At 39.1% G+C, this 121,896-nt stretch overlaps 7 protein-coding genes across 7 annotated transcripts in view; 5 read left to right on the top strand and 2 right to left on the bottom strand.

Annotated features, from left to right (window-relative positions):
* Positions 1 to 6,957: 6,957 nt before the first annotated feature.
* Positions 6,958 to 21,398, top strand: wdr38 (WD repeat domain 38; the record flags this gene model as incomplete). Its single annotated transcript, XM_079834609.1, has 9 exons — positions 6,958 to 7,026; positions 7,119 to 7,239; positions 9,214 to 9,330; positions 9,548 to 9,645; positions 11,022 to 11,102; positions 11,189 to 11,311; positions 20,777 to 20,929; positions 21,043 to 21,090; positions 21,186 to 21,398. 9 exons carry the CDS (start codon positions 6,958 to 6,960, stop codon positions 21,396 to 21,398), a joined length of 1,023 nt encoding a protein of 340 aa, XP_079690735.1.
* A 1,822-nt stretch (positions 21,399 to 23,220) lies between these two features.
* On the bottom strand, positions 23,221 to 28,889 carry rpl35 (ribosomal protein L35). Its single transcript, XM_079835006.1, has 4 exons — positions 28,820 to 28,889; positions 28,117 to 28,253; positions 26,637 to 26,718; positions 23,221 to 23,421 (listed from the first exon to the last, which is right to left on the bottom strand). The coding sequence occupies exons 1-4, from the start codon at positions 28,820 to 28,822 to the stop codon at positions 23,272 to 23,274; spliced, it is 372 nt and encodes a 123-aa protein (XP_079691132.1). The 5' UTR covers positions 28,823 to 28,889; the 3' UTR covers positions 23,221 to 23,271.
* A 372-nt stretch (positions 28,890 to 29,261) lies between these two features.
* uqcr10 (ubiquinol-cytochrome c reductase, complex III subunit X) lies at positions 29,262 to 30,073 on the top strand. Its single transcript, XM_079835888.1, has 2 exons — positions 29,262 to 29,421; positions 29,750 to 30,073. The coding sequence occupies exons 1-2, from the start codon at positions 29,281 to 29,283 to the stop codon at positions 29,795 to 29,797; spliced, it is 189 nt and encodes a 62-aa protein (XP_079692014.1). The 5' UTR covers positions 29,262 to 29,280; the 3' UTR covers positions 29,798 to 30,073.
* Positions 30,074 to 34,110: 4,037 nt separating this feature from the next.
* On the top strand, positions 34,111 to 57,676 carry prodha (proline dehydrogenase (oxidase) 1a). Its single transcript, XM_079835763.1, has 14 exons — positions 34,111 to 34,514; positions 36,206 to 36,414; positions 39,592 to 39,626; positions 42,710 to 42,859; positions 44,499 to 44,563; positions 44,647 to 44,763; positions 46,185 to 46,264; positions 46,396 to 46,477; positions 46,562 to 46,654; positions 48,625 to 48,771; positions 49,987 to 50,162; positions 51,600 to 51,698; positions 51,819 to 51,907; positions 57,182 to 57,676. The coding sequence occupies exons 1-14, from the start codon at positions 34,188 to 34,190 to the stop codon at positions 57,370 to 57,372; spliced, it is 1,860 nt and encodes a 619-aa protein (XP_079691889.1). The 5' UTR covers positions 34,111 to 34,187; the 3' UTR covers positions 57,373 to 57,676.
* A 4,449-nt stretch (positions 57,677 to 62,125) lies between these two features.
* Positions 62,126 to 105,703, bottom strand: LOC307137938 (uncharacterized protein). Its single transcript, XM_079835973.1, has 6 exons — positions 105,641 to 105,703; positions 78,276 to 78,380; positions 72,266 to 72,403; positions 72,077 to 72,140; positions 71,606 to 71,948; positions 62,126 to 63,025 (listed from the first exon to the last, which is right to left on the bottom strand). Exons 3-5 carry the CDS (start codon positions 72,390 to 72,392, stop codon positions 71,798 to 71,800), a joined length of 342 nt encoding a protein of 113 aa, XP_079692099.1. The 5' UTR covers positions 72,393 to 72,403; positions 78,276 to 78,380; positions 105,641 to 105,703; the 3' UTR covers positions 62,126 to 63,025; positions 71,606 to 71,797.
* Positions 81,823 to 84,434, top strand: LOC307137126 (uncharacterized protein; the record flags this gene model as incomplete). Its single annotated transcript, XM_079834608.1, has 4 exons — positions 81,823 to 81,896; positions 83,431 to 83,570; positions 83,662 to 83,727; positions 83,970 to 84,434. The coding sequence occupies 4 exons, from the start codon at positions 81,823 to 81,825 to the stop codon at positions 84,116 to 84,118; spliced, it is 429 nt and encodes a 142-aa protein (XP_079690734.1). The 3' UTR covers positions 84,119 to 84,434.
* Positions 105,704 to 115,935: 10,232 nt separating the features above from the next.
* The window catches only part of rexo4 (REX4 homolog, 3'-5' exonuclease), a 7,094-nt gene continuing 1,133 nt past the window's right edge, over positions 115,936 to 121,896 (top strand). Inside the window, exons 1-8 of the mRNA XM_079836025.1 lie at positions 115,936 to 116,482; positions 116,733 to 117,034; positions 118,747 to 118,899; positions 118,981 to 119,174; positions 120,522 to 120,610; positions 120,801 to 120,875; positions 120,967 to 121,041; positions 121,869 to 121,896. The exon at positions 121,869 to 121,896 is cut by the window's right edge and continues 1,133 nt beyond it. Of these exons, the coding sequence (XP_079692151.1) occupies positions 116,261 to 116,482; positions 116,733 to 117,034; positions 118,747 to 118,899; positions 118,981 to 119,174; positions 120,522 to 120,610; positions 120,801 to 120,875; positions 120,967 to 121,041; positions 121,869 to 121,896 (1,138 nt within the window). The 5' untranslated portion in view covers positions 115,936 to 116,260. The remainder of the gene's footprint in view (positions 116,483 to 116,732; positions 117,035 to 118,746; positions 118,900 to 118,980; positions 119,175 to 120,521; positions 120,611 to 120,800; positions 120,876 to 120,966; positions 121,042 to 121,868) is intronic.

The following is a 121,896-nucleotide window of genomic DNA, read 5'->3' as shown; positions in this document are numbered from 1 at the left end:
TCATTAAAGTAATAGTACTTTTACTTGAGTAGAATATTTTGTTACTCTTTCCACCTCTGCTAAACGGGTTGAGCTAATATAACAATGATTAGTTTTCTGTCTATAAATGTCTCCTAACAGTTGTTCCATTGTATAATATATAATATATTAAAGCGTCTCTGGTGTTTTCATGGTTTCTACAACAACAACAACAACAAAATCGAGGGTAATGCGGGTATGATGTCATTGATAGGCGATGCACAGACACGGTCCTTGTCCTGGTAAAAAGGCTTATTTCTCTGGATTTAAACCTTCTTGGAAACATCTAATAAGTACACAAGTCATCAAAACACTGTTCTAGTGGTTTTTGGATATTTTAATCCAAAAATCGTACATATTGTGCCTTTAATTAATTGTAGAATTTGATTCATTTTTGCTTATTTGCTAGCAAGATGTGACTTGAACATAAACCTTGTATTTCTAAAAGTTAAAAGACATGTTGGACTAGCAGAACAATTTTAGTTTTGTTTGATGGGTTCTATCACAGATGTTTTAACAGCGTGCATGAAAGATGATGCACAAAAGGAAGGAAAGGCCTGTCAGTGAGAGATAACACAAAAATAGAGGTCCCAGTTCTGATCTTCCTCTTACAGTCAGACGAAGAGATCCAAAAGACAACTGACAAGTTTGAACATCTGTTTTCACTTCCCATCAGTGCATCGTCTTCGTGTGGTTACGTGTTATTGTGGTGCAGTCCACTATAGCGCAGTGAGTGACGCTGTAGGAGCAGATCAGACATATCAAAGCCAAAGGTGACAAATACATGAGAGTGATGCTTTCCTGTTTCCTACGATGGAACAATTGTGCACGTAGATGTGGCTTCAGTAACTAATTCACTAAAATATGCATTATTGCACACCTACATATATCCGCACACGCACACACACACACATTCTTGCACATCTATCTTTGTTAGGACCCTACCCATCCCAACTAAGTGGCTTACCCGAACCCTTACTCTAAACCTACCCTTAACCTAAGTATAACCAGAGATTTGCATAAATACATGGAAATGTATTTAAATACAAATACAGTATTTAGAATTTTGAAAATACACAAAATACATGTGAAATTGACCCACAACCTAATCAGTTTATATGTGAAGAAATCCATTTATTCACAAACTTCTCACGAGACGAGTGTTTGACAAATTATTCGGCAAACTACTTCCTCTCATCGCTGCTTTTTGATGGTTTGGAGAACAATTACTCAGAGACGCCCTCTGTCGTTTCGCAGAATAATACAATGGAGAGTACATAAAGCATTGCTTTACTGAGGAGCGCGCGCAGTAAGCAGGTTCGCGGAGTAGAGCCATGCGAATTGCGAAAGTATAAACAAGGCTTCAACCAGTGTTGCCAATTTAGCAATTTTGTCGCTAGATTTAATAACCTTTCAGACTACCTTAGCAACTTTTTTTTTCTAAAAGCACATCGCAACAAATTTAGCAATTTTTTTTATTTATTTGGCAACTTTTAGCAACTTCTGGAAAGTGACTCTAATGCAAACAACACACGTACAAGCTAACTCAATAGGCAGAGCGGTTCATTCATAATTCCTTAAGATCGCTGTGGAAATGTGGAAATCGCTGTAAAAACCGGAAGATCATTTAGGTAGCATATTTACGGAGCCCTGCATATGACATGCAGGAAAAAACTAGTTGGCTAAATCGCGCACACGATTTATATATCGAGGGAACAAATACGTAAATCGTGTGGACGGTTTAACAAATCGAGGGAACAAATTAGTACATTTTGCGCACAATTAACCTTTTTTTTTTCTTGCACGTCATGTGTGGGGCTCCGTAGATGTTAACTAACACATTGCTTTAATTTATTTTACAAACAAATCTAAATTAGCATTTCAAATAATATCTATGTGTTACATAATGGCGTAATTTTGTCTTGCGATTACTTAATGACGTCATCGTGCAACGTCATTTAGCAACTTTTAGAAACAACTCAATCTCCCTTTAGCAACTTCCCCTGAAAATGTGTTGGCAACAGTGGCTTCAACTGCACAAAGCTAAAGAGAAAGCGGCAGCTGTGCTGATTCCACCGCTTGCCGCGTTAAAAAGGCCTTTAAGTCAAAAGTGTAGGCCTATTTGTCAGCGTTCCACTCATAGACTGTAAAAAAATATGGACGTAGTGTCCGTGACGTCACTCATAGGATTCTGATGAGCCGTTCTGAAGCGCAAAGTAGGGTCGAGCTGGCCGTCGCCATCTTGGCAGCCGTCATCGCGCGTCACTCCCGGATAATAGAAAATGGGCAAAAAGGGCGGGACGTGGGCGGAGCTGAAGCTGAAGATGACTAACAGACAGCAGATAAATGGCTATCCACCTGTCACTCGAAGTGGCCACGCCCTTTATTATGCAGAACTTTAATGCTTTAATACTTAAATACAAATTACATTTGATTTTTACTAAAGGCTTTAAAATACAAAATAGTATTTCAAATACATGTATCTGACACACTGCCCATCCCTGAGTATAACCTTATCCCTAAAATCACGTCACCAGGCCTTTAAAGGGGTCTCAGAAAGTTAGACACGCATGTTGGGTTTTCATGTTTTATGGGGAACTTCCATAGGCGTAATGGTTTTTATACTGTATAAACTGTATATTCTATCCCCCTACACTACCCCTACCCCTAAACCTACCCATCACAGGAAACATTCTGCATTTTTACATTTTCAAAAAACATCACTTAGTCTGATTTATAAGATGTTTTCCTCATGGGAACCAAAAAATGTCCCCACAAGGACGAGGATTTCGGATATTGCCATCCTTGTGGGGACATTTTGTCCCCATAACGAAGGGTTTACCAGGCCACACAAACACAAACACCCACACCCACACACACACGTTAGGTTTCCATAGACATAATGATTTTTATATACACACTGTATATTTTGTCCTCTAACCTTAAACCTACCCAGAAAACTTCCTATATTTTTCCTTTTTTTTTTAAAAAAACATCACAGTTTGATTTCTAAGCTGTTGTCCTCATGGGGACCAAAAATATGTCCCCACAAGGACAAGGATTTCAGATAATGCATTCATCTTTGCGGGGACATTTTGTCCCCACATGGTTTACCAGGACCACACAAACACACACACACACACACACACACACACACACACACACACACACACACACACACACACACACACACACACACACACACACACACACACACACATACGATTTAATTATAGCCCTAACCCTTATCTTGCAGGTCAGAGAGCTTAACTTCCTCTAAAATCTTTCTCAGCTTTAAGACCCAGATTTTTTACAAGTAACAATCAAACACAAAACCAAATCAAAAATGTCCTAACACATTATAAATATAATATTGCACCAATAATGCACAAAAAAGAGCTTGATTTTATGCATTTACTCTCTTTTAAAAGTTGATAATATATGTAGCTATCCTATATGCATGATTTGTTTTTATTTGCATTTGCTTCTAAAAAAAAAAAACATGTGCATCGACTTTATATTTTGTTTTTGAAACTGCTGCATTGCTATGAAAGTGACTGTTGTTTCCTGCAGGCGTGAGGACATGCAGAATGACTAACAGCCATCTCCTGCTGCGAGCGAGCAACGTGAAACTCATGCAAACAACCTACAAAACATCCTGCTGTTAAGAGTAAACATTCAGATAGAAAGCCCACGGATCGCTTGCGTCAGTTACTCTCTGTGACTGTGAGACAGGAACACAGATGTCTTCCTAAATCAGAAACAGTCAGGCATGGAGGTGGGAGGATCATATCTCAAAAATACGGGAAAAGGGCATTGAGATTAGTGACACTAACATGTCAGGACTTCTGAAGGGTCACGGGGTAAACATTGGTATTCATACACATTATTGCACACACAGCATGAACACACATGCACAGAGGTGACGCATATAACAGGGCAATGCCAAAATTCCTTTCCTGTATGTGGACATTTCTGAAGTCTGGGATTCTGAGAGGATTCATAGTGAAGGATTAAAGAAATCACATTGGCAACAAGTTAATAACACCAGATGTCAGTTGATTGATATGATTATGAAATATTATAAATATTAAAATGAAATATTATAGTTTTATTTTTCATGTATTCAAGTAATATAATTAATTTATCTTTTTTCAGGGTTGTTTAACTATGCAAATGGATGGAATGACTGGTTCATGAAAAATGAAATCAAAATTGAAGCTATAACATGGAAGCTTGTTTCCACCACTGAATACAAAATAAAAAAAGGTAATTGAGACTTTTAATTACAAGTTTATAGTATCCTGCAATCTTGACTTTTTTTCTCAGAATTCTGACTTTTTTCTTGGAATTCTGACATTATTTCTCAGAATTGCGACTTTATATCCTGCAATTCAGACTTTTTTTCTTAGAATTCAGACCTTTTTTTCGGAATTCAGACCTTTTTTTCGGAATTCAGACTTTTTTTCGGAATTTGGACTTTATTTCTCGCAATTGCGACTTTATATTCTGCAATTCGGATTTTTTTTCTAAGAATTCAGACTTTTTTTTCTGGAAATTCAGACTTTTTTTTCCAGAATTCTGACTTTATTTCTCGCAATTGAAAGTTTATATCCTGCAATTATGCCTTTTTTTCGGAATTCTGACTTTATTTCTCGCAATTGCGACTTTATTTCCTGCAATTCTTACTTTTTTTCTTAGAATTCTGACTTTTTTTTTCGGAATTCAGACTTTTTTTTTGGAATTTGGACTTTATTTCTCGCAATTGAAAGTTTATATACTGCAATTCTGATTTTTTTTTCGGAAATTCAGACTTTATTTCTTGCAATTGCAGCTTTATATCCTGCATTCTGACTTTTTTTCTTAGAATTCAGACTTTTTTTCTAAGAATTCAGACTTTTTTTCGGAATTCAGACTTTTTTTCGGAATTTGGACTTTATTTCTCGCAATTGAAAGTTTATATACTGCAATTCTGCCTTTTTTCAGAATTCAGACTTTATATCCTGCAATTCTGCCTTTTTTTCGGAATTCGGACTTTATTTCTCGCAATTGCGACTTTATATCCTGCAATTCTTCCTTTGTTTCTGGGAATTATGATTTTTTTTCTCAGAATTCGGACTATTTCTCGCAGTTGCAACTTTATATCCTGCAATTTTGTTTTTGTTTCTCAGAATTCAGGGGTTTTTTTCTCGGAATTCTGACTATTTCTCGCATTTGCGACTTTAAATGCTGCAATTCTGACTTTTTTCTCAGAATTCTGACTTTATAACTTGCAATTGCGACTGTGATGGAATTTTTAATTAATCATAACTAACATTTATTTTTCTTGCAGGATTAACATTTATATGCTTTTGAAACCTAAATGCCCAAGTTAGTGTGTGTCTGAATCATATCTGAATATAACAAAAGGGGAAATGAAACTAGACTGAGACATATCTAAATATATGAAGTCATGACTTTGAGTATTATTTATATCCTGACTTTTTTTCTTGGAATTTTGACTTTTATCTCACAATTCTGACTTTATAATTCGCAATTGCGACTTTATATCCTTCAATTCTGACTTTTTTCTCGGAATTGCGACTTTATATCCTTCAATTCTGACTTTTTTTCTCTGAATTGTGACTTTAGATCCTGCAATTCTGTCTTTTTTTCCTCACAAGTCTGAGTTTATAATTCCCGATTGCAACTTTATATCCTTAAATTCATACTTTTTTTCTCTGAATTGCGACTTTATATCCTGCAATTCTGACTTTTTTCCTCGGAATTGCGACTTTATATCCTTCAATTCCGACTTTTTTTCTCGGAATTGCGACTTTATATCATGCAATTCTGACTTTTTTTCTCGGAATTGCGACGTTATATCCTGCAATTTTTACTTTTTTTCCTCACAATACTGACTTTATAATTTGTAATTGCGACTTTATATCCTTCAATTCTGACTTTTTTCCTCGGAATTGCGACATTATATCCTGCAATTCTGACTTTTTTTCTCGGAATTGTGACTTTAGATCCTGCAATTCTGACTTTTTTTCCTCACAATTCTGAATTTATAATTCGCGATTGCAACTTTATATCCTTAAATTCTGACTTTTTTTCTCGGAATTGCGATTTTATATCCTGCAATTCTGACTTTTTCTCGGAATTGCGACTTTATATCCTTCAATTCTGACTTTTTTTCTCTGAATTGCGACTTATCATGCAATTCTGACTTTTTATCTCGGAATTGCGACTTTACATCATGCAATTCTGACTTTTTTTCTCTAAATTGCGACTTTATATCATGCAATTCTGACTTTTTTCTTGGATTGCAACTTTATTTCTCGCAATTGTGACTTTAGATCCTGCAATTCTGACTTTTTTTCCTCACAATTCTGACTTTATAACTCACAATTGTGTGGGGGGAAAAAATCTGAATTGTGAGATAAAAAGTCGCAATTATCTTTTAAATTGTTTATTCAGTGGCAGAAACAAGCTTCCATAGAAACATGATTCCATAATAACAGGTATCTAAATATTTTTTTAAATGACTTTTTTTTTTAGGATTTTAGGATGAACTTTTATAGGTCACAAAAGACTTGTAAAGCATTGTTCACATCATAAAATCATTTTGATAGAATTTTATAAATGCACAAGCAAGTTTTATGTTACTTTCATTGTTTGAAAGTGCTACTGGCAGGACGAACACTCAAACTGAGCTTGTTAATGTGTTTTCAGAGTTAATGACTGCCTAAACCAGGAGAAAATTCTAATAAAGCGCATGCAGGCACAGCCCTCAAACACTCAAGAGACCGTAACTCTGGAAACAGTCAAAACCCAAACAAAACTGAGCTGCAGCACTAACCACTGCAGCTAATGTACATGATTCATTGGCCATGTTTGATTATTTATTACATTTTTGACATTTCTGAAATGTTGCTTTCTCGTGAATAAGGAGACATGTGGCGTCATCCTTCAGAGTATTTCAGCGTGTCCAATATTAGATATTTTTCCAGACACAAAGGAGAGGTAGGTAAGCTTTGTTTGTACTTCATTTAAATATATAGATAGACAGAGAGAGCCTGTGTTTGAATAGCGTTATGTTCTGATCTGTGTCTCAGGTGAACTGCTGCACGTTCTCACCTGACTGTCAGATTCTGCTCACGTGCTGTGATGATGGCAGACTGTACCTGTGGAACGCCACCAGTGCAAAACACCTGGCCACAGTCAGCGGACACTCAGGTACATTTAAAAGGGATAGTTAATCCAAAAATTATAATTCTGTCATTAATTACTCACCCTCATGCTGCTCCAAACCCGTAAGATTTTCAATCATCTCTGGAACACAAATGAAGATCTTTTTGAGGAAATCTGAGAGCTTTCTGTCCCTCCATTGACAGCTGTGCAACTACTATGGCACTTCAAAAAGTTCATAAAGAGATCGTAAAACTAATCCATATGAATTGAACGGTTTAGTCCAAATTTTCTGAAGAGACGACCACTTTATATGATGAACAGATTTAAATGAGGAGTTTATTCACATACAAACATTCATCAGCTCACACATCAGCCGTGGTAAACGGAAGCTCAAGCATATTCACTTGATGTGAGAACCAATGAGGTTCTTTCTCGTGTTACGCATCACATTTGAGCTTCTGCAAGAACCAATGAGGTTCATTCTCATGTTACGCATCACATTTGAGCTTCTGCAAGAACCAATGAGGTTCATTCTCATGTTACGCATCACATTTGAGCTTCTGCAAGAACCAATGAGGTTCATTCTCATGTTACGCATCACATTTGAGCTTCTGCAAGAACCAATGAGGTTCATTCTCATGTAACGCATAACATTTGAGCTTCTGCAAGAACCAATGAGGTTCATTCTCGTGTAACGCATAACATTTGAGCTTCTGCAAGAAACAATGAGGTTCATTCTCGTGTAACGCATAACATTTGAGCTTCTGCAAGAACCAATGAGGTTCATTCTCGTGTAACGCATAACATTTGAGCTTCTACAAGAACCAATGAGGTTCATTCTCGTGTTACGCATCACATTTGAGCTTCTACAAGAACCAGTGAGGTTCATTCTCGTGTTACGCTTCACATTTGAGCTTCTACAAGAACCAATGAGGTTCATTCTCGTGTTACGCTTCACATTTGAGCTTCTACAAGAACCAATGAGGTTCATTCTCGTGTTACGCATCACATTTGAGCTTCTACAAGAACCAGTGAGGTTCATTCTCGCGTTACGCACCACGTTTCAGCTTCCTCAAGAACCAATGAGGTTCATTCTCGCGTTACGCATAACATTTGAGCTTCTACAAGAACCAATGAGGTTCATTCTCGTGTTACGCATAACATTTGAGCTTCTACAAGAACGAATGAGGTTCATTCTCGCGTTACGCAGCACATTTGAGCTTCCTCGAGAACGAATGAGGTTCATTCTCGCGTTACGCAGCACATTTGAGCTTCCTCAAGAACCAATGAGGTTCATTCTCGCGTTATGCACCACGTTTCAGCTTCCTCAAGAACCAATGAGGTTCATTCTTGTATTACACATCACATTTGAGCTTCTGCAAGAACCAATGAGGTGTGTTCACGCATGTCAAGCATGTTCGGTTAAGCTGTTTATGTTCGCTCATCAATGTTCATATGTGAATAAAAGTCTAAATTCAATCTGTTCATCATAAAGTGAATGAGTCTCTTCAGAAAATTTTGACTAAACCCCTCGATTCATATAGATTAGTTTTACGATCTCTTTATGAACTTTTTGAAGCATCAAAGTGTGAGTTGAATAACTTCAACATTTATTTCCATCAAGAGGTGCATACATTTTTGGTCCAGTCAATGCAAGAGTCCAGCACTCTGTAAAGTCTCCTCCAGCACATCCCAAAGACTTTCAATGAATTTAAGGTCTGGACTCAGAGGAGCTAATTCATGTGTGAAAATGATTCTTCATGCTCCCTCCCAACCGCTCTTTCACAGTTTGAGCTGATGAATCTTGACATCCTGGAATATGGCCATGATGTGTCTTCCCACAAGATTGTTTAAGGAATTAAAAGCTACAAAACAATATACAAATGTACAAAACAAAAGTGCAGGATGTAGCCTATACACAAGTAACGAGTCCATCCAGTGGTGCAGTATGGATATGCCATATATAGAAATATGTTTAATGTTTATGTGTATTTTTTATTTTTTTAAATAAACACGCAGGTCCAGTGAAATCGTGTGTTTTCTCTCCGGATGGTCAGCTGTTCGCGAGCGCGTCCCACGACTGTACCGTCAGAATCTGGTGCAGCTCAAGCAGGAAATGCACACACATACTGACAGGTGTGTTTACGCTCATAATGACCGTTTGCTGGAAACAAATTAACTCAAATAGTGATGCATTACATTATATATACGTAGGCCTAATTCATAGCTTCAGCAGCAGCATATAGGCCTAATTATCGTTATCACCCTTTATTTTACACCCTTACAAGAATGTATAGCCTATTAACCATAGTTTCAGCCAGAATATACTAGAGTTGATGTTCCTGAACCTCAGCTCACACGCGGAGTGTGGAGACGGTGAGCTTCAGTCCGGACGGGCAGTGGCTGCTGTCGGGTGGATGGGACAACAGGGCCCTGCTCTGGAGAGTTCAGGTGAGAAACTAACACTTGAACTTCTCTTTACAACTCTACCTATAGCTCAGGAACTAATGTATGAGACAAACACTTCCTTTTTTAAAACAAAGGCTACAGAAATAGAGGGGAAAATATATTTAACCAAATGAAACAAACACTTCCCTTTTTAAAACCATACTTCAAGAGACTACATTTTGAGTGGTTTAGCCCACTTGACTATGCAAGCCCTTCCAAAAATATAAAGGCACATATTATATATTTTCATGTATAAAGAGCAGTTTATGTAATTTGAGAAAAATATTAAGTGTGTGATATTATACTTTGGCTTTTATATTTTAATTATGAGAACATTATATGATAATGTAGCCTGTATTATATTTACTTTATATTATATTTTATATCATATTATAATTTGTCTATTATATGTTGTTTATGTTAATATTATATAGTATACTTTATGCCTATTATATATTATTTAAATTTTTTATGTTAATATTAATAATGTATTTTATACTTTATGTTAATATTATATCACACTTTATATTATATTTTATGTCATATTATACATTGTCTATTATGAATTGTTTTCATTTGTTATTATTATATTATACTTTATTATATGTTTTTAAGTTATTATATTATATTTAATTTATATTATACTTTTTCTACTATATGTTATTTTTATTTTTTATGTTAATATTAATAATGTAGTTTATACTTTATGTTAATATTATATCACACTTTATATTATATTTTGTCATATTATACATTGTCTATTATGTATTGTTTTCATTTGTTATTATTATATTATACTTTATTATATATTTTTAAGTTAATATATTATATCATATTTAATTTATATTATACTTTTTCTACTATATATTATTTAAATGTTTATGTTAATATTATTCTATGTCTATTATATTATATTTTAATAATTTTTTATAGTTTTGATCTTGTTTTAAAAGCTAATTTAAAAATCATCCTAATATTTAAATATTTCCTCTAATATCTATATAATTAATATTACTTATATTAAAAATATAAAAATGTATACAACTTAAAAAAATTATAAAAATTAAAATTATTTTTTAGAATAGAATAAAATAAATGATTAATCTCATGATTTCTGAATAGAAATAAAATAATATCAATTGTAGTAAATATGTCTAAAATTTTGAATTAATATAACATTTTTGACAGCTCTAAAAAATACTTTGTAATTTTTTTTATCTTTAAAGCATAAAAATAGTGTGTGGGTTGAGCATTTTAATGAAATGTAATACTTGCGGTTAAAGGGCTGTTTCACATGCGCTAAGGGCAGAAATCTTGGACTGTCTTCATGTAGTAACAGGTGTTTTTTAGACTCGTGATGTTTATCTGTGGTGTTTCAGTGTGGTGAGATGCTTGAGGAGTTGCGGGGTCACACTGCAGCTGTCCAGAGCAGCGCCTTCTCATCAGACTCGCAGTGTGTGGTATGAATCTCCTTCTCACTGTGGCGATTGTTTTGAGCCGTTCAGCATGAGTCGCATCACCTCTTCTTTCTTTCGCTCCACCACAGGCCACGGGCTCCTGGGATCGGTCCGTGAGAGTGTGGAAACTTCATGATGGAAAGCAGGTTGTGACATTACAGGGGCACCTGGGAAATGTGGCCTGTCTCTGTTTCTCTGTTACTGGGATGCTGGTGAGCTCACAAAAGCTTTGGTATTTGATTCAGGATAGTTCTTTTGAAAGGAATCATAAGTTTACACCCAAAAGAATGCAGATTCTTTCGTGCTGATTTTTCCATACACACTCTTAAAAGGTTCACCCAAAAATGACAATTCTGTCATTAATTACTCACCCTCATGTCGTTCCAAACCCGTAAGACCTTCATCTTCAGAACACAAATGAAGATATTTTTGATGAAATCTGAAAGGTTTCTGACCCCTCCATAGACCCCAACATCATTGCAACTTTCAAGGCCCAGAAAGGTGGTAAAGACATGGTTGAAATATTCCATGTGACTCCAGTGGTTCAACCTTAAAGGGGGGGTAACACACACAGTTTCAGCCAATCTCAGGTTAATCTTGAGCAGTGTTGGGGAAAGTTACTTTGAAAAGTAATGCATTACAAAATTGCGTTACTCCCTTAAAAAGTAACTAATTGAGTTACTTAGTTACTTTTTAAGAAAAGTAATGCGTTACGTTACTGTTGCGTTACTTTTTCTCACCTGGGCTGGGCTTGTTTTTGTTTTTGTTTATAACAAAAAAGGTATATTTTTGTGCAACAGTAAAGACCTCTTCATACCAAAATTGAAATAATAAGCCCCAGGCTGAGGTAAAAATGCAAATTCACGCATGAACAGTAGAGGGCGCAGCTCCACTGTGCTGCCATTCTGGATAATGGTAGAATAGGATGCAGAAGAAAAAAGTTGTTTTTTTTCATCTTTTTGTACTGTGTATGGTGCACACACATACACACACACACACACACACATGCACAAGACGTCATCGCATCATAGACTCAGGAAAAAAAACTATACGATGGTGGATTCAAACCCAGAACCGAACCTCAGACACACTCGCGGGACAGCTCTACCACTGGACTACTCCCAGGCACACAAGCATTTAATGCAGTATCGATGTGAAGAATCTCAGAAGCCCCCCTCAAAAAATCTTTGCACAAAAGTTTCATTATAGAGGAAAAAGTTTCTTCAGAATATACACATTTTCTTCACGGTATAAGAAAGAAAATGTTTCCTTTAAGAACTGTTCACTGAAAGGTTCTTTGGGGACCAGAAATGGTTCTTCTATCTATAGCATCTCTATGAAAAACATTCATTTTTAAAGGGTTAGTTCACCCAAAAAAGAACATTCTGTCACTAATTACTTACCCTCATGTCGTTCGACACCCGTAAGACCTCTGTTTATCTTCAGAACACAAATGAAGATATTTTAGTTGAAATCTGATGGCTCTGAAAGGCCTCCATTGGCACAATGGCACGGTTCACTCTCAAGACCCTTAAAAGCTACACTGTAAAACCTAACACTGAAAGTCACTAAATGAAATGAGTTAATTTAACTTATTTAAAAAAAAAAGTTAATTTCACTTAATAAAAAATGTGATGTTAACTCAAAAACTGCAATGCATTAAGGAGAACTTAAACGTAATAAGTTATGAATAACCTATTGATATTTTACCTCAAAGATTAAAGTTGAATTTAATTAATTGAATAGTTTGTTTATGGTTGAAAATAATTAATAAATAATTTAAAAGCAAATTAGAAACCACAATTGTTTCTAATTTATTTTAAATTATATGTTTCAAGAAATTACTTTAGTATAAGGCATATACTTTTATATTTTCATTGTTAATTAACAAAACATAAATAAATAAATAAATAAATAAATTTGAAGTTTTAAGCTTCATTGGAAGCCTACATTTAGGTCTTTTTTTTGAACATAGACTGTAAAAAAATATTTTTACTCATCACCGCATTCTACCTCACGCACCGGCCCGCGAATTTATTTAAACAGGTGTAACGTTAATCTGCCCATCCCCCACACCGCTGACGAAGAACTCCCAAGTTCAGAGGATAGCGACGATGATTAACAGGTAAGCACGGCAAACTGCTTCATTTAATTCTCTTTAGAGCACTTTTAAACTTTTTTACGATCATATTTATTATGTGGTAACGTTTTGTATTGTCGTGACTCTTCTGTTCATCTTAAGAAGACCGATTGGCTAAGTTATGGTAATATGTGCCATGTCAGTTAAGACGAGCAAACGCGACATTGCCTAAGTTACTCAAGATATATATTTTTATCTATCAGTGGCAGTAGTTAATGTGATTTGCGTACACAAGTGGGGTTTTTTGTTGTTGTGAAAAAGTAATTTATAGGTGTTTGTTTTTCCACATTTTGGCATAGACAAGCGTGTCCCGCGCAAAGTTATCCGTCAATAGACTGACTGAATATCCTCCAGCGACCGTCATTCACATGACAAACTTAAGAAATGGGTAATACAAGCTGACATATTCTTCTATATATTATGCTTTGATTAAACCACAGATTTGTCAGTGGAAAATGTAACGTCATATGTTTGTGTTTTTTTTTTCACATTGTGGCGTTTTCAGTCAAACGTGTCACGCGCAATTTTGATATTGACTGTTGCATTATCATCCTCCGACCGACATTTACACGGGAAAAAAACGAAATAAAATGTAATACAAACTGATATATTCCAGTATTTATTATGCTGTGAGTAAACGACCGTTTTGCCAGTGGAAGTTTAGTTGAAATTTGTGTTTTCTCACATTTTGGCATAGCCAAACATGTCCCGCGCATTTTTTGATCATTATCAGTGAGAAAACCGATGTTCTCCAAATCGACTGTCATTCACGTGGGGGAAAAAACAAACAAATAAAAAGGCACTACAACCTGACATATTTATTTTATTATGCTGTGAGTAACCTACAGTTGTGTCAGTAGAAAATTATTTTTCCCCCCAGTTCAGAGAAGACTGACTGCCTCATGGACTTTCATTCACGTGGCAAAAACTAAAGAAAAAGGTAATACAAGCTGGCATATATTCTAGCATTTATGCTGTGAGTAAACTACAGTTTTGTCAGTGGAAGATTAATTAATTGATTTGTTTTTCTTCTTCTTTTTTCACAGTTCAATACAGATAAACCTGTGCAGTTTTATATATATCTGACAGCGAGGAGACTGACTGACCATCTTTCACAACGACCGTCAGTGAGGAGACTGATATCCTCCAAATCGACTGTCATTTACGTGGCAAAAACTAAAGAAAAAGGTAATACAAGCTGGCATATATTCTAGCATTTCAGGGCTCAACATTAAAGGGTTAGTTCACCCAAAAATTAAAATTCTGTCATTAATTCCTCACCCTCATGTGGTTGGACACCCGTCAGACCTCCGTTCATCTTCGGAACACAAATGAAGATATTTTAGTGTAAAGCTGATGCTGAGAAAGGCTTCAGATAGGCCTCCATTGGCATTCAGTACATTTACACTCACAAGACCCATGAAAGGCACTTAAAACGTTATTACAAAGTCCATCTCACCACAGTGACTCTACAATAATTTTACGATGCGACGACAACAGTTTTTGTGCGCAAAAAAAAAATCTAAATAACACCTTTATCCAACTTGTTCTTGTCTTCCGTCTGTGCCTCCACGACGCATGCGCGAGAATATGAGCAGATCCGGCGTTCGGGAATCCATGAAATGCACACTTTAGCCCAATTTTGAGAACTACGCCGAGACCTAAAGCACGATCAATGTAGAATTCAACAGCTGAGACACGCGCGTCTTCCTCTGCTCGTAAACAAATCGCTTCTGGGTCATGTGTCCGAACGCCGGATCTGCGTCATATTCTCGCGCATGCGTCGTGGAGGCACACACGGAAGACAAGAACAAGCTGGATAAAGTTGTTATTTTGATTTTTTTTTGCGCACAAAAACTATTGTCGTCGCATCGTAAAATTATTGTAGAGTCACTGTGGTGAGATGGACTTTGTAACAACGTTTTAGTGCCTTTTATGGGTCTTGTGAGTGTAAATGTACTGAATGCCAATGGAGGCCTATCTGAAGCCTTTCTCAGCCATCAGCTTTCAACTAAAATATCTTCATTTGTGTTCCGAAGATGAACGGAGGTCTTACGGGTGTCCAACCACATGAGGGTGAGGAATTAATGACAGAATTTTCATTTTTGGGTGAACTAACCCTTTAAGCATGTTCACGTGCTTGTCCTTCGGACAAGTAAATCTGTCATCCACTTGTCCGAGTAAAAAATGTGCTTGTCCGGAATTTTTTTTTTTTTTAAATTTGTGTGTGTTGTAAATAAAATGTATTCTGAAGCAATATTCTCACCAGTGTTCAATCAGCTTTGACATATGCATATTTGTGATATTTTTACCTTTTATAAAGGGCATTTTCCCCTAATCTTAATAAACATAGGCTATGATTCAGATTTCCTTTTATATTCTTAAATTGGATCAATAAATTAAATTAGAAGATGACACTGGCTGTTACCAGTCAAATTAAATCATTTACACTGAAAAATTACAACTGCATTAAATAATGTTATGAGATTGTTTTAAATATTTTTTGAAAATACAAATAAGAAATGTTGGAAAGATGAAACTAAAGCACCAGTAGGTGGCAGCAGGTGACCGTCTTAATGAGCGAGTCATTGAGACGATTTGTTCAAACACTGATTCATTCAAGAATGAGGCGGTCGTTTACGAATAGTTCATTGAATCTTTGATTCTATCGATTCATTCTAAACGCTGAATCATTCACTAACACGCTGTTGCTGTGACACTCGTTCTGCTGTGATCTTTTGGAACTATTTTCGCTGCTGTAATAGAACAAAAACACTCAATATTGCATCTAAACTGTAAGTGACTTAATTTTAATAATTGTTTATGGAACTGTCATATGAAATCAGTGTCATTTTCAGTCGTGATGTTATTCAGGAAAACAGCACTCTTGGTAATGTGACGTTGCAACTGTATCATGTTATAAATATAAATAAACTCCACATTTCTACATTTTTACGGCAGTGTGTTAACTGAGTTTCTCTGTGTGAGCGGTGCTTTTTTTTCTCTTTCTCCTCGAGAGGCTGCGCGAGCGTAAACAGTGTGTTAGTTACCGTCAGTTCATTATACATTATCATTCACTGTCAAATGCCACTAACAGTAATAAATGCAGAATCATTCTTGCATTTGGGTGATTCCCTAGTTATTTTTGTTAATGACGTTTTATCAGGATACTTATCCGTCGGGCAAGTAAAATTCTCTTTCACTTGCCCCTTCAAAAATTCCACTTGTCCCAGACAAGCGTTAATGTCAAGCCCTGCATTTATGCTGCAAGGAAACTACAGTTTTGTTAGTGTAAGTTTAATTAAATGGCTGGGCTTGACATTGACACTTGTCCGGGACAAGTTGATTTTTTTTTGAAGGGGCAAGTGAAAAATAATTGTACTTGCCCGACGGACAAGTATCCTGGTTAAAACGTCAAAACAAAAAATAACTAGGGAATCACCAAAGTGCAATAATGATTCTGCATTCAGTTAGTGTAAGTGGAGATCGATAGTGGATAATAGAAAACGAACTGACGTTAACAAGGTTGTCATGTTGAGGCTCGCGCAGCCTCTCGAGGAGAAAATCGAAAACAAATGAGCGCCGCTCATACAAAGAAACTCAGTTCACATATACGGTTAAAAATTGTGGAGTTTTTATATTTATAACATATGATGCAGTTAAGCAACATCACACAAACAAGAGTGTTGTTTTCCTGAATACCATCACGACTGAAAATTACACTGAACAATTAATTAACATTAAGTCACTTACATTTTAGATGCAATATGGACTGTTTTTGTTCTATTTCGCAGCGAAAATAGTTCCAAACTAAGATCACAGCAGAAACGTAACGCATCTCACAGCAACAGCGTGTGTTACTGAATGATTCAGAGTTTTAATGAATCGGTTAAATCAAAGATTCAATGACCTATTCGTAATCGACCACCTAATTCTTGAATGAATCAGCCGTTTGAACGAATCGACTCAATGATTCACTCATTAAGACGGTCACCTGCTGCCCCCTACTGGTGGTTTAGTTTCATCTTCCCAACATTTCTTATTTGTATATTCAAAAATATCTAAAATAATCTCATAACATTATTTAATGCAGTTGTAATTTTTCAGTGTAAATAATTTAATTTAATTGGTAATAGCCTATAGTGTCTTATTCTAATTTAATTTATTGATCAAATTTAAAAATATAAAATGAAAGCTGAAGCATAACCTATATTTAATAAGATTATGGAAAAATGCCCTTTATAAAAAGGTAGAAATATCACAAATATGCATATTTAAATATGTCAAAGCTGATTGAACTCTGATGAGAATATTGCTTCAGAATAGATTATATTTACCAAAAAATAAATAAATAAATTCCGGACAAGCTAATTTTTGTGAAGTGAATGACAAATTTACTTGTCCGAAGGACAAGATTGTGAACAGGCTTAATGTCGAGCCCTGAATGGTTTGTTTTTCTTCTTTTTTTTCACAGTTCAACACAAATAAACCTGTGCAGTTTTATATATATCTGACAGCGAGGAGACTGACTGACCATCTTTCACAACGACCATCAGTGAGGAGACCGATATCCTCCAAATCGACTGTCATTCACATGGCAAAAACTAAAGAAAAAGGTAATACAAGCTGCTGTAAACTACTTGATTTATAATTATTACTTGTACTGTCTTTACATGCTTGCATACTTTTTCAAGCCTGAAAATATGGATTGACTAGACTTTCGATGGATGAACAAAATTGAATGTAAAAAAAATATATATTTATTCTGATGGTGAATGAAAGACTTGTGGGTTTGGAATGACATTAAGGTGCATAATGACAGCGTAATGACAGCCTGTTCTATAGGTTGTATATCTTTTTGCTTTTCTTTTGTTCTAGAACATTTTGCTGATGCACCTCAAAGCACTAGTATTATTCCAAATTAAATCTTACCAATTAATTTAGTAAAATGTGGTGTTAAAATTAAAAGTATTACGTTTTCTTAAATATTCCAATCAATTGAACAGTCCGTTTGCATGTCTATTTTTCAAGGCTTAGTTGTCATACATGAACATTTAGTTATAGTGTCTACCCTGAATAGGGCCTGTTTGTTTTGTAGATATAAAGGCATGCATTAACAAAGATTATTTCAATCCATTTAGAGAGAGGATCTTGACCAGGCGCAAAAGGCAGCAGTTGCCATCATTGCTATCGAGGAAGACGACAAACCACAGGATATACTGCTTGTCCTTGAAGATGAGGTGGTAATGTCTGCCAAGTCCTGGGTTAGTGCACTGTCCTGCTTTTTGGACTAGTATGCCCTTCACATGAGTTACCCGAAGAATGAGTTACCCGACTGTTTTTTTTTTTTTTTAGTTCAGGAAGTGCTGCTAAATCTTGAAGACGGGAAGGTCAGGCCAAAGTTGCTTGCACTTAAAAATGAACTTCTGATTAAGTAATATGGATGCTTTTTCTGGTGTCATTAGGCAATTCAATTTGCTGTTCTTTGAATTTTAAACAGCAGTTTTTGAATTAGTTTTGTCTGTTAAAGTGATACTCCACCGTTTTTTCAATAAATATTGTTATTCCCTTAACTAAGACGAGTTGATACATACCTCTCTCGTCTCAGTGCGTGCACTTAATCGCTCTGACCCGCAGTGACATTTTGATAGCACTTAGCTTAGCCCACTAAGCCCAGTTCATTCATTAGGTACCAAACAGATCAAGTTAGAAGCGACCAAACACCTCCACGTTTTCCCTATTTAAATACAGTTACACGAATAGTTGAATGACCAAGTATGGTGACAAAATAAAACGTGGCGCTTTCTAAGGGGGTTAAAAAGGATAACTAATGTATGGCGGAATAGCACTTTTGAGAGAGTACTTCAACTCGGCGCAGTAAAAAGTCCTGCTTATCCTGAGAGGATTTTTCTCTGCGTGACTTTTTACTGCGCCGAGTTGAAGTACTCTCTCAAAAGTGCTATTCCGCCATACATTAGTTATCCTTTTTAACCCGCTTAGAAAGCGCCACGTTTTATTTTGTGTCACCATACTTGGTCATTCAACTATTCATGTAACTGTATTTAAATAGGGAAAACGTGGAGGTGTTTGGTCGCTTCTAACTTGATCTCTGTTTGGTACCTAATGAATGAACTGGGCTTAGTGGGCTAAACTAGGTGCTATCAAAATGTCACTGCGGGTCAGAGCGATTAAGTGCACGCACTGAGACGAGAGGTATGTATCAACTCGTCTTAGTTAAGGGAATAACAGTTTAATATGAAAAAACAGTGGAGTATCACTTTAAAGTCTTAAAGGTATAGTTTATTTTTCTTGGGTATAGTGAATGTGTGATGAAATTGTTTTAATGTTATTTTTGACTGTACAGCACAATGATTTTGTTTTAAAATGTCCATGTTTGGGAAATCTGTTAAAGTCTTAAGAGTTGACATTTCATGGGAAGTGTACATATTAATGTTTTCATGTTATTTGGAGGGCACTTAAGAAATTAGGAATATATTACATATTTCATGGGGAAGGTGCAAGTCTGTATTTATTGTGATGCATTTGGACTGAACAGCACACTTGTTTTATGACAACCTTTTGTGATATGAATTTCAATAAATATTGTTAATATTTGCATCCTTTTCTTTCATCTTCAAACTGTTTTTTCCCTTGTCTTATGTAACTTTATTAATTTGAGTTTAATCAACTCAAACCATTTACCGCAATCGGTTTCCTCAAACCATTTGAGTAGCTAAATAGTTGTGAAGACTTGGTTAGATTTATTAAATGAACTCAAACCAGTTAGTTTGAATTAACTTAGAATGTTCAAGTTGCCTATACTCTAAAATATTGACTAACTCAACACTAAATTATGAGTGAATACGACTCTTTCTATATATGTTTACAATACTTGTATGTATTAGTTTTTAAACTTAAGTGGTTTGTTGGAATTAACTTATAATGTTCAAGTTTACTATACTCTAAATGATTGACTAACTCAACACTAAGTTATGAGTGAATATGACTCTATATAAACAAGTTCACAATACTCATATGTATTAGTTTTTAAACTTAAATGGTTTGAAGCAATTAGTTTCCTCAAATGGTTTGAGTTGAGTTAACTTGCTGGGTTTTACAGTGTACTAAAGACGTCGTTACAAAGTCCATCTCACTACAGTGGTTCTACAATAACTTTATAAAGCGACAAGAATAGTTTTTGTGTGCAAAAAAACCCTAAATAGCGACTTATATAGTGATGACCGATTTCAAAATAATGCATCATGAAGCTTCAAAGCGTTATGAATCTGAATTTTCAGCATCATACGCCAGTCGTCAGTGTCACATGATCCTTCAGAAATCATTCTATTATGAGGATTTGCTGCTCAAGAAACATTTATGATTATCAGTGTTGAAAAAATTTGTGCTGCTTCATATTTGATTGGAAACCACTTTTCTTCAGGATTCTTTGATGAATAGAAAGTTCAAAAGAACAGCATTTATTTGAGATGTTTTGTGACATTATATGCATTATTTATTGTGTATGTGTGTGTTTTAGGCCTCGGGCTCATGGGACGGCACCGTGCGTGTGTGGTTGCCGATGGGTCACGCGTGTCTGTTTGTGTTGGGAGGTTGTGAGCGTGTGTGGGTCAGGAGTCTGGCCTTCTCCAGAGACGGACGGGTGTTAGCATCCGCCGCTGAAGGCGACATGGTAAAACAAACACACATGTACTCATTCACACACACACACTCACTCATTCTCTCTCTCATACGCACACACAGTCTTTGCTGCAAAAGCTTGATTTTGATACGTCTCTTCATCAGGTGAGGATTTGGGATACGACCACCGGAGCATGTCTGAAGAGACTGCAGGTGATCGAGAACTTTTGGCCAGTCATGTTTAGCATTATTATGACACCACACACACCCATAATGACTCATAATGCAGGCCTGCGTGTGTGTTTCAGGGTCACAAGGACTCTGCCTTTGGCTGCGTGTTCAGTCCTGGCGGGGAGCTTCTCGTCAGCGGCTCTGAACAGCTGGATGTAGAAGAGCATGAAGAAAACAGCACAGAGGAGAAAAGTGAGGGATGGAGGAGTTCAAACAGAGAACAGGACAATAAAGACAACGGCTATACCACCTTATTTTTACATAAGAGCGTGTGGCCATTTGTAGCTTGAGCACGCGAGGCTTCCGGTTTATTAGCGGCAACTTATTTTTCAATGCAAAAATAAGATATTTGCTGTGATTGAGCGATATTTTCAACTCATTAACTGCTATATGTAAATAACTAGAAGAGAAGTGGAGTGCATTAAACTACACTATAGATAAGGCCTGTGTGAAAAATAGTGATATGAAGAAAATGTTTTTAAAATTAAATACACATTTTCTTTTTTTTTTATTCTATAAAGAAAAATACTTAAATATTAAAAAGAAATTATGTATAATCCTTTAAAATCTTAAAAGATTTGTAAAAAAAAAAAAAATAGAATAAAATAACTGAATCATCTCATGTTTTGTCATAATATAAAGCATATTACAAGCCCATTTCTTTCTGCAATCAAATTCACGTAATCACACATCGCAATTATGATTTTCAAAGTAAAAACTACTTTTGAGGATTTAAAGACAATATTAGCAACGAAGGGTTTTTTTTTTTTTTTTATCTAACCCAAATGTTATTCGAATTTACAATTTAAAGGGATAGTTCACCCAAAAATTAAAAATCTGTCATCATTTACTCATCCTCAAGTGTTTCCAAACCTGCGAGTTAAAATTTTACATGTGTTCAAAAGAAGAAATTCATGCAGGTTTGGAACTTGAGGGCAAGTAAATGACAGAATTTATATTTAGGTGAACGGTCCCTTTAGATCTTAAGTGCTGAGTCTTTTACTTAGACAAACCCTTTAAAGGTTTAACCAAAAAGAGTTAGTCCAAATGTAGTTTTAGCTTTTTTTTTAATGGATCTTAAATTTTATTCTACTTTATTTCAACTCAAATGTAATGTTTTACACAGCTGTAATTGCAAAGATGAAGCTTAAATTCAAGTAAATTCAATGGAAAAACCACTTCAACCACCCTAGTTCCAACCAATATAAAATAGATAAGAGTGACTGTTTGTGACAGTCAAACCGCACATAGCCTATACCTATACATGCGTCAGAACAGGAAACAAACATACTCCTCATCTAGATCAGTGGTTCAACTGCTTTGGCTCTGATGGTCATGAAGTTGCAACCCAAATTTAGGACCTTGAATCAAGCTAATTTCTGAAAAATGGTTGGCAGACACAAGTACTTCCCCACTTTACTCAACATGCACAAATGGCAAGAATATCACTGAATAATGTGTAATAAATAGTTTCAAACTAGTTAAAATAATAAAGTTAGTATGAGCCACCATTCAGAAAACAGCAGTGAAAGAGTTGTATATTGGGTTAAGGCTGCAGAAACTATTACACAATGAATAGGCCAACAAAACGAACCTGAACTGTTAACACATATGGACACAGATCCTGATGAATGAACATATCTGCAAATCCTTCCAAGCAAACAATTTTTGGTAATTCTATGACTGGCATTGCATGCTCGCAATTTTTGCTTTATATAGTGATGAAGTGCTATACAGGTACACAAATGCCGCAAGCTCAGTATAACGTCTAATAGAGACACTTGTATCAAGCTACAAAAATTTGAACAGTGACACTTACAACATCTGACAGCAGATCCTGAATCAGCGCAACGCATTCATGAGGCACACTTTTTTAAAGGGGTCATGAACTGGCTTTTTAAAAAATGTTATACTGTTGTCTGAGGTCAACTTAGGACGTTTGTGTGGTTTTTACATTCAAAAACATCATAATGAATATGTAATAGGCTATTTTCTGCCTTGGTTTTGAGGCTCTGAAAAACACTGATCTAGATAAGACTAGTACCATATGCCATCACTTCATATTTCTCAAGAATCCCTACGACAGCTTCAGAGACACAGACTCAGGGCATCTTAATTCCAGGGTGGGGTGTTTATTTTTTCACTGAAAAACAGTACAGCCGCTTAAGCCTTGATGGCGAATTTGCGAATGGAGTAGACGCGGGACTTCCTCTGCATCTTCTTGTTCATCAGGTTCTCCTCATGTTTTGTCAGCTGACGACGGATGGCGCGGGTCTTCTTGGGCCTCAGGTCCAAAGGCTTGTACTTCTTACCCTGAAAATGAAGAGCCAGGCTGTTAGAATACATTACACTAACTTTGCACTAAACATCAGATAACTAGTGTATGCTGCTCTGTGTGTTTCTAATACAACGCATGAGGAAATTACAGCAAATTTGAGATCTTTTGACCAACGTAATCATGCTCCGTTTTTCCTCTTTTGAAAGACGTGTTTGTTTTACTACTGGAGCAAATGGTAACATTACATTTTACCCAGCCATGACAACTTCCAATTTAAAACCCAAAAATGTGAGAAGGGTCCATTCAGAGATCGCAAAGCGTCAAACAGTTAAAATAAAAATCAAACCTGGCCTAATGAAAAAAGGCCAGGCGATGTCACTTTGTAAAGAAACACTACATGCCTATAGACCGAACACGCAATACATGCGCTTGACATCAGTTTTCACAAATTCACAATATTTTATATGGAGACAATACTGTACCGTTCAAACTTGCACTTTGTAAAAAGTGAATATATATATATATATATATATATATATATATATATATATATATTCGCTTTTTACAAAGTGCAAGTGACTTTAAGTTGTTAAAATGATGTCATGTAAACGGCCCCTAAAAAGACCAAGTACAGTTGCAGTTAAATGATGAACAAATCACTCAATTTTAAATGGTATTAAAGGGATCGTTCAACCAAAAATAAAATTGTTATAATTACTCACCCTCATGTCATTCAAAACCCATAAGACCTTTCATCTTCAGAACACGAAAGATATGTGATGAAATCTGAGAGCTTTTTAAACCCAGAGGGCAAAATCATTGCAACTTTCAACCCCAAGTTGTAAGTCGCTTTGGATGAAAGCGTCTGCTAAATGCATAAATGTAAACTTTCAAAGCCCAGAAAGGAAGTGGACATCGTTAAAATGGTCAATGTGACTAAAGTGGTTCAACAATAATGTTATGAAGGCCAGCGCTTTTCACGCAAGCACCACAACGCATGCGTGTGATGCGGAGGCAGGAGCTGGACAAAGGGGAGCCACAGTTCTTCCATTGAACTTGGGAGTTTTTTTTTTTCAGTACACAAAAAGAATTCTCGTTGCTTGACAACATTAAGGTTGAACCACTGGAGACACATGGACCATTTTAACAATGTCTTTACCTCTCTGAGCCTTGAAAGTGGTCGCTGTGTTGATACCCATGTGTGGTTCAGAAAGCTCACGGATTTCATCAAATATCTTCGTGTTCTGAAGATGAACGAAGGTCTTACGGGTTTGAAACATTAGGGTGAGTAATGACAATTTTCAATTATGAGTGAACTAACCCTTAAAGACACAGTAACTGTCCTAGTGCTGGGCGGTATACCGGTTCATACCGAATACCGGTATTAATTTTCTTTATGATATGAATTTTGATGATACCGCAATACCGGTATATGTCGCTTAAACCACGTTCGGAACGCGGCGCAGCGCGTCATTGTTTGAGAGGGGACCCATTTCATTGATGCACTGTAGTAAGAGCAGTCAGAGCACAGTTGAGATCGCATTACAGCACAGCCTATGGCTGTATCCTATACTCTCATTCACTATTCCCTACGTTATCACTTTATTTGAAGGAGTGAATGAAAACGTGCGTGAAGTCGGACAACCGTTGTGTGTACATCGGCTGTACACTCGTTATTGCGGTGCAATGGGATAGAATGAGTGCACTCAATAACGTCCTCTAAGGTTTCGGACACCACTACAAAGCTCTGTGCCCTCCAAATAATGCTATATTTGAGGTTATGGGGTTATGGGAGCGATGTCGGATTCAGCCCTTGATTATTGTTGAGAATTCAAACTACACGCGGCGCGCGAGAGAGCGCGGTTTCTGCACGGAGCGCTGCGATGAGTTTAACAACGCTCACCACATGGATCATATAGCACTGATATAGACCGGAGCGAGTGCGTTTAAAATTTTTATGGACATATTTCAAAAACTCTTGTGCTCTAGACATGAACCAGAAGTGTGTATGCGCGCATATTTCATCACGTCTTATTAAAATGAAATGTATGCACTCACTGATAACCTATGTCTGATCACGAGCGCGCTGACACGATGGATTATTCAAAAGACGATGTAAGTTAATAAATAAACTGACAATTCAAAGAAGAATGGGCCAAAAAGTAACTGCTTTATTCTTTCTGTGTTAAACTGATGTGTGTCATTCGTTCCGAGAGTCCTGTTAAATGTATTGCTAATATCCTCATTTCTCCTCGTTTTGGCAGTTTGTTATAGAGGGTTAGATTTTTAAAATGCTTAAGGTGCCCTCAACTCAACTTTTAATATTCAGGTGTCTGTAAGTATGATTCTGAGCGTGTTGCAGGTCTGTGTTTTATTGTTTGTTGTCTCTCCACAGCATCATTTTGTTAACCTGTAGACCTATTAACTCTAGTGTGGAATTTTTCTACAATATTCACTCGTCATGACAGTAAAACAGGGCATTCTAGTCAATCTCCTGCAGTATTTCCTCTCTCAATCAGTAGAAAATATGGTTAACACCCTGTCATGCATAGGGGAAAAAATACCGTCATATACCGTGAAACCGATATAATTTAGAAAAATACCGTGATATACATTTTTGGTCATACCGCCCAGCACTAAACTGTCCATTAAATTCCCTTTCAGAATTGGACTACAGCTGAAGTCAGTTCGATGATGGCACATGTCGGCTACTCACAGCAGATGAGCGTCATATAAAGACTCTGCTGTGAGCAGCCGTATTTCTTTAGCAAGAGAGTATTCACACTATCTCCACGTGTGCAGGAGGAGTGCTGGGTGATCGTTCTTGCTGGAGTCGGAATGGATGTGCTGTGTAGCTGTAGGTTGTGTGTCTAATAGCACATGTAATCTGAACAATGATTGTAACATGACACTAATGGCCATCACAGCTTCCCACTTGGTGTTCAGATATTTGGACCTGCAGTATAACCAGATCAGAGGTGTCCATCTTGCTCCTGGAGGGCCACTGTCCTGCAGAATTCAGCTCCAACCCAATGAAACACCTGAACCTGCTAATCAAGGTCTTACTAGGCATACTAGAAACTTCTAGGCAGGTGTGCTGAAGCAAGCTGGAGCTAAACTCTGCAGGACAGCGGCCCTCCAGGACAGAGTTTGGACTAGACTCTAAAACGAGTTTAAAGCACTTCCATTAGTGAAGCATTATCTTTGAACAAGTGCGCATGAATGCACTTTTCAATGGCATTAAACTGACCTTGTAAAACTTCCTCAAATTCTCCTTCTGTGTCTGGTTGATGACTGTGAGGACTCTAGCGATGGACTTGCGGACAACGCGGCTGAAGAGAGGAGATGCACATTAGAATTACGCTTAACATTTTCAAAGCATTCAAATAATTCCCAAGGGCTCAAGTTCAATAGAAAAGACTGCAAACTGAATCAGTGCATGTGTGTGTGCACAACACTGCCGGGCCAAAATTAAATAAAAAGCTGTTTGGATTTAAACAGGGAAATGCTTAACAGGATAGTTCACCCCAAAATGAAAATTCTGTCATTACGCAGCCTCATGTCGTTCCAAACTTGTTATTTAATGAACACTTTCAAGGCCCAGAGAGGTAAAGACATCATTAAAATAGTCCATGTGACTCCAGTGGTTCAATCTTAATTTTATTAAGCGATGAGAAGAGTTTTTGGAACACTTTCCAAGTTGGATACTTACACAGGCTAGAATGAAATTGATGAATAGTTATTTGTGCACAAAAAGTATTCCTCGCTTCATACAATTAAGGTTGAACCACTGGAGTCACATTTATTTTAATGATGTCTTTACTACCTTTCTGGACCTTGGAAGTGTTAAATAGCGGGTCTATTGAGAGGCCAGAGAGCTCTTGGATGTCAAATCTTAATTTGTGTTCTGAAGATGAACGAAGGTCTTACGGGTTTGGAACATGAGGGTCAGCAATTAATGACAAATTTCATTTAGGTGAACGACCCCATTAAGAGTCAACGATTGGACCATTATTGCAGTGATTATTGTGTTTCTATTATGTTATATGTTTGGCAACAGTTCTTTTAACCCTAATTGGAGTGTGTAGCTTTTCATTTCTCAAACAATCATGTAGGAAGACAAATCATGGCCATATTCCAGGATGACAATGTCAAGATTAATCAGCGCAAACTGTGAAAGAATGATTGGATGGAACAAAGAATCACTTTCACACATGAATTGGCTCCTCTGGGTCCAGACCTTAATTGAAAGTCTTTGGGATATGCCAGAGGAGACTTTCCAGAGTGCTGGATCTGGACCAAAAATTTGATGAACAAACTTATTTCCGTTAAGAGATGCATCGATTTTTGGTCAAGATCAATTAGGGTTGGAAGAACTGTTGTCAAATATAACCAGCTAAAAACAATCACTGAAATAATGATCCAACCACTGACTCTTAAGCATTTTGCCTATTTAAATCCAAACAGGGACTTTTTTGTTTTGGTTGGGCTTGGTTTGTGTTACACATATACATGTAACAAACCTTGAATGTTCTTCTGGATCTTATGTCAGAACACAATACAGAGGCAGATTGCCCACATTCCTGTTACACTAAAGCTGGCAGTGAATCACAGGAGGGGCCCCAAACAATAGTTCCCCCTATACAGCAAATTCAGGCCAAAAGCACACATCCAATAATGGTGAACCCTGGTAAACAGCCCAACACAACTGACTCCCATCACCAACTCACATCTTGGAGAGTTTGGATGCAGCTCCACCGGTAACCTTGGCAACGCGGAGCTGGGAAAGTTCCACCTTCAGATCATCCAGCTGTTTCAGCAGCTCCTCCTTTTTCTTTCCGCGAAGGTCTCTGGCCTTGATCTTTGCCTACAAAAACAATATTCATCATTAGAATAGCGTCAAACCAATAAATGCGTGAAACCATGTTATAGATATATTATAGAGACTTGTAGAATTGTGCGTACACATCAAACACGCACACAAACGCAGTTCAGGTTGGAGTTTCTCCCATATCAATTTCATGGGTTTCTGATGTTGACGCTTAGGAAACACATGTCAGTTCACACTGTCGTCTAAACAAACCGGCTATAACATCTGTCATTTGTGTCTGATGGCCGTTGACTACTAAAATCCACAATCATCAAAAAGTAGCTCCAAAATATTACTATTTTGTACCTATAGTTATCGTTTAAAGCGGTTAAATGTTACGCTATGCTAACAGGCTACACGCAAAAGCCACTGCTGGACTCAACGCAGACCAAGGTCTCGTTTCATCACTCAATATCCACTTTATTTCAAAATCCTTAACTCAAATACTGCGCTCAAACTATAGCGTACAACTTAATGTGTCTTTAATACGTGTTCTCAGAGACGTTTAGCACGTATAAACGACCAGATTGATTTAGATTGCTCGGTTTCAGGAAAATCCTCACCATTTTTCTCGATGGCTGCCACAAGAAAGGAAGTTGCAGCGGTCACGTGGGAAAGTCTACCGGGTTACGGAATGAACCAAACAGCTGTGCGAGAGGGGGTGGAATCTCCCATTCCCCTTTTAAAGGGGGTGTTCAACGACCTTAATTGATTAAATTACGACATTATTACGCTCAAATGTAGACGTAAATAGTAAATTAATTAGTAAATACTGAGAATATGTTAATGAGTTGCTAATTTATGTTCGATTTCTGTTACAGAGCGTTCAGTGTGTTAGATGTATATCTTAGAAATAATTGTACGTGGTCAAATAAGTATGGTAAAGTAAAAAAAATATAAAAAAAGTAAATAAAAATAAATAAATACTTTTAAATATATATTCGCTTTATAGACTCATTGGTCGACGGATTTGATAGACAGCTCATCGCCCCGCCCCTTCTTCCGGAAAACTCCATTGACGATCATGGCGCTCGTGAGAAGTGTCTACAATCTGCTCTTCAGGAGAACGTCAACTTTCGCCATAACCATCATGGTGGGAGCTGTTGTCTTCGAGAGGGTGTTTGATCAGGCCGGAGATGCGGTATTTGAAAACTTAAATCGGGGGGTAAGTTATTTTTCCATTGAATGTAGTTGATATCTTCATGACCCACCGGCAGACTGACCTTGGTTAGCCTGCTGGCTAACTACAACTATTCAGTGTGTGATAGAAATATAGGACTTAACTTAAGCCTTAAAACACATCAAAACAATTTTGACCTTATAATAATCAAATCTTATAATAAACCATTAAAAGGCATTATACAACAGCTACATCCGGAGTGTCAGTACAATCGAGTATACATTATAATATAATTATCAGTATAAATAATGCATTTGTGATGTGTTCTGCTCACCCTGTGTGATCTAATTGTGTGTTTTTTGTGTGTGTGCAGAAACTCTGGAAACACATTAAACACAATTTTGAAGAGAAGGAAGAATAATCATGGCTTTGATGCATCTAGTGGAGCCTTCATTCTGCCATCATCCCCTTTCCTGATGTGACCCTGTTGGATGGTTCACCGGCTTTTGCAGTGTCTTCAGACGCCGTGTTCATCTTCTAGCCGGATTGTCCCGGGGACATAGACAGAGACTTATTACTGAACCCTGTTAACATGTCACGTGACCACCTATTATTGTGTGACGTGTCAGATTCCTCATGATTTGTTAATGTGTTGCTAACTTAATTCTGTATGAATAAACTCAACGACTGAGAATCATTTCAGACCTGGTGGTTCTTTTGTATACAGTGCAAGAGGGGATTTCAGGTGCTGTTGAATACTAATTTGCACCGTGTCATGACAAATCGGGTCCTCCCTCGAAATTGGGTCTCCCCAAACTGACATTTAATGATAATCCTAAGTATATACAAATTATATTAATTTAAAATACACATAGCTTACTATATAGTGTTTATGAAAACGCATTGCATAAAACCAATTGAAAGTAATTTATTTCACTGGATTAACTGTTAAATAGTAATAGCCTGTTAAGTGAATAATTGAACATCATCCATTTGTTTTATTTATAACTGAATGATTTGGACATTTAATGTAACACAATTACATTAAAGCTGATTGAGAATATACACCGATCAGGCATAACATTATGTCCTAATATTGTGTTGGTCCCCCTTTTGCTGCCGAAACAGCCCTGACACGTCGAGGTGTGGTCTTTACGGATCGGACTTGTTTGTTCAGCACATCCCACAGATGCTCGATTGGATTGAGATCTGGGGGATTTGGAGACCAAGTCAACGCCTTAAACTCATTGTTGTGCTCCTCAAACCACCTTGAACCATTTTTGCTTTGTAGCAGAGCACATTATCTGCTGAAAGAGCCACAGCCACCAGTGAATACCATTTCCATGAAAGGGTGTACATGGTCTGCAGGTGGGTGGTACGTGTCAAAGTAACATCCACATGGATGGCAGGACCCAAGGTTTCCCAGCAGAACATTGCCCAAAGCATCACTGCCTCCGCCGGCGTGCCTTCTTCCCATAGTGCATCCTGGTGCCATGTGTTCCCCAGGTAAGCGACACACACACACCGGGCCATCCACGTGATGTAAAAGAAAACATGATTCATCAGAACAAGCCACCTTCTTCCACTGCTCCATGGTCCAGTTCTGATGCTCATGTGCCCACTGTTGGTGCTTTCGGCGGTGGACAGGTCAGGGGTCAGCATGGGCACCCTGACTGGTCTGCGGCTATGCCGCCCCATATACTACAAACTGTGATGCTCTGTGTATTCTGACACCTTTCTATCAGAACCAGCATTAACCTCTTGAGCAATTTGAGCTACAGTAGCTCGTCTGTTTGATCGGACCACACAGGCCAGCCTTCACTCCCCACGTGCATCAATGAGCGTTGGCCGCCCATGACCCTGTCGCCGGTTCACCACTGTTCCTTCCTTGGAGCACTTTTGATACTGACCACTGCAGACCGGGAACACCCCACAAGAGCTGCAGTTTTGGAGATGCTCTGACCCAGTCGTCTAGACTTCACAATTCGTCCCTGGTCAAACTCGCTCAAATCCTTACATTTGTCCATTTTTCCTGCTTCTAACACATCAACTTCGAGGACAAAATGTTCACTTGCTGCCTAATATATCCCACCCACTAACAGGTGCTGTGATGAAGAGATAACCAGTGTTATTCACTTCACCTGTCATAATGTTATGCCTGATCGGTGTATGTAGGGTAAGTGCAAATGTGTGTATAAACTAAGATATCAGGCTAATCGTTGATCTTTATGCTATGTTAGTATATAAGATAACTAATACAGACCCGGTGATCGACTGAATGGATTCGAAAACAGTAAAACTAAGCTGTTTAACTCTCGGGGAGTTTTTGAGCCTATTTTCAAAAAAAGTGGAGTGTAAAGGCTCGCAAAGTATAGCAGGTATAGCTTATATTATATATTTAAGTAGCTTAAATAAAGAGTAGCTATAACTTAGGAGGGAAACAGGAGTTACATTCTTACTATGCTTTCACAAAGAAAAGAACAAATCAACAGAAATGTTGTTGACAAAGGGAAACACTTTTCCATTTTTAGTACATCTTTGTCATGTCAAAATAAAAGTTTAGTTGCTTCATCAGACTATTAATACCATCAAACCAGGTACCAGCATGCAAATGTGAACCATTCCATTGTTGTGGAGGCGACTTCACAGAGTATCGCCTGATTTAATATTGACTGACCACTTGGTGTCACTAGAGCACTTTTTAATCTCATTATGGCATAAGCGAGAATAGTTTGCTCGCTGAACACTGTTCTTTCTGTAGACATTTAGAAGTTAGAAAGTTCATAACCTCAAAGTGAGTTATGATCTCATATATCTGAATGTGACTGAATAAGTCTTCTTTTCAGTACACAGACAAGTTAAACCACATTCACTGCTGTTGGGTCACACTGGTCAGACAATATGAACCAACACCCATGTAATTTGTTGAGATCAGGGAGAGGGTTTGTGTTGATTAAAAAGGTTTGAAACAGCAACGAGAACACATCAGGGAAGTCATATAGCAAAGGTTTCTGTTTTTGAAGTAGGTGGTGGTCATGATTTCTGACAGACAAACACAATAATCAATCCATTGAGTCATTAAGAAAGCGTTTGAGTCATCGGCTGTGTAACATGATATTGATTAGGAGTTCAGATCTTCAGCACCACAGTCCACAAGCTCAAACTAGAGTATATGGTAACAGAAACACACTTTTCTGTGAGGAAATAAGCACAAAAAACACACACAAAAAAACACTGGACTGTCCTGAAGTGACTAGGGTGGAGGTCTAAATCCATTGGGAAAAAAGCAATGGAGACCAGAAAACAGCAACTCAAACAAGACATTTGTGACCCTGGACCACAAAACCAGTCATAAGTCACATGGGTATTTTGTGGCAATAGCCAACAATATTGAATGGGTCAAAATGATTGATTTTTCTTTTATGCCAAAAATAATTAGGTTAAGTAAAGATCATGTTCCATGAAGATATTTTGTAAATTTACTACCGTAAATATATCAAAAATGTATTATTAGTAGTAATATGCATTGCTAAGGACTTCATTTTGACAACTTTAAAGGAGATTTTCTCAATATTTAGATTTTTTTGTACCCTCAGATTCTAGATTTTCAAATAGTTCCATCTCAGCCAAATATTGTCCTATCCTAACAAACCATACATCAATGGAAAGCTTATTTGTATAATGTATAATATCTCAATTACAAATTTTTTTACTGGTTTTGTAGTCCAGGGTCATATTTGTGTACTTTGCAAAAGAAGAGTGGGCGGATCTACCGGTAATGAGGAATGGAAATGTCATTGATCAATAAAGTACAAATACTTATAGGAAATCTAGGGTGACAATCAGTGTTATTTTAGTAATATAGTATTATAGATTTATTCATATTTTGAATTAGTGTTTTTTTTTTAAGATACATTTTTTGTATTTTTATGTGCTTTTGCCCTTTTTATAGTTTTTGTTTTTAAATATTACTATTAATAATACATTTTTTTATTCCAGTTTTTTTTTTCTTTTTTTCCAGTAAGTAATTTAAGTCGCTCCAACATTCAGTTATTTGCCACGGCAACATTTCTAATTTATTTTTGTTTATTTTATGTTTTTATCTACATACACACAAAAATGTAAGCCCTTTTTTAGATTTACACAATTTAATTAATAGTAAAAATCCATCAAATTAAATTAAATAAAATGCGTGTAGCCTATTTTTATTGAATAATTGAACAATCCTTAATCAATTATTTATTTTGATGGAATTTTAATATTGTGTAAATCTATATTTTCTATAAATCTATATTTAATTTTATTTTAGTGAAGGAATATTTTTAATAGTTTTAGTTAATAACTAGATAACTTAATAATTAGATAATAATCCTGGTGCCATTGTATAATTATTTCTGTGTCTAATAATTTAATCCACATATTTGACCAATATTTTAAATTAAACAATTCATTCATTCAATTTGCATGGGTATTTGTCCAGTATCTACGCATTATTTTATATTAAGCTTCACTTGTTTTATTTTATTATTTAGGAAAATAATCTTGTTTTAGCTCAAGTAATAATTGTACACTTAGTACAAGTACAAGTCACAAGTAACTTTGGTACATGCAATGACGCAGTGAGCCAGTCCGTCGCGTCACAGATCATGAGCCAATCACCACTCAGAGCGCTCAAAGTACTTTGCATATTTTCAGAGCGCGCTTTAATGACCCTCCCTTATGGGGGGTGTTTCCATCTCATTCATCTAGAAGCCTCCATCGTCACAAGAACCACTGCGAAATTTCCTTTATCACATCTTCGTTCATCAAAAATGTCTTACTCTAAAGTTATCCCCGCTCTGGTCAGAGTAAAGCCGGGTCAGTTGTTTGGCGAGAGGCTTCGCTCAACCGTCGCATCCACGCAGCACAAAGAGCTGAAGACGGAGGACCCGCCGCTGGACCCGAGCTGCACCATCGTGGAGAAGCCCTGCGATGTGGATCTCATCAGCGGGAAGGCGCACACGGTCGGCCGGAAGATCTCCGTCGATTTCGATAACACGCAAGAAGCTTATAAGAGCAAAGATACACTGGAGCTGCTCAGGAGCCTGCTGGTGTTCAAACTCTGCACCGTTGACTTCCTGGTCGATAAAAATAAAGAGGCGAGTTAACTTACTTTTTGATGTTTGAAAAACTTTTAGTTGCAATTAATTTGTTCCCCCTTCAAGCGTATTATTTGATCGCACACATGAAATTAATTTTACGTTTTTTTAATTCATAATTTTTTTTATTATAAATATTCTTAGAATGTTTGTGTGTATTATATATTAAGTACATTAAGTGTGTATTATACACACACACATACCTATATATAACACATTTATATATGTTATATATAGGTATAGGTATATATGTGTGTGTGTGTGTGTGTATGTATGTGTATATATATATATATATGTGTGTGTGTGTGTGTGTGTGTGTGTGTGTGTGTGTGTGTGTGTGTGTGTGTGTGTGTGTGTGTGTGTGTGTGTGTGTCAATGACAAATAAGGTTTTCAAGATAAAAAAATTATTAATTTTAAGCAAAACGTTTTCATATTTTTTGCAAGTACTGATATTGTGCGGGATTTCCCTTTATTCGTTGAAGCAAAACAAAAAGTATGGTGTTGATTCACATAGGTTTTACTGATTTTAAGGCAACATTAACAGGGAAACGGTCAGGTGGTGCGACCATATATTCACTTAAAATAATATACATTTAATGTACTTGGCACTACTGAGAACTTGTAGATGTGAATCATTGTAGTGTCTAAAATGCATATCACATGGTAAATTCCCTTTCAATTTATTTATGCATTGCCCTTTTAGTCCAATTCATATAAACGGACACTTGTGTTCAAACACCCGTCTATGTGTTCAAACACCCAATTTTCCATAAGGAGTTTTTATGTTTTGTTTTTAACTGTAAAAATGATTTGTGTACATTATATCAGGGGTTTTCAAACTGGGGTCCGGGGTCCCCAGAAAATTTCGGAGAACAAAAAGACAAAGCAAAAATGGATAAAGTCTACTGGACATTCTAACTGTTTCATTTATGGTTCTCTCCTTTCTTGCCGTATAAATTCCAGATTTATATATGTTTGCTTTGTATCTTTCTAGTGAGTTTTTCTCACTATAGTGCCCTTTATCTTGCTCACTGGGGTTATAAGGCAGTTTTCTTAACACACTTCCTATACGCTGCTTGCATACATTTATTGTGAAAGTTGCGTATACAAATAATTTTCTATTTCTATTTCTAAAACTTCTTCAGGTTTATACATCCAACATTACTAGCCAATTTAAGTTGGGAAACAATATGTTGTATTTATAATGTCACACTTACTATTTATCTAACAGTTTGAATGTTTTTTCATACATAAAAATGGATGGATTTTAGGAAGGGGGTCCCTCATAAAGGTTCATCATATTTGGGGGTCCTTGGCATCATAAAGTTTGAAAACCCCTGCATTATATAACGGTTTACAGTTATATTTCGTACTTCATTTCGCAATTGCGGTGGGAATTGATAGTTTTAAATGTAAATTTGCTGGTCGCACCACCTGACATTTCAAACTCATGTAAGGAATAATTGATGACGGGCCGTTGAATTATTAGAAAATAATACACACCCGATAATGGCCGTTACACCTCGGGTGTGCATTATTTTTCTAATAATTCAACGGCCCGTCATCAATTATCCCTTACATAATTTCTGTTTTCTCCATTTTTGTTTCTTAATTTTGGAAACTAATGTAGGCAACTTGTCATGGTTTTATTTATTTATTTATTATATTCCTCACTTTTTTCCGTCCGCAGCTGATAGACCTCAGTAAAAAGGTGTTTGGCCAGCGGCTCTTTGAGAAACTGATGAAAATGACCTTCTACGGTCAGTTCGTTGCGGGTGAGGACCAGAACTCCATCAAACCTCTGATTGAGAAGAACCAGGCGTTTGGCGTGGGCTCGGTTCTGGACTACAGCGTTGAGGAGGACCTGACTCAAGAAGAGGCTGAGAAGAAGGAGATGGAGTGAGTTTGTTTTCCTTCCCACTATCCTACTGTTAGATCGGATCGAGTCTTCATATCAGAAATAGTAGACCCTAAACACAGATGCCAGATCCTGTCAGAAAATATATATTTTGTCTGGCATCCAAAACTGTATTAACAGTCTTCTATCAGCTTGAGAGTTTGACCTGAGGTTATTGAGTAATCTAAACTGGTAAAAACGACATGACATTGTGTTCTAGCCAGGCATTTGAATCATCAGTGCATCTGAAACCATGTCACCCTTTTGGCTGCACTAGTGGAAACCGTCTTCTATTACCCTCTTCCCCATTGGCCAGTTTCGGCCAAGGCCCACCGCCTGATTGGCTCAAAAAGGGAGGTGTTTACTCTTCTCCTCCTCTTGCGGAATTCAGTCACATGAGGCTGAGCGAGGAAACCCAGGCCAGCGTGTTGAGTAACTCAAAGTGTCACAAGCGTTTAACATTTGAAGGTGTGGCGCAGATAGTATACTGTGAAAATCACTCTTTAAAAGGTTAACCCTTAAATTAGGCTACGTTTTGAGCTGCTGGTTTAATATACTTCTTCTAGAAACACAAAAGTGAAACTTTTTTTCATGTTACTCCCATGGGAAAGTGCTTTCATTTTGTTCAGAGGGAAAAGCCAGTTTGTTGAGTCGAACAACACACACACACACACACACACACACACACAATGAAAATGTTATGTAAGGTGGTTTAGACGAGACCTAGAGGAACACAAAAGGTTCAGAACAGGCGCGAAAGCCTTCAGGAATCAGCAGAACATGAAGCTGAAGAGTTTTAAGAACGCTGAGCCATTGATCATGTGACTAACATGTGGATCGGATTGACCACAAAGCATTAAATGGAATTACCGGTACAATAATAACATATTCAAAAGCACATATAGATCCAGTTCTCTGTAATATGAAAATATCAGGATTCTGAGAACTAGACATTTTACAGCCGGTGATTTCCTAAACAGACAAGACAAAACCACTCCAATAAAAGCAGTTACAGCTCCAGTGCAGTAAAAGTCAATTGCTTTAGGGCACAATTTTCCTCTGTTGTAAACCATGCATCACTACTACATTACTCGTGCTTGAGGTTAGCAGTTTACCTGTCCTCTTTGCTGTTATTCAGACATGAATGGTTCCTTAAATCATATGACTTATTGAGGTGGTATTTGACATGACAATCATGTGATTGTGTTTTATGTATATGTACACTGCCGTTGTAAAGTTTTTGAAGAAGTGTCTTATGCTCACCGAGGCTGCAGTTATTTTACTAAAAAAGAAAAATAGCAATATTGTGAAATATATTATTAAAATGTTTTCTATGTTAATATATGTTCAAATGTAATTTATTCCTTTGATCAAAGCTGTATTTTCAGCATCATTACTCCAGTCTTCAGTATCACATGATCCTTCAGAAATCATTCTGACAGAACAGTATTGATCTGAAATGGAAAGCTTTTGCAAAATTGTACTACCGTTCAAAAGTTTTGGGTCAGTAAGAATTTTTTTCTGGGGAAATAACTTAAATATAAATTAACACATTTGTTCAGCAAGGATGCATTCAATTGATCAAAAGACATTGAAGACATTTCAAAAGACATGACAGTATAGACATTGATAATGTTACAAAAGATTCTATTTAAAATGAATGCTGTTTTTTTTTTTTTTTTTTTACTTTCTATTCATCAAATAATCCTGACATTTTTTTTTCAACATTGATAATAATTTATACATTATATATTTATATAGACACACCGAGACACTCAGACCAACACACACACACACACACACACACACACACAGACAGACAGACAGACACGCACACACACACACACACACGCACACAGGCACACACACAGGCACACACACACACACACACACACACACACACACACACACACACACACACACACACACACACACACACACACACACACACACACACACACACACACACACACACACAGACAGGCACACACACACACACACACACAGGCACACACACACACACACACACACACAGGCACACACACACACACACAGGCACACACACACACACACACACACAGACAGACAGACAGACAGACACACACTGACAGACACACACTGACAGACACACACACGTATGTATATGTATAAATTTAACCCAAAAGCAACATTTTATAAATAAATAAATAAAATGACAAAAGCATTAACATTAAAAAAAAAAGCTAAAATGTATATACAGTATTTCTCCTCTTTTATCAGATATTTTATCTTGTTGAGATACTATTATATAATTATGATATTTAGATTTTTTATTTTCATATATTATGCTATGTAAAAGTTTTAATTTATTTTATTTCAGTATTAGGTATTTTAATGTTCATTTTAGCTTAAATTTGTATTAATTTTATGTGCTTTTGTAATTTTATTTTTAATTTTTTGGAAATGTTGCTATTTTATTTATTTATTCATTTATTTATTTTTATTCCACTTTTATTTTTATTTGCCAAGGCAACATTTCAAATTTTTGGTTAGTTTAAATATTTTATTTCCAACTTTATTTCCATTTCCATCATTTTTCTGCAAGCAGTTGCAGAGTTAAGGGTCTGCAGCGTCTATCTGAGCGCGTGTTGCAGCCATTTGCCTTGTTTGTCCAGAAGGTCAGGTCGAATACCTGTCATACTTCTCATTCACGTGCCTCAGCTCTGAGCTTTCACATTAGGCTTCCCAGTTTCAGTTATTTGCATGCTGACCATTAGCGTTGGATCGTTTAAGTTTGCCTCAGCCAAGAGAGCTACATTGTTGTTTTAAAATTCTCACATAAGAATTGTCACCTTTCTCAGAGTTTAGAAACGGATTCTGAGTTTAGAAATGGATTCTTTATTGATTGAGCTGAGTCTGTCTGTTGACTGAGACTCGTGTTGCAAAGTGAATGACGCATGTGACTGAAATCTGAAGTGGGCCAGCGTTTGTGAATCAGGTGTTTGTGTCACTGCCAGAGTGTTCAGTGTGTGTTGCATCATTTAATGGTCCCAAGTGAATGTACCACCTCTTCTAATAGAGCGTACAGGAGTTCAAGTGTAAATGTCCTGGTTTAAGGGTGACCTGTTTGCAGAAACCTCAACTAGTGTTAATAAAACACAGCACAAGTTTAACAGCAAAGTTTTCTCCTTGTTTTTCAGTTCTTGTGTTTCTGAGGCTGAGAAAGAGAGTCATGGTAAGTACCATGACCCATTTCAAAATATTCAAAATTTGAACATAAAACTAGACATTGTTTTATTGCTGTGTTAAATAAACCTGGCATATCCTATCATTATGAATGTAAAATTCATCCCTAACTGAGTCGGTTCAGTTGGGCTGCACGATATATCATTTTTAGCATCGATATCACGGATAGGGATTGTAGTTGATCCGTACGGACCAGGCCCCACAGTTCGAAACGCACATCATTCTCGGACAAATGGAAAGTTTAACCATCATAGACAGAAAGTTTATCATTTGCACGTGTTAAGGTCCTGTGAATTTAAACATTCAAGCGATTTTAAACCATTCGAGCGTTTGACGACGCAAAAGAGAACCCAATTAGAAACTCACACGCAGACAGCAAGCAAACATCGTATTCATTTCTCTTCCACATCTATTTGTGCTTGAACGGACACATTCATGCTAAATTATGTCAAAATGGCCGTCTCCGTGAGTAAACACGTAAACACAGTCACTTATGGCTCACGTGAACGTAAATGATTGAGAAAGAAAACGGATGCGTATCATTATATCGGATCCGTGCATTTGGTCTTAAAGTGACAGTAGCCTAATATTCCTGCTGCTGTCTGTGTCATTAAAGGGTTAGATCACCCAAAAATTAAAATTCTGTCATTAATGACTTACCCTCATGTCGTTCGACACCCATAAGACCTCCGTTCATCTTCGGAACACAAATTAAGATATTTTAGTTGAAATCCGATGGCTCTGAAAGGCCTCCATTGGCACAATGCACTTTACACTCTCAAGACCCATAAAAGCTACTAAAGACGTCGTTACAAAGTCCATCTCACTACAGTGGTTCTACAATAACTTTATGGAGTGACGAGAATATTTTTTGTGCACAAAAATCTAAATAAAGACTTATATAGTGATGACCGATTTCAAAACACTGCATCATGAAGCTTCGAAGCGTTATGAATCAGTGAGTCGAATCAGCAGTTTGGAGCACCAAAGTCACGTGATTTCAGCAGTTTGACATGTGATCCGAATCATGATTCGACTCACTGATTCATAACGCTTCGAAGCTTCATGATGCCGTGTTTCGAAGTCCGTCATCACTATACAAGTCGTTATTTCGGGGTTTTTTGCGCATAAAACTATTCTCGTCGCTTTATAAAGTTATTGTAGAGCCACTGTAGTGAGATGGACTTTGTAACGACGTCTTTAGTAGCTTTTATGGGTCTTGAGAGTGTACAGTACATTGTGCCAATGGAGGCCTTTCTGAGCCATCAGATTTCAACTAAAATATCTTCATTTGTGTTCCGAAGATCGTGTTCAAGTCGAACCACATGAGGGTAAGTCATTAATGGCAGAATTTTCATTTTTTGGTGAACTAACCCTTTAATGTTAATCAAACAACAAAATCTAAAGATAAAATACTTTTGTAGCTTTAAACATTAATTATATTTAATTTATACAGTGAAGACTGTGCAGTGTTTTTACATTTGATTTATTTAATTTCTGTACCTACATACTGTTAGACTTAACTGAAAAACATAAAGCACTGTTTATTTTCTTTGTATCTTTTTTCTATTGTATTTATCCATGCTTGTAGTTTGTTTATTATGTTCTATGCCGATTCACTCCCCCACAAAATCACCCCAATTATTCTACAGACCGGGATTCATTCTTTTTAAATAGAGCTATTCAATTGATTTCACATTTATTTGTATAGCGCTTTTCACAATACATATCTTTTCAAAGCAGCTTTTAGTTATTATTGAATTCATTTAAGGACACCATTTTTTCAGTAAACCACTGTTGAATAAAAATAAATAATAGGCCTAAGCAATTTTGTAAAACTGCTGTACCGAACTCGTACCGAACCGTGACTTCAAAACCGAGGTACGTACCGAACCGTCAGTTTTGTGTACCGTTACACCCCTATATATCGTGCAGCCCTAGTACACAGTGTTACTAAATAAATAAACTGTTTAAGCATCCTACTAGGATTATATATTATTATTTTTTATGCTTTTTGTTTTTTATTTTGTATTTTTTTTATATCGTGTTGTGCTGTTGTTTTATATTACTTTGTAATTTGTTTTATTTTTTGTTCTGTTCAGTCTAGTTTTGTTTGTTTGTCTTGTTTTTATGTGGTGTTGCACTGTTTTGTCTTGTTTCGTTTGATTTAATATAATTTTATGCATTTTATTAGATTTTTTTGTTTAATTAGTTATGTAGTTTTTTTTTTTGTTCGTTTATGATTTAGTTTTTATTTTTATAAAATTATTAGTAGTTAAAAGCATTTAGTAAACGACTGTTTTGTTGTATTTTCAGTGGACACCAGTGCATGCTTGCCTCAGGACCATAAGTGTACAGTGCTTTACATTTTATTTCATGGCTTTAGTGTTAATGCTGGAAGGGTGTTGGCGGTTTGTTGGGTTTCATCGGGCTGGGGTTTTTAAGTTTGTTATGTGACAGGCGAGCAACGCTTCGCCTTAGGGATCATGCTGCGTGTGGACTCAGTCATCCAGGCTGAAATAGACTGTTGTATGTGTGTTATGCAGTCTAGCTGTTTCACTCGCTCAGACTGGTTAAAGCTGGTTTAACCGTGGGCTCTCCTGGTGAAGGGGCTGAAATTATCTTTGCAAGCTCATGTTTTTTTTATGCCTGTGGGGTGTTCTGTGTCTCAGACGAAAACCTTTCCTCTGTAAGGTATTAGAAAAAAGGTTTTGGCCACAGCCATCATGCTGCATAAAGCTGTTCAGCGTTAATGATAACCATTTTTTATCCTAAATGTGCATTACATTCCTAATGAAGTCAACATGATATGAAAACTGACCCTATTATCTATTTAAAACCTGGTGTTATGCACAAAAACACATCACTTATTGAAGTATAATGGGTTGCAAAAAGCAACTTTTGATGTTTTCATTGTGTGCATAATCTGTGAGGAAACTTCAGCATCATAATGATTTTCTGACAGCTTTTTGCAGCATAATGTGACGCTTAGAAAAGGTTTATGGTGTTAAAACGGGGATGTTTTCAAATCAGTATCTCAGAAATTGACTGGTTTTTGAAATCCATATTCAGGTATGGATCATCGTGAGAAAAAGTACAAAGCTCACCGGCAGTTTGGAGATCGGCGTGGAGGAGTGATCAGCGCTCGCACGTATTTCTACGCAGATGAAGCCAAGTGTGACCATCACATGGAGACTTTCATCAACTGTATCAAAGCTTCCGGTGAGAGAAATGTTACTTTGTCTTCTTGAAGTGCCCACATTTTGCTTATTCGGACATTACCTTTCATGTAGTGAATGTAAAAGGTTTGCAGAGTTTCTGAGCTGCCTGAAACGAGTCGTCAGTAATTCCGGTCTCACTTCCTGCACGAACCTACATCGGTTTGTAACAAATCTGCATAATGCCAGTCTATGGTCTTCATTGGCTGCACGTGAACATCTACTTTGACCTTCAAACACTGTAGTTGTAGCTGAGACTGGAAGAGTTAGGTTTATGTTGTCGACATTTTGAAAAGATGCTGTGTTCTGGTGCCAGAGCAAATACACTATGAAAAATGATGAAGACTCTGGCTCAAATTGAAATGGTAAAACCGATGCTATTGTTACTGTTCATATCACTGTGTATATAAGCGCTGAGAGAGCCTTTGGAGCTGAAATTCAGATATGGTAATGGATGTTTCTTTTCGACATGCCCATCTGACCAATCAGAGCCGAGTAGACCAATCACAACAGACTGGACCATCTGACCAATCAGAGCAGAGTAGGCCAATCACAACAGACTGGACCATCTGACCAATCAGAGCAGAGTAGGCCAATCACAACAGACTGGACCATCTGACCAATCAGAGCAGAGTAGGCCAATCACAACAGACTGGACCATCTGACCGATCAGAGCAGAGTAGACCAATCACAACAGACTGGACCATCTGACCGATCAGAGCAGAGTAGACCAATCACAACAGACTGGACCATCTGACCGATCAGAGCAGAGTAGACCAATCACAACAGACTGGACCATCTGACCAATCAGAGCCGAGTAGACCAATCACAACAGACTGGACCATCTGACCAATCAGAGCAGAGTAGGCCAATCACAACAGACTGGACCATCTGACCAATCAGAGCAGAGTAGGCCAATCACAACAGACTGGACCATCTGACCGATCAGAGCAGAGTAGACCAATCACAACAGACTGGACCATCTGACCGATCAGAGCAGAGTAGGCCAATCACAACAGACTGGACCATCTGACCGATCAGAGCAGAGTAGACCAATCACAACAGACTGGACCATCTGACCAATCAGAGCAGAGTAGGCCAATCACAACAGACTGGACCATCTGACCGATCAGAGCAGAGTAGACCAATCACAACAGACTGGACCATCTGACCAATCAGAGCAGAGTAGGCCAATCACAACAGACTGGACCATCTGACCAATCAGAGCAGAGTAGGCCAATCACAACAGACTGGACCATCTGACCAATCAGAGCAGAGTAGGCCAATCACAACAGACTGGACCATCTGACCGATCAGAGCAGAGTAGGCCAATCACAACAGACTGGACCATCTGACCAATCAGAGCAGAGTAGGCCAATCACAACAGACTGGACCATCTGACCAATCAGAGCAGAGTAGGCTCTCAGGAAGGAGGGGTTTAGAGTGACCGTTTTACTTTTATCAAACAGTTTCAGACTCTTTGAGGAATGAGGCGATGCGATGTATATTATGAGAAAATGAAAGTGTAAACCTATTGTAGAAGCCTCCGAAACAAAATTAGGACTCTTTAAAAACAGCAAAATATGGGCACTTTACTCTTGGAGTTTCTTTGACGTGTTTGTGTTGATGTCTGTGTATTTTAGCCGGAAGCTCTGTCGATGGATTCTCGGCCATTAAGATGACCGCACTGGGCCGGCCGCAGTTCCTGGTAATTCTTTTTCACTCGAATTTAAATTTCTTTCAGATAAGCCGATGTCTGTGTGATTCATCTTGAGTCGTTTTGTCTTAAAGCTGCAGTTCTCTGAGGTGCTGGTGAAGTGGAGGCGGTTCTTCAACCTGTTGGCCGCCCATCAGGGGAAAGACGGCATGGCCTTACTCGAGCAGAAGCTAGAACTTGAACAGCTGCAGGTTTGTGTTTTGCACTCAGTTTATAATTCATATGAAAAGTCCAATATTGACTGGGTTTTGGGATGTTAGTTAAACTAATTTAGTGTGGTCAATAATTAGTTTGCTTTCATCATGTTTGCAAAAAATATCCAAAAACCACTAGGCCAGTGTTATACATTTTGTTCAGTTGAGGACTTACAATATCCCAAATGTTTCCAACTATTTATAAATCGTGAGAAATTGCTATTTTAACCAAGAAACTGGGACGTGTGAGGGAGTCGCCTGTCAAATTGCGTCATATCTGTGTTCCCCTCGGTTTCTGGTTTTATTTTGCAGAAACGCTTTACTCTCACTGCAGTGTGAACAAGAGTCAGCAGCCGGCGAGAGAACGCACAGAGTAACGTCATAACATCATTTTCAACACACTCAGATGTGTCTAATACGATAAAGCTGTGTTACCTCATACTCCGGAAAAGCGAAAATTTATTATGACTGTGGCATAATAAAAGTCCCGCTGCTCGCGAGGCGTGTTTTCTGCTCTTCATATAAGTAATCGCTCCAGCAGCCTTACTCAGCTCCACAACACTCGGTCCTGCTCTGCTTCATACTACAGTAACGTTATAATAATAAACGCTAATAATCTCATCCATAAACATGATTTCTGCCCGAGTCCTATCCCGATTCTTTTCCACCGCTGTGAGGTGAAGACCACATGTCCCATGAATCCGTGCTCAAACTTGGCATCGTCAAACTACGCCTTTGTTTTGAATAGGTGACCTCTAGTGGACGTAAAAGTTGCATAGTGCAGCTTTAAAGACAACATTGCATTGCAACTAGCATTTATCATTTGTAATATGACATATTATAAAGTGAACAATATTTTTCAGCAGGAAATAATCTGTTTAGAAAATGAAATTTGTGTTTTAGAAAAACAACCAGGGACTTTTTATTTAGGAAGTTAATGGGGTCTATTTAGATTTTTGCAAGAAGTTGTACTTAAAACTCTTTACAATTCATTATGACAAATGTGTACAATTATTTGTGTATTTATTAAAAAAAGTATAATTTAATATACTAAAATTAAAATTGCTGTTCTTTAGAGTGTTAATTTCATATACTCCTGAAAATATTACAGTTTCCACAAATATAATGCACAGCACAACGGTTTTCCAACATTGATAATAAAAAGATAAAATAATAAGCAAATCATCATATTAGAATGAATTCTGAAGGATCATGTAACACTGAAGAATGGAGTAATGATGCTGAAAATTCAGCTTCACATTTTAACATATATTAGGTGATTTTTAAATTATAATTATATTTCACAATATTTTTATTGTATTTTGGTCAAATAAATGCAGCCTTGGTGAGCAGAAGATATATATATATTACATATATCTTTCTCTGTTTTTTTATTTAAATTTTTTTTTTACCCGCAGGACAGTTTGATCAAGCTGGGTGTAGGTGCTAAATCAGACGTTGAGAACTGGTTTACTGGAGAGAAACTGGGATCATCAGGGTAAACTTCCTTCTCTTCAACTGATTTCCCAGTCCCTAAAGTACATTACTCACCTATTACTTCTCCATGTTTCACACTGTCTGTATGTTTCGGAGCATGTTTCTGACCATGTTTCTCTGTTGTTCTTGTAGAACCATTGATCTGTTGGACTGGAACAGTCTCATCAATGACAGAACCAAAATCTCCAACCTGCTTGTGGTGCCTAACATGGAGGTAACGCACACAGACACGCACTAAAAATGTGTCTAATGCACACAAACGCTACTCCGCTCACACGAGCTCTGTGTATTTCCAAAGAGTGGTCACCTGGAGCCTCTGTTGAGCAAATTCACTGATGAAGAGGAGAAACAGATGAAGAGGATGCTACAGAGAATGGACGTCCTTGCCAAGGTATTGTCACCAAAACTGTAGATGCTGTTAGGTAAATGACCTGAGATATCTTGGACAGTTTGATGGTGATTGGGCACATCTAAAGTTTACATAAATGTTATGACAGAAATCAGGCGGTAGCAGTTGATTTTTACACTCGCTGTGTCTGTGTGCATTTGATGTTTGACATTACTCTCTCAGAGTGACTTGACCCTGATCAGCCATTAACTAAACACTTTTCTTACTCTGACGCAAAAGCATCTAATTTTCCTTCTCGTTTGTGTTTGCACATCTGTTCTTACTTTGATAGGTAAGCTCTTGGTAGAAATGGTTCTGATGGAAAAGTATCACTCGGTTAACATTGTTTGTTAACCTTGACAGTACATGTTTAACGACACAAGAATGTAGTCAGGTGGGCGATAAAACCGACAAAAACCTTCCCATCGACTTGCTTTAACTTCTTATTGCTTTGGAGGTTTTAGCAAGGTCTGTTCTTAACATTTAAACAACGCTCTAAAGATTTTTAACAGCCCTCAATGTCGCAAGACTGACTATCTTCTGTCAGATAAGCACACAAAAGAGCTTTACAGAGGGAAATGTTACAAGAGTTAAAATAAACCAAATACAAAATGTTCCCGTCTTAATCTCTATAAAGACAGACGCTGAGGCTGTTAGATAAGAGATTTGTACATTTTTAAGGTCTAAATGAAAGCGTTTTTATCTTCGCAAACGCCAAAGTCATTTATCTACAGCATTTCAGCTTGTGAATTCTTAAAACTGAAAGAGTACATTGAATAGACCACATTTGAACGACGGCCAAAATGTCATTACATCATAGATGTGTGGGTGTGAATGTATGAGTGTCACCGATCAGACATAACATTGTGACCAACTTCCTAATATTGTGTTGCCCTGACCCATCGAGGCATGGACTCCGCTAGACCCCTGAAGGTGTGCTGTGGTATCTGGCTCCAAGATGTTAGCAGCAGATCCTTTAAGTCCTTTAAGTTGCTCTGTGGTCCAGTTCTGATGCTCATGTGCCCACTGTTGGTGCTTTCGGCGGTGGACAGGGGTCAGCATGGGCACCCTGACTGGTCTGCGGCTATGCCGCCCCATATACTACAAACTGTGATGCTCTGTGTATTGACACCTTTCTATCAGAACCAGCATTAACCTCTTGAGCAATTTGAGCTCCAGTAGCTCGTCTGTTTGATCGGACCACACGGGCCAGCCTTCACTCTTCACGTGCACCAATGAGCCTTGGCCGCCCATGACCCTGTCGCCGGTTCACCACTGTTCCTTCCTTGGAGCACTTTTGATACTGACCACAGCAGACCGGGAACACCCCACAAGAGCTGCAGTTTTGGAGATGCTCTGACCCAGTCGTCTAATCACAATTTGGCCCTTGTCAAACTCGCTCAAATCCTTACGCTTGCCCATTTTTCCTGCTTGTTACACATCAACTTTAAGAACAAAATGTTCACTTGCTGCCTAATATATCCCACCCACTAACAGTTGCCGTGATGAAGAGATAATCGCTGTTATTCACATCACCTGTCATATCTGACAGGTGAAGTGAAAATAGGCAAGTAGGCGTTTTATATATATATATATATATAATATAATATATACTTGCCTATTTAAAAAAAAAAATTGTATATATGTGTTTGTGTTATTGTGAATATATATTTTTTTAAATCAAGTAATTAAAAATACAATATTTACTTTAATATATAATATTTGTTCTTGCATGCATTTGTTTTTCTTTCTGACTTTAGCAGTTAGGTTTTTTTCTTGCTGGCTTATTCAGCTGTTTTCAGTCTGAGAAGTGTGTAGTTTGTTCCCAGTCTTAATAGTCTGTTGTTGACCATGAAATAAACGTCTCCTGGAGGCGGGATGGTTATGTAACTCGGTTTACTGAAGTGCACTGAGTCTGCTACAGCTGAAAGGCATTTTATAACAGAATGTGTGTGTGTGTGTGTTTGTTCCAGCACGCTGTGGAGAGCGGCGTGAGGCTGATGGTGGACGCAGAACAGACATATTTCCAGCCGGCCATCAGCAGACTGACCCTGGAGATGCAAAGGATCTTCAACAGAGAAAAACCCAACATCTTCAACACCTACCAGTGCTACCTTAAAGTGAGTCGCTGAAACACACACACATTCCAGTCCAAGCCAAACACACACACACACACACACACACACACACACGTCCGCACCCTCAAAACTGGCCGCCGATCTTTGTCCACACCCAGACTCATTTTTCGTGCCATAATGGGGATGATTAAAGGATTACTGTATTATCCAGAAAGTAACTCACACCTGAGAGTAAGTCGCACCAGGGCGAATTGCGTTGCCGAGAAGAAAATCATAGATAAATGGCATTTGATTACATTCAAATCAAGTCAACATTTATTTTTATAGCACGTTTAAAAACAACATAAGTTGACCAAAGTGCAGTACACTCTCAACAATACTAGTAGGGCAATGACAAGACACCCAAAACAAGACCCTTCTCATAAACTCCCAGCCATTATGGGCAGTTGTAAGCAAGAGAGAAGAGATGTGTTTTAGCACAGATTTAAAACATCCTAATGAGTCACAGGATCTAGTATGCAGAGGAAGGCTATTCCGCTGCCACAGAGAAAGCACGATCTCCTTTAGTCTTCAACCAAGTTTTAGGGACACTCAAAAGTAGACTCTGTGACGATCTTAAAGGTCTGGCCGTACAGTGATGTTGTAACAAACCAGAAATATACTCTGGAGCAAGACCATGTAATCCCTTGAAAACCATTAATACGACCTTATATTGCACTCTAAAGTCAACCGAGAGCCAGTGCAGGGAGGCCAGCACGGGAGATATACTTCAATATTTCCTTGTACCAGTCAAAAGTCTGGCTGCGGCATTCTGCACCAGCTGCAACTGAGCAAGCAAGTTTTTTGACAAACCCAGATATAAAGAATTACAATAATCCAGTCTGGACGAGATAAAAGCATGCATCACAATCTCCATATCTTTAAATGTCAAGCAGCTCTTCAATTCAGAAATAAATTAAAATACAAATGCGTAACGTAACTTGTAGTGGGGTTCATATAAACAATATTTATTATAAATGAGTTTTCCTTTGCATGCTATACAACAGTCAGTTTAGGCTTTTACGTTACTTTATCTTGAATTATTTTTAAATCTAGTCCCACAGTCACAGAATGAGTCAGCATGATATAGTACTATAGTGGTAAATGGCTGTCAGAAGACCTTGCGTACAACTTTCTAATGGTTTATTGCAATAATTCTGCCTGTGTGTGTGATGAATCCCATGACAAAGTCAATAAACTAAACACCTGTGCTTGTAGGAAGCGTATGATAATGTGTCCGTGGATGTGGAGCTGTCGCGTCGGGAGGGCTGGTACTTCGGAGCTAAGCTGGTCAGAGGAGCGTACATGTATCAGGAGAGATCTCGGGCGGCAGAGATTGGCTACGAAGACCCCATCAACCCTGACTATGAGGCCACCAACAGGATGTACCACAAGTATGTGTTAAAAGTCAAAACATTGCATTTTCTAAATGGAAAAAGCATCGATATAACATGACTTTTTTTCCCTTGTCAAATTTAATCGCACCCACCATAAAATCTACAGTCAGTATTTTCATACTTTGATTGCTGTGGATTTTTGTTTACATGTATTGGAAATATTGAGCTTTGAGACCAATATAGTTATATAACATAACGCATAGGAATATAGTATACCATATTGTACAGTAATGAAATGCTGATAAGCACTGTAAAAGAAATGTGCATCTATTTAAACTTGTATTATGTCACTACCTTAATTATAATGTGAGAGATTAAAAGATTAAAAATATATATTAATTCTTTAAATACTTTTATTCCACATAACCCATTATGTGATAAAAAAACAAGCATTTAAATATACATCAATTCTTTAAATATCTTATTCCACATAACCCATTATCTGATGAAAAAGCAAATATAAATTTTTTAAAAAGTAATATTTTAAATATAGTTTTTATTGGATAATGGGTTATGTGGAATAAAATAAACGCAACATTAAATGTATATTTGAACAGTTCATATATTTTTGAATATTAAAAAAAAAAATCCACATAACCCATATTTTAATTGTTTAAAAGCAAAAATATGAAATATATTCATTGTTTAAATATATATTTTATTTTATTCCACATAACCCCTTATCTAATGAAAAGCAAATACATATTTAAAAAAGTAATATATTTTTAAATATTTGTTTTACTTAAGATAAGGGGTTATGTGGAATAAAATATATATTTAAACAATTAATATATTTTAGAATATTTAATTTATTTTATTCCACATAACCCATTATCTGCTGAAAAGCAGTACAATTAAAAAAGTTACATATTTGCTTTTCATTGGATAATGGTTTATGTGGAATAAAATAAAATTAAATACAAAATTAATTTTATTCCACATCATGTTAATTGTTTAAAAGCAAAAATATAAAATATATTAATTGTTTTCATATTTTCCCCCCTACATTTTATTCCACATAACCCAAGCAAACATTTAATATATTGTTTTTATTTATGTTATTTTACTGATCTGAGAATGAGCCCTGTACATTGGCATCTTGCACCATGAATTATATGATCATGTGTATAATCATCCCACACATTTTGATAACACAATGTACCATCTAATTTGGTTTCGCCTTCTCGTCTCAAAATACTACTTTATTCAACACCTAAAATACCTGCTTACCTGAGCTGAGCTTGTTTTGCCCATCAATGTCACGCTGCTATTGTGCGTCATAATACTCTAAATATTAGCGCACAGGAACGACTTGCTTTGACTTGTTGCTACAAACCGAAGTAAATAGTTGAGGATTAATTTCTTCTATTCTTCTGTCACCTGTCATTGATCGAGTCCTAGAAGCTTTTATTAACCATTATCTGTGTCTGTAAGGTGTCTGGAGTTCATTCTGGAGGAGATTAATCTCAACAGGATGGCCAACGTCATGGTGGCGTCTCACAATGAGGATACGGTCAAATTCACACTGGAGAAGTGAGTCTAGAGCCAAGAAGAGATGCATAAAATACATTCAGCACGAGCCGAAACCGGTTTTGGTCCGTATCTGTGGCTAATGATGAGCATGTGTGTGTGTGTGTGTGTTATTCTGTACAGAATGAACGAGATGAGTCTCTCTCCCACTGAGAATAAGGTTTACTTTGGACAACTGCTGGGAATGTGCGACCAGATCAGCTTCCCGTTGGGTGAGTGGAAAAAGAGCAGTGTGGGAAGGAACAGATGTTGAAATCTAATGTTAAAGGGGTAGTTGATTAGGATTTATGATAATGTTGCAGTTTGAGCATAAACAATATCTGCAAAGTTACGACGCTCTAAGTTCAAAGCAAAGGGAGATATTTTCTTTTTAAAGAAATTACCCTTTTAAGGACTACAACAAACGGCTGATAAGGACTACAACAAGCTTCTTCACGGGTTAGTGACATCACTAACCCTAAAATGTACATAAACCCCGCCCCCAGGAACACACAACAAAGGGGGTGAGGCCATGTTGAGAGAGGAAGAGTTGTTGTAGAGCACATCTGGGAGTCTGCTCAAGCTGTCGAATCCGTCTTTTCACATTTGTTGCAATACAGTACGCAACACAAATGCAATAGCATGTCATTAAAGCAAGATGACAACATAAGTTATAACTATAGCTGTTCTATCTTCATGCAGCATACATTCTCTGGCTCTATAGGCATTTTACAACAGTTCCCACACAAACGATTTATTAGATTGTCATGACAGAATATGCTAATCAATGACTTGAAGATAGTAACTCCACATCAGCTACATAAATTCATCAGCTAACCATTCAGAAACGCCCTGTTGCTTTGTACATGTTGTCACTTCTTCTTGAGTCACTCCTTTATTGTCCCACTCCGGTTTGAACATTAAAGGCTGAACAGTTTCAGACATTTTTCAGTGCATGTCTGCAATCGGTAATCGGAGCCGTTAACATGAGCTCTTGAAGCTCCGCCCTCTTCCTGAAAGGGGGTCGGGAGCAGCAGCTCATTTGCATTTAAAGGGACACGCACAAAACGGCGCGTTTTTGCTCACCCTCAAAAAGTGACAATTTTAACATGCTATAAAAATGATCTGTGGGGAATTCTGAGCTAAAACTTCACAAACACATCGGACATCAGAGACTTTATATATCTTGTAAAAAGGGGCATTATAGCACCCCTTTAAAGAGGACCTAGTATGCCCTTTTACAAAGTCAGGGTTAGGGTTAGGGTTGAATGTTTAAACATTTTTCTTTAAACATATTTTACACTGCACCTCACTTTGCAGTCTGTCAGTAACGCTCTGTTTAGTTCCTGTCTCTTTAAAGCCCCTCCTTCCAAAATGTGCAATGTGCTCTGATTGGTCGTCTGCTGGATCAGTGTGTTGTGATCGGTCATCCACTTCGAGCGTCTTTGGGAAAATCCCGCCCCTTATCATACAGCTAATTTTGCCCTTCATGACAACCGTGAGGGGGTGAATTTTTCATAATTTAGGGCGTGACCAGTTGAGTGACAGGTGGATTGCCACTATAGTCTGTTGGGGTAACCGCTTAGAACCCAGGACCAGTAGTGAAAAATGAAGACCAAGAGTCAGGAGTAATTAATTAAAGAAAAATTTACTGTAGAATAGTTTGCAGTTTCATCAGCAGAAGCCAGCTTCAAGTCTCACAAGGAGTTCGTAGGCCGCGCTCCCCCTAACAGTCTCCCCGCCTCCGCCTATAGTGCATACAATTTCTGAACAGTTATACTGTTTTCAAGGTCTAGCCACGTCATTACTGCAAGTTGAATGATTCTGATTGGCTCAGAGAAAATGCACAGTCATGGTAAATTTCCACACAAGGATAGATAGCAGAGCATATCACTAAACTAGGTAGACTAGTTGTCGCCCCATCTCTAGAATTAGATCATTGTTGACCTCGGAGGTTGCAGAAAAGCTTCTTCAGGTCTGGTGTCATGTACAGAAAATGTCCATCTTCAATATTGGGCCTGCACAGATCATGCAACGCACACACACAAAAGCTCCCAAGAATCACAGCTCTCCCAAGGTTGGAGAGTCTTAACTATCAACAAAACACTTCACCAAAACATGCTGATAACATGTGCTTCTCTCTCAGCGAGAGGTACAGACAGGCCAATTCTTTTAGTGTTTCAGTAAAAGGAAATATGAAATTAAATTAAAGACAAATCCACATTTCATCTCTGGAAGCCGCCTAAATGAGCAATCACTGTTACTGCATTCCTGTCGAGTTGGAGATGTGTGATGCCTCAAATCCAAACACACGACAACATGTTCTGAAATCAAGTGTTTTTTGCGAAACATCACACACACCCAGGACAGACCCTTAGTCACCACTCAGAGACCAAATACAAACTTTAGAAAATATAAAGGAAGAAACAATCATGGGTCCTATTGATTAATCAAAATCATAACTGGAAATAATCATTAAAATCATAATAATTATAAAGGAGGACTAATATTGATTGAGGCTTTGATTATGAATTTAAGTAGGATCTATATACACTCACCTAAAGGATTATTAGGAACACCTGTTCAATTTCTCATTAATGCAATTATCTAATCAACCAATCACATGGCAGTTGCTTCAATGCATTTAGGGGTGTGGTCCTGGTAGGGCTGGGTGATATATCGCATGACATTGTTAGGCGCATCTCGTCAGTAAAGCCGGTTCCTTGAGTAGTAGTAAATCGCCATCACCTGCTTTCAGATAGAGCGGCATTTACTACACAGAGCCGTAGTTCACTGACAAGCTGAGCCATATCGCATTAATTATCACGGACGTATCGCCTGCGATTAATTAATGCGATATGTCTCAGCTTGTCAGTGAACTACGGCTCTGTGTAGTAAATGCCGCTCTATCTGAAAGCAGGTGATGGCGATTTACTACTAATCAAGGAACCGGCTTTACTGACGAGATGCGCCTAACAATGTCATGCGATATATCGCCCAGCCCTAGGTCCTGGTCAAGACAATCCCCTGAACTCCAAACTGAATGTCAGAATGGGAAAAAAAGGTGATTTTAAGCAATTTTGAGCGTGGCATGGTTGTTGGTGCCAGACGGGCCGGTCTGAGTATTTCACAATCTGCTCAATTACTGGGATTTTCACGCACAACCATTTCTAGGGTTTACAAAGAATGGTGTGAAAAGGGAAAAACATCCATTATGCGGCAGTCCTGTGGGCGAAAATGCCTTGTTGATGCTAGAGGTCAGAGAATGGGCCGACTGATTCAAGCTGATAGAAGAGCAACTTTGACTGAAATAGCCACTCGTTACAACGGAGGTATGCAGCAAAGCATTTGTGAAGCCACAACACACACAACCTTGAGGCGGATGGGCTACAACAGCAGAAGACCCCACCGGGTACCACTCATCTCCACTACAAATAGGAAAAAGAGGCTACAATTTGCACAAGCTCACCAAAATTGGACAGTTGAAGACTGGAAAAATGTTGGCTGGTCTGATGAGTCTCGATTTCTGTTGAGACATTCAGATGGTAGAGTCAGAATTTGGCGTAAACAGAATGAGAACATGGATCCATCATGCCTTGTTACCACTGTGCAGGCTGGTGGTGGTGGTGTAATGGTGTGGGGGATGTTTTCTTGGCACACTTTAGGCCCCTTAGTGCCAATTGGGCATCGTTTAAATGCCACGGCCTACCTGAGCATTATTTCTGACCATGTCCATCTCTTTATGACCACCATGTACCCATCCTCTGATGGCTACTTCCAGCAGGATAATGCACCATGTCACAAAGCTCGAATCATTTCAAATTGGTTTCTTGAACATGACAATGAGTTCACTGGACTAAAATGGCCCCCACAGTCACCAGGGCTGCGTTCAGCCCCGACAAAACGTTGCAAAACGTTTTTTAAACGGTAACGGTGCTGTGTTGAACACCCTGTTCTGTTGACGCAAGAGTTGTAACTATGGCAGCCGAGAAGGCCATTCTTTGTGTTCTTTTTGTGGAATTTTCGGAGCCTGATAAAATCGATATATATACGGGTTTAATACTGCAAAATACATGCAATCACTGCCCTTGCCGTCCAGAATAAAAGACAACATCCCAATCCCATTTAATGAACCTTTTTCATCTCCTGGTAATCAATTCTAACTTAAATCATTTTATTTCTAGTTCTTACTTTTTTAATAGCTTGTATTTTCTTTCTCACTTTATGTCAAGCAATTACCATATATGAAATTTGGTATATAAATAAACTTGCCTTGCAATTAAGCTAAAGATATAAATAAATACATCATCATGTTGATTATATATATATATATATATATATATATATATATATATATTATATATATATATATTATATTATACATATACATATACATATATATATATTAAACTCTTACGACAATCATGTCTTCTAATACCAGCGGACACATTAAACAACTTTACTTCCATTGTGTGAGCTGTCTCTTTAATACTGCGTGGTTTATATACATTTTGCCGCTGATTGGGCTGTCATTTTTGACACACCCACCAAACGAGATCAAACGCATCTCAAACCCGTTGCACACCGTTGCACACCGTTTCCAGGAAACATGACGTTCAACCGGAAACCGTAGCAAAACGTTGCGCACCGGTTTGAGCTTTGAACGTGCCCCAGATCTCAACCCAATAGAGCATCTTTGGGATGTGGTGGAACGGGAGCTTCGTGCCCTGGATGTGCATCCCACAAATCTCCATCAACTGCAAGATGCTATCCTATCAATATGGGCCAACATTTCTAAAGAATGCTTTCAGCACCTTGTTGAATCAATGCCACGTAGAATTAAGGCAGTTCTGAAGGCGAAAGGGGGTCAAACACAGTATTAGTATGGTGTTCCGAATAATCCTTTAGGTGAGTGTATATATACATACATAATTATATCTAAGTGGTGGTAGATTCCAGAATCTTTCAAGTCGCGCTAGGTGGGTGTGATTTCAGCAACCAGGCACCTCAGCTCCACCCACGTCCCGCCTCTTTGCCCATTTTCTGTTATCCAGGAGTGATGTGTTGCTAAGATGGCAACAGGGCTTCAAAAATGCTCTTCAGAAACCAACAGGTGACGTCACGGTCACATCCATATTTTTTTACAGTCTATAATTTCAACACACTACTAACTCAACCAGGCCCCGCCCCGCCCCTTTATTTTGCTTATGCCTTGGGTGGGAATTATTTCAATGAGGAATATTGTGACATGCTCATTCCTGGAAGAAAACGTAAGACTACAATGGAGTTTTTCAGGGAGTTCAGAAACAGTGCGCACCGATATAGAGAATAGCTCCCTTCGGAGTGACTTGTTGTTTTGCAGACCATTTTTATGCTCAAACAGAAACATTACACACTAAAGAAAGGTGAAAATGTAAAAAAGCATAATGGGTCCCCTTTAATATTGATGCTGATAAATAGCATGAAATGGGCTGATGAAGTTTACCGTTGTGTGTTTATGTGAGCAGGTCAGGCAGGATTCCCGGTGTACAAGTACGTTCCGTACGGTCCCGTGAACGAGGTCATCCCGTACCTGTCACGCCGAGCACAGGAGAACCGCGGCTTCATGAAGGGTTCGCAGAGGGAACGCAGCCTGCTGTGGAAAGAGATCAAGCGCAGACTCTTCAATGGACAACTGCTCTACAGACCTGTGTACTAAAACACACACACACACACAACTGAACATCAACTGTATTTCAAATATGGACCCCTTTCCTCCCCCCACCTGAGCGCACAACCATGAGGGGAAACTCATCACAAAATGGACACAATACATACACCTCAGTTTGTTTACATCAGTGGCTGTAAAAGGAACTAGAGTTAAAGACAACATGAAATTGCATTTGCAATGTTCTTCTGTGATGACATGAAAATTCAAAGGGAATAATATCAGACAGGAGTTGACCTAAAAATATATTAATTATTTAAATATATATTTTCTTCCACATAACCCTTATCTGATGAAAAGCAAAAAAATTAAATAAGGTAATTGTTTAAATATATAATTTTATTTATTTTCATAATCCATATCTGATGGAAACGTAACTTTTTTTAACAAAAAAATCTTTGTTACATAAACAATTATCTAATGAAAAGCAAACATTTAAATATATTTATTTTATTTTATTTATCCCATAAACGCCAAAATCCAATGAAAAGCAGAAATGTAATAAAAATAATATATTTATTGTTTAAATATATATTTATTTTATTTTATTGTATTCCTCCTAAACCATTGTCTGATGAAAAGAAAACATTTCAAAAATATATTTTATTTTATTGAAACAAAGATGAAACCGAAAGTTCTGTGGAAAATAATAGAGGATATCGGGTGAGTTATGAAGATAAGACATGTTTAGTTACATGAACAGAGCAGATAGTTTAAGTCATGTCAGATATGGAGAAAGTTTTGGATGTGCATGAAGACTGTAAATGGAGTCCGTTTTGATTATATGTTGTCTTTAAATCAGCTCTTAATCATTCCACTGTCTTCACATTACTGTGCCATTACAGTCAGCTGTTCACTGGTTATGTTTGGAATAGCGCACATCCATACTATAATATTGTGGTGCTTTGGCACGTCAATGTAACGCTTTTTATGCGTTTTGGCCATTATCGTCTGACAGTAAACTACAAAAACGGTGACGTCTATAGCCATGTTCTATAGGCGCATAGTGTTTCTTTACTGAGTGACATCGCCAACTACTGGCCTGGCAGCATAATACAGCTTTTTTTGTCGTTTTCACAGATTCCATGTGAACAGGGGTTGTTTTTGACAACATTGACGTATGCGAAACTTTTAAAAAACGCACAAGAAAACAGTTTCTGTTTTTAGTACATCGTTCTCATGTAAACGTACCATATGCTTGCATTATGCTCAGATACTGTATCAGACATATTGCTAGTGTGACTGACAAAAGAACTAATATTAGCTGGCATTTTCAATCACAAACCTCTTAAAAATGCAAAATATCTGTATTTATTTGCGATAACACGAGAATACTATATTATATAAATAGTGTGCAGTATGTAGTACACTAGTACTTAAAGTTTTTTTTTAAAGGCCTGTTGACATTGTAATGCACATGGACTGTTTTCAGTTATTTGTTGTATTATATTTGATAGTATACCATATAATTATGATTGAATGTCTAATAACAGACCGGTTAAATGTATTTTAGCACTGGATATTCTGTTTAGCATATGACTGATGTGTAAATTAGTTTAGTTTTTGTTCATTTTAAGAACTGCTTCAATGTAAGTTTGGGTTTGAATTGAAATGAGTTTGGATGAAGTGTGCATGTGAATCTTTCAGTTGTTTGAAATATTTACTGCTCTTATATCATGTAAATAATTAAATGCATTCATATAATATAGCGACAGCGCACAGTTCTCTCTCCAGGGTGATTTTAGACACTTTTGCACTGTTTCTAACTAGATGAAGATGAATATAGATGGCTGTATATGAACATGACTTACATAAAGATTACATTTTATTACAAATATTGAACTATTCATTGAGTTTCTTTTTGTAACAATTGTGTGTATGTGTGTGCATATATATATATATATATATATGGCACAACATTATGACAGGTGAAGTGAATAACACTGGTTATCTCTTCATCACAGCACCTGGTAGTGGGTGGGATATATTAGGCAGCAAGTGAACATTTTGTCCTCAAAGTTGATGTGTTAGAAGCAGGAAAAATGGGCAAACGAAAGGATATGAGCGAGTTTGACCAGGGACGAATTGTGAAGTCTAGACGACTGGGTCAGAGAATCTCCAAAACTGCAGCTCTTGTGGGGTGTTCCCGGTCTGCAGTGGTCAGTATCAAAAGTGCTCCAAGGAAGGAACAGTGGAGAACCGGCGACAGGGTCATGGGCGGCCAAGGCTCATTGATGCACGTGGGGAGTGAAGGCTGGCCCGTGTGGTCTGATCAAACAGACGAGCTACTGTAGCTCAAATTGCTCAAGAAGTTAAAGCTGGTTCTGATAGAAAGGTGTCAGAATACACAGAGCATCACAGTTTGTTGCATATGGGGCGGCAGAGCCGCAGACCAGTCAGGGTGCCCATGCTGACCCCTGACCTGTCCACCACCGAAAGCACCAACAGTGGGCACATGAGCATCAGAACTGGACCACAGAGCAATGGAAGAAGGTGGCTTGTTCTGATGAATCATGTTTTCTTTCACATCACGTGGATGGCCGGGTGTGTGTGCGTCGCTTACCTGGGGAACACATGGCACCCGGTGCACTATGGGAAGAAGGCAAGCCGTTGGAGGCAGTGATGCTTTGGGCAATGTTCTGCTGGGAAACTGCTTGGGTCCTGCCATCCATGTGGATGTTACTTTGACACGTACCACCCACCTGCAGACCATATACACCCTTTCATGGAAACGGTATTCACTGGTGGCTGTGGCTCTCTCAGCAGATAATGTGCTCTGCCACAAAGCACAAATGGTTCAGGAATGGTTTGAGGAGCACAACGAGTTTGAGGTGTTGACTTGGCCTCCAAATTCTCCAGATCTCAATCCAATCAAGCATCTGTGGGATGTGCTGAACAAACAAGTCCAATCCATGGAGGCCCCACCTCGCAACTCACAGGACTTAAAGGATCTGCTGCTAACATCTTGGTGCCAGATACCACAGCACACCTTCAGGGGTCTAGTGGAGTCCGTGCCTCGATGGGTCAGGGCTGTTTTGGTAGCAAAAGGGGGCCCAACACAATTTTAAGAACATAATGTTATGCCTGATCAGTGTATATATGAATATATTCAGACATAAACGCCTCAAGCATCACACTTTGTTTTTGATTTTCTCAGCCAATTCCTGTATTTCTGAAGATATTTTTTAAATACTCAAACTTGTCCTGAACAAACTGAATGTACTGAAAGTATTGTGTAAGAACATTCTATACAGCTTTCCTACTACAATTATACGGTCACAGCGCCACACAGTGGTCAAGAAAATGTTTACAACAAATGGCTTCAACAAATGTAGTATGTAAACACATCACACCGTTTTTTGTTTTGTGCATGACAAATAACCAGGTCTTATGGAAAGTGTATTACACTCATGGAGGGAACAAGGCGTTTAAACGATAGCAGTCTTTTAAGAATATTCTTGTAGCACATTATTCTTAAAAGTTATTTTAAATGTTAAATGGCAGTTTATTTTAGGGTGTGATATGTTTTACATATATTCTTACACAATACTTTCAGTGCATTCAGTTCGTCAAGTTTGCGTACGCAGAAAGGATTTTTGGAACAACAGGATGTGGCTGAGAAGAACAAAAACGAAATGGGATGCTTGTGGCGTTTATGTCTGAATATTCAGTTGAGTTAGATTGTTGAATTCATAATTCATGATGAGTATAAGAGCTTTCTTGTCATGTGTGGTGTGAGATCTTCAAGGTTCCTGTTGTTTTGTCGTGTAGTCCAGGGGTTTTCAATCTTTTAGATGCCATGGACCCCCAAATATGATCATTCCTGTGTGAGGGACCCCCATTCTAAAATTTATAAGGCATCTGTCTTTTATAAACACTCAATTTATGCACAAAAAAATTATATTACAAATCTAAAATGAGTTTGTTATATTATTATATATTTTGTTCTCCTCAATAGTAATGCATTGTTATATGTATACATTTATTTCTTGCTTATTTATTTAATTTGAATCAAATTTTAATTTATTTATATTAATATTTTTATTTTATTTTAATCTAATTTAATAGATTAATAACTTACTATGAATTTATTATTTTTATTTATTTGTATTATTATTATTTATTTATTTTATTATTTATTTAGATTTTTATTTATTTTTATTATTAATTAATTTGTTTAATTTTAATCAAATTTTAATTTATTTATAATATTTTAATCTAATTCAATTAATTTAATAGATTATTAACTAACCCATATTTTTATCAAAAAATTTTTTAGATCCAATTTATTGCTTTACTATATTATTTTGATCAAATTATTACTATTATTAATTATTTTATTTTAACATTTTTTTCTAGACTTTTCCCCGGACCCCAATTTAAAAAACCCCTGATCCAGTGGACAGTCTTCAGTGTTTCGCATAGTCTACAGAGAACAAGGAATCATGTCTAAGATCAAAACATTATTGCACATATTCAAGTAAGTGAGATTGAGCTACTTCATCCACAACACTTTAATAAACCCTAAATTACTAAACTGTCCTTTAATCTTTGTCCTCTGTAACATTTTTAGTTCATTTCACTGAGATCACACATGCTAAAGTCCAGAAGTCTCAAATTACAGGCCTCCAGTGTCAAATCTTTTCTTAATTCAGGGTTTAAAATCTAACCAATAATAAAAATAAATAAAACATTAACATTGCTAAACTGTATTTTAAAAACTGATTTTTATTTTATTTTTGTTCTACAATTTTGGAATTCATATGCCTAATAAAGGCCTGAATAACAGGCAGGCCTATAGGAATTATATACTGTTAAATGTATGTGTTGTTAAGCAGAATTCACACAAAATTGTTAATTAATTAAATTTATTTTTTAATAGATCAACTCCCTGCATATTATGTAATGTATAATTATAAATGTCTGGAAGACTTACATTAACTTAATTAAAATAAATTTGCTGTCAGTGCACTCTCATGAAAAACTATGAAATATAATTTTGGCAGGAGCATTTGTTACTGTCTTATTGTTCAGAATAATAAAAGATAAGCTACAGCGCCATCTAGTGGACAAACTCGATTAAGCCTCAAGTCTGGCCTGCAAAGAACTGAAGGACTTTTGTTTGTTGCGCGTTTGCCAGCCTCATTATTCACTGGTTTTATTTAAAAGTAAATAATACTATAGTAATTGCAGTTTTAATCATTAGTTAAATGATATGCACTATGACTTAAATGCAACACATGAAAGGAAACGTTTTTCCCTTACAGAAGTTTAACATCCAAACTGCTTTTAAAAGCTTTGCTTAAATCATGCACACTCAGAGGAGACAGACTCCAGTCGGTGGTTCCACAAAAGCGGTTTTATTTACTAAAAGCAGATCAAGGAGTCACAATAGAGAATCATAGAAACATATAAGACATTTATACAAGCTGTCGTCACTCAGATGCAGACTAACTCAGATGCTGTGTATAATGCTACAACAACAGGAAGTGAAACTATACTGTGATAAACATTATTTATCGCATTAATACAAAAGTGCAATGAACTTTATTTGGTGTTGGTGCTGACAAATTCTCTCTCTTTCTATGAAAGTGACGTCATATTATAGATTATTATCTATGAAAGTAGGTCATTATAATGAAAGCTGCAGCTCATACTGCAGCTCATACAGAACGCTGCTGCCAGGATCCTGACCAGAACCAGAAAATATGACCATATCACACCAGTCCTCAGGTCTTTACACTGGCTTCCAGTTACATTTAGGATCGATTTTAAAGTACTATTACTTTGTAGCAACAATGAGTTTCTGGGGAATAATTAATTCAAATGGTATGAATATTCATGAGTCTATGAATATTATTTGCTTGTTGTACAGACAAAATTTACGTATAACGGAACCTTTAATCATTTAAAAGTAACCTTTATCCAAATTGATTTCTTCATCAATTATCAATCTTACAAACCTTAAGAAACATTGATCTGTTCGATCAGGACAAATAATATCTCTTATGTTTGTACCATTTGTATCACTGAAGGAGTAATACAAGAAAATCAAGCTTAAATGGGTAGCTTAGATCTTACGCTTCAGTGACTTCGAGATTTGTGAGCAAAACAATACGGATTCAATGTAATGCAATTATTGGGTTTTAATAAAACAACTACAGTTTACAAAGCTACGATTCATACGGGGAAATATGCATATATATGTAGGAGAAAACAAACAATATGGTACAAACAAGGAAACATGAAACTTAACGAATAATAAAAAGGGAAGAAGAATTAACAAGAGAGAGAGAGAGAGAGAGAGAGAGAGAGAGAGAGAAAGAGAGAGAGACAGACAGAGAGAGAGAGAGAGACAGACAGAGAGAGAGAGACAGCTTCAGTCTTTTCGCAAGAGCCCACAAGGAATTCATATAAATTCATAATTCAGACAACCTTTTTCAAGCAGTTTGATTGTGAAATAGAATACTTGCATTACTACGGCTTCTCGTGTAAGTGTCTGAGTTCGAATCGTCGGGGAAGTTCGCTAAGGATTTGTGAGTCCCAGGTGAACTTCTTTGAAGTTTAGGAAAGTCACTCCAGAAGTCTGCCGGTTTCTCTCTCCGTGGAGGCCTTCTCTCAGGGTTGGGAAGACCAGGGTTGGTCTTCCCCTCCATGGCGAAATGCCAAGAGGTCCGTTCCTTGTGGTGGCGAGAATGCAAAGAGCTGACGGTCTGTTCCAGTTTTTATAGAGGGGAAGGCCGACGCCCAAAGAGTTCAACTCTCCAATCTCTTGCGGCTACATGATGCGGTTCGGATCTAATCAGCGTAACACACAGGCCCTTTGTTTAAGTATGATTTGATTAGACAAGTCACGAGGGCTGTGAGGTGTTCAGACTTTGGTCTATCCTGCCACATGACTGATTGAATCATTACTGTTACAGTCCCCCTTTTTGTCAGATGATGTCCTATGGTCATTATCGGACAACCCCCATCACAATGGTCGGATGGCAGGTGAATCGGGACGGTTGGATAGCAGGTGTGCGTTGTGGCTGAGGAGCCAGCTCGATGAGGTTCGCATCTGCTTCTGGCATGGGACCCTCCCTCCGGGGTTTCCATCGGAGACCTCCAGACACAGCTGTCGTGAGTTTGGCTGTAGCGGGTTCTCATCTCGTTGAACTTCCTGTACAGGAAAAAGGCTATGCCTAGGGTTAGGGTATTGCTGATGATCATGGAGATACATAGCGCAGTGTCAGAGGCTTGCATATCCGCAATGTCGTTGTTGGACATCTGCGGAGTTAGCGATAGCGGCTGCGATGCGGGCATTGTAGCCGGGGCCGGTCGCTTGCTGCGGGTTAGCACTGCAACATTGGGGCTTGATGTGGGGTTTGGGGGTACCCACATGTCGCCGTGTAGTGCGCCCGACTTGGCGAGGGCGTCGGATTGGTCATTTAAGTCTTTGTCGAGACCTGGTAGCTTCGAGTGTGCTTTTACCTTCTTCCAGTACACTGTCAGGTCATGTGTTCTTGTGATGTTGTCACATTTCTGGAACAGGTGTTGGTGTTTGACTGGCTTGTTGTTAGTGGTCTTGAAACCATTCTGTTTCCAGCTTGGAAGGTGGCACACGAAACTGAGTCTGGCATAGTTAGAGTCTGAGCAGATGAGCAGTTCTCTGATGTCGTATGCTGATGCAATCTGTAGGGCTATGAGAATAGCTGCTATCTCTGCATATTGCGATGACTGAGGACCCAACTTGAAGTGTTGTGGTGGGCACGGCTGATCGTTCACCCACAGCACTCCTGCATCTGCCTTGAGGATGCCGTCGTGGTTGTAGGAGCACCCATCGACGTAGGCCATGGGCATGCCCTGGCACGCATTCGGTTCAAAGTGTCTTTGACAGGTCAGTTGTTGTTGGGGTTCTTGTGCATCCGACCAGACAAAAGGGCAGTCTTTCTTCAGCAGGGCTGTTAGAGGTCTGGCCATGTCTGAGTAGTTTTCAATGAACTGTCGGGAGTAATTGCATACCCCTAGAAAACTGCGCAGCTCAGAGGTGTTAGTAGGAGGCTTGATGTTTTGAATGGCATGAATACAGTTTGACTGAGGTTCAATGCCTTGGGATCCGATTAGCAGGCCCACGTAGTTGACCTTGGGCCGGCACCACTGTCCTTTGTGGAGGGCGATCTTGGCACCGGCTGCGGATAGTTGGTTCAAAACATAGTCTCTTTCTTTCAGGTGGTCGGCCACCATTGTGCTCTTCATGAGAACGTCGTCTACATAGATCAGGTTGGTCTTGAGAGGTGTAGCAGGTTCATCAGTCTCACCGACAGGCTGGTGGGAGACTGTGTATACTGCGAGGTGACTGTCCTCAGTCTGCTCCGTTCGGCACACCTGGTCTTTGGTCATCGGCATGACAGACGTGATGGCAATGAATTTGAAGGGTGCAGTGAACAGCGTGTTATCTGTACTCCCTTCGGGTATCAGTGCAGGTGGAATGGGCCCAATGATGGGTAGTTCAAGTTCAAAATCATGAAAGTCATGGCTCACTAGCCATCCCAGCCGGTAGGCCTTGGGAATGTTGATGTCAGTTGCTGTGCAGTTGTTGAAGAGGATGTAGACTACACAAGATGACATTTCAGTGAGGGGTGTGGCTTCAAGTGTGAGTCCGAGTTCCACACATTCAGGTGAGGGTTTGAAGAAACCCAGCGTGTGGTTTAAGGTTTGGCCACATCGCATGTTGAGCCGAACAGCGACCCCTTTGGTGTATGCTGGTATCACCGTTCCCTGTTCGTTGACTAGGGTGCAGACCTTCGGGATGGTCTGTCCTGCCATGAGGTTGTCATGACTGATGGAAACGTGTGGCTGTAAAGTCAGTGGGGTTTCAAGTCGACCTTGCCTGAGGTCCACAGCAGCAATTAGCCCCTGGTCTGATTCTGGATCAGAGTGTTCGTGAATTAAAACTCGTCGTAGCTGCCAGTAGTCTGCTTTGACAGTCTCTGGTTGACGGTCTATAAAGCTGCGTACGTCCCGGTTAGAAGTGATTCTGAGTAGGAACAATCTGTCCCAAGTGTTCGCGTTAGCGACAGTCTGCGGGTGAAAGTCTATGTCTTGCAAGTAGGCGTCAACGTCGTCTCCTCCTGCAGGGTCTGGGCTGAACGTAGGGATATTTCTGGCCAGCTTGTCAAGGTCTTTATGAGCTACGTGGCTGCTGACCCTGACTTCCTGGAAGGGCGTCCCTTCCTCCGCTGCTGGCGGGGGTTCGTGGAGGCTAGCGGGTGACAGTCTTAGCAGTGGGTTGTCACCCCCCTTTCTAGCTCTTGGTTCTTGGCTAAAAGGTGCGGACCAGCTGGTCGGGGGAAACTGGGTGAGGGCCTGGTTTCTCCGGGCCTCCTCGGCTTGGAGCTTTAATGTTGCCGCTTCCTGTTCCAGGTCGGTGTGGCTCTTTTCTCTTAGCCGTGCCTGGGCGACAAGGTTGTGGGCGAGGCTCCCGAGGATCTTGGCCAGTTCTTTGTGAAAGTAACTCTGCGTCGGGTCGTGTGCCGTCAGCTTGTCTAGCTCTGTGTCCAGTTCCTCCTGGCTCAGCTGTTGCAGATCACTGGTGTCCTCCGACGGAACAGTGCTCGTCATCGCTTCCAGCCATACCGCTAGGCGATCCCAAGGGACAGCGGGACTGGATGAACGGGGCATACTGGTTCACTGTGGGCGAGAGAAACACAGCACACACACACAAAGAGGCCAATGCAAGTTTGTTCTAAGGTTAACGAGCTCTTGTACGGACTATGCCGTCGACAAGAATTTTGGCTAACTGATGTAAACAGTTAGACAGTTAGGCAATTAGGCGGGCCAATTTTTGGGTCGGCCTGAAATAGAGACTTTGACAGGTGGTAGCCCTGTGGGTCACCTGGTGACGCCGGCTGCTTGGTTGTCACTCTATTACTTAGCTTTCCTTGGGGTCTCTTGGTGAACTGAGAGAAACAAGATTACAACAGTCCGGACAGTGAAGGTAGGAAAGAAACAAACACAAAAATGAATTGGTCTGCAATAAAAAGGAAAATAAGCGCGAACGCTGGGAGTGTTAGAGAAACACTAAAGGGGCTAAACCTGCTACCTTTCGTGAGAGTTTCTGGGGCCTACAGCATGTGTGGCTATCGGGTTAGGAAACCTAGGAAGAGGGTGCGGCTTAGAGAGGAAAGGTGGGCCAAACGTTTAGGCTATACTCGGGGAGTATCTAATATTCGGCTTATAATGTGGATTTTATCAGATTTAGTTTATCCGGGGCGAGTTGAGGTCGCTCAGGTGGAAACCAGCGGCTCAGTCGGCCTTCCGGGCGTTCCCAAACACCCAACTGCCGTGTCCTCGGTCCTTCGTTACCCTGTATCGCGTTACGCCCACTCAAACAGTTTAGACTTTAAACACAACCTGACAGCACCCACCCGTCAACCGCCAGCCAGCACAGCAAAGTTGGCACGTTCCCTAGAACCCTCTTTTTCAAGAGTGGCTCCCTATTAAGCCATGGTTTAGATACAGGTGCCAGACATTGCCTTATGTGTGTCAGCTGAACTGGTTGACTGGCTTTGGAGTGTCAAATTGCTGATGTCGCCACTGCGGGCCGCAACGGCGGACAGAGGTAAAACCGAGATTCACACACAGCCGGTGCAGGTCACGTCGGTTGGACGACCTTGCTCGTGGAGACCACGTTGAGACGATTCTCAATTCACCACCGATGCTGGTGAGCCCTACAATATATACACAAAGAGGGTGAACAGGTGAAATCAAAAATGAATTAAGACTCGCTTGTTTACCGGATCAAGTGATTTATGGTTGCAGGTGAAAAGGAAGTGGGAAAAGAGAGAGAGAGAGCTGTAAGCTGACTTAGCAGGGTATGGCCACACGGTGGCGTCCTTCCTTCCAAGTGGACTGTCAGTAACTTTAAGAACCTAATTTCAATTTAAGCTAGAGGAAATTCATTTTTCCTTTTAAATTCAAATTCAAATAAGTGTGTTTAATCAGCGAGAACGGAGACCTGGTTGCTGCCTAATGCTAGTAAAATTGCATAAATGAAAACCTTTCAATAAGTAATCAATAAACAATTCACATGCTCTTCTTAGGAAGGAAATTAAGTTTGTTAAAACAAAATTTATAGCGGAGAGTAGAACTATCCGAAAATGCCCACGAGATGGCGCAGTCGAGTCCACCCAGACTAGAGTTAGTTAGGAGGAACGCTCACCAGATGGCGCTGTTGCGCCCGCTCGGGATGAAGTTTTGGTGAAGTGTAATTCGAGAGCTGTTAGGTCGCACCCTCTGGTGTCTAGCACGCAGAGTTGCACCTGCTCGTGTGACTTAAAGACCAAAAATCAAATGATGGCCGCACACAGGATTAACACAAATCACAATTACTTTTTTTAGACCACGGCGGATCTTTTCGTGCTATATTGGCACAAACAAATTGGCAGGATTCATTCGCTGCACAAGAAAATGTGGATACAGGAATAAACATCTGCTTACGTCACATTTAAAAGAACTCCAATAGACATTTATCAAACTGGCTGACGGTCAGTCAGCATTTATGAGTCAAATGTTTTAGGTCTCCGATTTGGGTAGCTAATCCAAAGTAATGCTGCCTTCACGTGCTATCGGAATTATCGTAAATACGAGTTTCCTAGGTAAAAATTGCACATGAACGCCCTCTGATGTCGTGTTTACCACTGGGAAGTTCGGAAATAATTTTGATACCCCAATTCCCGAGATGGGCGTGTCATAAGCCTTAAACATGGTGCCCCCCCCCCCCCCCCCCAAAAAAACAGCTAGGTCGTATTGTCTTGACATTAATGTAGTATTTACATGTAATAATCATATGAAGCGTAGGCCTATTGTATGTTTGGTACGCAGCGAAAATAGCCTGCATTTGACTGAAATTAGGCTACAGAATCGTCAGAAGCGGACTATCTGGAATGTTTATGGTTGTCAGTGCATGGGACAAGTATGATGTTGGTTTTAATAAGATTTTCCCAATAAATAGGCAAGAATAAACTGGTGTCCACCATGATTCCTGTTCACTCCGACAACAAAGCACTTGAATGCAACAAGCTCATAATCACGACTTCTAAAGTGGGAATTAGGAAATTTCCGATAGCACGTGAAGGCAGCATTAAACCAGGAGTTATCGTTTATCTTAACGATTTAATATTATATTAGGCCTATTATTGAAAAGAGGAAACTCGCTCTATTTCAATCTTCCGCTTGAAAGAAGATTTCTTCGTTCAAGTCAAGCGGGATAAAACAATATTACGCATGTACGGACTGTACAGAGATTTCTTTATCTCTGCAGGACATCTAATATTGCTAAATTAGCATCTGTTAATATGCTTAAGCTGAGCTCGGCGTTGTGCCTAGTCAGTGAGTGAGTTCGCTTTGAGCGATTTGTCTCACAGTTCGAACAAACGAACGAAAACGCGCGTGCATAATATTAATACCCAAAAATACACATGAATATGAATATTAATATTGCTCACAAAAACAAAGTTTGAAACTGCCACAATATTTCTCCACCACTGTAGCAACAATGAGTTTCTGGGGAATAATTAATTCAAATGGTATGAATATTCATGAGTCTATGAATATTATTTGCTTGTTGTACAGACAAAATTTACGTATAACGGAACCTTTAATCATTTAAAAGTAACCTTTATCCAAATTGATTTCTTCATCAATTATCAATCTTACAAACCTTAAGAAACATTGATCTGTTTGATCAGGACAAATAATATCTCTTATGTTTGTACCATTTGTGAAGGAGTAATACAAGAAAATCAAGCTTAAATGGGTAGCTTAGATCTTACGCTTCAGTGACTTCGAGATTTGTGAGCAAAACAATACGGATTCAATGTAATGCAATTATTGGGTTTTAATAAAACAACTACAGTTTACAAAGCTACGATTCATACGGGGAAATATGCATATATATGTAGGAGAAAACAAACAATATGGTACAAACAAGGAAACATGAAACTTAACGAATAATAAAAAGGGAAGAAGAATTAACAAGAGAGAGAGAGAGAGAGAGAGAGAGAGAGAGAAAGAGAGAGAGAGAGACAGACAGAGAGAGAGAGACAGCTTCAGTCTTTTCGCAAGAGCCCACAAGGAATTCATATAAATTCATAATTCAGACAACCTTTTTCAAGCAGTTTGATTGTGAAATAGAATACTTGCATTACTACGGCTTCTCGTGTAAGTGTCTGAGTTCGAATCGTCGGGGAAGTTCGCTAAGGATTTGTGAGTCCCAGGTGAACTTCTTTGAAGTTTAGGAAAGTCACTCCAGAAGTCTGCCGGTTTCTCTCTCCGTGGAGGCCTTCTCTCAGGGTTGGGAAGACCAGGGTTGGTCTTCCCCTCCATGGCGAAATGCCAAGAGGTCCGTTCCTTGTGGTGGCGAGAATGCAAAGAGCTGACGGTCGGTTCCAGTTTTTATAGAGGGGAAGGCCGACGCCCAAAGAGTTCAACTCTCCAATCTCTTGCGGCTACATGATGCGGTTCGGATCTAATCAGCGTAACACACAGGCCCTTTGTTTAAGTATGATTTGATTAGACAAGTCACGAGGGCTGTGAGGTGTTCAGACTTTGGTCTATCCTGCCACATGACTGATTGAATCATTACTGTTACAACTTGTATATAAATCACTAAATGACCTAGGACCTCAATACATTGCAGATATGCTGATTAAATACAAACCCAACAGATCACTCAGATCATCAGGATCAAGTCAATTAGAAATACCAAGGGTTCACTCAAAGCAAGGAGAGTCTACGTTTAGCTATTATGCCAGCCGTAGCTGGAACCAGCTTCCTGAACAGATCAGATGTGCTCCAACAGTAGCCACTTTCAAATCCAGACTCAAAACACATCTGTTCAGCTGTGCATTTACTGAATGAGCACTGTGCCACTGTACGTCAGACTGATTGCACCTTATCTTATGCATTTACTCAATGAGCTCTGTGCTTTGTCCGAACTGTTTGCACTTTAATTATGTTTCATTTTAACCCTGTTTTATTTTTATTTTTTAATTATACTTTATCTTTATTTTTATTTCCTTTTAATTTCCTTTGAATTCCTATTATAACTATTATACTATATATATTTTTATTTTATTCACTTATAACTATTTAACTTAATTTCTGTGTAAAGCACTTTGAATTGCCACTGTGTATGAAATGTGCTATACAAATAAACTTGCCTTGCCTTGCCTTGCCTTACCTAATTATATTAAATAAACATCAGAAAACGGTTATAAAGTTGCAATAAAGTGGCCAATTTAAACTGGTGTACTTCCTGAACTGAGGCTTCATTTACACCAGTCTCGACTGATCCAGTCACAGGTTGTCTGCCATGAACAGGTAGAGTTATAATTTCACCTGAGACTGGTTTAAGTATCAGGTGTAAACAGGCTTATGCTGCCTGCTCTAGTCGGTAACAATGGAGGTTAATAAAACTGTTGAGGTTCTGAAACTGTTTTTGCAAACTATGAAGAAAACCGAGGCTGTTGAAGTCGAGGAGCAGGAATGGTTGATACATCACGGCTGAAAATGTCCTCAGTTTTCTAAAAGAGAGAGCAGAGTTTAATTATTCACAATATTCACACACAAATATTAGCCAGTGCAAAATTATATTTATCTACTACAGGATGATCAGTTTAAATCATTTTATCTGTCGGTGACATAAACTCACCTCATCTTGAACTGTCTCTGGTACATCAGTGTGAGTCTCACAGGTTTAACTGGATCAAGAGAGACTGGAGAGAAAAGAGGAAATAATCCGCTGAACATTTACATGCATTGTATGTTTACTCTTGTGTTATTTAACAGAGAGATGATGAATTCATCAGATCAGAGAGAGCTAATGTGATCAAATACTTACAGTTTGGTTTTGAATGCCCCATGCTGTCACATCTCCTGTGTTTCACGGTCTCTCTTGATTCATTAGTTTGTGGTTCGTCCTGTTTGTTCTCCATCTCATTTCCAGTTTTGCAGGGGCTTCTTTCCATTGACAATTTCACTGTACAATTTATAAAAAATAATTAACTTTTTGGTCTGGTAAGTGATACACCTAAATTGCCAGATTAAATTCTCTATGTTGTGTGCAGAGCCAGAGTCATGTTTGTGTGATTATTGACTTCATTTATGTAATGAGGCCTTTGTGTTGGGGTCATGATCAGGAACCCTGATGGGATTTACTTTGTGATAACAATATCTCTTACACAAAACACATGAACTTGCCAACAGAATATTATCATGATTGTCTTATTACCATTATTTTAAACCATAATATACAATCACTTTAATCACGTTACATCTGAATAGCATTTTTGAACCTCAAAGTGGGTTATCCGAAAATGGCCAAAGAGGCGTGACGTGTGGAGATGTCTGTGAAACTAGAGGCGATGGCTCTGAGTGAAACTATGACACAGCTCACTGACACCTCTAGTCCGTAGCATAGGGTGACCAAACGTCCTGTTTTCCCAGGACATGTCTGTTTTCAAGTCCTGTCCTGGCCGTCCTGGCTGTTTTTATTAAGTGATGAAAATGTCCTGATTTTCATTATTTTCCATTGGTCCATTAAATTGACAGCACTGGAGTATCATTTGCAGCGCTGCCGTAACCACACACTGCACGTTGGGCACCAAGTGCTGAGGGGGCACCAAAAGAAGACACCCCCCCCCCCCCCCCATTAATATTTTTGTGTTGCCCTTTCATTTTCATTTACTTTTATTCATTGTATGTAGTTATTGCGTCCTTGTGCTGATAAACATTGTTTGTTAAATGTCTTGAGAACATACTGAATTGTTTTGTATTTTTTCCTCTTCAAAGCTTCTCGTAACCAAATTTTTCCACCCAAGTTACACCATCAACATCAAACGTTCAAAAAAGCATTAAGAAATAGTGAAAAGTAAAGTTGAACTGATATTAATACTCCACTTGGGGTATTGTTGTAGTTGTATTGGGTTTATCAACACAAAGTATAAGGGAATGTGTGAATTAACCCTACATCTTACTGACATTTTTGTGTTTTCTTTTCTTTTTTCTTTTCCCCATGTTAGTGCCAACTGCATATATTTTGGCAGAAGTGTGTATTTTTATTGGATTTTTAATATTTCACCCTTATATCCTTTCCTAAATATTTGCAATCTTTGTTAAGCTTCAAAATCAAATGTTATATACTGTAGCTTCATTAAAGTATACAGCTATAATTGTGTGGGTAGGCTTTGTTCAGATGCAGATGTCAGAGTGTGGTGCAGATGTCAGAGTGTGGTGCAGATGTCAGAGTGTGGTGCAGATGTCAGAGTGTGGTGCAGATGTCAGAGTGTGGTTATGTGTGTACTAAAAATTGTGTGCATGTAATATTTGAGAAATAATACTGTACTGCAAATAACTAATCTCAAATGTGTACCAGTGGAGCTTTGCTGGCATTTAATGGAAAAGGTTTGGTACTGCGCCCAAATAAAATCTTACTGAAAGCTCACTTTTTGAGATATCAACCTCAAATGTATAGTACGATTTGTTTAGATGTATGGCTTTGATTTTCTAGCAGTTTTTGAGTTCAACATGTTTTATAAAGTACATTTTATATAAAAAAATTGTTCATAAACAATTTTCATAAGCTTTTCGATTTCTATTAGTGCAATATAATCCCAATAAATTCTGCTTAGTTCTGTACATACAGTGAGGAAAATCAATGTTAATATTTGGTACAGTAGCCTTTGTTTGCAATTACAGAAGTCAAACGTTTCCTGTAGTTTTTCACCAGGTTTGCACTGCAGGAGGGATTTTGGCCCACTTCTCCACACAGATCTTCTCTAGATCAGTCAGGTTTCTGGCCTGTCGCTGAGAAACACAGAGTTTGAGCTCCCTCCAAAGATTCTCTATTGGGTTTAGGTCTGGAGACTGGCTAGGCCACGCCAGAACCTTGATATGTTTCTTACAGAGCCACTCCTTGGTTATCCTGGCTGTGTGCTTCGGGTCATTGTCATGTTGGAAGACCCAGCCTCGACCCATCTTCAATGCTCTAACTGAGGGAGGAGGTTGTTCCCCAAAATCTCGCAATACATGGCCCCGGTCATCCTCTCCTTAATACAGTGCAGTCGCCCTGTCCCATGTGCAGAAAAACACCCCCAAAGCATGATGCTACCACCCCCATGCTTCACAGTAGGGATGGTGCTCTTGGGATGGTACTCATCATTCTTCTTCCTCCAAACACATTTAGTGGAATTATGACCAAAAAGTTATATTTTGGTCTCATCTGACCACATGACTTTCTCCCATGACTCCTCTGGATCATCCAAATGGTCATTGGCAAACTTAAGACGGGCCTGGACATGTGCTGGTTTAAGCAGGGGAACCTTCCGTGCCATGCATGATTTCAAACCATGACGTCTTAGTGTATTACCAACAGTAACCTTTGGAAACGGTGGTCCCAGCTCTTTTCAGGTCATTGACCAGCTCCTCCCGTGTAGTTCTGGGCTGATTTCTCACCTTTCTTACGATCATTGAGACCCCACGAGGTGAGATCTTGCATGGAGCCCCAGTCCGAGGGAGATTGACAGTCATGTTTAGCTTCTTCCATTTTCTAATGATTGCTCCAACAGTGGACCTTTTTTCACCAAGCTGCTTGGCAATTTCCCCGTAGCCCTTTCCAGCCTTGTAGGGGTGTACAATTTTGTCTCTAGTGTCTTTGGACAGCTCTTTGGTCTTGGCCATTTTAGTAGTTGTATTCTTACTGATTGTATGGGGTGGACAGGTGTCTTTATGCAGCTAACGACCTCAAACAGGTGTATCTAATTTAGGATAATAAATGGAGTGGAGGTGGACATTTTAAAGGCAGACTAACGGGTCTTTGAGGGTCAGAATTCTAGATGATAGACAGGTGTTCAAATACTTATTTGCAGCTGTATCATACAAATAAATAGTTAAAAAATCATATATTGTGATTTCTGGATTTTTTTTTAGATTATGTCTCTCACAGTGGACATGCACCTACGATGACAATTTCAGACCCTTCCATGATTTCTAAGTGGGAGAACTTGCAAAATTGCAGGGTGTTCAAATACTTATTTTCCTCACTGTAAATTATTCTAATTTCTGCTGCCTATTACCCCCTGCCATAGTATATCAAATATAATATAAATTTTACAACAGTGCACAAGCATCACACTCATGCTGGTGATTTCTGCTATGGAGTGTGTTTGCTGAGAAGACTGTGACTGTAGAAGGCAAGAGGTTCCCAGTGGTCCAGTATTATTTTGTCAGTATTAAATCATTACCCCAGTCTTCAGTGTCACATGATTCTTCAGAAATCACTCATATGAGGATTTGATGATCAACAAACATTTATGATCATTATTAATGTATTTTTTGTGGAAACCATATTACATTTGTCTTCCATGACTCTTTGAATAGATATAGAAATTTCTCTTTTTTTAAAGAACGTTAATGTAACAGCTGTCACTTATGATCAATGTAATGTATCAAATTTATTTAAACGTGTATAACAAACATATCACATGAAATACTGTAGATCCATTACTCAAGTTTTAAAGATGACTTTTCTTCACTGTGTTCGGTTATTTTTACTTATATTGGATAGGCCTACACGTTTCCTGTTATTTACAGCCAAATAGGCCTTACAAGATTACATTTGTTTATCAAAAAATGAGATTTGAAAGTTTGTCGTGACGTGGTGTAACTTGGGAGGAAACGATTTGGTCACAAAAAGCTTTGAATAGCAAACAGTGCGGAACTTTGTTTACTTATTTATTCGTCATTTTTTAAATTGGATTTTGAAAATACAAAACATTTCAGTATGTTCTCAAGACATTTAACAAATAATGTTTATCCGCACAAAGACGCAATAACTACATACAATAAATAAAATAAAATAAAAATGAAAGGGCGACAAAAAAATATTAAATTCATTGGCTGGACCATAGACCGTAAAAAAATAGGGCTGGACCAATAGGCTTGTTTGAGATGAGCGAAATCTGCGCAGAACCGATCACCGGTGATCAGTGCGAGATGCATCCCGGTTAGAAAAGTGTCCGAGGGCGGTCCGCCTTGCTCTGATGTCATGCCGACGTATGTCAAAAAACTCTCGCGAGCGAAAGGCGGATGTGTCGGATTTTGCAGTCGAGCGCAGCTGCTCTCCACAGACTGCGCGGAGCAAAAGCTTGATGGGAAACGACTTGCTGACGACACAGCTTAATGCTTATTGGTTTAAACAACCGTGATGTATGGTTCTTTTTCAAAATGTTTGATTTTAAAACTCTGATATCATGTTTTTATGTGTGAATATTCCCAAACTCTCTAACAAAGGTGATTGTTGTCATATTTATATAAAAAAATATATATATACAAACATGTAGGCCTATGTAGGCCTAATTAAAGTAAAAATGATTGATAAACACGTCTTTCGAATGGAAATAAATAACAAAAACTTTGGGTGTCTTGTTCATAATATTTATTTTCATATAAAAGTAACAGAACTTAAATTACATCCAGTTTATCAGCAACAAAGCGCACGAGTGTGAATCCCGCGATATCCGCCTCTGATCTCGCAGGTGTCTGATCCACTACGAGAAGAGAGAACTGTCCGGCTTGCCTGCACTTTTTTCACTCCTCCCCTCACTGCAGCCGCCTAGGCTGCGTCCCAATTCGCCTACTTATACTACGTCCTAAAAGTATGTACTCTTTTTGTGAAGAAAAAGTACATACTTTTGAGTGTGTAGCAGAAGAGTATGCAAGCTTTGGGACATACTACTTCATCATCTTTAACAGACTCTGTTACGTGCGTCCCGTCACCGTTTAAACTGCCCTGTCAATCATCATCACAGTTCAAATCCCCCACTTTCAATTTAATTTCCTACCGTATCGGAGAGAAATGTAGTCGCTCGTTGATCTGCCTTTCGTGGGTCTTTAATGCAGAGACTCCTCTCAAGTGTTAGCAAAGTTAATGGCCAAACGCATCATTACAAAAGTTCTCAATGCTGCTGAAGGAGAAATATAATGTGGATAATATTGAATAAATATATTTTCGTCCGGTTAAATACTGATAATTGCTCACTCAAACCACTTTATCTAATCCTCTCCACTTAACCGTCAGACTCGCGTAACCGTCATGTTTGTAGTTTTTAAACACTTTTTATCCGCGTTTGTAGTTCTAATCGAATCCTCGTCCATCTCGCAATGGGTTGTGGGCAATATCAGCCGTTAGAGTGCGCATCGATCTGCACTTCGGATTCTGACCGGAAATAGTAAACCATCCGGGAATCTTTGGAATACTTTTTTCAACATACTAAGATTTGGGACATACTAATTATTTTTTCGAATACTATTTAGTACGGATAGTATGCAAATTGGGACGCAGCACTAGTCTCGGCTGAACTTCAGGCGAGGCGAGGCGCATCTCAAACAAGCCTAATGTCAACGAATGACGTCATCCGCGTGCACGGATTCCTTTGATGCAGGGCGCTTACGCATGCGCCGCCCTCCTCTGCTGCCTGCCTCGAGATCTTATTTCTGTTCGTTTTTATTTAAATAAATGTAGATTTAAATTTAATAGATGTAAATTGATTAAGGAATCTTTGAGTAAACTTCGAGTGTCATTTGAGTAACAGTTATCTCATTGGCAGGCCGAGCCAAAATATTGTCACCCTACCATAACAGCAGATTAATTTTATTTTATGTAATGCAATTTTATATATCATGCCACTGCCAGTTGTCATACCGAACAAAACTATTAGTGAGAAACATTTTTAACTCAAACTTTGACTGAGGAATTCATAACAAGACAACACTGCTATCATGTGTTCTACAGAATCTACCTCATAACAGTTCAAGCCGCCTATAAACTGATAAAATATGAGAAAGCTACTCACCGTCCGTGAAACACGTTTCGCCAAAATGAGATATTTCAGAGACTTGCTACCAAGTGCAATGTAGACATTTACAGAAAATCATCAGCCTGACAGAGTGTCGCTTTTCTGGAGTAACCAGGGGCGTAAATCGCGGGGGGGACGGAGGGGACCGGACCCCCCCAATCTGAGGGCTGCCCCCCCCCCTAAAAACCATGCTGCGTATTGTAAATAATATAACAATATATACTTAAAATAAATGTGTATGTAGTAAAACAATACAAACGCAAACGGGACAAAAAAAATGCATTTAATTTTAGAAACATTTGACTCCCCCCTTGCCCCACAGTGGTTTGATCCACCCCGCACCTCAACTAACCTACCCACACAGCAGGAGACTCCTATGCGGATCCGCTTTCAAGTCGCCAAACCCGCGTGACTGTCACATTCGTTTTGGCGCCGCCCAGCGGACCAGCTCCGCCTCTGGGCGGCTCCGTAAATTCTACTGTCAGACAGCGGGTCCTGAGCGGACCCATATCGGATGCTAACATTGTTTTTTTTTTTTTTTTTTTTTTTATATGCAAGAGAACAACAATTACAATTACAAAGAACAAAGAACAATGAGGGTTACAAACAATAAAGCAAATTAAGCTAGCTTAAATGATTTACACCATAAAAGAGTCTTACATGCAATAGAATTATCAGAATTTCTTAACAAGTTTAAATACATATCAAAATCTTTTCTGAAAATAAAAAAGTAGGGAGTTTTTTTTGAAAATTTACACTTATGAATGTAAAATTTAGCACAGTAAAGCAATAAATTAATAATAAATTTACAATGAGTAGGGTCTAACTTCAAAGAATAACCAAAAAACACAATTTTGGGGGTTATACAGAAGTTTGGATATAAATATTTTTTAACAAAATTTGAAAAATCAATCCAGAAGACTTTACAGTAAGTACAGTCCCAAAACAAGTGATTAATAGTCTCTTCATACTGAAGGCAAAAAGAGCAATTGGGTGAAATACTACTGTTATATTTAGCAAGTTTATGATTTATCGGATAACAGTTATGGATCATTTTAATAGAAACTTCAACAACTTTATTCGATAAGAAAAAATTTTGTCGAAGAAGCCAAAACTCTTCCCATTCTATATCACTAAATAAGTTATTCCAAAAACTCACACAAGCAGGTAAAGAAATCTGAGATCTATTAATAACTGAACGAATGTCTTTGTTTGACATGGTATTAAAAAGACTTTGGTCAACAAATAATTTTGTGTTGTCAAAAAGAGGAGAATCTAAAGAACCTTTAGGGCCAGACTTTACTAAAGGTATGATGCAGTCGGGAATTGCACCAAACACAATGGCATATTCTCTTGGGGGGACTGGGAAAGAGAATTCTTGCATAAATTGTTCATAAGTAAAAAGGACACCACGATCATCTAAAAGCTGACTGACTAATAATATATTTTTATCAAACCAGTTGTGAAGAAAAAGAGATTTATTTTTACATCTAATATTTTTATTATTCCAAATAAAGTAGCTATGAGGAGAAAAATTATAATTATATATAAGTGACCAACTTATTAAAGCCTGTTTATGGAAGCAAGATAAAGATAAAGGTATTTTAGAGATGTCAAAATTGCAGCGCAATAAAAAATTTAAGCCTCCAACAGAATTAAATATATGATTTGGAATAAAATTCCAACAAGATGTAGGGTTGTTAAAAAATGTTTTTATCCATTTAACTTTAAATGAATTATTAAGAGTAGAAAAATCTACTAACTCAAACCCCCCCATAGCCCGGTCAGCTAACATAACACTTTTTTTAATCAAGTGAGTTTTAAAATTCCAAACAAAGTCGACTATAATTTTGTCCAGCATTCTACAAATTTCTACAGGGACATCCAGAACCATTGCAGGATAGATAACCCGAGATAAACCATCTGCCTTAGACAGTAACACTCTACCTGTTATTGACAGATCACGCTGTAACCAAGAATTTAATTTACGTCGTATAGAGAGAATAAGAGGTTCAAAGTTGAGCTTTGATCTCTTTTTCTGATCTTTACATATAATGATACCTAGATATTTAACTTCAGATTTGACTGGGATGTCACAAATTGTAACATCAGTACAATCTTTTATAGATAAAAGTTCACACTTATGGATATTAAGACATAAACCAGAAGCGGAGGAAAAAAACCTAATTTTGTCTAAGACTAACTGAACTTGATCTTTATTTTTTTTTAAAAAGAGTTGTGTCATCAGCTAGTTGGCTTATTAATATTGACCGATTTGCCACAGAGATACCTTTCAAATTACTATTTTGAATGTGGATGGCTAAGAGTTGCATAGGAAGCAGAAAAAGATAAGGCGAGATAGGGCAGCCTTGACGAATGCATCTCTCTATGTTGAACCTATGAGTAGTACCATGTTGTAATTTAATTGAAGCATTGGCATTATTATACAAAGTTTGAATTGCATTAATAAAATTAGGGCCAAAACCAAAAATATTCAAGGATTTAAGAATAAAAGGAAATTCAATGGAATCAAAAGCTTTATAAAAATCAAGAAAAAGCAGAAAACTGTCATCCAAAATCAAATCTGAGTAGTCTAAAATATCAAGAACAAGTCTAATATTGTTTGAAATAAGTCTGTCTGTCATAAAGCCCGATTGACATTCATCTATTAGATCATCTAAGACACATTTAATCTTTCTTAGCAAAAATCATGGCTAAAATTTTATAGTCATTATTCAGAAGACTTATAGGTCGCCAATTTTCCAATTGAGAGTGGTCTTTTTGAGGTTTAGGTATTAAATTTATAACACCCTGAGTCATAGACGGTGGAAGACTACCCTTTTTGAGGCTTTCCAAATAAACATTGAAAAGAAATGGTGAAAGATGATTTGAGAATTTTTTATAGAATTCTGCGGTCAAACCATCATTTCCTGGAGATTTATTAAGTTTCAATTTGTCAATGGCCTCAGAAATATCTTGAATTTGAATAGGAGCGTCACAAAAATTACTTCCAATGTCATTAATTTTAGGTATAAGGTCCATATCAAGGGAGTTAAAGAATAAATCCAAATTCTGTTGAGAGTATCTAGAGCGATAAAGATCTTTATAAAACTCTTCACAATAATTAGAAATTTCTTTATAATTGTTTAAAACCACATCATTTATCTTAAGACTACTTATAGAATTTAGATGACTTCGCTGTTTCTCTAATCTAAAAAAATAGCTGGAATTACGTTCTCCCTCCTCTAACCACCTCCTTCTTGAGCGAACAAAAGCACCCTTAGCTTTTCGAATATACAAGTTATCTAATGAATTCTGAAGTTCAACTAATTCTGATTTCTGGTCAACAGATAAATTCTCAAAAGGAGAGCAGGAGAGGTAGACAAGTCTTTTAACAATATCAAGTTCCTCTGCTTTATATTGCTTAGCTTTTTGAGTTCCAGCTCTGACTAAAAGTAATCTAACATTATATTTTAGCAATTCCCAATTAGAACCAAAATTATCTTCGGAATGAGCTTTGTTAAGAAAAAAAGTAATCTTAGATATGACAGATCGACAAATTTCTGCATCCTCTAATAAAGCAGAGTTAAGTTTCCAGTATGAATTATACGTTCTCGAGTAAGAAGAAGGGCTATCAAAAGATAAAATGATAGATTTATGGTCAGACAAAGGAGAAGGCAATATTTCAACTCTATTGACAAAATTGGATAAAGAGTCCGATATTAACCAAAAATCAATTCTAGATCTAAGTGAACCTGAATTATTAGACCAAGTAAACTGTAACACATGAGGAGGTTTTTCTCTCCAAATGTCAATTAAACCAAAACGAGAGATCAAACCACAAAGGTCTGAAGAACTATCTGATAATCTAGGTGGTGATCTATCCAAATTATTATTTAAAGTTTGATTAAAGTCTCCACCCAAGAGAATAAACACATTAGGGTATTTGGATTTAAAATACTCTAAATGTGTTTCAATTGAATTGAATAATTTGAGGTTATTTTTTGTGGAATTAAATCCATAAACATTGCCCAGGACAAAGAAAAAATCATTTAAGGTAACCAATAAAAAAAGAAAGTGGCCTTCAGGATCAGATATTGTTTCTATTATCTTACCCCTAAATTTGTGCTTCAAAGTTAAAACACCTGCTGATAAATTTGAACCAAATGAAGAAAATAACTCATCACCCCACTGTGATTTCCAAAATTTAACATCACTAACATTTGCATGTGACTCTTGTATAAAACAAAAATCAGTATTAAGCGATTTCGCATATAAAAAATAGCTTTACGTTTAACATCATTACGCAACCCTCTTACGTTAACTGAGCAAAGAGAAAAATTTGGAAACATTGAACAATGACACCAGAACTGTATCAAAAAGTGAATCAGCCCATGGGCTCCTAAAAATAGTAATAATGAAAAAATCCTCTTGTAAACAAAACAAGATTGGGATCATCCAAGAAAAAAATTAAATATAATAAAATAAATAAATAAAGAGATTGGAAAATATTAATAATATAAAACAAGGAAACAACAAAGAAAACACAATAAATAATTATCAAAAAGTATATATAAAAAATAGACTTTTAAATAGCCTACATTCTAAAGCCGCGTTTCCACTGCAGGAACTTTACCCCGGAACCAGGAACTTTGGGGGGGAACTCGGTGTGTTTCGACCGCAGGAACCAGGGTCTAAATGAAGTTCCGGGTAAATATTTCCCCCTCCAAACGGCCCTGCTTGCGAGGTGGGACTTTTGAAAGGTTCGCGAACTTTCGGGGGTGGGACTTGGGCGCTGAACATGCTGATTGGTTGAGCTCTCGCAGCTATTTTTTTTTTCCACCGCCATATTTACAAGTCTTTTGCGAGGTGATTTCTGTGGGTTTTGCGTTCAGTAAATATTTTTTTTGCAACAATGGAGTTCAACAATAAATTCGACAGATGGACCGACGACGAGGTTCAGGCTTTATTGAGCATATATGCGGAGGAGGACATCCAGCGGGAACTGGAAACGGCGACCCGTAATGAAAAGGTATAACGTTACCTGAAGATATCGACTCGGTTCCAGTCACACTGGAAAACAGTGCAGAGAGAAATTGAAGAAATTAAGACAAGATTACAAGAAATTAAAGGATCATAAAAACCGGAGAAGTTCCGACCGGCGTATCAACAAGTGGTATGACCGCCTGGACGCGTTGCTGGGACACAGACCGTCCTTTTCTAGGGCAGCGGTAACGAAAGACTCGGCTAGTGCGTTGTTGGAAACCATCCAGGAATCCGAGTGGGTTGAAGGTAAGTTAAATATATCATCTTGGTATCATCTATTAAACTCGTTGCAGTGTTTAAACACGTTGCAGTAACTTTTTTCAACGTGCTTTTCCAGGTGTAACGAGTGGCCCTGATGAATCGCAGGCAACGGAGACCAGCGTGTTTTCCCCCGCGGTCACCAGTACGTTATAAAGCTGACAAAAATGTGTATATATTTAAAAACTGATGTGTAATCCTTAATGGTTTTGTTGTTTTTAATTGTAAACTTAAATTGCCCATGATAAAATTTGCACACTGGGCATTGTTCAAGCTGGCCAAACAATTGTTCATTATTTGTAGTGAAAACACTTTAAATAATTAATTGATGGTTTCTATTGTTTCATGGTTGCCTTGTGTATTAATTTCCATGTGTTTCTGTGCAAGTTTTCTACTTAGGGAAAAGGAAAAAGGACTGTGACTTTTTTGATGCACTGAGGGACATGGAGGAGCCGGGCCGTCCTGCAGCATATGGACAAGAACAGCCTGACCAATATATGCAGCTGTTACTGGAGAGCCAGGCCGAGGAGAGATGAGGAGGCAAGAGCTGGCATTCCACCAGTCAGAAGCGGAAGAAAGCAGACGGCAGCAGAGGGACTTTCAGACCGGGTTTCTGTCTGTTCTTGGACAGTTTGTCCAGTCGTTCAAGAAGTAGCCACAATGACCAGCCGCTTGAATGAAGCATTTGCTCTACCACACTTGTACTTTATATATTGTACGTGTTGGCACAGCTCTTGGAAAGGTTACTGAAAAATACACTTTTTTTTTTATATTGTTGTTTTCACATTTTATATTTTCATTTTATTGTTCTAGTAATTTATTTGTCTTTGCACACTTTTATTTTAATTTTGTAAGAACTAATCTGTCTAAAATAAAGTAAAATGTGTAAAATGTCACTGTGTCTTTAATTTCCACATTCTAACTATATAACCTCATTCTAATTGTAGTCATATAGTGTAGGAAGCAAATAAAAGGGCTGCTGCTCGCAAGTCTTTCTGAATATGCACATAAACATATCTAGAAAACCCAAATATTATATTTTTAAATGTATAACTATGTGAATGTAGTATAATAACTTATAACCACAACTTAAGTGAAGCCATAAGTGTGGTCCTGCTTCATTTCAAATTTGAGGAAGAAGTCTCTAAAATTATGCATTTAATGAAGCATATTGTAATACTAGTCATGTGAATTTTTTTTTTTTGTGAATGTTAAGAGATGTTATTGTGATAAAAAATAAAATACTTGCAGTCTAGTACCTAATCTTTCAACTGCTTAATTCAGTCTATTGTTTTCATTCAATTAACTTTTCACACATCTGTCATGACTGAAACCTCATTATCCTTTTATAGAAAATGTTTTGTTTTGGAATTGAGCTATTACAACACATTCAGATTTTGGATTGCCCATCATCGCATTTTGCATTAAAATGGTCAAACCAGGTGAAAGTGCACGTTTAAATAAACAGTGTTGGTAATGTGTGTACATAATCAGCAAAATCAGCGCTGCTTGCATCACCTACACTTGTTATTGTTGCAGACAGTATCGCGCAAAAGTGATTACTGTCCGTCGGTAACTGGGAGAAGCAGTCGCGCGCATTCCCACGTCACCGGACTAATTTGCCTAATCTCCCCGGTACTTTAGACCGCGGTGGAAACGCAGATTGTAGCAGGACTGGGGGAGAAAAAGTTCCTGGGAAAAAAGTTCCTGGTACAAATAGTTCCGGGTAATTTCGGTGGAAACGCGGCTTAAATGTCCGACTTTAAAGTTAGTATTTTGTAGGTAAAAAAAAAAGTCATATTCTTAAGTCAAAAAACGCGGTGAAAAAAGCAGACCAAAACAGCAAATCAGATCAAGATCAATTTCCCTCGGTGACCTCAGTATTTTGTAGAGCAAGTTCTTTACCATCAATGTACGCCTTTGGACCAACGAAGTAAGCGCGACGTCCTTGTTGCCGAGCTTTCTCGACCAGCGGCCAAAGTTTGTTGCGCTGCTCTCGATCCTCGGGGGACAGATCTTCTGCGAACCGTAAATGGTGTTTTGCCAGATAAGGAGAGTTCTTTGCAGCTTTCCAGAGCGCATCACGAAAGTGACGCATTGTGAATTGTAGAATGATCCCTCGAGGTTTTTGACCGGAGGACTGACCATTCTCGCTCCTCACTTTACCCAAACGGTGTACCACATCGATGAACTCCTGAGCTTTGCCAGCAGAGGTTGGGACGACAGCCTCACAAATCTCCAATACTTTCTGTCTGATGTTTTCTCCTGGTTGTTCGGGCAAACCGTAAAGGCGCAGATTCCATCTTCTCTGGTATCTCGAAAGATCCTGTACTTTGTTTTCCAGCTCACCGATTTTTTTTTTCGCAGTTGTGACCCGTTTATCAACTCGCTCCACTTTTACCTTCACATCCTTTATTTCTTCTGTCAGAAATTCAACTGACATTTTCACCTCCTCGATGCCTTTATCAAGGATGTCGGCTCTTCCATTAATGACGGACTTGAGAGATGTTATAATTACCGTGGCTAAAGGAGACTGCAGGTCATCCTCGCCATTAGCATCATCATTTCTGCCTCTTTTGTGCATTGGTTCCTTCAACGGAGTTTCAGGTAGTGGAACGAGTGCGCCTGGGTCTGATTCTAAGTCCACCGTAACACAAGCACCGAGGCTTAACGAGGAATCCATCGATTTAGTTTTGCGTTTTTTATCTTTTGTCATACTCCAAAAAGTTCTTCTGAAAGTACAGTCACGGCACTGACAAGAAAGATTAAAATAACGACTGAGATCGAGCCATGTTACCAGTTAAACTGTCCACGTAAACTTCACAGAGACAAAAAAAATAATAAAAAAAGTAAAAAAATATTTAACAAAAGATCCCCTAACTGGTCAGAAAGTGCTTAAAGTAAAAAGTAAATGCAATATTAAACGAAATGCACTGAAGTTTACAAGCAAATAGAAAGAAGTTCAAGGACCGATTCACTCGAGATGTCAACTTCACGCCGCCATTTTCCGCCCCCCCCCCATTGTTTTTTTTTATCACTGTATACTAATGATTGTAATGACGTTGTTTGATATTAGGACAACTTTAGAATGTTCACTCGTGGATAATGGTTTAGCTCTAGCTTCTAGCTAACTTAGCTGTATATTTTTAAAGTTTGCATTTCGCCAATTTTGGTCTCGTGTGTGTGTCTGCCATCCTCTTTATAATGAAAATTAAGTTTCGGCATTTTAATCACTGTTTGAGACGCTTCAGACAACTAATGCCGCCCATTTGAACGTCAAAAGTGCGGGCTTCTGCTAGTTATACCGTCTATTACATTGAAACCATACCTTATGAATATAAACTTTTCTTGTGTCATATGGGGTCTGATAAACAGTAACGTTAAGTTAAATTAATCAAATTCAGTGTCCACAATGCTGTTTTCCGATAAACTGTAACGTTAGCCGTCATATTTCACGGGACCCGTGTGCGCGGATTTCATGTCACGGCTTTCGTCGCTGTTTGTCACTTTGCCTATAGGCAAATATATTATAATATTGTATACAATATACTGTTGTTAATTTGGCTGCCATGACTTCGCGAGTACGACGTCTTTGTCGCTGTTCCAGTTGCTAAAGAGGGAGCGGATGACATTTCGCTTGAGTTCAGTAGAACAGTCACCTCTGCAGAGTGTAATTACGACTTTATGACTTTTCATAAACAGCTGAAGGAGCAGCGGTGCGACACCTAATGACTTTTATATTAATTACATTTATTCATATAGCAGACGCTTTTATTCAAAGTGACTTACAAATGAGTACAATAAAAACAGTTAAACTAACAGTACAACAATATGCAAGTGTTACGACCCTAATTAAATTTGTGTTCCGAGAGGTGTCATATTACGCTATGGGAAAACTCCTTTTCTCGAGAATATTGTAATAGTAGGAGAATGGCGATGGTTAACGTACACGCCCCTCAGTTAATGTGGAGGGGTGTCCCGTAATGAAATTAATGTGCGCAGGTGATGCGTGTGAATCCTGATTATATAAGCAGTGTTTGAGTGCCGCTCGAGAGGCGCGCGGGCTGAGTTTTGTGTGGTGAGAGCTCTCACTTGTGGGGAACGCTAACCGGCCGCTCGGGACAATTAGTGTCTCCGGCGGTGAAGATAGTCAGTAAGCGGGGGGCAAATGTGTTAGATAGTTAGGAGTTGACTCGCTGGCTAGGAGAGCTCCCAAGGACACTGAGAGAACTGTTGAGTGACCCGGAACCCGGAAACTGGGCTGCGGATGATGCGAACCTGAGACCAATCTGCCTACTGTGTGACGTAATCGACAAGGGGAACCCCAGAGAGCCTTCCCTGCTGACGTGAGCTCGCGTGTGACTGCGCCTACTGACACAAGGGCGGTAACGTGTTTTATGAGGTTATGCTGTGTTTTTAACGATTAATAAAGTATTGTGTGTAAACTACCATCCTGGTGTAGTGTCCTCTACTCTCCTGGTTTCATCCAGCTGTTACACTGGTGGCAGCGGTGGGATTTATTCCCTAAATAATAAAACAGCTGGATGATGGAGGGTAGGGATGAGCACCGGGAAGGGTTAGTAACCGCCCCATCTGCAGCAGCTAGTGCATCTTCGTCAGCCACAGCTGCGTTCTCAAACGCGTCTGTTGCACGTCCGGTATTTATGCCGGAGACCTTTACTGGTACGGGCCGGGAATGGTCTGATTGGAAAGAACAGTTTGAGATGGCAGCTGTGGTGAATAATTGGAATGACGGAATGAAATTGAAGTTTATGGCACTTTTATTATCAGGGCGCGCTCGAGATATTTATAGTGGCCTTCCATTGGAGGCCAAACGCAGTTACGTGTTATTGAAAGATGCTTTGGGGAAATGTTTTGAACCATGTGAGACCGCGGAATGGAACCGGGTTAGTTTCTCTTCACGCAAGCGTATGCCGAATGAAACTTTGCGGGAATTTGGTAATGCGCTGCGGAGGCTGGCCACTAAAGCATATCCTTCAGTAGGTGCAGATACGCAAGATCTATTGGCTAGAGATCATTTTATTGCACATGTGGGAAATGGGGACACTCGTATCCGACTACGCAGTGTTAAACCTATCACTTTAGAAGAAGCCATTAATATTGCAGAGGAATTTGAACTTATTCAGGGGTTAGAACAGTGTACAGTCCCCTCTGACGCTAGAATACGGGGTTTGCAAATGTCTGTGGCAGAAACTAAGGTAGATGCGCTAACGGGTGTAGTGGATGCACTTCGTAATGAAGTGCAGACGCTACAAAAATCGGTGCAACAACTCCTAGAGGCAGTTCCATCATTAAAAGCTGTGCCCTTTAGAAGTAACGTTGAGCCACCAATTAGTGGAGTCGGGAATAGGCAGGTACAACCTTTAGGGGGTGGTTGTTGGGAATGTGGCTGTAATCGGCATATTAGGAGGGACTGCCCTTATGTGCAGGGAAACGGGAGGGGGCAGGCACCATAGGCCAAATGCCTGCCCCGATTCAAGAACGTTTTTGTCAGTTGGCCACATCGTTTCAAGGCAACCCGGGGATTTTCCTTGCTGCTAAATTAGGTGGGTGTGATTGATAAAATTGTTAAATTGTTACTCGATACGGGTGCACAAGTTTCAATAATACCAAAACAAAGGTGGCTTGCACTCACGAATGGGGGGCCCGGCTCGAACATCACGAGGGCGTGGTTAGTGTGGCTAACGGGGGGAGGATGCCGATTTTGGGGCGTTGGCAAACTGTTTGCCAATTTGAGTCCCTGGCTGTCATCGCAGAGTTTCTCGTGGCGGAGTTGGAGCCTCAAGAAATTCTGCTCGGCGCTGACTTTCTGTTAAAATTTGGCGCTGTTATTAATCTTGATCAAAAGAGCTGCCGGTTGATGGGAAAACAAATACCCCTCCTGTGTACAACAAATAATGTTACGCAGTCCTGTGACGTGGTCGTGCACGCTGATACATCTGTTCCCCCCCGTAGTGAGGTTCTGATTACAGGGGTGTCTGACAGTTTGCAGGGCATGTTAGAGCCGTCGGCCTCCCTGGGTACCCATTGTGACCTTTTAGTTGCAAGGGTGGTATGTAGGGTGGATCAGGGTTTGTTGCCCGTTCGTGTAATCAATGTTACTGATGACACCCATATTTTAAAACGAGGAATGAAAGTTGGTACGTTATTTTGTGACGCCGTGGTTGAGGGAGGGTGTGTTTCTATGGGGGCCACACTCCCCGTTGACTTAGTTATGGAGCGGCTAAATCTGCATGAGAAGGGGTTTGGGGATGCTGAGATGCGCGCGGTGCGCGAATTGTTGTGTAGGAATATGTCGGTTTTTAGCATAAATGAGGCAGATTTAGGGAGGACGCAAGTAATAACGCATCAGATTGAGACCGGGATGCTAAGCCTATTAAATTACCTCCGTGTCGTGTTCCTCTTCATTTACAAACTGAAGTGACTGAGCATATTAAGGATATGCAGATAAATGGAAAAATTTCAGCCGTCATGTAGTCCGTGGGGAGCGCCTGTGGTCCCTGTACGCAAGAAGAATGGGACACTTCGTTTTTGTGTCGATTATAGGCGGCTGAACGATGTAACACGGAAAGACGCGTACCCCTTGCCGCGTATCGATGATGCGTTGGATAGTCTTGCTCATGCCCAATGGTTTTCCACTCTTGATCTGGCCAGTGGTTACTGGCAGGTCGAGGTGGACCCTCAAGATAAACATAAGACCGCATTTATAACGCGACAGGGGTTATTCGAATTTAATGTTTTAAGTTTCGGATTATGCAATGCACCAAGCACATTCCAGCGCCTTATGGATTTGGTTTTGGCGGATTTGCAGTGGACGACTTGCCTTGTTTACTTAGATGATATTATTGTCTTTGGCAGGACATTTGGAGAACATCTACAACGGCTTGATGAGGTCCTCTGTAAATTACGCCAAGCTAACCTGAAGGTTAAGCCTTCGAAATGCGCATTGTTTTCCACTCAGGTTCGTTATTTAGGACACGTTATATCAGCAGACGGAGTACGAGCAGATCCAGCTAAAATTGATGCGGTGAGGCAGTGGCCCGTACCGGTAAATCAATCTGAGGTGCGAAGTTTTGTGGGTTTGGCATCATATTATCGGCGTTTTATTAAGGGGTTTGCTGAAATTGCGCGACCATTACATCGCCTCACGGAGAAGGGTAGAAAATTTAAGTGGGACGATGAGTGTCAACGGGCGTTTTTGCAGCCCAAAACAGCCCTTGTGACCACTCCAGTCCTCGCATATCCCGACCCGCATAAGGCATTCATTTTGGACACTGATGCAAGTGATGGGGGGATCGGTGCAGTTTTGTCACAGGAGATGGATGGCTTAGAGCGGGTTGTGGCGTATGCGAGCCGAGCGTTGACGAAACAGGAGCGCAAGTATGCCACTACAAAAAAAGAGTTACTTAGTTTGGTCGTATTTACCAAATACTTCAAACATTATTTACTGGGAAAAGAGTTTGTATTGCGTACGGACCACAGCTCTTTAAGGTGGCTTCATAACTTTCAGGGGCTGGAGGGACAGCTGGCTAGATGGGTCGAACAGTTGGCCAGTTTTCAATATACCATTGTGCACCGCCCCGGAAAAAAGCATGTTAACGCGGATGCGCTTTCACGATTGCCATCATTTCGTGCTAAGCGAGAAGATTCTGTAGATCCGCGTCTGGATGGTAGCGCTTCTGTCTGCGTTGTGCGTAAATCGGCTCCTTCTGAAGAAGTTGAGGTTGACGATGAGTTGGTAGGGGCACAGAAGATGGATGCCGTTTTACAGCTCGTAGTTCAGTTGTGGTCGCGAGGGGAGGAGGGGCTTGCGGAAGCGCAGACTAGAGCAGAGGTGAGGGGTTTTTTGCCTGTGTGGAATCAATTGGCGTTTGAGCGAGGTCGGTTGGTGCGGCAACCACCCTTGAATACTGATGCAGCTTCAAAAATTCAGGTGATCCTTCCAAAGGTGATGATTCCAGATGTATTAAAAATGTTGCATAATTCGGCAACAGGTGGCCATCTTGGGGTGCAGAAATTACAGGCAAAAATAAAAGATCGGTTTTATTGGCCCGGGTGGTTTGAGGATGTAAGGAAATGGTGTAGAGAATGTACTGAATGTGCTTCTCGTAAGTCTTCAGGTCTAAATAGACACTTTGCACTGAAATATTTCTATACATATATTTCCTGTGCATATTCTGAATAATAAATAAATATACCTCCCCACTATCCTGCAGCAGTCCAGTGCTCGTCCTCATTAGCAGTGTTTTTCTCTTACTGATCATATTTTATACCGGTTGAATTTACATTTTTAAATGAATTTGACTAAAAATTAAAATGATCGTTTGTGTGCGCTGGTGCTTTTATTCCAGCCTTCTTTAGTAGAATGAATGCTCGGTACGTGCCTTAAATGAATGTAACGTTAACAATGTTAAATATTGAATTAATCTTAAACAGTAATGCACACAGTAGAGGAAAATGACAGTCAACTAGGCCTACCTTAAATATTAATTAAGCGTTTTGGGCATAAACATGTTTATAACATACAGTAAAATGACTGACAATGAAAAATGACAGAATAGTGATCAACATGTTTAATACAAATAAATAAAGGTTTGTATTGATCAAGTGTCTCACACTTCAGCATCGCGATCACTAGTTTAGACCATGACTGACACCCTGAGATGGAAGAAATGATGGCATACGTTTACCAGCCGCTGCTTTCTCAGATCGGCTTGGATGGATTAAAACTTCATGTTCAGTTGAGTTTGGAAAACTATGTACATAATAATCATCAGAATATCTTTTCTCCAGTCTCTGTCCGAATCTATTACCTGGCGGGCATACCCCCAAAATGGCGGAAGGGGGAGGATGCCGTGATATTTGGGGGCGGGGCGCTGTGTCGTGAGAATCAATTGAGAATGAGGAGATGTCCTCACGACACAGCGCCCCGCCCCCAAATATCACGGCATCCTCCCCCTTCCGCCATTTTGGGGGTATGCCCGCCAGGTAATGGACAATATGATTACGTCATACTAGGCATTTCTTTCTATATATATATATATATATAATTATTTAACAAACTTGTACACATTCATAAATTATATTTATACAGGTACAAATTCATAATTTAAAATGTAGCTTAATGTTTGTTTTTTGTATCATGTCTATGATCTTCGTTACATAATTTATATTTAATAAACCTTTTTTAATAAAATAATTACTAATAGAAGTATGCCTAGTTTATTTAAATAAGTAAAAAAAAAATATATAAATTGATATAATAACTTATTTGCCTGGCTAAAAGCGGTATCCACCTCCGACTTCTGGTTATTAACAGCAGATTAGACTATTTCTCTGTTCTTGTCTAGTCTGTAGCAATGAAACAGACAACACCGCAATTCAACAATATATTTATTTAAATACAACATTAGAAACAATGATCAATTTTACACACCTGATAGCAACCTGTCTTTCTTGAAATTTCTGTTTTAGAACAAAAATGAATAGAAAGACTGTGCCTGTCTCCTTATCAACCGTAAGGCGAAGGACACGTGTAGACGTTCAAAAAAGGCTTCATCAAATTAGGACTGACATGACTGACATGACTGATATGGACATGACAGGAATAGGGGCAGATGACAGAGTTCTTTCTGAGAACACTGCCCCACCCTCTTCAACTGCACATGCAATGCCAGAGGTGCAAGTGTTTACTGAAGAGGTCATGGAATTGGAAGCAGATTTTGATGATGTGTATTGTGATGGGGATGGGACATCAGGTTCGGATTCTGAAAATGATGATGACCTAACATCACTTTCCGATAACATTGCCAACTGGGCAGTGAGTTTTGGCATTTCCCTTGTTGCCCTGACTGCACTGTTGAGTATACTCCATATAACCCATCCCAATCTGCCAAAGGATGGTAGGACACTTCTCAAGACAAAAACGCATTATGCTATTCAGGAGAAGGCTGGGGGGAACTACCATCACTTTGGCATCCTTTCCTCCTTGAAGGCCACTATAAGCAAATATGCCAAAACACTGGCAGAGGGCATGACATTGGGGCTGCAGATTAATATAGATGGTCTACCTTTATTTAAAAGTTCCACTGTACAGCTGTGGCCCATCCTTGGATTACTGGTTACCGTCCCCATGAAGGAACCTGTTGTCATTGGGGCCTACTGTGGACCGAAAAAACCTAGTTCGGCCACAGAGTTCCTATCTGATTTTGTCAGTGAACTACATGAGCTAGAGGCTGGGTTTTGCATGGGAGAAAAGAACCTTAAAATGAAGCTCCACACGGTAATCTGTGATGCCCCTGCACGGGCCTTTGTAAAAAAAACAAAGGCCCATAATGCTTACCATGGGTGCGATAAGTGCCTAAACCCAGGGCAATACCAGAATCGGCGTATGACGTTCCCTGGATCAGAGCACCCCCAGAGAACTGACATGTCATTCAATCTGAAGGTTGATGAACTACACCACCATGAGGGGCCACATCCATTTAAAAATGTGAAGGTTGGCATAGTATCGCAGTTTCCCTTGGATTATATGCATCTAGTGTGTTTGGGCATTGTAAGGAAACTGCTCCAGACCTGGCTCCGGGGTCCCTTAACAGTAAGACTCCCGGCATTAATAGTAGACAGGATGTCAGGCAAACTCCAGTCAATGAGGTCCTACGTGCCAATTGAGTTTGCCAGGAGACCACGGTCGCTTAGGGAGTTGGACCGTTGGAAGGCGACTGAATTCCGACAGTTCTTACTGTACACTGGCCCTGTGGTGCTGGCAGGATTCCTGGACCGGAACATGTACCACAATTTCATGCTCCTGTCAACTGCTATATCTATTTTGGTAAGCCCTGAACATGTCAACCTTGTTGACTATGCTGGACAAATGCTACAATCTTTTGTAAATCATTTTGGTGAGCTGTATGGGACAGACCAGATTGTGTACAATGTCCACTGCCTGGTCCACCTGGCAGACGAGGTGAAGAGGCATGGCTGTCTGGATTCTTTTTCAGCATTCCCATATGAGAACCACCTTGGGAACATAAAAAAACTCATTAGAAAACCTGAGTTCCCTTTAGCTCAACTCATTCGGCGCCTTTCGGAGGTTACAGCTACCAAATTGGATGCCGATGCAGACATTACACTGAAAAGGGAGCATTTTGTGGGCCCAGTTGTTGTTGGCATGGGAGTTAATGCGCAATATGGGGAAATGCGTGATGAAAGGTGGACCATCAAATTAACAACAGGGGACAACATGTTTCTGGTGGGGGATAAAGTCTGCCTTATCAAAAACATTATCCAAAACGATAATGGTGTGTACGCCATTTACACTGAATTTTCCCAGAAGTCTCCATTCTATACCTACCCCTTCAGCTCCGACAGAATGAACATATTTGTCGTACATGATGCATCTGACGAGCTGAAGTCGGTTGAAGTGTCAGCGCTGCGACAGAAATGTGTAGCCTTGCCATACAGGGATGGTTTCGTGGCCATACCCCTCCTCCACTAAATAAAAAAAAACCCACACAAATCAGTTCAATCAATCAGTTTAAACAATCAGTTCAAGTTAAAAACTCTAATAATATAGTTGACTACTGACTATGACTTCCATTACTCTGTCTGGATGAATATTTGCTGTAAGTATTTAACAAAGTTGGTAATTTTCCATACACTACACCCATAATTTCACGTTTTCAAAATATGAGATGACATATTATCCCGCAAAATGCCAGGGGAAATTATATTTTATGCTGAATTTAACATGCAATTTGATACATGTCCCACCTTTCTCAATACCATGGACTGTACATAGTCCACTAAATTATTAGCATTATGCAATGATTTTTTTTTTTTGAGATTATGAAACAACACCCCAACCCATTCTGCCAAAAAAAATGCAATAGTACCCTACTTTACAGTTGTGTTGAAGTTCTACCTAACCTATACACTGTACACTTGTGCATGCTTTAGTCCATGTTATTCCTTTTTGATGATTAATATATACCCCTTTTCTTTCTTTCTACATTAAGGATGCCTTTTCATCTAATTGAATTCCAAGCGAGCAAGGACATTGCCACATGACTGGTATGATGATGGGATGGTGTACTGGCCCAACTTTAAGAGCACTGAACGTGTGAAAAGGGCAGCTGCTAACATGGAAAAGCATGAGCCAAACTGGCCAAAATATGATATAAAGGTCGTCAGAACTTGTGGTAAGCCAATTCATAAAATTCTTGTTTAAAAATAATTTCAAGGTTGTTTCTCCTTCTGCTTAGAATAACGTATTATTTATATGTTCTGAAAATGCCCATGAAATTGTCTTTGCCTTGCATTGTTTAAAATATTCCATTTATATCTACTTATGCTATTCTTGGTCAGGTCTCTTTTGTAAGAGATATTTTGTGTTCTCAATGAGACCAACCTGGTTAAATAAAGATGATAATAATTATTATAATCATCATCAATAATAATAATACTCTGTGCAGCTCTACAGCAAATTTGAAACTCATGTTCATTTTAACATATTCAATTTTAGACAACTACAAAGACGCAATTAGGCTGATGAATCAATATCAGACCGGCTGCAACACCTCTGAGCTACAGTCTGATGCAGAGCAGGAGGGTGAGCTGCCAGAAAAAAGATTCAGGAAGCCAGTGTAAGTGTGTTCTGTTTTGTTTTTATGTTTCTACAGTAATAGGAAGGTTCTTTTCCGCAGTAAAAAATAGACCAGAGATGCTTATACTATGTATATTTGGCAATTTTGGGATTGCAATAACCATAGTGGTTACTTAACAGCCATCGTTTTGGGGACTCTGATGAGAGTGAAGAAGAAAATGGTGACTTTGCATCTCTGAGGATGCCTGGTGTATCAGTTGAAGCCTCAAGCCAATTGCACTGGCATAGTAAGGAATAATCTCTTAACATCGAAATAACAAATCATAATATTAATAATAGAGATATGGTTAAAATTCTTGTATCCATTCCTTCAGCTCCACCATCTCACCGAGTGCCAGGCAGCAGAGTAACTACTCAACCTGGAGAAAACTGTCTAGGTAAAGACTGTTCTGCGAAATAATATTGAATACAGTGGCCCCATCTATATTAACACAGCAATGGTCACTCTGTTTCAAATCAATAGATTACATCTGCATTACCATCTCAGATTTTCAATGTCAATCCATTCATGAGTTTGAAATAGGTAGAATACCAAAATGTTGAAACATAAATTCATGTTCAGCATGACCAGAGATTTTTTTGTTTGCCATTGTTTGGCCCTTTAGCTTGCACGCCTTGCAGCCTATCATGGTTAACAGATCACAGCCATTTAATACCAATTTCTCTCCCTTAGCACCTGACCATGGGGCAGGACAGCAAAACCCTTCACCACCTCAACTCCTTGCACCCGCATTTAACATGCGCAGAGTTACTCAAGGTATGGACTGATTTCTGAAATATTAGTGAATAGAAAGGCCCCATGTGTATTATTAGTCATGGTTAACAGATTACTACCATTTAATAAAAAATGTCCCCCTCTCACACACCGCCCACCTCACTATGGATCAGGAACAGCAGTCCCTCCACAACTCCCTCCACCCCCCGCACCAGCCCTCAACATGCGGCAAACAGAGGAAGCCTGTTCAAGCCTGACATATAGACCAACATGGCGAGGGGGCAGAATGGCTAATTCCATTCCCTGCTCTGGTGAGCAATAACTGACAAATACTGGAGGGTCATTCTGTGCCAAAGATTTAGGAAAAAACTCCCACAGCCATCACATATTTTCTTCAAACCTTGACAATAACTTTTGTCTTTAACTAATGTCAGTATTATGAGTAATGAGGATAAACATTGAAACGTGATATTTGAATACACTACATTTTAGCTATATTTCATGTCTGTCAACAGCGGCTGAGGTCCACATCCTTAGCCTGCTAGAAACAGACCAGGCCAGATGTTGAGATGCCTGAAAATATCCAGTTTCCCCTGGAACATTTGGAGGCAGTGGAGGCATTTGAAATCTTTTTAAAAGAACCATCAAATGGCCCAGCTCGACAGAAAGTGGTGAGTTTTCTTATTTAATATGAATGGTGCCATTAGGTTTATTGATTGTTCATGATTATTGCAAATATTCTATTGAAGCAGTGGTAAGCTTCTCTCTGTGAGCGACAATCTCACTGGTTTGACATTGTGTGTAAAGGTGGCACGGGTCCATGAGGGTGTGATCCAAGTACATGTTCAATTCAACTGCAGTACCCACCATTCAACCTTAGGAGGAGCACATAGACGTTTTTACCCCATATATTGTAAAATTAAAACACTTAATACCCAACTGTCAAAAAGTTACTTGAATCAATGAACAGCACTAATAAAGCCCCATTCTTACAGACCATTAACTAAAAAAAGTTGGTTTAGTGTTTAGTTACCCTTTAAAAAAGATGTCTTTGCCTTTTAGATTTCTTCTTTGGCCACGATTGGAGGCCAGGATGTGAAGAGGGTGACCTGGGCAGGATCTTCACAGATGAGGTGTCTCATCAGATCAACTGGAAGGGTGTTAATAACAAAAAGTCCTTCAGTAGGATGACAACAAAGACCTTGCTTTTCAGTAAGTATATAATTCAAAGTAATATTAAATATGTTGAAAGTCAATAGTTTGTAATTGTTAGGTTAGCCTTAGCGATCCCGGTTGGCGTAACCTCTTGTTGATGTTTGAATTATTATCAAACAAAACAGAGGCTAGCTAGACCCTCCCTCCTCCTCATCCGTGCAATAACCCCCTGGTGATTGGCTGGAACAGTCTGTTATGTTTTGTGATACGGGTCAATCTGTTTGTTGCTCAGTTTGTTTGAGCTGCGTTTGTGGAGACTAGGCTGTCTGCAGTGACAGCCCCCATAAGGGGAGGAGCTAGCGTGGAAAAATCCCACAGTCAAAAGGGGCGTGGCTTAAAGGGCAATAAACCTGTCAATTTTTAATGGGTGGTGCCCTCTACTCTCTCTAAAGTGTTACCCTTTTTGGTAACTCAAAATCAAACATAGTTTGACCATGACTCCCTGAGCAGCTGATGGCTACTTTGCATATGCAAATGTTCAATCAGGTAGCCCTATGCCTGATGTTATGTTTAACACAATGCAATAGTTAGCGCCTCAGTGAAAACCGGACACGGTCACTTATTTTAGTAGGGAAAATAGGCTACTAAAAATATTCCTGTTAGCTATCAGGCAGTGCAATAATGATAATAATAAAAAGCCTACCTTTTTGACATGCAGTAGATCTTCAAAATTGCTGTGGGATCCCCTCTGCTGTGAGTCTCCCTCTTTCTGATCACTTCAGTTTGTCGCTGGCACTGTAAACGGTGTTGACCATAGGTGTACTTCTAGAAAGTGGAGATGCCAACTTCTGGCACAATCTTGGGCGAAACAGTTGCGTACCTGCACTTGTGCGTAAAAATGCAACTACGATCGAAGTTTAGGGATTGGAATCACAGTGGGTTGTCATGTCATGAGAAACGGGCAACAGGCCCATCATGTTATCAAAGTAAATGCATGCAAACGTATTGGCTGCCTGGTGGTTGCGATAGCTTTGCTCGTGTACATTTGTCTTGGATCTATATAATAATAATAATAATACACACTGATTGAATGCAGTTTCGTTAGATTTGTGTTTGTTGTAAATTACCATTTTAATTTAGTGTTGATTTTGGAATGGTTAACCTAACACTAAGGTCTCTGCTGCAACATATAGCTTGAATTTTAAGTCGCTTTGAATAAAAGTATCAGCTAAATGACTAAATGTAATGTAATGTTAACCAGGGCTGTAGTGGAGACTAAACGTAAATGGAGTTTACCCACGGCTCAAATGTCAGAAATAGAGTTTATCCACCTGTTTATGTAATGTAAAGTTAAGAGTTTACCTCCAAATAGAATGTTATAGGACCCTAACAAACTTAAAAACATTACAAAACCACACTGATTTAAAAATTCTGCCTCGAAGCCTCGTTAAATTCCTATGATGCGCACTATACGCGCAGGATCTGATTCACACGGACCGCTGTTCAATGTTCAGGAAGCACACCATAGCGTGATACATTTTGAATTTAGTTTAGATTCTAGATGCCCATAATCACTATAGTAACTGCATGTTTTACACAGTTTATGTAAGTTGATTACCGTTCTTATAGCTGCCACACACACACACACACGGCGCGCGCAAGCCCGAAGCCAGACCGCTTTCACTTTCGTCCTCTTGTCAAGTAAATGCTTTTAAAGCCTTGCCAGTTTGAACATTGAAGCGATTGTGCACTATTCAAAAACAACAATACGGAAAACTTCTCCATTCAGTGCTCAGCTTTTTTCTGTGACACTGACAGCAGAGCCGTGTCGCGTCTCTGACAACGTGAAGGCAGACCACTTTTCACGTGAAGATCACGCGCGGAGAGCAGCGCAGAAACGCAGTGTCAACGCCGTCCTGTGACTAAAGTAAAGTCACTAAAGTAGCTCAGAAACTCAACTCAACCGTTATAGGCGTACATTTGAATACCTTTGAAGTAAGTACAAACCACAGCTTCATAATGAATAGAGACGGAATGAGTAATTCACACACACAATCACTCTCTCATTAATGCATTCAAATAAATGTAATGTAGGTCTACTATACTCACTTTTTGCATTTGTTGGAAAAAATCCAACTTTAATAGTAGAAAATCAGTAACACACACACGCATGCACCCTCCTCTCTCTCGCGCCAGTCAGACCAATCGTGGCAATGCATAACATATGCTTAAACTTTTATGTCGCCACGCAACAATAATTTCAGCATTCACTGTATACACCGGGACGTGATGTTGACGCGATTTTTCGAACGGATGCTTCACCTAAAATGCACGGCTATGCAAGTGATGCAAGCCAAATGCAGCGTTCTATTGAAAATGAATGTATGTATACAGTACCAAATTGCAATGAAGCCTCACGCACACACACACACACACACACAGGTTGCTAGGTTACCATAGCAAATAGGCTCACCACAGAAATGATATATTATTTGTTAGTAGCCTAATGGTAAATGCTGCACGTGTAGAAATCTACATAAAAGATATTTACTTTGATGTCAGGGCTAGATTACAGCATGAAACCTGTTGTGCATATTAAAGGGGTGGTAAACCACGATTTCACTATTCTAACTTTAGCTAACGTGTAATGTTGCTGCTTGAGCATAAACAACATCTGCAAAGTTACAACGTTCAAAGTTTAAAGCAAAGGGAGATATTTGCTTTTAAAGAAATCAGTTTCTAAGGACTACAGCAAACGGCCGCTAGGGACTACTACACATTCACCCAGGTTTTGCTGACATCACCAGGCCCAATATTTACATAAACCCCTCCTCCGGGGAATATGAAATAAGGGGGGCGAGGCAATTTTGTATCGCCGCGGGGAAGCGTTAGTAGGCTGTGTTTTTGCCGCAATGCCGAAGAAACGCTGTTATTTTCATCCGGATTGCAGGTCTGGGGTACTTGCTCTGTTCAGCAGTCCTTGGGACGGGGGTGCGTTGCAGAGCGTTTAACATACAGCATGTTATATGCACGTGTGTTTGAGTCAGCGGGGAATCAGGCGCGCGCAGGGCTCCCTGCATCCACCGTCTTCGCGATTTCAATACCAGATTTGCACAACGTCAGCTGCGTGAAAAAAACACTGCCGGTGCGTGGATGCACGACGCGCGCGCTGCACATTTCACGGAGGACAACACAATCTTCCACAAACTTCGCGAGTTCAATACAGGATATGCACAACGGCTTGTCCTGAAAGCTGGATTTACAAACAGAAGCTGTTTACGGGCCACAACCTGTAAGTCTGATTTATTTTTCATTGATGTGTTTTCCTGTAATAGGTTGTAGCAAGGAAGTAAACAGATGACAACGCTGTTCTGCAAACCAGTCTGTTAAATGGTCATTCATACTTAACGTTATCCGACGAACACCTAACGTTACAAACACTAACGTTAAAATCTCAACAGCGAACCTGGCATTAGTGTAAATGATTCTTTGATTAGAGCTTTTATGTATTGTTTATCTACAGGCATGCTAAACATGGTTCTGTGTGTGATTTGGCTAACTTACTAGTTAAAGCCAGTGCTTAGTGTTCGTTTTGGGTTAACGTTAGTTCTTGCGACAGATATTTGGCTATAATCGTTCTAAAAATACAAAAGTTAAAGTGCCATTCAGTAGCGATCATTATAGATCCGCAGTCTTTACTCTCGAGGACTGAACAGGTTCTGCTCGATCATCTTCACTCAAATGTTCTGGGTCTGATTCGGTAAGGTAAGGGGCGTGACGTTTCCGACGTGCACTGCGGTTAGCGAATCACAACACACTGGGCCAGCTAACCAATCTGAGCCCACTGCGTATTTTTGAGGGACTGGCTTCATACAACCCGGAAAGCATCAGACCGTTTTACAAGGAGGGACAGAGCAGTGTAGAATAAAGGTCAAATATATGAAAAATAAGGCAATTTTTTTTTAAACGAAGCATGAACACATGTTACAGTGCACCCCACAAACACAGTCAAGCCTTCAAAAGAATGTGTTTTACCACCCCTTTAATAAATTAAATTGCTTTTCCTCTTCATTTTCGTTATGCATTATTTGTTTTGGTTGTTTAAAAACACAATTTTTTATCCGATTAATTGATCGATTAAGTGCTAGATTAATCGATTACAAAAAAAATCGATAGCTGCAGCCCTACTTAAATACCTATCTTATATATTGTATTGTGTAAGCATACGTGGCTTTGGACGCTACATACCATAAACATAAACATATCTGTCTGTTTGATTACAGGTGCTGTGAGGAAAAACACAGTGACACGGTCAGCCACGGATGCGGAGGTCACCAAGCATGCTATCAGGTGGTTCAACCTGGCGGCAGATCGGGCAACGAGGAGACGTGTCCCACCTCCATCCACACAAACTGAGTGATAAAGTCTGTTTTAAAAATAAAACAAATTTTTATTGAACCTCTTGTTGTTCACTCACTTTCTGATATTTTAGCTGTGCATAGTGCTGCATTTCATTGAAGTTGTAGCCTAATAGATAAAATATTTAATGTTTGCACCAACCTAGGCCTATAAAGCATTAAATTAGGTTTTGACCACAAAATGAATGTATATTAGCCTAGCCAACATACTTAACAAAAACTGAATAGGCTTTAACCTATAACTTTTCACTAATGTAAATGTCAATTTTATATTTCCATTGAGTAGTGATTACTTTTGTACAGTAAATGTATGTCTTGTATTGAAACTTTTCTGTTAGGGCTTACAATATTGTTGGGTTAAAAATACAAGGCAATATAGATTATATTACTTATATTATTAGTTATTTAACTAATTTAAGACTCTAATATGAGAATACTCAAAATCCTCTGTGTTATTGGTTGTTCAAGAGCAAAAGAGAACTCGATGTGAGCAGGAAACTGACGCGAGTCTATCTATGCGTCGAGTGTGTGGGTGTGTGTGTGTGTGTGTGTGTGTGTGTCAGTGTCCCTTGATTAGCTGACATGAGACGCATCCACACAGACAGGACACTGACACACACACATACACACACACACGCACACAGACAGGACACACACACACACACACACACACACACACACAGACAGGACACTGGCATACAGCGCGCTCTCTTGTGTCTTGTCGCGCTTGGAAGCATTTACATGAATAGGAGCGTGATCATGTAACGCTAAGCAAAAATGGATATAAAAACGGACGCTGTGTTATTTGCGTTAAATATTTTTAATGCGTTAAGCTTCCGTTTCACGTTGACCGAGTTTGGTGGAGATTGAATAAATCGCCTACGAGGAGAACGTAAAAACTCAGACCCTGAATTATACAAATATTCACGTTCAAACAAAAACTTTCTGTGAAAAAAAGACACTTATAAACAGACACTTGTAGAAAATAATGTGAATTAAAAAAAAAAAAAAAATTTGAACTATGTCAGTAAATAATGAATTTAAAGACAAATGTGTCAAAAGTGATCTTTGCAAACACAGCACATGACCTTCTGTAAAGCACATGTATAGAAAACACACTCACACTCCTCTGTTTTAAAAAAAGAGTTCTGTCTGAATGAGTACATGAAATCACGGCTGTCAGGTGAAAAGAATTGTAACTCAAATGTCATTTAGAAAATTAGTCCTGTATGAGTAGTGATATAGTGTCATAGTTCATGTCCACATTAACCACTACGTTGTAATACCAATACCCATGTCTTCATACACATTTGTGTCCTCATAAATCACTTAAACAAGCACAGAGAGAGAGAGAGAGAGAGAGAGAGAGAGAGAGAGAGAGAGAGAGAGAGAGAGAGAGAGAGAGAGAGAAAGGGAGTTTCAAAAATAATACAACACTGCCACCTTTTGGTGATAGAGGGGAGGGCACACAAACAGCCAAAAACATTATTAAACTTTGACATGTTGCCATGGCAGCATTATTTGAAATATCAGGAATTCATTCATATGTCTCTATCTGTCATGTTTTCACATTATACTGATGAAGTTTGAAGTCAATCTGGTGAAAATAAGATGGTGATTCAAAGCATTTTTGAAAGTGACACACTTCCTGCTGCCAGTTGGTGGCGCTATAACTTTGACTCACAAAAGTCATATCCATGTGATCGGCCTCTTACAACGAACACACAGCTGAAGTTTCATCCAAATCAGTCAATGTTTGCAAAAGTTATTACACACTTCCTGTTTACCTTTTCTCGCCATAAATTCGTTGCTTCGCCACGGCCAAACCGTTTAAGATATCAAAAATCCGTTCGCAATTTAGCATCCTCTGTGTCTTGACTTCATGCTGACCGAGTTTGGCACTGATTGAAACAATGGCCTCGGAGGAGTATATTAAATTCCAGAGCATGTGTTTTCAGAACAACCCATATTAGCTCACTTCCTGTTGGGCTGACACGTAACTTAGAGCACGAAAGTTGTTTGGCCCGATGAGGTCTATATGTGTACCGAGTTTCATACATGTACGTGCAAGTGTGTTTGATATATAGACCAAGTTTTCAGACACCACTTTAGGGGGCGCTGTCGAGCCCCCCTGCCACGCCCGGGTACCAGCTTCAGCCCGGCTCTGATGGCCGCGCATTCCGATGTGTGTGCAAAGTTTCAAGAGTTTTTGAGCATGGTAAGGGCCCAGTCTATATTGCTGTAGTAACCTATAGGCTTAGTGATAGTTTTGGTTTTATCCTATAGTTTAGTTTATCCTATTTTATCCTATAGCAAGAACAGAAGGAATTTTAAAAATGAGATAAACGGGTTCAAAACGGACCCAGGCCAGATGAGCCACTATTTTTGAGTCCGTTGCGGGTCCGCGGCGGATGTATGTATCAATTTGAGGGTCCCAAACGCACCCGCCGTGGAGGTATAGGGTTTTAATCGCGGATGCGGAGTGGAGACAGCGCGCAGCCACGGCGGGTCCGCGATCCGCCTTCGTTGCGGATCCGTCACTGCGCGCAAGTGGATTCCGATACTGATCCGTTTCGCGGGTCCGTTCCGGAAGCCGCGACACCTCCGCGACCGATCCGCCGCGGAGTCCTTTTGCTGTGTGGGTAATTCTAAACCGAAAGTATATGCGCACGGCCGTTCTGTCAGATCTGTGTAGGGTTTTGCTCAATATGAATCTGAATATCATAGTATAAAATACTATGTGGAGGACGCAAGATAATTGTATAATTATAATATGACGTGGTGAACCTTAATTGTGTACCTTGATTGCAATGTAAGTCGCTTTGGATAAAAGCGTTTGCCAAAATGCATAAATGTATTTAAACAACTATCGCTTTGTGTTGTTGCTGTTCAGATAAAATTACAGAGTAAAGAAAAAACGGACATTAGATCATTTTTCAGTACACCAAAAAGCCAAATAAGTAGGTACGAAATGTTTTTTGTTTTTGTTTTTTGAGGTATACATATCCTTACAAGTACGATTTTGGTTGTATTATTTGTGTCCCCTTCAAAAATTGCTCTTGAGAAATTTCATGTTTATTGTAACCCCAGAGTGCAGAGTCTGGACGGGGCGGTGCGACACGGAAAGCCACGAATATACGTCACTCACCACTGTTTTTATGTTCGACTTCACCCAGCGGCTGACTTGAAGCAGTGCATGCCGGTGTCCTGACATTCCATCCTACCCGTCAGTAGGGATGGCAGACGCGAAACAGACGTTCTGTTTCATTCCTCCTGACCGCCAGAGGCGGTGCTAAGCACTAGTGGATAATCGCTGCGCCAGCTCGATAGGTCGAGAAAATTATAACAACAAAGTCACGTCATGACGCAGACCGAGACGCGAGGATATAATCCTCAGCAGCTCGGTGCCCAGCCTCTTTCGCTTTCTCGCTTATGATAGGTCATTATTTCGCGCTGTCCTGTACAGTTTACCTGAGTTGCGAGGATTCGCCCTCCTAAACTGTGACAGCACGCTCAACGCTATCTTCGGGACGGATATCTCGGATTCCATTTCTACGTGAGTGCATACTATTATATTTTATTGTTGTGTCGGCGATACCCTGTGCTTCACGATACTACCGGTGGCTGGTTTCGACCGCGCTTGGGTAGCGTTTTCACCGCAAACCTATATATTATTATTTTACATTTTACTATCTTGGACGTTATAATCTTCCGGTTCTATCCGAAGATTTGAGGGACGTCTGACCTCCGGAGTGGGTGTTATTACAGTTCTGAGTGCCTACGGTGCTACCGAGGACGCGTTATTGACGGAGTCATGGATCATAGCCCTCTCATCCCCGTTTCAAGCTGCAGATTGTGTCCGAATTCGATGCTTCCCGACGACGGACATGATGTATGCCCATCTTGCTTAGGGATTCAACATTTGAAGGAGGCTCTAACTGATCCGTGTTTGCATTGTAGTATGCTACCACTGTCAGAAAGACAGCTTCGCTTGGCTGAATTAGACACTAACTCACCTGTTAGTCTTGCGCAACAGCCGCTACGCGCTCAAAAGCGCCGTGCTTCGGCAGCTGCTGGCGCTCCACCGAGTAAGAAAAAATCTTCACGACAGACGGAAACTTCAGAACATATGTTATCGAAGACTGTGGCTACTCTCTCTTCAGAAATGATGGAGATGAAACGTCTTCTTCAGTCTCTTCAACCCCCAACGCTAACCACCCATACTGGGAACACACCAGTGGATGAGAGTGATTTCCAACCCTCAAACGATATGGATATGGATTTGGACGCTCTCTCCATGAGCGCGTCTAATTCACATTTTCTCGATGCAGAGTTGGCGGAACCTGCCACGCAACCCACCCTCCCACATGATGTTTTTTCCAACCTGTCAGCTACAGGTGGTTCGAGTGGTGGGTCTGTACATTCATCGGGTGCAGGCCCATCTTCTCCAGATGATATTTTATCTATTCTGCAGATGGCTGTGGCTCGTTTGGGTCTTGACGAATCACCTGTGCAGCCCGTTCAAGCCAATGTGTTTTTCAGACAAGCTGCTGGTAGTAATGTGTTTGCAATGCCACCATGCAAGGACTTTGTGACAGAATTCTCCAGTGCACTTACAAGTCCTAACGTACCTAGAAGAAGATCAAAGACAGCCCGCACACTGGCTTCAATGGCCGAAGCTGACTCCATTGGTGTAGGACGGGCTCCTGAAATTGAACAGCCAGTAGCAGCACTGGTGGTATCACCGGATGAGGCTTTAAGAGGCAATGTACGCTGCCCAAGCGCGCAGTGTGGACGTACTGACTCTTTCCTAAAGAAGGCATATGAGTCTGTAGCATATATAACGAGGGCTGAGAATACTATCTGCCAGCTGCTTCTTGCCTGTAATAATACGTTGGAGTCCGCGAGCGTGGATGCTTCCATTCCTCGGTTCTTACAGACGGCTCTGCTGACTATGGGTCATGTGACGCGGGAACTTGGTACACTTTCATCGACCCTTCTAACAGCCAGGCGCCAGGTATGGCTTGCCCAGGCAAGGTTATCTGAAGATTGTAAAAAGACGCTGAGAGAACTGCCAATTGTACCGGGACACCTTTTCGGCCCCAATGTTTCTGAGGTATTGGAGAAGAGAATGAAGTTGTCAGAAGCAACACGACAACTAACTCAAGTACCACGGGCACCACCGTTTAGGATGCCATTGGCTCCGGCTCACCCACGCTACCACGGCTCAGAGCAACGAGTGCGTCAACACAATGTTCATCAGTTTCAAGCACCACAGCGTCATAGAGAGACTGAACAGGCTCAGGGACCCCGCCCTTTTCACCGTCACCGTCAGGGGGGGCCACGTCAGCGTCCCCCCACAGGTCCTAAAACCAGAGGCCAAAAACCCTGAAGCTATGGGGCCGGCAGTCGGTCGTTTTACAGTGCAACACCTAGATTACTGGGAAAATTCAGTGTCCGACCCCTGGGTTCTGGCAACCTTGAACAGGGGATACACTCTGCAGTTCCGACGCCGGCCTCCCAAGTTTTCAGGAATCCTTCGGACAGTTGTCAAAGATACAAACAGTTCAAAGGCCCTTTCCTTAGAAATTCATTCACTGTTGCTGAAAGGAGCCATAGAAAAAGTTCCTCCCCTCAGTCAGAGGGACGGGTTTTACTCCATGTACTTCCTTGTTCCGAAAAAGGACGGCAGTTTTCGGCCAGTTCTGGATCTGAGACGCCTAAATGTGTTTTTAAAGTCTCTTCCTTTCCGAATGTTACGCACGGTCGATGTTCTTCGATCTGTGACGAAAGGAGACTGGTTTGTGAGCGTGGATTTGAGGGATGCTTACTTCCATGTTCCCATTGCTCCCCACCACAGGAAGTTCCTAAGATTCAGTTTTCAGGATCAAGCCTATCAATTCAGAGTCCTACCATTCGGTCTATCTCTTGCTCCTCGCGTTTTCACAAGATGCATGAGTGCAGCCCTGTCTCCCCTTTGGTCCAAGGGCATGAGGATTCTGCCCTATTTAGACGATTGGCTGCTTTGTGCCCCAACAAAACAACATGCTATTCGCAACACCAAGGTTGTGCTGGAGCATATTCAGAGGCTGGGTCTAACTGTGAACGACACAAAGAGTCATCTGGTCCCAGAGCAAACTCTAACCTTCATAGGTATAACACTCAACTCCATCACAATGTCTGCAACATTGTCCCAAGCTCGGACGGACAAGATTTGTCAGCTACTGACTCGTTTCCGTCTGGGAACAAAAGTTTCTTATGGTGTCCTTCTGCAACTAATGGGGATGTTAGCTGCCGCCACATCCGTGATTCCCTTGGGCTTGCTTCACCTCAGGCCCCTTCAGAGGTGGAGCAACAGCTTGGGGTTGGACTCAGCAAGACACCGTCATCGCATGATTTCCGTTTCTCCTGCTTGTACCCGTGCACTGAGACCCTGGAAACGAGTGACGTTTCTGAGAGCCGGAGTGCCTCTAGGGGTGGTGCCCTCCCGTCGAGAAGTGATCACAACCGATGCTTCTCTAACAGGATGGGGGGCAACTTGGAGTCAGAGGGGAATCAGTGGTCACTGGTCACCAAGGGAAGCCTTAGAACATATCAACATCTTGGAACTGAAGGCAGTGTACTTAGCTCTACTACACTTCTTACCAAATCTGGTGGGTCGTCACGTGCTTGTCCGTTCCGACAACACGTCAACGGTTTTTCACTTGAACCATCAGGGCGGCACCAGGTCACTTGCGTCTCTACAGCTAACTCGCAAGATCCTTACATGGTCTCAGGGCCGGCTAGCTTCGTTAAGGGCAGTTCATCTCCCAGGATCAGACAATCAAGTGGCGGATGCTCTGTCCAGGGATCTACTGCTCCCGGGGGAATGGAGACTTCACCCGGACGTGGTGCAGTTGATTTGGCAGCGGTTTGGCAAGGCGGAGGTCAACCTGTTTGCATCAGAACTGACCACTCATTGCCGCTGGTGGTTCGCGAGAGCCGAGAAGTCCAGCCCATTGGGTCAGGATGCATTAGCCCACGAGTGGCCGAGCTGCCTTTTGTATGCGTTTCCCCCTTTTCCACTTCTGTGGGAAACACTGCACCGAATATACCTATGCAAGCACAGGGTGCTGTTGGTGGCACCTCGATGGCCAGCCAGGCCATGGTTTCCCCTCCTTCTGAGTCTACTACAGGGCGAGCCGTGGCAGCTTCCCGTCAGAAGGGACCTCCTTTCTCAGATGCACGCCGTGTTTGGCACCCAGACCCGTTTCGCCTTCAGCTCTGGGTCTGGCCGTTAGGCCTAGTTCACAGTTAATGGCTTGTGAACCAGCGGTAGTGAACACCATCAGCAACGCTAGGGCTCCTTCAACTCGACAGATTTATGCTGCTCGTTGGAGGATCTTTTCTTCTTGGTGTGGGGATCAAGGAATTGACCCAGTTCACTGTACTGTGCCAAAAATTTTGAGTTTCTTGCAGCATCTGTTAGATGACAACAAGGCGGCCTCCACTTTAAAAGTTTATGTTGCTGCCATATCTGTTTATCACGACCCAGTTGATGGTGCTTCATTGGGGTCTCATAACCTTGTTTGCAGTTTTTTGAAGGGAGCGAGGCGTTTAAAACCTGTTCGTTCTACTCCCTTTCCGGTCTGGGACTTACCGCTTGTTCTAGAGTCCCTTTGTTCACCACCATTTGAACCACTGGCTGTTGCGGATATTAAGTGGTTGTCATTAAAAATGTCATTTTTGTTGGCCGTCGCTTCCACTAAACGTGTTGGTGAGCTTCATGCTCTATCAGTGAGTGAACTGTGCTTACGCTGGTTGCCAGAGGATTCCGGGGCCATTCTTCGACCCAATCCAGCTTTTCTCCCTAAAGTTTTGTTACCACAATTTGTGAATCAGTCTATTCATCTGGCTGCTTTTCAACCGCCTTCCACTCACTCAGGGACAGATGGGGGAAGGTCTCATCTTCTGTGTCCTGTACAAGCTTTAAAGTGCTATGTTAATTCTACCGCTTCTTTCAGACAGACGGATCAGTTGTTTGTTTGTTACGGTGAAGTACGCAAGGGTGCGCCTTTGTCCAAACAGAGACTATCACGCTGGATTGTTGAAACGATAAAGTCGGCGTATAGCAAATCTCATCAGCCCTTACCAGCAGGTGTTACTTGTCACTCCACTAGGGCAGGCTCATCGTCTTGGGCTGCTTTTCGGGGAGTTTCCTTGGCAGATGTATGCGAGGCTGCTACCTGGTCTTCTCCATGTACCTTCGCAAGGTTCTACAAGGTTAATGTTGCTGCTTCCCATGATGTGAGCTCTGCAGTCCTTCTGGAGCAACCCTGATGTTGCAGGTGGGTGGCATTCCTCATGACTGTGTTGATATGTGTCATCCACTAGTGCTTAGCACCGCCTCTGGCGGTCAGGAGGAATGAAACAGAACGCTAGTTACGTATGTAACTGTGGTTCTGTGAATTCCGGATGACCGCCAGAGTTCCTTGTCATTCGGAATGCGCGAGAAAGCATTCCGAGGCTGGGCACCGAGCTGCTGGGGATTATATCCTCGCGTCTCGGTCTGCGTCATGACGTGACTTTGTTGTTATAATTTTCTCGACCTATCGAGCTGGCGCAGCGATTATCCACTAGTGCTTAGCACCGCCTCTGGCGGTCATCCGGAATTCACAGAACCACAGTTACATACGTAACTAGCGTTTCGGGGCTTTGCCGAGATCCCGAAGCGCAGATGTTTCGAAACACTGCTCCGAACTGTGATTCGAAACACCCATGTCACGTGACTATGGCTAAATGAAGCTTCAAAGTGTTTCATCAGGTGGCGCCTTCCGAAACTGTGTTGATTAAAGGGGGCGGGAACAAACCACACAGTCACACATCTGTATAAACCTAATTCACCACAGTTTAAAAGTGAAGTAAATCCATCTTCACCTCGTGGGTTTTTGTGAGAGGAGAGTGATTTTGTGATAGCGGTGATTTTGTGATAGCAGTGAGATTTATAGTGCGCTTTGGTTAGTTATATTTAGGCTAGATTTAAATTAGATATAGGCTATTGACTGATAGGTATAGACAGTGACATATAGTTAGGATAGATATAGTGACACATTCATATAGGCTAAGTTAGATAGTGACAGATAGATAGCACAGCATAAGTTAGATATATAGAATTATATAGATATAGATTCATAGGTGATATATAGATAGATATATTAATAGAATATATATAAAAATGGAGGCTGCACGCAAGAGATGCCGTACATCTGTGGTGTGGGAGCATTTCCATTTGGAAGCACCAAATAAAGTGAGATGTGTGTATTGTGATAGGCAGCTAGCCTTCTGCAACAATACATCATCCATGTATTTACATCATCCAAAAATATTTGTGCATGCCAGCAACAAGTGTCCCTTGTGAGAGGATTTTTTCAAAGGCTGGAGAAATTAGGCCTATATGTAAAAAAAATAAGTCAGCTGAGTCCTTCAACAGCAGAGCAATTCATATTTTTTAATAAAAATGTTTTGCGACAAATGTGACACATTGTGGCTTTATTTATTTTATTAATGTTCATTTTGTATAACAAACAAAATATATATAGTTCTGTACAATGACGAGGCTACAGGTTACAAAACCAAGATCATGTAGTTGTCAGACAGATGTTAAAAACAATTTTTTTTACATGGATCATTGTCAAGGTATTTCAGATCAACACATGGAAATGACCACTAGATGGCGCCGTAGAGACGGGTGTCAGATTTATTCGAAGCTTCGAAACAATATGACACATTTGCTTCAACTGCTTCAGTGCTTCACGAAGCCTCGGTCTGCCCATCACTACCCGTCAGATTAGGCTTGTTTGAGATGCGCCTCGCCTCGCCTGAAGTTCAGCCGAGACTAGGCGGCTGCAGTGAGGGGAGGAGTGAAAAAAGTGCAGGCAAGCCGGACAGTTCTCTCTTCTCGTAGTGGATCCGACACCTGCGAGATCAAAGGCAGATATCGCGGGATTCACACTCGTGCGCTTTGTTGCTGATAAACTGGATGTAATTTAAGTTCTGTTACTTTTATATGAAAATAAATATTATGAACAAGACACCCAAAGTTTTTGTTATTTATTTCCATTCGAAAGACGTGTTTATCAATAATTTTTACTTTAATTAGGCCTACATAGGCTACATGTTTTTATATATTTTTATAAATATGACAACAATCACATAACCCACAGAGAGATTGCCTTTGTTAGAGAGTTTGGGAATATTCACACATAAAAACATGATCTCCGAGTTTTAAAATCAAACATTTAAAAAAAAGAACCATACATCACTAGCCTGGTTAAAACCAGACCATTCTCAGTAGTAACTGAGTTATGGTCTGGCAAAGGTTAGGCTTGTTTGAGATGAGCAAAATCTGCGCAGAGACCGTGTAAAGTGTGCTAATCTGGGTATGTTTTTGCTAATTATAATGTCATCATGACTTCTCATTTGTGAGTAAAGTTCAACAGAGAAGCAGTTTATTCAAAATGAAACTATTCTCATGATTTAGCTACTTTTATCTTTGATATAAATGTGCAAATTGATGTATGGATGGACTGGATTAGCTGCTAAATGTCATTAAAATGTAAACATTTGAATTATGGTAAGCTTTTGTAGAATAGGACTAAAACATTTCATTGAGAATACTGCAGATTTTCCACATGGCCACTGTGTTAATTTGCATCCTCATTCAGTGCATCATGTGGTCAAATTGTTTCTCAAAATTTTTTATTTTTTTTTTGGTCTCCAAAAATATGGTACATTTTGTAAACTAATATTGGACAATAAGGACTGGGAATGTTTCCTGTTAATATGGAGAGAGAGAGAAAAGTTAGGATTTAATAAAGACTCATGGGCCTGGTTTAACAGACAGGTCTTAAGCCAGGATATCCAGGCAGGATAAACCAGATGAAATATAAACTGCAGATATTTGGAATAAAAGTCCGCTGGAGAGAGCGTTCTCTGAGAAAAGGAAATGATCATCCAAGGATTGGATTATTTAAGAACATATTCAAAGGAGTGATACTGATTCAGTAAAGACTGTTTTTAGCTTAAAAGTAAATCACTGTAATAATGATAGTGTAATGTAGTATGACAAATATTACTTTTTTTATTATTAAAAATCCATTGAAATGAACAGTACATTTGAAAACGGTTGTAAATCAAGTGTACATGGGATATACTCCAATCTGAGGAAGTAACAAAAGCTTTATTCTATAGGCCTACAAGAATATGATCAGAGAAGAAGAAGAAAAAAAACGTACAGATTATAAAAACAAACAGAAAATATTTTGCTTGGGAACATAAATTGACTTTAACATGAAAAAAAACTTATATATATATATATATATATATATATACACACACACACACGACATAAGAACAGTGACTTAATCCAATAACAACAACAAAAATTCACAGCTACAAACAGGTAACAGATCCTTAGTCTGATTATTTACACTATATTAGCAAAAGTTTTGGGGCGTCTGCCTTTACCTGCACATGAACTTTAATAACATCCCATTCTTAATCCGTAGGGTTTCATGTGGAGTTGGCCCCGCCTTTGCAGATATAACCGCTTCAGCTCTTCTGGGAAGGCTTTCCACAAGGTTTAGGAGTGTGTTTATGGGAATTTTTGACCATTCGTCTAGAAGCACATTTGTGAGGTCAGGCACTGATGTTGGACGAGATGTCTCTGCACTAATTCATCCCAAAGGTGTTTGATCGGGTTGAGTTCAGGACTCTGTGCAGGCCAGTCAAGTTCCTCCACACCAAACTCGCTCATACATGTCTTTATGGACCGACGCTTTGTGCACTGGTGCGCAGTCATGTTGGTACAAAATGAGGCCGTCACCAAACTCTTCCCACAAGGTTGGGAGCATGAAATTGTCCAAAATGTCTTGGTATGCTGAAGCATTAAGAGTTCCTTTCACTGGAACTAAGGGGCCAAGCCCAACCCCTGAAAAACAACCCCAGACCATAATCCCCCCTCCACCAAACTTTACACTTGGCACAATGCGGTCAGGCAAGCACCGTTCTCCTGGAAACCGCCAAACCCAGACTCGTCCATCGGATTGCCAGACAGAGAAGCGTGATTGGTCACTCCGGAGAACACGTCTCCACTGCCCTAGACTAGTCAGTATCTGTAAAGACGAGTGTCTTCAACAGTTCTGGAAAACCAAAAGATGAAGCTCTTGATGATCTAATGTTATAAAACTTTTTTGAACATTGAGGTGGTTTTGTAATATTCATGTGAGAAACTTGAACTCTTCTGTTTGAAGCCGGACAGTCTGTGTTTAGTCACTAAATATTCACCTACTGATCTGCCTGTATTGACACCACATTAGAATTGAACTGAGCTGTGCCATGACATCACTGTTGTCTCCAGAGCGTCTGTCCAACCGAATCAAATTTTGTTGCATTATTTTCCTGTTATCACTGTAAAGCTGCTTTAAAACAATCTGTAAAAAAACACTATATAAATAAAGGTGACTTTAGAGATTCAGAAAAACATGCTCTTCACAAATTTCAGCCAATCAGTGGAGTTCTTCTTAGGCAGGAAAATGATACTGGTAGAATAATACCTTGCAAAACAAACATTGTAATACACAGTATGGAATATATCTCGGTAGTGTAAACTCGGACATACACTACCGGCCAAAAGTTTGGAAACAATTTTTTTTTATGTCTCTTAATCTCACCAAGGCTGCATTTATTTGATTCAAAATACAATAAAAACAGTCATGCTGTGAAATATTATTACAATTCAAATTAACCGGTTTCTGTTGTAATACTGTAGTGGACACCAGGACTTAAATCAGGCATTTTGGAGACACAACAAGTGAATATGTAAAGAAATTACATATCAATATTCCTATGAAATATCAGATATTATTATGAAAATGTAGCCAATTATTACTCCCATTATTACAGTTTATTTTCATTACATGTTTCACCAAGAACACATTAATATGCAAATTAGATGCAGTGTATAGATACATTGTATTGAATGGGAAAATGGTATATATAAGTATGGTATATATATATAAACCTTAATGTTTCCAAACTTTTGACCAGTTGTGTATATGTAGGCCTGTATATATTTATTTCTTGAGAATTCAACTAGAACGGCTTCTCTGCTTATTACAATAAGATTTATATAAATCATGTGTTTATAATGAATAAAATATCAATTCTGCCAAACCACAGGCTTTTAAATAAGACTTTTCTTTTCAAAAATCTCTGGACAGCTTTTTTCCTCACACAAACATCAAAATGACTTTTTAATTTCAAAGCTTGAAAACATAATTCAACATTGAAGATGTACGTATATCCGGGACGGAACGTTTATCCGCGTTCAGTTCCTGCACGGACTGTATATTGCTGTAGCACACGGGACAGAAAGTTCCATCAGCATGGTTGTCTCATGGTACAGTTTTAGGTAGTTCTTAAGGTTAAATTTGCTTTCACCGCTTTTAAGGTAATATATTTCTGAAAAGTGATATATTTAAAATATTTGCTATTTTTACTATGCATGTCGTAGGTCTGCGTTAGCACTAGAATGCTACGAAATAACATGTAAACAGCTGGTGAAATTAATTAATGCCAGTAATTTCGTGCTCAATGTAATAATAACAGAAAAGCTGAACAACACCTTAGTGTTTTATTACTCGGGGTACATAGATAAAACCTAAAAATGTCTAAAGTTAAGCTGAATAAACATGCTGAAAGTGTTCAGACTAATGGTCAACCAGAGCATACTAAGAAGAAAAAGAAACCTGATAAGAAAAAGGCTTTCTTCTTCCACACGAAACCAACAGTACAGAAGAAAAAAACAAAACCAAAAACTGTGAAGCCAAACATTATGCCCCCCACAGAAGTTCATGAGTATTCCTGCAACTGGAAGAACTTACTGCAGGTAAGAGGATTTTTTTACCATGGTAAAATTACATTGAATTCCTGTATAATATGCACGAGCAATTCTGAATGAGACATGCATCTTATGTCAGCTGTTTTTCCTACTGGTGTGTGTGTGTGTGTGTGTGTGTGTGTGTGTGTGTGTGTGTGTGTGTGTGTGTGTGTGTGTGTGTGTGTGTGTGTGTGTGTGTGTGTGTGTGTGTGTGTGTGTGTGTGTGTGTGTGTGTGTGTGTGTGTGTGTGTGTGTGTAGACTCTCGCTGCAAATCCTGAAAAGAAGGGTGAAGGCACAAAACAGACGAAAGATGCAAACATTAAAGGAAAGCAGCTTCAGAAGACACAGTCTAAAGACGTATCTCGTAAACCGGATAAAGTCTTCAAAAAACCCACACAGACTGTCAAACCGGCTTCTGAGAAAGATGGAGACCAACAGAATGGAAAAGACCCAGCTGGACACAAACAATTCAAAGCTGAGAAGAGGAAAAGAAAGGACGAAAAAGAGAAACCAATGAGCAAAAAGAAGAAAGTCGAGGAAGTGGAAAAGAAACCCGCAGAGTATGTGTGCATTTTAAACAAAAGTAACAATAGTCACTTTATTGTATTGCCTTTTTTCCTATCGTATATTGGTAGCACTTTATTTCACAGTCCTTACAATAACTAGCTACTAAACCTAAACTTAACCCATTTAGTTACCTTATATTAACCAGTATTGTTTAATACAATTTACCTATTTTTAATATAATACCTATTTTTTAGGTAAGTACACGTACTGTAAAATAAAGTGCAACCCATATATTTTAGCAATTAGATATCATTCGAAAGATTAAACACTCACATTTTGAAATTGGCCATTGCGTTACCATGAAACTTGCCATGTTTCACATTTTACAAGATCTAATGCACTTTTTTTAATAAAATCATTTTATAATCTTGGCAAAACACACAATGTTGGAAATGTCTGGGACTCAGAGTTCCTTATTTTGGTTTTGTGATAGAAGTAATGTGACAGAAATGCATTCATTTGTCACAGGAGAACACATTAAAAAAAATTGTGAAATGTGCCTATTTTTGGTATAGCAATTTTTGTGATATCAACTTTAAAATTTTAAATGTGCCTTTGATTTTTATAACAATTTTAGAGTCCAAATTGTTTTGTAGAACATATATTTGTATGAAATATAGGTGTTTAGTACAGTACATTTGCTTGACAGTAAACTTAAAGGGATAGTTCACCCAAAAATTTTAATTAGCCCATGATTTACTCCCCCTCAAGCCATCCTAGGTGTATATGACATTCTTCTTTCAGACGAACACCATCAGAGTAATATAAAAAAAAATCCAGGCTCTTCCAAGCTTTATAATGGCAGTGAATGTTGCTCTGTTTTTGAAGTCCAAAAAAGTGCATCTATCCATCATATAACTGCTCCACACGGCTCCGGGGGTTAATAAAGGCCATCTGAAGCGAAGCGTTTGTGAAAATATCCATATTTAAAACTTTATAAAGTAAAATTTCTAACCTCCGGCAGACCGTCTTCTGTATTCAACGTGTGGAAAAACTGTAACGCCTCTCGCAGTTCAAAATTCTTACGCTACATCTGATGAGCGTAACTAGTATGCAATATCGTCAGACGTAGCGTAAGAATAAGCGTCTGAAAGAAGAATGGCATGTATACCTAGAATGGCTTAAGGGTGAGTAAATCATGGGCTAATTTTCATTTTTGGGTGAACTATCCCTTTAAACTATGCTTTCAAAGTGTCTTCTTTAAAAAGAGACCAACCTTAGGGTTAGTTCACCCAAAAATGATCCCATAATTTACTCACCCTCAAGCCATCCAAGGTGTATATGACACTTCTTTCAGACGAACACAATCAGAGTTAGATTAAAAATATTCTGGCTCTTTCAAGCTTTATAATGGGAGTGAATGGAGCCTGAGTTTTTGATAGTGATGGGAGAAACAAATCAATTGAACCAATTGCGTTGCAAAATGATGTACTGGGCAACAAACTCATAACTGCCATTATAGAGCCAGGATTTTTTTTTTTAACATTACTCCAATTGTGTTCATCAGAAAGAATAAAGTCATATACACCTAGGATGGCTTGAGGGAGAGTAATTTTAATTTGGGTGAACTATCCCTTTAAGTCTTGTGTTCCAAAGCATTCATGAATTATAGCCATTTAAGTTAATTGCATTTTCATGTCTAGGCTGAAAAAGGGGTTAATTCTGCTTCATATGACTGTCCTCTTAACACTGCGTTTCCTCTTAGGTCTGATATCTGGTTTGAGGACGTGGACCCTGATGACATCGAGTCCACCTTGGGGACCGAGGCCGCAGACATCGTACGAAAGCGAAGCGGAATTCTGAAGTACAATGCCAAAGTTACGGAGAAAGCGCTCGTGAAAGAGCATGCGTTTGAGGGGTGAGCGAACGCCTGCAGCGGTGTGTGTAGTTCTTGCTGGCAGGAAGTGATGTCAACTAATCTCTGCTGTTGGGATTTCAGATTGACCCGTGCAGTTGCTATGGACTGTGAGATGGTGGGGGTCGGATGTGACGGGGAGGACAGCATTCTGGCACGAGTCTCGATCGTCAACCACTTTGGGAAATGCATCTACGATAAATACGTCAAACCCACGGAAAAGGTTACGGACTACCGGACGGCCGTTAGCGGGATCAGACCGGCAGACATCGAAAAGGGTTAGTATCTCTTCTAATAGAAATAACTGCATGCATTTTCTCAATTGCATTTAAATAGCTTTTTGTATGGGATAAGAATGGATTAATAGAATTGAGAGAGCAATTTTTATATTTGTATAATTTTTTATATCTGGCAATTTTGGATTTTTTTTAACAGTTCTGGCTCTATCACAATTCTGAATTTAAGTATCGCAATTCTGTTAATCTCACAATTGAATCTTTTTTCTCAGAATTGCGAGTTTATAATGCAATTCTGACTGTTTCTCATAATTCTGAGATTATATCACTAGATATTAAGACAACATCTCGCAAGTTTGACTTTTTTTTTATTTTTATTTTTTTATATGTAGTTAACTTATATTAACCAGTACTTTTTTTAGGTAAGTACACATACTGTAAAATAAAGTGCAACCCATATATTTGAGCAATTAGATATCATTCGAAAGATTAAACGCTCAAATTTTGAAATTGGCCATTGCGTTACCATGGAAACTTGTCATGTTTCACATTTTACAAGATATAATGCTCTTTTTTTCAATCAAATAATTTTATAATCTTGACAAAACACACAATGGTGGAAAGGTCTGGGACTCAAAGTTCCTTATTTTGGTTTTGTGATAGAAATAATATTGTGAAAGAAAGGCATTCATTTGTCACAGGAGAACACATTAAAACAATTCTGTGAAATGTGCCTATTTTTGGTATAGCGCCTAAAGAAAATCAAAATTTGAGATATCAACTTTAAAATTTTAAATGTGCCTTTGATTTTTATAACAATTTTAGAGCCCATATTGTTTTGTAGAATATATATTTTGTAAAATATAGGTGTTTAGTACAGTAAATTTGCTTGACAGTAAACTTAAAGGGTCAGTTCACCCAAAAATGAAAATTAGTCCACGATTTACTCCCCCTCAAGCCATCCTAGGTGTATATGACTTTCTTCTTTCAAACGAGATTTTAAGTCAACATCTCGCAAGTTTGATTTTTCTGAATTTATATCTAGAAATTGTGGGTAAATCTCAAAATTCTAAAAAGCTTTTCGTGATCCAGACAGAGCCTTTCGTCCATAAAATTAGGCAGGTCACCAGCTGATTTCTGAATTCTGCATTTAATATCAATATGTAATATTGATGATAAATCATGAATCTGCTAGTCTTTATTTAATGCATTTTGTGAATGCAATAAGTCATTTTCTGCATTAATATAAATATGAATTGGAATGTGCCAAAACATTTCTTTAACAAAATTATGCATTTTGTGATACAGACCGATATCCTTTGATCTACAAAATTAGGCTTCAATATGTTTGAGATTATTGTTGTTTTGATGGTTCTTTGTGATTGACAGGTGAGGACATCAAGACAGTCCAGGAGGATGTGGCTCAGATTCTGGAGGGAAGAATTTTAGTGGGACACGCCATTCACAATGACTTAAAGGTACAGTACACACAACAGAACGGCTGCTTTGACAAGCTCTTAAAAGCACCATAAAACTAATCCATACACCTTTGGCTATATAACCGCATATTGGTTTAAAACAGCATGACGTGAATAAATAATATTTTCGGGTGAGCTATTCCTTTAACCAATGTGAGATTTATTTGAAACTCCTTTGTCTTGTGTATAGATTTTGTTGTTGGGTCATCCCAAGAAAATGATCAGAGACACACAGAAATACAAACCATTTAGGGAGAGAGTAAAGGTATGAATAAATATATATACTATGTTAAATCAAATTACTGACTTGAAGTTATGCTCAATTTGAATGTCTCCCCTCTTGTCCTCTCCTTCAGTCTGCACGTCCTGCATTGCGGGTTTTATGCAAAGAGATTCTCAATGTTCAAGTCCAGCAGGGCGAACACTCATCCGTAAGTCTCTTCTCCATTATTACAAATTACATGACTTGACGTTTTCACATATATCATTTAAGTTAAGGAATTAAAGTCAATTTAGGCCATCACAAGCACATCCGTTCACAAGTTTGGGGTCGGTAAGATTTTTAAATGTTTTTGAAAAAGTCTCTTCTGCTCACCAAGGCTGTGTTTATTTGATCAAAAATACAGTAAAACAGTAATAATCTAAAATAACTGAATACATGTTAAAATGTAATTTATTCCAGTGATCAAAGCTGAATTTTCAGCATCATACTCCAGTCTTCAGTGTCACATGATCCTTCAGAAATCATTCTGATATGAGGATTTGCTGCTCAAGAAACATTTATTATTATCAGTGATGAAAACAGTTGTTGCTTTATATTTTTGCGGAAATCGTGATACATTTCTTTCTTGCACCTTTTGATGAACAGCAAGTTCAAAAGAACAGCATTTATTTGAAATGGAAATCTTTTGTCATTGATAAATGTCTCTACTGTCACTTTTGATCAATTTAATGCTTCCTTGCTGAATAAACATATTAATTTAGTTTTAAATAGGAAAAATATCGAAACTCTTTGGTCATTTTTTGGAGCGAGATGCTAACGGTCTAATCAGATTCAATGATCTATGCTAAGCTATGCTAAAAGTGTTACCGCTAGACCAGGAGATCGACTGAATGGATTCGAAAACGGTAAAACTCAACTGTTTAACTCTAGTGGAGTTGGAAAATGAGCCTATTTTTAAGGTACAGCTGGACTCGATGTGTTTTTGAACCCTGCTGTATATGTCCTGTTGGCTGAACTCTGTTGTGTGTGTCACAGGTTCAGGACGCTCAGGCCACCATGAGGT

The sequence above is a fragment of the Gobio gobio genome, assembly GCF_949357685.1.
Source record: "Gobio gobio genome assembly, chromosome: 14".
Classification (NCBI taxonomy): Eukaryota; Metazoa; Chordata; class Actinopteri; order Cypriniformes; family Gobionidae; genus Gobio; species Gobio gobio.
This window is presented reverse-complemented; position numbering and strand designations above follow the sequence as displayed.

Excerpts from the sequence above, each read along its gene's own strand:
- LOC307137938 (XM_079835973.1), bottom strand. The coding sequence starts at position 72,392 with ATGGAAAGAAGCCCCTGCAAAACTGGAAATGAGATGGAGAACAAACAG. Across the intron at positions 72,141-72,265 it reads GGGGCATTCAAAACCAAACT|TCTCTCTTGATCCAGTTAAA; the intron begins GTAAGTATTTGA and ends TTTTCTCTCCAG. Across the intron at positions 71,949-72,076 it reads CAGAGACAGTTCAAGATGAG|AAAACTGAGGACATTTTCAG; the intron begins GTGAGTTTATGT and ends TCTCTCTTTTAG.
- prodha (XM_079835763.1), top strand. The coding sequence starts at position 34,188 with ATGTCTTACTCTAAAGTTATCCCCGCTCTGGTCAGAGTAAAGCCGGGT. Across the intron at positions 34,515-36,205 it reads TGGTCGATAAAAATAAAGAG|CTGATAGACCTCAGTAAAAA; the intron begins GCGAGTTAACTT and ends TTCCGTCCGCAG. Across the intron at positions 44,764-46,184 it reads TAGAACTTGAACAGCTGCAG|GACAGTTTGATCAAGCTGGG; the intron begins GTTTGTGTTTTG and ends TTTTACCCGCAG.
- uqcr10 (XM_079835888.1), top strand. The coding sequence starts at position 29,281 with ATGGCGCTCGTGAGAAGTGTCTACAATCTGCTCTTCAGGAGAACGTCA. Across the intron at positions 29,422-29,749 it reads TTGAAAACTTAAATCGGGGG|AAACTCTGGAAACACATTAA; the intron begins GTAAGTTATTTT and ends GTGTGTGTGCAG.
- rpl35 (XM_079835006.1), bottom strand. Across the intron at positions 26,719-28,116 it reads GCATCCAAACTCTCCAAGAT|CCGCGTTGTCCGCAAGTCCA; the intron begins GTGAGTTGGTGA and ends TCCTCTCTTCAG. Across the intron at positions 23,422-26,636 it reads ATTTGAGGAAGTTTTACAAG|GGTAAGAAGTACAAGCCTTT; the intron begins GTCAGTTTAATG and ends CTTCATTTTCAG.